The sequence below is a fragment of the Danio rerio genome, chromosome 6 (assembly GCF_052040795.2).
Source record: "Danio rerio strain M-AB ecotype USA chromosome 6, GRCz13ab, whole genome shotgun sequence".
Lineage (NCBI taxonomy): Eukaryota > Metazoa > Chordata > Actinopteri > Cypriniformes > Danionidae > Danio > Danio rerio.
This window is the reverse complement of record NC_141026.1, coordinates 54,615,195-54,739,276: the sequence shown is the minus strand read 5'-3', so window position 1 is coordinate 54,739,276 and position 124,082 is coordinate 54,615,195. Positions and strand designations below refer to the sequence as shown.

At 36.4% G+C, this 124,082-nt stretch overlaps 3 protein-coding genes and 1 long non-coding RNA gene across 7 annotated transcripts; 3 read left to right on the top strand and 1 right to left on the bottom strand.

Annotated features, from left to right (window-relative positions):
• Positions 1–29,792: 29,792 nt before the first annotated feature.
• oser1 (oxidative stress responsive serine-rich 1) lies at positions 29,793–37,219 on the top strand. The gene is made up of 4 exons (NM_200357.1): positions 29,793–30,060; positions 30,539–30,644; positions 32,859–32,969; positions 36,089–37,219. Exons 2-4 carry the CDS (start codon positions 30,559–30,561, stop codon positions 36,792–36,794), a joined length of 903 nt encoding a protein of 300 aa, NP_956651.1. The 5' UTR covers positions 29,793–30,060; positions 30,539–30,558; the 3' UTR covers positions 36,795–37,219.
• A 2,099-nt stretch (positions 37,220–39,318) lies between these two features.
• On the top strand, positions 39,319–85,994 carry sdc4 (syndecan 4). 2 transcript variants are annotated; one of them, XM_087255891.1, is made up of 5 exons: positions 39,319–39,384; positions 49,060–49,230; positions 80,522–80,725; positions 81,569–81,767; positions 84,337–85,994. In XM_087255891.1, the coding sequence occupies exons 3-5, from the start codon at positions 80,684–80,686 to the stop codon at positions 84,495–84,497; spliced, it is 402 nt and encodes a 133-aa protein (XP_087112017.1). In that variant the 5' UTR covers positions 39,319–39,384; positions 49,060–49,230; positions 80,522–80,683; the 3' UTR covers positions 84,498–85,994.
• Positions 85,995–87,335: 1,341 nt separating this feature from the next.
• gdf5 (growth differentiation factor 5) lies at positions 87,336–120,990 on the top strand. Of its 2 annotated transcripts, XM_087258199.1 has the most exons (3): positions 87,336–87,425; positions 113,930–114,870; positions 119,117–120,990. In XM_087258199.1, exons 2-3 carry the CDS (start codon positions 114,309–114,311, stop codon positions 119,977–119,979), a joined length of 1,425 nt encoding a protein of 474 aa, XP_087114325.1. In that variant the 5' UTR covers positions 87,336–87,425; positions 113,930–114,308; the 3' UTR covers positions 119,980–120,990. The 2 variants fall into 2 exon arrangements, with proteins under 2 accessions (XP_087114325.1, XP_087114326.1); XM_087258200.1 differs by lacking the exon at positions 113,930–114,870.
• On the bottom strand, positions 89,556–96,170 carry LOC147843678 (uncharacterized). 2 transcript variants are annotated; one of them, XR_015492925.1, is made up of 10 exons: positions 96,087–96,170; positions 95,593–95,675; positions 94,875–94,924; positions 93,935–94,233; positions 93,587–93,717; positions 93,429–93,475; positions 93,209–93,299; positions 92,991–93,112; positions 91,077–91,164; positions 89,556–89,753 (listed from the first exon to the last, which is right to left on the bottom strand). It is a non-coding gene; the product is annotated as an uncharacterized LOC147843678 (long non-coding RNA). The 2 variants fall into 2 exon arrangements; XR_015492926.1 differs by having other exon boundaries at positions 89,579–89,753; positions 92,991–93,129.
• Positions 120,991–124,082: the final 3,092 nt, after the last annotated feature.

Below are 124,082 nucleotides of genomic sequence, written 5' to 3'. Positions count from 1 at the left end.
CAATCTGATTGGATTATTACTGATTACGGAGAAGAAACCAGCCATGCTCAATCATATCCCACGCTCCTCTCGAAATTAGTTTATGAAACTTCACTTATAATATCAGAAGATTACACTAGCTTGAAGAGAAAAGGGAAGAAGGCTTTATCCATTGATCAGATTTATGCAAATTAGTGCACAATTCGAGTATGTACTTTTCAGAAAGCTTCTAATACAGAGCAATCTTAATGTTTTGTGATGACTTAACTGTTTTGATGTTAATTATTATGATTATTAAAATAGTTACCTTATTTACTTTTGATAGGTTAGCGAGTTTGGCTGTTAACCGAAAGGTTGGTGATTCGAGCCCACCCAGTAATAAAATAAGCTTTAGCGTCATGGTGTCGTAGTGGGTAGCACGATCAAATCACAGCAAGAAGGTCACTGGTTCTAGCCCTGGCTGGGTCAGTTGGTATTTCTGTGTAGAGTTTGATGTACTCGCTGTGTTCACATGAGGTTTCCCCCACAGTCCAGTTTGGTGATTTGGGTAAGCTAAAGTGTCCGACGTGTATGTGTGTGAATGCAGGAATGTATGGTTGTTTCCCAGTGATGGGTTGCAGCTAGAAGGGCATCTGCTGCGTAAAACATATAATGGATAAGTTGGCAGTTCATTGTGGTGACGCCATTTTAATAAAGGGACAAAGGCAAAAAGAAAATGAATGAATAAATGATAATAAATAATAACAATGATAGTTTCTTGAGAATCATTACACTGATGACTGAAGTAATTATGCATGTATTAAAATAGAAAATCGTGAAAGAAATATAAAAATTATTAAGTAATAAATAATTTTTAAATAATAAAGAAATACAATCTTTTGAAATATTATAAATTACTTTTCTATATACATTACAAAAAACTCATAGCTATTTTTTTATTAAATCAATAAATCATATTGATTTATGTTTAACACTCGTCATAATCTTAAATCCTGTAAAGTTTTTAATATTGAATTTGTTTTTAAACAATTGAACATTTATATGTATTTCTGTATGCATTAAATCATCTTTGCTTAAAATTTAAAAAAGTAATTACAGCTTGTGTGAGGTGTGTCTAATGCAGCGTTTATAGGCAGGACAGTAAATTAGACGTTTTTCTCTCTTCTGTCTGCCGTTACCAGTCTCACACAAGTTTTCTTCCTTTTTCTGAAACTCCACCATCATGGATTGATTCATTCATTTTCTTGCCGGCTTAGTCCCTTTATTAATTTGGGGTCACCACAGCGGAATGAACGCCAACTTATCCAGCAAGTTTTTACGCAGCGGATGCCCTTCCAGCCGCAACCCATCTCTGGGAAACATTCACACACACATACACTACGGACAATTTAGCCTACCCAATTCACCTGTACCGCATGTCTTTGGACTGTGGGGGAAACCGGAGCACCCGGAGAAAACCCACGCGAAGGCAGGGAGAACATGCAAACTCCACACAGAAACGCCAACTGAGCCGAGGTTCTTGCTGTGAGGCGACAGCACTACCTACTGCGCCACTGCTTCGCCACCATCATGGGTTTTCTTTTATTATTATTTGAGCAATTAAGATAGTAAAAAAAAATATTTGTCGTATTCTCCCATTCACTGTGCTCTAAGTTTTCCCCAACTATGACGACTTCCGCCACTGAGAAACCCAGAACTGTGAAAAAGGTCTATTATTAAATTACTCTGTAATTTTTGGAAATCACATTTTATTTTTTAAACAGTGGGGAAAAATGTTATCTCTGATTTTGATTAAACTATTTTTTTTTTAAGTATTTCTTTTTATTTATTTTTTTCTTTCAAGTTCAAACTGTTTTGGTAACAGGTGAATGTGTACCTTGGCTGTAGGGGTCAAACAACAAGAAATAACAACATAGGCTCATTCTGAAAATGTAGCCCTATATACGATTCTGGAGAGCGCAAATTATGTAACCAGGGCTACGTATGACTCCATTTTATCTTTAAAACGAACGCTTTGGGGTGGTATGACGCCGTTCCTTTTCACAAGCTGACTGCTTACCTCCGTATGGATGGCTTACTTACTCAGCCAACATCTGGTGGATTTGCGATAACAAAAACATGCAAAAAAAAAAAACAAAAAAAACATAGCTCCTGTTTTCAGAAATGCATATAGCAGTGCATAATCAGAATAAGCCTGAATAGAAAAATAAGTTGATATGAGACATGAGTTTCAGGATTCATATCGAAGCAGTAGCTAAACCAGCATACTACCATCTCATAAACATTGCAAGAATTAGATGCTTTGTTTCCAGTGAGGACTTAGAGAAACTTGTTCATGCTTTTATCAGCAGCAGAGTGGATTACTGTAACGGCCTCCTCACGGGACTTACCAAAAAGACAGTCAGACAGTTGTAGCTCATCCAGAACGCTGCAGCCAGGATTCTGACCAGAACCAGAAAATCAGAGCACATCACACCTGTCCTAAGGTCTTTACACTGGCTCCCAGTTACATTCAGAATAGAGTTTAAAGTATTATTACTGGTCTATAAATCACTAAACAGCCTAGGACCTCAATACATTACAGATATGCTCACTGAATACAAACCTAACAGATCACTCAGATCTTTAGGATCATATAAAACTCGAAATTCCAAGAATTCAGTCAAAGCAGAGTGAATCCACCTTCAGCTACTAAAAGCGCCCTTGATCCAAGAAACTTAAATCAGTTTCCAGAAATGATCGGATGTGCTCCAACATTGGGCACATTCAAATGGAGACTGAAAACACATCTGCTTAGCTGTGCCTTTACTGAATGAGCACTGAGCTACGTCCAACAGATCACACCTGTCTTTAACATATTTTAATCTGTTCTTATCTGTTTTTAATCATTTATATTCTTTGTTGTTTTAATTTTCTTACACTTGACTTTATTTCTGTTTATGTAAAGCACTTTGAATTGCCATTGTGTATAATATGTGCTATATAAATAAACATGCCTTGCCTTATAATAAGCCTAAAGATTTGGTTCAGGCCAAAGCAAATTTTCAAAGGAAAATTCAAGCTTCATGTTGTCAAACACAGCAAATCCTTCAAAGCGTTTATAATAATCCTCCTTTTTTCCAGCAAAGCGAGGGATTTGCGCTGTGAAAGCCCTGCTCTGCCTTGACACACTAATTGGCCTACATTTGGCTCCTGAACACACAAGCCCTTGAGAACAATGAGTAGAGACATATTTTTCATCTTCTCGGCCCCCTCGGACCTTACAGGGCCCTTCTCGGCGTTGGAAATGAGCTGTCAATCAAAGGCCAGATCTGAACTCTGATTGGAGGAGAAGAAATGATGGCCAAGTGCTGATATATTAGACAAGCGCTTGGCCACTATAAAGGTTTCTTTATGCTCACAAGCCAAAGATCTGTCTTTACGGCTGAAGCGTGTGCTCTATACTGACTACAAAAAACAGACAAGAACAAAATCTTTTCATCTTCACAGGCACGTGAAAATGTAAACGCTGATCATCCAATAATGATGCAAGATGTTAGCCAAAGCAGACGGTTTGGGAAAGAAAAACATCTGTGTTTTCTTCTGCTTGGTTACAAACAAGTCATACCAGGGCCGGAGTGGGACTCCTTTTCAGCCCTGGAGTTTCAAGCCGGCCCACTTCAGTTCACGACTGGCTATATTAAAGGGCACCTAGGTTACCCCTTTTTTCAGATTTAATATAAGTCTTTTGCGTCTCTAGAATGTGTATATAAAGTTTCAGATCAAAATACCCATCAGATTTTTCATTATACCTTTTACAAGATGCTGTTTTATACTGATTTCCAGCAGGGGGTGGTTTTGTCGTACTGCGCCTTTAAGACGAGTTTTTCCCACCTACTGCTTCTACATGCCTCCTCCCTCAGCTGCGTCAGACAACAGACAGACTTAAAGGAAGAAGGTCTCACGTAGCATTTGTGAGATACTACAGTAAGAACTAACCTTTACTAATCAGTTTTGTGAAGTTGCATTGATGAGTCACACACAATATCGTTACAAAGTAAACGCGCGCGCGCACACACACACACACACCGCAGATGACACACACACAGGCAGGCAGACAGACAGAGCGCGCTTAGCTTAGTTAAGGCTAACCTCAAGTACTGTGTGGATATCTGTTATGCTAATGTACAAAATAAACCTGATTTAACTTCCACAAACCGGGATTGAAGCGTCTTCTTTCATAATTGTTCTGACACGCGGCTGTGCTGATGAAGTAAAGCTGAAGTAAAACGCTGTAATTAATTACACACATACTCTGTTTTAAAACACTTTAAACATGTGAAACTTACTTTTAATCACATTTGATGATGATTGCTGATCCTAGCGAACAGAACAGAGCTTTTATTCCCGGTTGCTTTGCGTATGTCTGCCTGGTCTTGTTGACATATACACATGACTACCGGAACATGTTAATGCGCGCAGCTGTCAATCAATTCGGTGGGCAGGGGGAATCGCACACCTACGTAATGGTGCGATCGATTTGAAAACAGCTCCAATTGGCCGACCCTTTTTTTTGTAGTTAAATTTAAAAAAAAGGACTGGGTGTGTTCATATCACCCCAGCATGACAGTCTATACACTATACCAACACACAGATCTGTCCAAACAGCTTGAAAAGTAGATTTTTTACCATAGGTGCCCTTTAAAATAAGGTCATTTCCAAAACAGTTTCTAATGACACTATCACGTCTTTTTTTGAGAAAACAGCTGCTTTAGAACTTCAAATGTTCAACAACCCTAACAGTATTATCAGTATGTCTTTAACAATAAAAATGAAAAAAAAAATATTACTCAGACGAGGATCGAACTCGGGTCTGCAGCGTCGTAACTTAACGAGCTATCCACTGAGCCACAACAGCTTTTTAAAGAGTACTGACCCATCTAAGTTGTAATAGAAATAGAATAGAATAAGTTATAAAAGAAAATAGATAAAAAGATTAGAGCTGCGGTAAAATAATAAATAAAAAGGCTGTGGTCAAGTAAATAAATAAATTAATTTTAAAAGTGTGACTGCTGAGAGCAACAGATTCTGGAGCTAAGGATACCGGCCCTCGCGGCCAAAAAATGGACCGGCCCACCGGGAATTCTCCCAGTCCTCCCGATTAGCCAATCCGGGCCTGAGTCATACTGTAAAAAGTGATTGGTTTCTTTAAAAAAGGCGAGAAATCCATCGTCTTAAATGCAACTAGTTGAAAAAAAAGTGAGTAAACCTGTACCTAATAAAGTGGCTGGTAAGTGTATATTACTTTCAAGAAGTAACTTTGTCCAAGATTAAAAATAAATATGCGCACAGGGAAACCGTAGATGTGTTATGTGCACGTGCCTAAAGTTGAATGCCTTATTTCAAGCAGGAGGGCTGAAAGAAATGTCCTTTTTATGCTACAGAATACGATCCGTCCTGTTGCATTAGAGGTGTGAAGAATGGATACGCATAGAAGAATGAGCCCCTTCATATCTCCTTTCTCTTCGAGAGGAACGGACTGATGTGAAAATAAATTCCAGCAGCCGGTTGGCAGCGCTGGACACATGATGGAGATTAGTCCATGTGCCGCTTCCTCTCACGCATATTTGCTTTAGTAATTAGAAGAAGGAAACGAGCCAAAGACCTTCAGAAATGCGCGCGCACACACACCGTTTCACACATTTCAACACAGTTTATAGGGTACGGTCTCTAAGCTTGCATGCTTTGAAGATGATCTTGGATGTGGCAGCGGTGCTGTATAATAGACGCTTTGTGTAAGGTTATGTGAAGCCTTATGTAAAACATAGCAGTAAAGCAGAGAAAGTTGAGGAAGAGGACATCATAACATCAATTACATAACTGCAATAATGTTTAAGAGTTGCAAATATCCAGTAACATATTTTCAAAGCAAAACAGTTAAACAGCCCCTATCATGGGTTTTTGAAAGTGACCTCAGTTTAGTTTAGTTAGTTTATTTCTATAGCACATTTTTTACAACACAACGTCGCCCAAAGTGCTGAACACAATCAACACTTAATCAAATAAAACCTACATCACATACATAACTATTAAAACACAAGGCACCATCATGCTATGGCCACCATCCTGGCCCGGCGCCAGGAAGTCAAAACTGAGGGGGCACTTTAAATCCACAGGGGGGCACTAGACCTGGTGACTGATTTTGGTCTCTTGTTTCTTTCATTTAGGCTATTTATTCACATTTATTATTACTTTGCATTACTGCCTAAGTTACTGACCTAAGGCAGTAATATAGGCTACGTTTTAATAGTAATAACAATATAGTTTCACTATTACGAATTTTATTAACGATAGTAATGCTTATCGCTTATTAATGCAGACGGATGATGGCTTCAGTGCCAAACGAGTGCTTTAAATCATATGTTATTCTCCTTATTTCCGTTTTATTTTAAATAACAGGCCTATGAATGTTTAAAGTTTTAGGTAAAGACGTCAAATTATGCCCACACATGCAAGCTGACCCACGATCAGACTATTCATTTAACCGGTAAATAAATATAGTGAAATCAGCTTAACCGAGTCGTCACGCTTCACGTAGCCTATTACCCAACCAACATCAGTGTTAGGGAAAAGCTAAATGTTACAATCTAATGTCATTTAAAACAATTACGTGTGCGCGTTTTAAAGGCTATTTACGGGCGCACCAGACCTGACGCGGGGACCTGATCTCTGGACTATAGGACTAGCTTTAATCTCACCATTTTCATAATTCAATTGCTATGTCATATATTTTAAAATATTTAAATGTGTGTTCTTAAGGTTGGAACGACGGGGGTGTTAATAATTAATGACAGAAAGAATTTTCAGTTTGAGTGAACAATCCTTTATAAAAACTGGGGGGCACAAAATCTTTCTGAGGGGGCAATGCCCCCCTTTGCCCCCCCGTAGCGCCGGGCCTGCCACCATCAACCGTTCCTACACACAGGCGGCGCAGTCAATGTAATGTAATGTAATGTGTATTTATATAGCGCATTTATTGTGTATGGCCATACACTCATGGTGCTTTACAATCATGAAGGGGGGGTCTCTCCACACCACCACCAGTGTGCAGCATCCACTTGGATGATGTGACGGCTGCCACAGGACAATGGCATCAGCGCGCTCACCACACACCAGCTATTGGTGGAGTGGAGAGACAGTGATAGAGCCAATTCGGTGGATGGAGATGATTGGGAAGCCATGATCGTGAGGGCCGATAGAGGAGCTTTGGCCAGGAAGTGTCATGTGATTTTAATGACCACAGCAGTGGCGTTTGGGGGGGGATGGGGTTGGCTTTGGGGGCTTAAGCCCCTGATGTATTGTCAAAAGCCCCTGATCTTTTGGAATATGTTGCACTTAAATAAAAATAGGTTGTATAACATTTATTTTGTTATCGAAGTCCTTAAAATTGGCACATACATCACGTGCTCCACTTAACGCAGCATTTTTGTCATGTTATTAAAGTCAGCAATTCAGCAGTACCTGTTTCTACCAGCAGGTAGGAGTGGCACTGTTGTCACATGGTGTAAAAAAAAATCAACTGTTGCGCGAAACTGAACAGAAGCTTCGTATTTGTTTTCACATTATAAAATGTGTGTAGTTTTGTATTCAACTACAGCAATAGCTGGATGTCTTCATCCATATTAGAGATTTCCTGGAATGTTCTGCTACTTTTGTGAGGCATATATGGACTTTCTGCTCAAGTATGAATGAAACCGGCATTACATGCACTTAAAGTGCTACAATTCCCCACATCAACCTATTTTGAGGAAAAACATCTCCCTCTAAAGACAAGTAAGCCTATTTTTTAGCGTATAGATTTTTTTAAACTATTTTTGATACAATTGTTATCATATAAAAATAGTAGCCTATTGAATATCAATATTTTGTGAGGTAATGAACTTAGAAATTACAATATCTTGACAAAACTACACTTTAGTTAATACTCTGTCCAAGTGAACATGTTTGTAGCTTTGTATTACATTGGATAACAACTCACACTAAAATAAATCACATTTTCAGATTTAAAGACATGCAGAAAATTACATTTTCAAAAAACAAACAAACTGAAAATCAGGAGGAGATAAGAGGCTCAACAGGAATGATATGGCTCATAACAGACTAGTAAATGAGAAGCGAGTTAATTTATCAATGTTTTTTTTTTTTTTTGGTGTTAGAAGTCACAAAGCTTCACAATTTAAAGCTTTTATTGCTAAAAGACTGTCAACTCAAAATCCCTTTATTTACTATGAAACCATTTATAGTCCTATTATTAAGATTAGAGTAGATCACCTTTTGGAAATGGGGGAATTTTAGCAGGGTGAATTAAAACCTTTTTTGTATGTGAGAGGGGGGAGGGTCTTGGGCTGCAGGGTGATATGGCTGTGATCAATTTTCAAAATAGTTCAACTTTTGTCACTGTGTGGATTAATACTGATTGTGTGTTGTTGTTATTACTTGGGATTAGGGTTAAGAGTAGAGTATATGCCGGTGTTTAACTGCATTGCTTTATTGCATTCTTGCACGGAAAAGTAATTTCTTTCAGATTGAACATTGTATTCTGTCTAGACTACCTTCGTCTGGGCCACTTCTGAACAACATTTTCTGTTTTTCACAGGAATTAATACTGTTTTAAATGAGACGCTTATGCCTAGTTCAGACTGCGTGATTTTTGCCCCGATTTTGGCTCACCGACAGGTTTTGAGAAATTGCCGACAAGTGCCTGAAATCACAGGCAAATCGCTGCTCGTGCACGTGAGTGACAATCACACAGTATGAACGATCAAAGACGCGATCTGAGAGAATCGCCGATGAGTCGCCGATGCCTGTGAGATATTTGGCGTGCTAAATATCTGGAGCTGTCGGCGATTCAAGTCATGCCGTGTGAATTGAGTTATGACTGAAAATAACATCAGCGATCACCTACAACCAATGAGAGAGCAGCTTTCACTTGTGTGTGCGTGTGTGTGTATACCTGCTGCAGGTCAGCGGGAGGCTGGGGGAGAAGTTAAAAGCGCTCTTTTTCTGTTTATTTGGACCCACGAAATGGAGGAAAAACTAGTGGAGGTTTGACAGGACTCAGGAGCAACCGTGTCTGTTTGACGTTTCATACAGAAAGAAATTAGTTTGTTATCAACGTTAAGGAGAAATGGCTAATTCCCTTTAAACCCAGGTGAGCAAACATGTACATGTTCTACCCCATTAAAGGCTTCTATCTCATTATGTAGTTAATAACAAAAGATATATTACATGTTTTTGGCTGTGAGACGTAGTTTGGACGAAGTTGTCAGCGATTCTCCCTATAGTAAAGTCATGCAATGTGAATGTCCATGTCGCCGATCCATCTTGCAGTGTAAACAAAGCAGCGACGAAACGCTAGCCCAGATAGTCAAGCAGTGTGAAAACATCTGTGACACGACTACTTTGAAAATCATGCAGTCTGAACTCGGCATAAGCTGATGCACTGACATTTGTAGCTCCACCCACTTTTGAAAAGAGCACAGTCTCATTTAAATTTAAAGCGACAGTCACCAAAACAGCATATTTTGAATCAAAGCCTAAAATTGGCAGTTTCAAAAAGTTATAAAACCTTATTTCTGCTGTGTTTGAAGCTGAAACTTCACACACACACCATGGGGACATCATAGACTTATTTTACATTGTGTAAAAAGGGGCAAATTTTGTCCCCTAAACGAATAGGTATCGTCAAATGTTATATCAGCCTGTAACAAAAGTTGTGGTAGACCCTGAGTAACTGACCTAATATCATACATTCAGACTTTATTATCTGAATAATAATAAATCACTTATGACTTGTACAACCTACATGCACTCGCACTAGGATATTACTATTAATATACAGCCTGGTTGACACTGGTGACTGATTCCAGATGTTTGGCAGATTTTCAAACAGACTAAATGACTAGACAGCCGAGAATGAGGGTTATTTGCCAATCGAACAAAACACATAAACTCAGACCTAAACCCTTAAAAGGGCTGGTGATATTTCAGTGAACACTTAGAGCATACTTGAATGAAGTAATGTTGCTGTTTTATAAAGTAGCTGCTATTAATGTCATTTTATGATTTGTTTAATCTTTGATATATCTGTAAATCTGTTAAATGTATCTGAGATTATTTTACAAGAAGCACTAAACCCAACTGAGGACAATTACAGCCTGTTTTAAAGGAGTTTTGAGGATTGCTGCATTGAAAAATAAATGATTGCTTCTAATTGCAGGTATTCTTAACTGCAAGACTAAATGATGTTTGCTGTTAGTTCAAACTACTTATTTAAAATAAGTTGAAACAACACAATTCATGATTTCTTTTTTTTTTTTGGGGGGGGGCTTAATTATTTTATGTTCAGTCCATTTAAATGTGTAAAAGCTAGTAAGTGAACTTAAATCCTTCTTGTTGTTTCAACATAAATTAATTGTGTGGACGCTAGAACTTTATACAGTGCAGACACACTTCTGCAAAATCAAGAAGTTACAAAAAAGACTAAAAAAAATAAGGAAACTGATATGGAAATACTTCAACACTTTAACACACTCATACTTGAATATGTGGTTTATGAGGACTCTCCATACACTCAAAAAAAAAAAAGATTACTGCTGCTGTTTAAAATGAGCTGAAACAACACAATTCTTCTCATTTTTTGGCCAATTTATTTGTTTTCTGTTCACTTAAATGTGTAAACCATTAAGTTAACTTAAGTGTTTTGTGTTAGGACAACATGAAGGAATTGTGTTGGTCTGACTACCTGGTTAGGAGATATGTAGTTCCCAGCATGCTTTGGTTATTGATTTAAGAGAAGGAAATGTTGACAGTGAAAGGAATCTTAGGTGTTTAACGTTAATAGAAATACTTGTTAGAGGTTAATCTTCACTTTAGTTTGAAGATTTTCATGTAATGCTTTGTTTTGAGATTACCACCTTGCAGAAGCACCCATGCTTAGTGTTGGTAGCTTAATTAGCAAACACACAGTTTGCTAATTATACACATTGTAAATAAGTAGTTTGAACAAACAGCAAACATCATTTTTTGAGTGTATATGTAACTCATATGCTTAAAAATGGCTCTTTTAGTGCATTTAGGATAACTTCATACAAAACTAAGAGACTTTGAAATATAATAGACCCATAATTACACTGCATGATATTATCAGACCTTTGTGTTTAAGTTAAATAAAATACAAATGTTTTGAAACATATTGGACCAACTCGATTGATTTAATTGTGCAAATAGTTTTTTATTTATTTATTTTATGTATATATATATATATATATATATATATATATTGGTGCTAAACAAATTCATAGGATGGGAATTCTGCCCTCAATTAAATTGAGTTCGTCCAATAAGTTTGAGTTTGAATATTTTTAGTGTAAGCATGGTGTATTCTGTACTTTAAAACCAGATTATTATATCTTACCCCTTAACCCAACCCTCACCCCTAACCATCAATAATTTTACTGCAATTATGTCTAAACAACAAGACACATTATTTGTGTGTGAATGTTTTAAAAGACAAAATTGTTCAGTTTTGTAACTTGTATTGAAATAAGTTGCTAAAAAATGAAACTGAATTGATTCTGATCAAATAAATAAATAAATAAATGAATAAATAAATAAATAAATAAATAAATAAATAAATAAATAAATAAATAATATATTTTGTCATTTATCACTTATATATGGTAGAAGTCAGAATTATTAGCCCCCCTTTAAATTTTTCCTTTTCTTTTTTAAATGTTTCCCACATGCTGTTTAACAGAACAAGGACATTTTCACAGTATGCCTGATAATATTTTTTATTCTGGAGAAAGTCTTATTTGTTTTAATTTCAGCTAAAATAAAAGCAGTTTTAAATTTTTTTAAACCATTTTGAGGTCAAAATTATAAGTCATCGTTATACAATAACTTGCCTAATTAGCCTAATCTGCCTAGTTAACCTAATAAACTTAGTTAAGCCTTTAAATGTCTCTTTAAGCTGTATAGAAGTGTCTTGAAAAATTTCTAGTCAAATATTATTTACTGTCATCATGGCAAAGATAAAATAAATCCGTTATTAGAGATGAGTTATTAAAACTATTATGTTTAGAATTGGCAAAAAAATAAACAGGGGGCTAATATTTCTGACTTTAACTGTATATATATGTGTGTGTGTGTGTGTGTGTGTGTGTGTGTGTGTGTGTGTGTGTGTGTGTGTGTGTGTGTGTGTGTGTGTGTGTGTTTTTTAAAGATGGTATTGGCATGGTATCATCCATCCACTATGGTAAGATGGCATTTCTGTTTGTTTCTGGCATGATTTTCCTCCGGGTGCTCCAGTTTCCCCCACAAGTCCAAATATATATAGTATAGGTGAATTGGGTAAGCTAAATTATCTGTAGTGCATGTGTGTGAATGAGTGTGATTGGATGTTTCCCAATGATGGGTTGCAGCTGGAAGGGCATCCACTGCGTAAAACATATGCTAGATAAGTTGGCGGTTCATTCCGCTGTGGCGACCCCAGATTAAAAAAGGGACTAAGCTGAAAAGAAATGAATGAATGGCTTCAAACTTTGGCTCAAAAGAATTAAATGCAGTAGCCTAATGTTGCCATTTCAGCAAGTAGCTGCGATTAAAAATGAGCATTTGCTAAATCCATTAATTTTTTTTTTTTTGACATCACATGTCTGTCTGTCTAAGGCAGGTCTGCTGATTTCTTTGCTCTCTGTCGTGAGTGCATGAGAAGCTGGAAGTGGTGTGCTGTGGAAAGGTCTCGCGCCTCCGCAGGACGTCTGTAATGCTGCCTGACTTTACAGAGAAGCAGCAGAGCTCGCATCCGTCCGCAGGCGGAACACAAACGCTCCTCCAGCAGTCGCACAAATGTTTCATGTTGTCAGAATGCCTTAAATCCAAGCAGATCAAAAACACGGGCAGGAAGCCCAGAACTCTGGAGAACACAGCATTGTTCATGCAGAATCAGGAGGTTTTCCAGCATCCTCAGATTGTTATAGAGGATTCCTGGTGTGAATGCCATGATAATAAAAATCTAAATCAAGATACATTTACGTAAGAAGCCAAATAACTACATTTTGTTCATTTATTTGTGATTTTATCTATTTACGATTTTATGCCATATCAGCAGTAATATAAGATGCTGTTTTTTGTGTAAAAAAAGCAGGGTTCCACACAATTCCTTCACGTTGTTCCGACACAAACTTATTGTTTTTACAAATATATGTGGATAGAACATCTAACAATTAAGTTGTCCCCCCAAAAAAACTCAAGAATTGTGTTGTTTTAGCTCAATTTAAAGTTGCAGTCGGTGATTGTCTTCAGAATAATTTTTGTTGTGCTGGTTGAAAGTCTCTTCACAGTCTAATAGTACTGATTAAAGTACAGTAAATTTTCTAATTGTGTTTATATGTATTTATATATTTTGGGTAAGGCATACAACAAAAAAAATGTTTATCCAATTAAATAGAGTCGGGCCGACATCTCTCATAATTCCGATAAGTAGCCCAATCTGTCTGTCAGCAAATGCAGATTTGAACAACTGCGCAGCCTTTTGTACGCAGCTCCGCCGAACGCCGCACGTTCATGAGAGCGAGCACCCACCCGATCGGTAAAAACCTGCTGAATCAAAACGTTTTAAACCTGAATCAATATTGGAGTTGCCTTTGCACGCTGGAGAAAGGATGACACAATGTCTGAAGGATTTCTCTTAGACAGGTAATGTTCTGTTTTAAAACTGTTTTAGCTTCACGCAAAGCTGATGTAACGTTAGATGTTGTTGTTACAAATGGGTCATATCTGCACAGAAGTGTTGTTCAGCTACTAAAATCTTCCGGTGAAAGATTGATAAGACTACTTTCAGTTTCATAAGGGACCTTTTACAGCATCAATAATGTAAATTTTAATTAGTTTAAAAACAAAACACATATAAATACCGCTATTCCGCCTAGTCTCTCCCTATAGTGTTTACCATGCAACTCTAAATATTCGCTCTGAAATAGCATGACTGTTTGGCTTGCAAGCCGCCGGACAAGCACTAGTTGCTTTTAACACGTGTGAGAGGGTTTCTTTTGCGGTGTTTCTGTTTAAGGAGGCGCGGCTCTAGGAGGCAGGGGAGGGACTGTGATTCAGAGATTTATGCTAAGCTGTTAGCATTGTGGAAGAACACCTACTGCACCTTTAATGGAGTAGTTTGAACAGCCAGAAAACATCATTTCTTTGAGTGAAGAATGGATTCATGGAAAGTCAATGAATTTCCTTTAGGTCAATATCATTTTAATAAACCTCCATTAATTGAACAAATTTATCTTTAAAGGGCACCTATGGTGAAAATTAAAACACACCCAGTCCTTTTTTTCAATTTTTAAACAAAAAGGGTGGACCAATTGGAGCGGTTTTCAGACCGAATGCAACTTGATGTAGAATCGGGTTTCCCCGCCCACCGAATTGATTGACATCTTCATATTAACATGTTCCGGTAGTCACATGTATAATCATATCAACAAGACAGGACGTGCGCAAAGCAACCGGGAATAAAAGGTCTGTTCAGTTTGTTAGGATCATCAATCAAGAAAAGTGAGTTTTACACGTTTAAAATGTTTTAACAGTGCACGTGTGTAATGAATTACAGTGATTTGCTTCAGCTTTACTTCATCAGCACAGCCGTGTGTCAAAACAATTATAAAAGTAGACGCTTCAGTCCAGGTTTGTGGACGTTAAATCAGGTTTATTTTGTACATTAACATAACAGATCCATAACAAAACCACTACCTGACGTAAAAAGATATAAAAGAGAAATTTAGAAAAGGTGTAATAAATATTCTAAATGGTGTTTTGAGCTAAAAATGTACAGACACATTCTGGAGACACAAAATCCTTAAATCTGAAAAAAGGGGTAACCTAGCTGTCCTTTAACCCTTAAAATTCTATTTACTGATGTAGATACCCAAGATGCTTGCATTTTTAGCTTTCTCTAACTTATTTTAGCAGTCAGCATCAAGTGTCATTTTAAACAGGAGAAGCTAAAGTTTCAATCTTTATCCTTAAAAATGTAATTTTTATATTTTATGACAAAAAAAGATTTTAAAAAAAAGATATATAAGAAAAACAACAAAAAGTAGCATTTTCTGTCTCGTTTTTTGACTGTGCAGAGATGTAGCTGCTGTAGCCTACTACGCTACTATATTTTAAGTGAAGTTTATTTATAAACAAATTTCGAGAGGATCACGTGCTTATGATTGTTCACAGCTGTTCCAACTTTAGCTAATGACTAATTATCCTATCAGACGATCCTTGACTCACTATAAATAACCAGACTTTTCTCATCTAAATATCTTCGTCTTGAAGAAAACCCCCCACCCAACCCTACTTTCCCTCCTTTCAAACGGGCGACACGGTGGCCAGTGATTAGCGCTGTTGCCTCACAGCAAGAATGCCCCTGGTTTAATTCCCTTCCAAACCAGGCGACATTTCTGTGTGGAGTTTTAACTCGTTCTTGCGTGGGTTTTCCCCGGGTCCTCCAGTTTCCTCCCACAGTTCAAAAACAAGCACTCTAAACAATTAATCCAAATACTTTAGCTAAACTCTGAGTACACCTTCTCAGCATCCATATCCGACACTTAGCTACAATAAGCAGGAGGGGGAGTCATCGAGATCTACCTGAGCTCAAACTCCCCTCTCGCCTTGCAACGGGAGGGAGCCCAGGGCTCGAGGATCTTATAAGCTCAGGGCTCTCTCCCGGGACAGCACGCCAAACAAGCTTTATTATCAATCATCAGCTAAGTGTGAACTCTTGAAAACTGGTCATTATGGTGGTACATGGACAGACCATTTTTTCTGAGGTGGTATTTAATGAAAAAAGTTTGAGAACTGCTGCTCTAAATGATGTTGGTTAAGAAGCAACGTTTTCTGCTGTTCTGATGTCAGCTGCAGGTGTGAATCAGTGGTGGAAGAAAATAGTTCCTCGTACAAAAGGATTTTTGAGACTGCCCTTGTTTGATTTACTGTTTTATACACAATTATGCTGTCGAACTGTTGTATAAATGCAAAATCACACTCATGGCAGTGCAATATTGCTGGATATCGTGACTGGTGGGACACTAAGGCACTCAGCCTGTGGCCTCGAGCCAACACACGCCTCCCACCAGTGCTGCTATGAAGCCATATCACAATGCTACTAATGTAATATTGCTCATTTATATACCACCAATCACACACACCTTAACTTTTCTGATTTTAACTGTACTGTAATGATGCACACCTTTTATGAAGCTGAGGGATAATTATTATGAAATACACTATACAAGAAAACTTGACTTGTATGAAGCTAATATTTGACAGATTTGCTCTGATATTTGTGTGGGGTATACGTGTCCATACAGAGGCCACTCAAGAAACAAGATATCAGACATCCCAGTTGTGCTTTCCTTTCCTGTGGGTCGAAAAAAGAGATTTGAAGGAAGAAACCTCTCAGTCACGAGCAGAAGCTCATCTCTCTGGCTCTGCTTTCCCTGTTCCTCCTCTCTGCGGCAGTTTCCCGCTTTTCCTCTGGGAATCTCTTTCCTCTCAGGAAGCAGGTCTACTTTCAGAGTCAATAAGGCTTTTCTGCTGGCACACACACACAGACAGAGGAGCAGCTGTGGGTGTGTGGCCTCTCAGGAGCCACTTGTTTGAAGGGATGGAGAACTGTTCACTGCTTTGTTCACTAGTGATCTTGATTTTTCTTTGTTGTGTAAAATAAAGATATAGTTTCTGAATATTTAATATCATTGGAAATGTGAAGTGTTGTTACTCAAGATATATGATTAATTTGGTCGAATGCACGAGTGTATTTTAACAGTATGACGCTGCAAGACACATCAAGCCAAATTTGATATTTATCACACCAAGCATGCAGTATCTATCACTGTAAAAATATACATATATTAGTTGACTTTTGTTAAAATAAGTGAGTAAACCTGTTACTTTTAGAATAATTACTTCACTTTAATTTAAATATAAAGTAAAACCCATTGCCTTCAAATTTTTAAGCAAATGAACTACGTACATGATTATTAGACTTAAGTTAAATCAACAGTTCCAAGTTACAATGGCTTTACTCAATCATTCATTCATTTTCTTTTCGGCTTAGTCCCTTTATTAATCTGGGGTCGCAACAGCGTAATGAACCGACAACTTATCCAGCATATGTTTTACGCAGCGGATGCCCTTCCAGCTGCAACCCAGTACTGGGAAAATTTAGTTTTAGGTCAATTTAGTTTATCCAATTCACCTATAGCACAGGTCTTTGGACTGTGGGGGAAACCGGAGCACCCGGAGGAAACCCACGCCAACACAGGGAGAACATGCAAACTCCACACAGAAATGCCAACTGGTTCAGACAGGACTCGAACCAGCGACTTTCCTGCTGTGAGGCGACAGTGCTAAGTGGGACAGTGGGTTTACTGAATTTTAAGCAGTCAACTTGTCGCTTTTAAGGCAACAAGCTTGCTCACTATCTATCTATCTATCTATCTATCTATCTATCTATCTATCTATCTATCTATCTATCTATCTATCTATCTATCTATCTATCTATCTATCTATCTATCTATCTGTATCTGTCTAATTGTCTGTCTATCCATCTGTCTATCTATTTATCTGTCCGTCCGTCCATCCATCCGTCCGTCAGTCCGTCCGTCCGTCTGTCTGTATATCTGTCTGTCTATCTGTCTATCTATTTATCTGTCCATCCATCCGTCCTTCCGTCTGTCTGTCAATACTATATACATTATTGAGGACTATCTTTACTTTGTAAAAATATTTTAGATATTATATGTGAATAAGACGGCAGACACAGTTGTAAAATAATGAAAAGTTCAGAAAAAAAAACAAAAAATAAACAAAAAATTGTTAAACAATAGTACAACCTTGTGAAAAGTTTGGTAAAAAGAAAATAAAAAAACAAAGAATGCAGAAATAAAAGAGATTCAAGTTGTAAATAATAAGAAAAGTTGTATAAACGGATATAATCTTTTTGATAAATCACAATAATCAAATTTCTGTTATCATTTACACTGTAAAAATGCAGGGTTATTTCGATCCAATTTTGGATGTAATACGGAGTAAACCAACTGCTGATTTAATCTGTGTAATTAAATTTTTAGGACCAAGTTTAACCCAATGTTTGGGTTTGTCCATATTTTATGAACACTGGCTCATTATAAAAACGCAGCCCTGTATACATTTCTAGAGAGCGCGAATTATGTAGCCAGAAGTACATATGGCTGCATTTCGTCTTTAAAATTAACACCAGAGGGTGGTATGACGCTGTTCCTTTTCCAGCTTACCAGCTGACTGCTTACCTCCATGTTTATGGCTTTCCTGCAGTTACCAGCTTGCCCAGTGACTCGCCATATATGTTGGCAAACTTGAGAAGCTGAGAGGAGTCGGCCATAATGACGGGGTTCGAGTCTGGCGAAGAACAATTGCAGAAAGTAAGACAAAAACAAAAGACAAAAAGTAAAATAACAGGGTGAGAATGTGGGACAATCTGAAAACATGGTAAAAATCAGGTAAGGGCTTTTCCTTTTTCTGGATTGCTTTTTTAAAACTGTCAATTGGGTTTAGAGAAGTTGGTGATTCGGTCAATCAATGCTTTTGAAAACACTATTGGTTGGGTTTAGGAAAAGATGAGGATGGGTCAGTCAATTAGTCAGTCAGTCGACAGCAGCCTCTTGTGGATTTACGTGAGAACAGCGGATGCAAATGGCACTCGTGAGAGAAATTGGACATCTCAAATAGCGTAAACAGCGGCCTCTGATGGATTCACGAAAACAAAAACTGCAAAAAATATAGCTCCTGGGATGTATTTGGCCCTCTTCAGAAAATTTATTTTTAGCATCAGCATTTCTTGGAGTGTATTTGATGCTTATTTTAAATAACATAAATATGAAAAAAAGATAACAGAGGTTTTATCATTGTGTTTTGATACCCTGAAAAGTTTGCAAAAGTTTGTTTTTTCTATTGCTCAGAGATTGGAGAAAAACAAACAAAAAATATCTGGATTTATAGGAGCTAACAGGAAAAACAGCTATGATGATATATGACTCATCAGGGAGGCTTATATTATTTTAGTTTAACAGTAGTCCGTTTATTCAAACGTTATTGGTTTGGCTGCATGTTGGTTGAAAGCAAATTCATGCTCAAGGAAACACTAAACCATAACTCTAAATGGAAACAGCAGATCAAAATATTTTAAAAAAACAAATCTCTAAAAAAAAACACAAAGTAATTTTTTCCACCACAATATGGATATCAAGCTTTAGTGCGTGGAACAAGAGTAAATAATACCCCTCTTATCTAAAAAATCATGACCATCAATATTATTCACCTCTGGAACAAACCACAAAGAGTCACAAGTGATGTATGATGTGTGCCCAGGACATGCTCATAAAAGCTAATCTTTCATTTAATGTTCATTTCTCATACCCCCCTCAGAAGCCAAAAACCAAATAATGAAATAACCTTGCAGAATTTTGCAATGAAACTGTCCATTAAAGGCAATCAAGCTTCTTTCCTACTGTTTTCTTAGTAACCGTCCCACATTGACATTTACCTGGAGTTCAGCAATTCTATACTGTACATTAAGGTCTTTAATAAATCATATTCATTTAGGAATGCAGAAACTGACAGTCATCAGACCTTCATGGTAAAGAAAGCAACTTCATACCAACCCAGCTGGTTTCCCTTTGTGAGTATTGATTATACATAATATTTGGGATTTTTCAAAGCTTGGTAAAAACCCTGGATGTGAATGATAATCTGTGCAAGGCGATGTGTTATTTCTTTAACAAACAGTTAAATAAATGATTTTCAACTGTCAGTAAAAAAGAAAAACATAAAAATCTTCTAGACTTGCAATAAAGTGAGACATATAAAATATAAAACCTAGACTTGAGGTTTGGCTCTTTTTTAACCTTCACTTCGGGCCAATAAATACCCAGGAGACCCAAGAAGCAACAAAGAAAACCTAACAATGCCCCAACCATCACCTAAACTACCCCAGAAATCATCTAGACCATGCCAGTGAAAACTGTACTGTGCCAAAAGGAAGCCCTATGTTAACAGTGTCCAGAAGTGCTGTTGACTTCTCTGGGCTCTGAGGCATCTGGACAATTACACAGTGGAAACGTCTTCTGTGGTCAGATGAATCAGTATTTCAGGTATTTCTGGGGAGAAAAATACCAAACAGTACTAAAAAAATCATACTTAAGTAAAAGTACTATTACTTGCCTAAAAATGTAGTGCAAGTGGAGTAAAACCTTTCAAAGACCTTTCAAAAGTACTCCAGAGTAGTGAGTATTACGCTGTGAAAAGCTGATGCGTTTACATGTAATTTGTGGATGTGTGTAAACGTAATATTCTGTAGTGCATTTAGTTATTGTCCTGCAGGCACACAACATCATAAGATGTTAATATTAGGTTAGATTTAGGTTTTGATGTCAGGTGACCATAATTCAATGTTTAGTCAGTGCCTAAAGATATGGGTTGTGTTAGAAAGTGACCAAAATCCAACATCAAGCCAACATCTTAAAACAACATCATATTTATGTCAAATACTGACAATTATTCATCAGGTATGGCAAACAAAATCTAACGTCTGATAGACATCATATTAGTAATGTCCACCCAACATCAAGCTGTGACATCATTAGCAGGCCCATAGCCAGGGGGGGTTCGGGTGGCTCGAAAGACCCACCCCTTACTGACAGTGGTGCAGTATTTGTCCCATACATGACCTCATTTGTCCTGTTTTGACTGCCAGTGCTACACCATCATAAATTATAAAAACTAATGCATAAAAAAAAGGCTTTAAGACCAAGCCGAATCCTCTGTTGGCTGCCGCTTTGGTGTGACCTCAGCTAATCAGTTTTGGCCAATGCCAACAAATATTTTTATTTCACAGTCTGATGTAAGAGAGTCATCTTTCGCTACTGCATTGTTTTTAAACAGAGTGGACATTTTACAAGTAACTTTTATTCTAAAGGCTCCTACACACTGGGACGCTTTTCGTCTACCTTTATTGTAAGCGTTTTACGAGACGTTTTTCCGCATTCAAACCCAAGCAATTTTCACTGGGGTCAAGCAGAAGAGTATGCAAAATCACTCCTTGACGTTAGATGGCGCTACACAACTTTAAGCTTCCGACACCCGCTTGTAACACAGAAGAAGAGGAAGAGAGGAAGTTCACACGCTTGTTGTTAAAGTTACTGGTGACTCGAACAAGCATAGATGGTTCAAGTAGTAGCTCCAGCTCTAGCGATGAAGAAATGATTATTGTTCACCAGAGCAATAAGCAGCTCCAAGTTCATATCGCCTCTGGGCATCTTCTTCAATGTACGCTTGCATTGACAGTTTTGCGCTTGAGCACCTCCAAGTCCTGTTTACTGTAACTTCAGCAGCTCCGTGCACGTAAACTAAAGTGGCAACCTGATTGGAGGAGAAGGTTTTGACGTGGCAAGTCAAAACAAAAAAAACAGCATGAGGCGTTTTTTTTAAATGTTGCTTTTGTGCCTGGCGTTTTGCGTGTTGGTGTGTACGCTCACATTGGCGCCCTTTATATAGTCACGAGGCGTTAAACGTCCATGGAAAACGCAAGCAAAAACGTCTCGGTTTGCACGACCCTTAAATCTTGGACCTTATTCTTGAAACAAAAAATGACCAATTAAACAGTGTGAAGCACCAAAAGCAAATCATATTGAAACTGATTTGAATACTATTTCGGTTATTGTTGTGATCATCCATGAATTTTCAAATTTACTTTTTTTTTACAAGAGAGGCTAAAAAAATTGTGAAGCTTTACATTATTTTTTATTCAAATGGCCATTTTGTGACTGAGGAAAGTTGAATGTGCTCCCCAGTTTATTTGCCTAATAAATGACAACAGGCTACAGTTTTAAATTTAAAACTTTAAGATTCCTATATTTTTCTAATGATGTATCTGATGTAATAAATATATATTTTAAAAATAAGTATTATTTTACATTTCTTTACTCTGAATCTTTAGGTAATATTTTTGGTATTTCAAAAAGTGCGGATGACCATCCGACAAGCTAATCCAGCTAAAAACAGTGCTTAAAATATCACTATGCAGTATTTCAAGAGTTCACACTTAGCTGATGATTGATAATAAAGCTTGTTTGGCGTGCTGTCCCGGGAGAGAGCCCTGAGCTTATAAGATCCTCGAGCCCTGGGCTCCCTCCCGTTGCAAGGCGAGAGGGGAGTTTGAGCTCAGGTAGATCTCGATGACTCCCCCTCCTGCTTATTGTAGCTAAGTGTCGGATATGGATGCTGTTAAGGTGTACTCAGAGTTTAGCTAAAGTATTTGGATTAATTTTTTAGGGTACTTGTTTTTAAACTGTGGGAGGAAACCGGAGGACCCGGGGAAAACCCACGCGACCACGGGGAGAACGAGCAAACTTCGCACAGAAATGCTGTCTGGTTTAAACCAGGGGCATTCTTGCTGTGAGGCAACAGCGCTAATCGCTGGCCACCATGACGCCCGTTTGAAAGGAGGGAAAGTAGGGTTGGGTGGAGGGTTTCTTCAAGACGAAGATATTGAGATGAGAAAAGTCTGGTTATTTATAGTGAGTTAAGGATCGTCTGATAGGATAATCAGTCATTAGCTAAAGTTGAAACAGCTGTGAACAATCATAAGCACGTGATCCTCTCGAAATTTGTTAATAAATAAACTTCACTTAAAACTCATAGAAACCGAGGCGTATAACTGCAAAAAGGTCCACTTTTTGAGAAAAAAGAACCATCCCTTTCACCTTTCATTTATATTTGGTTGATTTTAGGTTGGACATTGGGGTTATGATATGGTTTTAGGTTGGACGTTGGACATATGGGTTCTGATGTGATTTTAGGCTGGACGTTGAGGTTCTTATGTCAACCTGGTTTTCATTTCCAAACAAAATACATTGTCCCCACGACATTGGGGTACAACATCAGTCATCCATCATCTTTTAATCAGTGACCTGCATCTAAAAGACTCTCTGGGTCTTGCGTATAAAGATTTTGGACATCTTCATGGACACTTTAATGCTTCCAAACAGTTTGCTGCAATTATAAATCTCCCATGTCTTGAGGTAGTTCATTTTGATGTGATTTATCTTCTGTGTGTGATTTGATTGGACAAAAAGACTACTCAGCAAATCGCCATAGACAAGAAAAAAAATAGTGCAGTTTAAAGTAAAGTAATAGAGTAAAAGTACAGATACAGCACTAAAAATGTACTTAAGGGAAAGGAAAAGTACACATTTCAAAAACCACCTAGTAAATTACAATTCCTGAGAAAAACTACTCAATTAAAGTAGTTTAAGTATTTGTTATATTTGTTACTTTACACCACTGGATGATTTTAAAGAAAGACGTGTAAAAATCCCCTCTCCACCATGCCGCTGCATTGAGTGCGCTCAAGAAAAGGCTGCCATTGTGTTAATGAATAGAGGCCTGTATGCAGCAAGCTTTGACATTTCTATAAATTGAGAAATGATGGTTTATAAAGCTTATGTTTGTTTTCACAAGTGCTTCAACTAGGATGAAGGCTCCGGGAAGGCTCAAGAGCTCAACAATGCAGCGTGTGTCCGTGATCGGCCTGCTGGAAACTACACAACAGATAACCTGAAAACATTTAATTATGACCCATCATTGTGCTTTCAGAGCTGCAGTTTGCGCTTTTGAAAATCAATCATTCAAGCTAGTCTTAACCGGCCGCTATCAACTGTAATTTTGAGGTCTAGAATTCCTGCTTGCGTGTAACGGGATAATGTGTAATGTGATACGTGGGATAAAATTCAATAACATGAGGAATTTTAGGGGAGCAGGAGGAGCTTCACTGCTGATGACCGCGGAGAACAGATAATCTTTTCAACACATGACAGATTGCAGGAGGGTCTTTTTAAAGTGTACTATAAATTGAACAATACAACTAACAAAATATGTTTATTTATGGATTCTAACTTTGGATTAGGGGCGACACGGTGGCTTAGTGGTTTGCACTGTTGCCTCACAGCAAGAAGGTCGCTGGTTCAAGTTCCGGCTGGGCCACTTGGCATTTTTGTATGGAGTTTGCATGTTCTCCCCGTGTTGGTGTGGGTTTCCTCCAGGTGCTCCGATTTCCCCCACAGTCCATACCTGTCAACATTGGGGTGTGAAAATAAGGGATTCCGCAACTATAATAAGAGATTTTGTTATTTCACAAAGCACAGAACAGACTCACATTTAAGAGTGAGGGGCGGCCCCTGGTGGTTCGGCGGTATGGGTTGCGTAAAGGGAGGCTCGGCTCTTTATTTTTTATTTTATCACCCTTCAGAGAAAGACTGAAAATACCGCAGAAATACAGGAAAATACCTTTATGGGATGATAGCGGGAGAGAACTGTAAAATCCCGGGAAAATCAGGAGGGTTAACAGGTGATCCACAGTCCAAAGACATCCGCTTAAGGGGAATTGGATGAACTACATTGGCCATAGTGTGTGTGTGTGTGTGTGTGTGTGCATGTTAGAGTGTATGGGTGTTTCCCAGTACTGGGTTGCAGCTGGAAGAGCATCCGCTGTGTAACACATATGCTGGATAAGTTGGCGGTTCATTCCGCAATGGTGACCTCTGAAGAATAAAGGGACTAAGCAGAAGGAAAATGAATGAATGAATGACTTCAATACAGAGTTGTACTAAAGCTCTTAAGACATCTCGACTCCTGAAAAGAAATACTTAATGTACAACCCCAAATCAAAAAAGATGGGACCGTATGGAAAAATTTACTTTGGCTTCTGTCATTGCAGAATTTTTTTACCCAATTTTGGTACAAAAAGTTGATACAGGAGCAATTTAGGGCCAGTGATCGGGTAAATTGGGTAAATAATGATGTGATTTGAAACAGGTGATTGTAATTATGATTTGGTACAAAAGCAGCATACAAGAAAAGTCTTGTCCTTTAGGAGCATTGATGGGCCGAGGATCACCAATTTGCCAACAGATATGTGAGAAAATCAACTTGGGCTCATTATGGATACATATCCCTGTGTACAATTCTGGAGAGTGAAATACATCCCAGGAGGTACGTTATTTAGCAGTTTTTGTTTTCGCGAATCTACCAGAGGCTGCTGTGTAGGCTTTTTCAGATCTCGAATTTCTCTTGCGAGTGGCATCCACGCCTGCTGTTCTCATGTAAATCCACCAGAGGCCGCTGTAGACTGACAGACCAACAAATTACCTCACCCACACCCTTCCCTAAACCCAACCGACAGTATTTTTGAAAGCAATCCAGAAAAGCCCTCGTGAGCGCCTGATTTTTACCAAGTTTTTAGATCTTGCCACGTTCTCAACCTGTTATTTATTTCTTTATTAAATTTTTTGCTGTTTGTTTTTGTCTTACCTGCTTTCTGGAACTACTTTTTCATCAAACTCGAACCATCGTCGCAGTCAACTCCACTCCTTGTACGCAGCTAGCCACTGGACAAACTGATAACAGCGGTAAAGCCGTCCATACGGAGGCAAACGGTCTGCTCAGCCCCTCGAGTTTTAAGGACGAAAAGCAACCATACGTACCTCTGGCTACATAATTCGCACTCTCCAGAAATGTATACGGGAGTACGTATTCACAATGACACTGCGATGAAGAAAATTATTGCAATGTTTAAAAACAATGTTCCTCAAAGAACGATTATTTTTACATATTTTATATATGTTTAGATATTTCACCTTCAACAGTAAATAACATTTTTTTATTATTCAATACAGTGTAATCCTAATCCTAAGACGTCTCAACAGCTGAAACAAATACTTAATGTACATGTACACTTGAATACATTTAGTTTGTGCTGCTTATTCCTTTTTTTATTGTTTTAATGATAACTCAGTCATAAAAAAGGTTGCAGGAGGGTCCTTATTCAAACTTGTCTCTTCACAAGTGCACTTGAGCTTAAGATGCGCTACAGCTCTACCTGCTGGTGGATGACATAAACAGGCTGTGCAAATGGATTTACTGTGCAAATGTCATTGTATACATTAGAGAATAATAATTGAGGGCAAACAATTGATAAACAATTATTTAAACAGGTAAATAATCGAGAATAATAATTGGAAGAGTAATAGTTGAGATAATAATAATATAAACACTTTAAATTGTCATGGTTAGAAAATAAGAAATTATTAAATAAATACAATTAAAGGTTTTAATAAGGTTTAATAACTTATGCAGTTAGTTAAAATAAAAGAAGTTTAATAAAATTGTAATAAGGGATTTTCAGTAAATTACACTGTAAAAAGTGATTATTTATAAGTGATTGTTAATGTGAGTAAAGATGTTGTAACTTTGGAGCTGTTGGGCTGATTTCTGCTAATTTTTATAATTATGCACACAGTACATTTACTTAAAAATTCTAAGACAAAAGGGTTTACTTACTTATTTTATGTAAAGTCAACTAAACATTTTTACAGCGTAATAAGTAGGCTATATAAATAAATTTATTATTATTAGTCATTTACAACAAAGGTTAATTTTCTAAATAAAGGAATATCAATAAATTGTATAGTAATAAGGTATTTTAATTCAATTAATACAAATTGTATGTATAATGAATGTAATAACGTTAACTTAAAATTCATTTTGGTTTAAGCTAAGATTTGTAATAAGGCATAAATAAGGTTTAATTAAACTGAGGATAGTTAAACTAAATTTTTTTTTTTTTTCATTTGGCTTAGTTCCTTTATTCATCTGTCACGCTGGCACACAAGGAAGACAAGGATGGTTATCTTTTAAGGGTTTTATTCAAAACAAAATCACTGAATTAAGGTGAGGAGGCAGGAGAGTGGTGTTATGGATGTTACCTCATCAACAGTTTAAATCTGATGAGGTACAATTTTGATTTAACTTCATTCAGCTAGTTTGAAACATTTTGTTATTTCCAAAAATATATTAATCCTTAATCTTACTATTTTACTATTTGTTTAATTCTTTATTTTTTTATTTTATGTATCCATTTTTCTGTTAATTCATTTTAAAAAAGGCGACGCAGTGGCGCAGTAGGTAGTGCTGTCGCCTCACAGCAAGAAGGTTGCTGGTTTGAGCCTCAGCTGGGTCAGTTGGCATTTCTGTGTGGAGTTTGCATGTTCTCCCTGCGTTTGCATGGGTTTCCTCCGGGTGCTCCGGTTTTCCCCACAGTCCAAACACATGCGCTATGAGGGAATTGGGTAGGCTAAAATTGTCTGTAGTGTATGAGAGTGAATAAATGTGTGCGGATGTTTCCCAGAGATGGGTTGTGGCTGAAAGGGCATACGCTGCATAAAACATTTGCTGGATAAGTTGGTGGTTCATTCCGCTGTGGCGACCCCGGATTAATAAAGGGACTAAACCGAAAAGAAAATGAATGAATGAAAATTTGTAATAAGGTTTAAAATAAACTATGAGGATAGTTAAATTCAAAGTTTTTAATTTTTAAAGGAGTTTAATTAAATTGTAAATAAAAAAATAAAAAATGCATATTTTTAAATTAAATTAACAGAAAAATGTATACATAATATATAAATAAATATAAAACAATTAGTAAAATAATGAGGTTAATTAGAAATAATTAAGGTGTAAATCATTTTTTTTAATTAATATAATTTTTCAAACTGTAACTGTAATTTTCTTAAAGAGTCTGACACACTGACATATGCAAGATTAATGTCTACATTGTTCTTTTATTTATAAGAAGTAAATAACTTCAAACACCTCGGCAATCTGCAGAATTCAGACAAAGTGGCTGATCAAATGCATTTTGGATTTTCCTGTGAAGTGTGTTTGTGCATGAGATCCTGCACACATCCGCCACATTTAATAGTCAGATCCAGACTGCTGCTTTCAGACTTCCTATGGTTTTTCTTCAAGCATAAACTCCTGCACATGTGGAGAAACAGAGTAAACAAGAACTCACCAAACTCTTTCCATTCCCCGGGGATTTGCCTTTAATGTGATTTGCATCTGGTTATGTTTCTTAGTACAGTAATACAGGCTGTTCTTTCATTGCAGCGCTGCTATAAATTCCTGCTTTATGATGCACTTTGTCTGGCTTCTTTACAACTCAATGCTTGTTGGTTTCTATTCAAACATGCTTTGCAAGGAGAGCGCATGGAGACCTGAGACAATTGACTTGATCACCACTAGAGGCCGCCATTTAGAGTTAAAATAATCCACTCCAGATGATTTTAGTTACCATTCCAAAACAATAATGATGATTGACTGATATCAGAAGGCACTGTATGTGTATAATATGACCATAGCATGACGTATTGGTCATAATATGTATTTAAAAAAATACCATAATAGAGTACTTGACTTATACAGTGGTTTTACCTTCAAAAGGAACGCAAGGAGCTTGAGAAAAATTGAAAGGGTTTGTTTAGAGCAGAGATGCCCAAACTAGGAGAAAAATATGCCCAAAGTTGGCCCAAGGTAACCTTAGATTTGGCTTGCCATCCCATCTGAGAAGAGAGGGCGAATTTTGGAGAAGGGTTGGGGTTAATTAATTCATAAAGTGACGTTGTCTTTGTAAATATGTTGTGTTAATTTAATAAAAGGCTAGGTCACACTTTATTTTGATGGTTCGATTGTTTAATTTAAGTTATTGCATCTACATGCCAACTAAATCTCATTAGATTTTAATGTTGCGTTAGAGTTAGTGTAAGTCTGTTGGAGCAGTATCAGCAGATATTAAGCAGACAATCTACTCAAATGGACCATCAAAATAAAGTGTTACCAAAATGCTAAATTAAAAAAAGTAATAGGTCATAATACATTTTAATACACTAAATACAAATGTTTATTATCCACAGTATTTTGTCTTGATTTTTGATTTTGCTAATATGATTTTGTTCTATATTATTTGTATTTTTTAATATTGATAGTAAACAAAAAAGCAAAAATAATTACACAAATAAATAAATGGTGTAATATATACTAATATTTATCACAGAAACGTTTTGAATAAATTAATGTTGATTTACAAAATACTGTGTGGATTTGTTAGCAGCTAAATCAAATAAAGAAACAATTAAAAAAAAGTATTTATTTAGTTAATTGATGTATTAATATTATTTCCAATGTTTTGTCCATGTTGAGAGATTAGAAATTAGAAATATATGTGAAATTTATGTAATATATACATCTAAATAGTTTTCTTTTTAGGCTTTGTCCTTTTATTATCTGGAGTCACCACAACGGAATGAACCACCAACTTATCCAGCATATTTTTTAAGAAGTGGATGCCCTTCCAGCTGCAACCCATCTCTTGGAAACCCCCAGACAGTACGAACAATTTATTTGAACAGCAACATTTTGGGCTGTGGGGGAAACCGGAGAACCCTGAGGAAACCCACGCTAATCCAGGGAGAATATGCAAACTCCACACAGAAACGCCAACTGACCCAGCTCGAACCAGCGAGCTTCTTGCTGTGAGGCGACAGCACAACCTACTGCGCCACCGCGTCACCCACAGCTACTGTTCTAATTTAATAATGTAATATAATAGCTACATTCTTATACTTTTCTTTTTTCAATAATATTTTTTATTAATTTAATTTAGACTCAATATTGTACATATAACTCGGTATTTAAACATCTCTTTACATAAACTACTATAAAATGCTGGACAATACGAGAAGCTTCTATAAGCACGTTTGTTTTCTTCTGACGTGAACGCGTACGCGCACTACGTCATCAAATCCTGCGTTGTTGCAGAGTCACTCTGAGTGGTTCAGTGTAAACAAGAGAGACTGGCGAGTGGAAAATTGACATTATAGGGCGTAATTTGTTGATTATTTCTAGTGTCGTGAACAGTTACTTTATTGCTGTATTGTCTAGGTTAAGGTATGCCCGTCGACAGCCTGTCATCGGGCGGGTTAAAGCGAGTTTTCTCACAAATATTGTTACTTCACGCTGGCTGGCTAACATTAGCCTGTTAGCTCACAGATCCTCAAAACAGGAGCAACAAACTCCTGTATGTCAGGGATTTACACGGATTCGGGTCATTTGACCGTGAGTATTTTTCTCTAATGATTAATATTTGTTTATATATTTTACAAAGTGAAGTAAACACTGAATGTAAACCGCGCAATCTGGCTGTAAACAATGCTAAGCTAAGCTGCTTTATATTCGAGCTATTTTATAACTTAAATCAGAACCTGTCAACTAACGTTATTGCAATGTAAAAAAATAGATATATGATATTAAAATGTAAATGTTGGATTTTAAGTTTTGAGTTGTTTTGCTAAATGATAACGTTACTCGATTGTTTCTAACATCCAGTGGTGTAATCTGGAGCAACGTTTTAATCACTGCATCGTTATTTCCTTTAATACAGCAACGTTAGATTCCTTGAGATGTTTAGAGCTAATAATTATGGTTAAACCTAACCTGTGTTAAATATAGTCTTTAAAGTTATTTATCTTTAAAAATAAATAATAGTGTTTGTCATTGTTGCTCACTTGTGTGTTCTCCATGGATTTGGTTTCAGTTTTAAGGCTGTGGAACATCATGGCTGCTGTGGAGAAAGTAGGAAAGGAGTGTGAAGAGGAGACACTACAAACTGCTTTTAAGAAACTGCGTGTGGATGCTGAAAGGTTTGCTGTGTTTTGATTTAGGTGCAATCCCAATTCTACCCTTAGCTCTTCCCCTTACCCCTACCCCTCGTTTTGTGCGTTCATGTCAAGGGGTAGGGGTGTCCCAAATCTCTTGAACTTGAAGGCGTAGGGCTAAGGGGTGAATAGCCCTTCGAACAAAGATTTTTCAGGACCACACTTGAAACCAAGGGGTAAGAAAATTTCCCAGAATACATCAGCCACAACGGCAGTATTGCTGAACTCGGAAATTAAGGACAGGGCTCGAAATTGCGACCATCTTGGTCTAATGCGCCTGAAAATTAGTCTATGCGACCTCATAATATATTTGGGAGCATTTGTGCAAATGCATATAATGGTTGTAGTGTTACCAGTTTAGATTTTTTCTAAAAACGTGCTGAATCGGTCTTCCCTGTCGCTATATTGGTTAATATTAGCTTTCAATCACTCAAGTCTTTCCGCTGTTAGATGACAGAGAGGAAGCTTTAATGACAGCGGGGAATGCAAACGGCTGAAGAGTGAAAAGCACACAGGTTTGCAAACCCCACCTAAAGTTGAGGCACAGATGATGACATGTGGTGAATGTCGATCCGCCAGCTTAATTAATTCGAGTATTTTCAGTGAAGGTGTCTGAATCTTGATGCATCTCGATTCACTGTGTGTTTAGCGCAAATGTACATTAAATGTACACATCTTCGCCAAAGAAGCTTGCCTTTACTAAGTTTACACTGAAACTGCGGCTTATAACAAAGAGAGGTGGTCATCGTGAGAATCCTGCTCTGCCTGCTCGTATATTGGGTCAGCCGACTCGCCTGCTTTTCCACAAACACAGAAAAATGAAAATCAGCTCAGACTGAACATTTAAATTGACACAAACTAAAACCAAAACTTTTAAAGAGTGATAGAAGTAATACTTTTCTTACTTTCTTTTGTCTATTCTTTTTTTAGATGTATATTATATTTCTATATAGTTACTAATGACTGTTTTGCAGCGTTCAGCATTGAATTGAATGATTTATTATAGTCTTTTCTTTGTTTTGTAGCAGAAATTTTATTTATTAAACTGACATGCATATAAAAAAATAAGCACTAAATAAATATTTCTTACTGCAATGCTTCATTTTTATTTATTGAAAACCATTTTTTTTTCATAAAGTAACAGACATTTTATAGCAAGATAACTTGCATTCAAGCGCATTTAAAGCAGCATCATAATGGGAAATTTAATTCATTGTTACTATTTTTTATATTTTCATCATCATTAATATTCTATAATTATTGGACATACATTTTGGAATGATTGCACAAATATCAAGTTATCACAGAATTAGTTAGATAGTTGTTTCTGGTTTTTGTTAGTCTTATTGATGTTGTTTTAAAATACAAAAACTCCCTTAAAATACAATTTGCAATGGTGCTCATTCATTTTTGGGGGTGCTCCTAAATGTTTTCTGGTGCTTCTAAATATTTGAAGTTGGGAGCACCAGTGCTACCAAGTAAGAAAGTTAATTTCGAGAACTGAAGGAGATCCACAAATTAGTATTATTTGTCATTATTACAAATTTTTACGACAAACAAACATGTTTTAAAATTTTCATAACTGCATTTGTGTTGCTTTAAAAAAAAACACGCTTAATTTTGCGATCTATAATCATAACTCCTGTATAGCAGTGCCACGACATTCTGACACTCGATGACACTCGTATGCCCTGTCAGAAAAGTCTAGTGGCTGGGAATGAGCTGTTTACAGTGTCTGCTATCATGTTAGTGTTGTTTTCGTGTGTTTACATAGATGAATATGGCCTCTGTGTAAATGCACAGTACAGTTATGATCTTATTGCCATATTGCATATTGCATATTAGATCGTTATGATAACATGATAACTTGACTTCAGTGGTTTCCTGAAAACAAATACCTAAAAATAGCACAACTGGAATAAGTGCAGCAGTCACAACCGTCTGATCTCATATGAAGCAAGAGCCCATGATGACATATGATGACGTGTGCAGGTGCTGTAGTGCTGTCTCAATTATTAGGGGTACATTTTGAAGCCCTTCCCGCTAACCCTCAGCTGTAAGGGCCAAGGGGAAGGGTTAGGGGTATAAAAATAGAATTGGGATTGGGCCTTATTTTGAGCTCCAGTTTGATAAGTGAAGGAAAAGCCTGTAGCAGAGAGTGTTTGTACTGTTCGCATAATTGAATGTGTTTCTTTCCAGTTCCACAACTGCAGTCCGCGTCTCTGAGTCTTTGGCTTCCAGGTTGGTTGCTCGAAGTAGTCCAGAAGGAGCTAAATCCAAAATGACCTCCTCAAAAGAGAACTGGCTTGGGTAAGCTCTGCTTTAAGATGATCTAGTTCACCCAGGAGCTAAAATGTGTTCAAAGCTGGTGTTGATAACTTTTTCTTCAGTTGAATACTAAAGGAGAATGAGGTCTGTTGAAGTGAAATGATGGGTCTGTACTAGGGCCGGGCAATAAATTGATTATTATAACAAAATAATTTTGTTGACGATGTAAAATGTTTAAATATCACGGACATGGAATATTTCAAATTCAAGCACACTTTTCCAAAAGAATGCACGGAGCTTCCAATATTACATTCACCTTAAGCATTACCGTGCACACGAGAGGTCAGGTGAGGGAGGGTCCTATCCGACATATTTTTAAAATGCAGAATGGAGAGAACAAACAGTACAGTAGAAAAAGACAGGGGAGGAGATGGTGAATTAGTTTCCAAAAAACACATGCACTGTAATTTGGGGGTGGTCTCAAAACACTCTTAAAATACACTTTATACATTGTGGTTATAGAAATAAGTAAATGGGGACAGTTCCCACACAATACCCCATAATGACAATGTGAAAAAAGATTTTTTGAAATTATTGCAAATTTATTTAAAATAAAAAACCTGAACAATCACATGTACATCAGTATTCACAGCCATTGCTCAATAGTTTGATGCACCTTTGGCAGCAATTACAGCCTCAAGTCTTCTTGATTATGATGCCACAAGCTTTGCACACCTGTCTTTGGGAGTTTTTGCCCATGCCTCTTTGCAGTACCTCTCAAGCTCTATCAGGTTAGATGGGAAGCGATGGTGTACAGCCATTTTCAGATCTCTCCAGAGATGTTCAATAGGATTTAGATTTGGGCTTTGCCTGGGACACTCAAGGACGTTCGCCGAGTTGTTGTGAAGTCACTTCATTGATATTTTGGTGGTGTGCTTTGGGTCATTGTCTTGCTGGAAGATGAACCATAATCCCAGTCTGAGGTCAAGAGCACTTTGAAGCAGGTTTTCATTAAGGATGTCTCTGTATATTGCTGCATTTGTCTTTCCCTCTATCCCGACTAGTCTTCCAGTTCCTGCTGCTGAAAAACATCCCACACAGCATAATGCTGCCTCCACCATGCTTTACTGTAGGGATGGTATTAGCCTGGTGATGAATGGTGTCTGCTTTTCTCTAAACAGAACGCCTGGCATTCACTCTAGAGAGTTCAAATTTAGTCTCATCAGACCAGAGAATTTTGTTTCTTATGGTCTGAGAGTCCTTCAGATGCCTTTTGGCCAATTTCAGGCGGGGAGTGGCTTCCGTCTGGCCTCTCTACCATACAGGCCTGATTGGTGGATTGCTGCAGAGATGGTTGTCCTTCTGTAAGGTTCTCCTCTCTCCACAGAAGAACGCTGAAGCTCAAACAGAGTGACCATCGGGTTCTTGATCACCTCCCTGACTAATGCCCTTCTGCCCTTCTGATCACTCAGCTTAGATGGCTGGCCAGCTTTAGGTACAGTCCTGGTGGTTTCAAACATCTTCCACTTATGGATGATGGAGGCCACTCTGCTCACTGGAACTTTCAGAGCAGCAGAAATGTTTCTAAAACCTTCCCCAGCCTTGTGGCCCGAGACAATTCGGTCTACAGACAATTCCTTTGTCTTCATGCTCGATTTGTGCTTTGACATGCACTGTAAATCCTGAGACATTATATAAACAGGTGTATGCCTTTTCAAATCATGTCCTTTTAATGGAATTGACCACAGTGAACTCTAATTAAGCTGCTGAAACATCTCAGGTATGATCAGTAGAATCAGAATGTACCTGCGCTCAATTTAGAGCTTCACGGCAAAGGCTGTAAATACTTATGTTTGTGTGATTTTTGTAAATCGATGAATTTAATCCATTTTGGAATAAGACTGTTACATAAAAATGTGGAAAAAGTGAAGCGCTATGAATGTTTTTTGGATGACCTGTATGATTAGCAATAATCCACAGCCTCTGGCAAATAGTCTTATGTGGATTCACTTCAGTCTGGGAAACAGTCAAAAAATGTTTAAGTTTTACAAAATTAGAACTACACAAGCACACTGTTAAAGGGATAGTTCATACAAAAATTTATATTCTGGGTTTTGTTTTCTTTGATCACAAAGGATGATATTCTGAAAAATCATTTAATTGAAGGGAAAATAAAAACAACCGTGACAAGAGAACCCAACGTTTTTTTTTTTCCCGTTCTTTCTTCCTTAAACCATCTCATCTCTAATAAGGACTTGTATTGACAGATCCTGAGTATTAAATGACCCTGATCAGATTGGAGGACATCTACAGTTAAAGTCAGAATTATTAGCCCCCCTTTGATTTTTTTTTAATTTTTATTATTTATTTATTTATTTATTTTTTATTTCCCAAATGACGTTTAACAGAGCAAGGACATTTTTACAGTATGGCTGATGATGTTTTTTCTTCTGTAGAAAGTCTTATTTGTTTTATTTTGGCTAGAATAAAAGCAGTTTTAAATTTTTTAATAGCCATTTTAAGGTCTAAATTATTAGCTCCTTTAAGCAATTTTTTTCCCGATAGTCTACAGAACAAACCATCGTTATACAATAACTTGCCTAATTACCCTAACCTGCCTAGTTAACCTAATTAACCTAGTTAAGCCTCTAAATATAACTTTAAGCTGTATAGAAGTGTCTTGAAAAATATCTAGTCAAATATTATTTACTTTCATCATGGCAAAGATCAAATAAATCAGTTATTAGAGATGAGTTATTAAACTATTATGTTTGGAAATGTGCTGAAAAAAAATCTGATCTCCGTTAAACAGAAATTGGGGGGGGGAAAATAAACGGGGCTAATAATTCAGGGGGGTAATAATTCTGACTTTAACTGTATGCTCTATAACAGGGGTCACCAATCTCGTTCCTGGAGGTCCGGTGCCCTGCAGGGTTTCGCTCCAACTTGCCTCAACACACCTGCCTGGGTGTTTCAAGTATACCTAATAAGACCTTGATTAGCTTGTTCAGGGGTGTTTGATTATGGTTGGACTTAAAATCTGCAGGACACCGGCCCTCCAGGAACAAGTTTGGTGATCGCTGCTCTATAAGGTTTAAACAGAAATGACACAATTTAAAGCAATACTAATACTTTGGACTTCGTTATTTGTTTTACATTAGATGTACTAGAAAGTCATCAAGAGCTGTTGTGAGGAACCAGCGACGACGGCGATCAAAATCTCCCATCCTTCATCCTCCAAAGTTCACCTACTGCAGCAAAATGTCTCCCCCTCCTGGACCCCTCAAACACAAGACCCCTCCAGAGCCTGATGACACCGGCGCTGTCAGGACAGATGTCCCATTCTCCACCTCGTGCTCCACTGCATTCGGTGTGGTTGGTTACAAAACCCACCTCCCTTCTCCAAAGGGTCAGGAATCACCCCTCAATCCCAGAACCTCCTCAGATGACGAGAACGCTCCGGAAAACAGACCTGCTTTAGGATGCGGCCCAGGAACGCAGGAGACAGGAGAAGCCAACACTGACTTTCAGACTCTGTCCAAGCTACAGGAAGGCGGTCAGTGCCCGTGTGGCCAGCGGGAGTGCCAGTGTCCCGGATGGCAAGGGGTCGAGGTTTACTCTTTCACCGGCCTTCGAGATGTGATCTCCGAATGTGAGCAAAAGCTGCCCGTCCCGCAGGATCATTTAGCCAACAGCAGAACTTCCAGCGGGAGTAATAACGGAGCATCAAGTTCCCCTCGCTCCTGCTCCGAACAGGCCCGCGCCTACGTGGATGACATCACAATAGAGGACCTTTCCGGATACATGGAATATTACCTTTACATCCCCAAGAAGATGTCGCACATGGCTGAGATGATGTACACCTGAGAGTTAATGAAGAAGATTAAAGGAGTCTAAATTAAAAAAAAATACAATTGATTGAATTATTTAAATAAAGCTAGTAATGAAGATGTTATCGAAAAGCAATTCTACTTTATTGTTGTACTGAAGGTTTGTTATGATGTTTGTTCTTTCTTCAGAGCATCCAGGCAACATGAGCTGGCAATGAATCATGGGAGCATGACTCATTCTGTGATTTAATTATTATTTTTATTATTTTTCTCGTTTGATTTCGTGGTAACCGTTATGTTTTGGTTTACATTCTTCAAGTTGCCAAAGGTCTAACGCGGAAGACTGACTGCAGGTTTGAGTTCACAGATATATGCAAACTTACATGATGCCAAGTAATAAGTCTGTTCACCATGACCAAGGATGTGATGTTATCCTAATTCTCAATAAAACAGCTTTCTTTGGGGGATTGTTCGTGACTTTTGTGGTATCAGCCATCTTGATTTCTAATTTTGCTGCTGTATCGGTCACTCATGAATCTGGAATATTTTTATTTCTGTAGGATATTAATATTAAATTATATTGATGTTTATATTTTGTCTAAAAGTAGTTTGCAAATTAAATTTCAGTCAAATTTAGTTGTATCCGCATGTTTTTCTTTCATGTAAGCCAGGGGTCACCAATCCTGGTCCTGCAGGGCCGGTGTCCCTGCAGGGTTTAGCTCCATCTTGCCTCAACACACCTGCCTGGATGTTTTAAGCATACCTGGTAAGACCTTGATCAGCTTGTTCAGGTGTGTTTGATTAGGGTTGGAGCTAAAATCTGCAGGACACCGGCCCTCCAGGAACAAGTTTGGTGACCACTGATGTAAGCAATATGCATAACTATAATATACACGCACCGACCACTTTATTAGGTACACCTGTCTAACTTCACGTTGATGCAGATTTCTAGTCAGCCGATCACATGGCAGCAACTAGGCATGTAGACATGGTCGAGACGATTTGCTGCAGTTCAAACCGAGCATGGGAAGAAAGGTGACTTTGAAGGAGGCAATGAGTTCACTGTAGTCAAATGGCCTCCACAGTCATCAGAACTCAATCCAATGGAGCACCTTTGGGATATGGTGGAACGGTAGTTTCGCATCATGGATGTGCAGCTGACAAATCTGCAGCAACTGTGTGATGCTATCATGTCAATTCGGACCAAAATCTCTGAGAAATATTTCCAGTACCTTCTTGAATCTATGCCACGAAGGATTAAGGCAGTTCTGAAGGCAAAAAGGGGACCAATCCAGTACTAGTGAGGTGTACCTAATAAAGTGGCTGGTGAGTGTTCCTAAGATTGAGAAGATATAAATAGTTGTGGCATTTTTTATTCAAATATGCAGTTTATGATGTTATTATTAATATGGTAACTCTTCAAACATTTTTTAATATTTAACGCTAATATATTTACTAACAACATTTATTACAGTATTTATTCATCTTTGTTAATGTTAGGTAATGAAAATAAAGTTGTTTATATTAACTCCATATCACCCTGCAGCCCAAGACCGGTGACTCACTGAAGCTAAGCAGGGCTGAGCCTGGTCAGTACCTGGATGGGAGACCACTAGGGAACACTAGGTTGCTGTTGGAAGTAGTGTTAGGGAGGCCAGCAGAGGGCGCTTAACCTGTGGTCTGTGTGAGTCCTAATGCACCAGTAAAAGTGAAGGGGACACTAAACTGTCAGTGGGTGCCGTCCTTCGGATGAGACGTTAAACTGTGGTCCTGACTCTCTGTGGTCATTAAAAATCCCATGGCACTTCTCGTGAAACAGCAGGGGTGTAACCCTGGTGACCTGGCCAAAGTCCCTCTATCAACCCTTATGATCATGGCCTCCCAATTATCCCCATCCACCGAATTGGCTCTATCACTGTCTCTCCACTCCACACAACTGGTGTGTGGTGAGCGCACTGGCGCCGTTGTCCTGTGGCTGCCGTCGCATCATCCAAGCGGATGCTGCACACTGGTGGTGGTGTGGAGAGACCCCCCTTATGATTGTGAAGCGCTTTGGGTGTATGGCCATACACAATAAATGCGCTTTATAAATACACATTACATTACAACTTAGTGCATTATTTAATGTTAACACAACTTTGGATTTTAATAATGCGTTAGTCCATGCTGAACTAAGATTATTAAATACAGTACATGTATTGTTAGTGTTTGTAAACAAATCAAATCAGAGACCTTATTGTACATTTTGTGCATTATTAGATCTTTACCAATGGCTAATATGCTAATATGCATTTATAGTTATTGAATAAATAGAAATGAGTTATTAAAACAAGGGTGTGTTAAAATTATATGGAATGGAAACAGGATTTCTATTGAAGCCAAATAAGTATACATACGAGATTTCTCCTTAAAACAAGGACTTGTTCTTAGTCACCAATAAACTGGAATGAAATCGGACCTGCCAGTCCACTATTGCACAAGAAATTGCATTGTTGTGCAATCCTCCAAAAAATGACGTAATTTTGTGAGGTAATGTTTATGGTGCATCGACGGCCACTAGAGGGGAACGCAGCACCATTCATTCACTTTCCCTCCACATTCTGGTGTTCTGCTGATGATTTACACTGGTAAGCTGTATAGATATATTATTAAAACTTATTTTGTTCTCTTTTAGTAATATTTAATGAAGCAATAAGTTACTGGAGCCCACAAAGTATTTTTATAAAGAAACATTTTAGTATAAATCATTCTGTTAATCAGCTTGATTGTTTTAATGCTGGTTTTGTTAGCCTTACGTTAGCATGTTTGACAGAAAATACATTTAAATGGTTTTAATAGAGATCTCACTAAAAACAAGAAATTTGTAAGCGACCCAAAGATCCCAGAAGCCACAGCATCTGCTGAACACTGCATGCACCAATTGAGTTTTCTTATTTTTAGACTGCAGGGTTGGAGTCTTGATCTCGTGGTCATAAATGTGGTTTTCGTCAAGGCCTGCACTCGAAAGACTAACTTAACGTTAGATGAATAAAAAATGTAAATTTTTATCTTGATCTGTTGCTGAGACAGAAAAAAAGTGTGTGTGTGTGTGTGCGTTTGTGTGTGTGTGTGTGTGTGTGTGTGTGGTTGTGTTTCTGAAGTGCCTTACAACGAAAACTGATTATAAGAAATTGCTGTCATGTTTTAATAAATATGAAAAATATTTCATAAAGCATATAACATATATTTTACAATAGTAACATTACATATTAAATGATCAGACTTAGTTTTGTCAAGAATTTGCATAATATTTAAAAAAATAAAGCAAGAGGCTGAAGACCGAATGTAATATGTCAAGACTATTCAAATTCATTTCTATCACAAAAAAACTAGAAAGAAGAGCCAATAGCCAAGTTAAAAATAGCAATATTAAGCTTAACGTGCTACATGCTAGTTACATGCTAGATATGTGTAAAAACATGCTAGCGAAATACTATTAGCTAAACTTGGCGGCTTAAAAAAGAAAAACTGCTTGCTAGCAACTTGCTAGTACATTTTAAACATTCTAGGAATATGTTAAATATGTTAGAAACATGATAAAACATGAAATCAGTGAGCTATCATGCTACCATGATTAAACATTTGAGTATCATGGTATTAACATTAAAAATGACTGGCTGGATTCTAAAACATGCAAACCACGTTAGCAGCTCGCTCAAACATGTTATAAACCATTGAACATGTTAAAAGCTGTAAGAATGAAAACCAATGTGTTAAAACATAAACATTCTAGTAAAGTTACATCCCTGCTGAAAAATTTGCTTAAACCAGCCTAGGCAGGTTCGCTGGTTTTAGCTGGTCAACCGTGCTGGTTTTAGTGGGGTTTTGGCCATTGCAGGCTGGTTTTCAGCCATTTCCAGCCTGGTCTTAGCTGGTCAGGCTGGGAGATGACCAGCTAAAACCGGCTAACCAGCGTAGGCTGGTTTAAGCAGTTTTTTTTTTCAGCAGGGATTTTAGATATGTGTAAAAACATGCTAGCAAAATGCTATTAGCATGCTAAAACATGGTGATATTGCTAAAAAAATTAAACTGCTTGCTAACAACTTGCTAAAGCATTTTAAAACATTCTATAAAATGTAAAACATGTTAGAAACATGCTAGCAAAACATGATAAAACATTAAATCACAGTGTACTACCAAAGAGATAAGACTTTTTTGGTATCAGACTAGTCAACATTAAAATTGACTAGCTGTATTATAAAACATGCAACCGATATACTAGCAGCTTGATTAAAACATGTTAGGAATGGATTAAAACATTGAACATGTTAAAAGCTGGAAGAATGAAAACCAATGTGCTAAAACACAAATATGCTAGCAATGCTATTTACATGTTAGATATGTGTAAAAACATGCTAGCAAAATGCTATTAGCATGCTAAATCATGGCGGTATTGCTAAAAAAATGAAAACTGCTTGCTAGCATCTTGCTAAAACATTTTAAAACATTCTAGAAAATGTTAAACATGTTAGAAACATGAAAGCTAAAACATGATAATTTTTAATATTTTGTAAGTAGCCTAGGTCAGGACATACATGTTAAAAGATGGTTAAAATGTGTTAATATTGCCAGCATGTTTAATAGAAAAGTTCTAAAACATTTGTAGCAATATTAATCTGTTAAAAATGAAATAAATCCTAATTGCGAAGCCTCAAGTTTGGTTTTAATGTAATATTTAAGCATCAACAATTAAATTTTAATGGATCTTTATATTGGTTATGAAGCCTCCACCTCAGATCCATGTCATTTTCTTTTAGATGTCAGAGTCATGCAACATACAGACTGTAAATTAGAGGAAGAATATCAGTGGTCACCTATTTCACAGTCCCTGTGTTTGCAAATGGGCCGGTCAGGTGACTTAGTTCCTGTCCAAGGGCGAGCAAGTTCCCAAAAGGACATTCCAGTAAAACATACGTCAGAGCATGCACATTATCTCTGGAAATAACCCCATCTGTTAAATGTCATGGCGTAAGTCATCTCGCGCTCATCTGTAACATCTGCATTGTACGAATCTAAACACGCAAACACGAATCTAAATCTAATTCAACAATCCGCCCAGTCCTTTCTGCTTTACCGATCTCAATTCGGCCTCTTTGCCGCTGAGAGAATGACTTGTAGGGTTGTATGGATTTTTACAAAAGGGGACCTGCATCAAAGCATACCCAAGAAAAGCTATGGAAACGCACAAAAGAGTCTGTTGGATGTTGCCAGTCAACAAAAGCTGCCCAGCTAACCAGTTTGCCTAATAATCAAGCCTTTTGTCAAGCAGATTGAACAAAACACAGGGAATTCAGCTGGGAGAGCATGCAGTCTGAACATGTGCTTTTATTGTGCTGCTTGTTGTTTTGTTTGGCTGAAGTCGATCATGCTCCTTCACAGCTCATCTACTTTGTCTTAGATGTTTCTTTAGACGAAATAACAATAGACTCTAATGAAGCGGTGGCTGTAGAGCTGTAAAATGAATGTGGATTGTAGTGCCGGTGATGTGCGACATACGCTTGATCTAATTTGATTGCATGCTTTTGGGGAATTTCTGCACAGTTTAAGATTGTTTGAGGAACTTTAAAGGGGACTGATTGTTTTCATTGTGTTTATTCGTAGTAATTTCGTCAAGAAAAGTGTCTAAAAATAGGGCTGTTTACAAAAGTTATTAGCTTTCCTATGAAATTGTAGTTATTTAAAAAATATTTCCATTGCTATTCACTGAAAAATCACTTTTGTTGTTTGTTCAGACTACTTACTTGAAAAGAGTTGAAACAACACAATTAATTTGTGTTTTATAGGGACAACTTAATTGTTTTATGTTCTATCCACCTGAATTTGTAAAAACGATTGAGTTAACCTAATTAGACAATTTAGCCTACCCAATTCACCTATACCACATGTCTTTGGACTGTGAGGGAAACGGAGCACCCGGAGGAAACCCACGCGAACGCAGGGAGAACATGCAAACTCCACACAGAAACGCCAACTGAGCCGAGGCTCGAACCAACGACCCAGCGACCTTCTTGCTGTTAGGCGACATTTAACTGAAACATTTAATTACAGTTTGCTTTTTTGTAACTAAACAGTTAAAAAACAAAAGTTTTGTTCAATTAAATTAGAAATCACAATCTATATTAAGTCCCCTTAAATTCCCTATTATTTTCTCTGTCTTCTCAGATGAGATGAATGGCCAAATTAAAGGTTACCCTGGGCCAGCTCTGGCCCGCGGGCCCTAGTTTGAGCATCTCTGATCTAGTAAATGCACTATCTAGTCAAAAATATTCTATCTAGTAAATACAAAATTTAGTCAAAATTATTCGCCCTCATATAATTTTTTTTCTTAATATTTCCCTAATTATTTTTTACAAAACATGGAATTTTTCAAAGTATTTCCTATAATATTTTTTTCTTCTTGAGAAAGTCTTATTTGTGAATATTATTATCCCTTTTAAGCTTTATATATATTTTTTTATTTTCTACAGAACAAACCACTGTTATACACAGTGTTGGGGAGTAACTACTTACATGTAATGCTGTTACGTAATTTAATTACAAAATAAATGTAACTGTAATTTGTTACAGTTACTGAGAAAAAAATGTGTAATTAAATTACAGTTACTTATGAAAATGTTAAAGATTACAAATGGGGTTACGTCTAAATATGTTGAAAAACATTAATCTGTTGCTTTGCCTGTTTTTGATATGCATGATGCCTTCTGCTAAGGTTATTTATTAAAGCGCTGCTATTCATCGATAACTACATTTCTCAGTATCGTGGTAGTTCCGTCGCTACTTTCTAAATCAAATAGCTTGATTTAGATTGCGGATCAATGAGTGATGGCACCGGCATTCACAGAGTAGCGAGAATGACAATTTATTCTTCTACCAACTTTTTGTTGCGTTACTGCCACCTCTCGCTCTTGTGAGTGATACGCTTTTAGTTTTTGCTGTTATTTACTGTAATTTGTTTAGTACAGCATATAATTTACAGTAAATAATTTAAATAAATAATTCTTCCTCAAATGTTTCATTGACAGTTTTATTGATGACTAAGATATGATTGACTTGGATTTAGGTTGAAATGAAAATTGCAAAAATAGCTTAGATTTATTTATTTTTTATTGCCAATGCCACAAAAATCACAATGCAAAACTAACTAAAATTTTGATTTTGTGTAACAACAGTATGTTTTTGTTCAAAGTTTAGTTTTGTGGTGGCTGTACTTTAAAATTAAATTAATATAGTCTTAATTCAAGTGATGAAAAATGTATAAATTCTAACAGTAAACAGAGTGCTACTGTAAGGTAAAAGTAATCAAAAAGTAATCAGATGTAATCAGTTACTTTACTTTTATAAAGTAATTGAAAAGGTACACTACTTATTACATTTTTAATAGGGTAATTTGTAATCTATTACATTTACAAAGTAACCTCCCCAACACTGGTTATACAATGATTTGCCTATCTTAATTATTTACTATAACTTGCCTAATTAACCTAGTCAAGACTTTAAATGTCACGTAAAGCTTGAATACTAGTATCTTGAAAAAATCTAGTCAAATATTATGGCAAAGATAAAATAAATCAGGTAGTAGATATGAGTTATTAAAACTATTGTGTTTAGAAAATCTAGCCACAAATCTACAGAAATTGTTGGAAAAATATACAGGAGGGCTAATACTGTTTATAGTTAGATTGTATCACCCTAAAATAAGGTGTAACCGAGCCGGCTGTATAGGGTTAAACGTGCTGCTGTCAGTCATGAGCGTTCCTGCGTTGGTTTTGTTCAGGCTTGTCTCCTCACCTGCGTCCCCCTCACCCCTCACTCCTCCTGGCTTTGCTCCCTTTGTACGCAGGAATGTTTGTACTTGAATCCTGGTTCTTTCAGTCAGAGACTCAGGAGAGGAGCGCCATTGTTCTGTGCTGGTGGGGTTGCGTCCCCCTTGGGAGAGGCTTTTTTTCCTTCTGTGTAATATTAGATGTTATTTTTTGAAGGCGGCTGCATGGATTGTATGATGAGGATGAGGTTTTAGCCAACGATGGTTGTTAGTTGACCGATTCACTTACAAATATGACAATAATAGGGGTGTAATGATACATGAAGATTGTGGTTTGGTTTACGGACCTAGTTTTAAAGTCATATTTCAGTGCAGGAAGATAGGATTGCTTCTCTTTTTTTTTTGTTTTTCATGGTGGCTCGGTGGTTAGCACTCACAGCAAGAAGGCCGCTGGTTTGAGTCCCAGCTGGTCGAGTTGGCATTTCTGTGTGGAGTTTGCATGTTCTCCCTGGGTTGGCATGGGTTTCCTTTGGGTGCTCTGGTTTTCTCCACAGTCCAAACGCATGCGCTATAGAACAATTGAATATACTATTGGCCATTGTGTATGTGTGTGAATGTGAGAGTGTATAGGTGTTTCCCAGTCCTGGGTTGCATCTTGAAAGGGCATCCGCTGTGTAAAACATATACTGGAATAGTTGGTGGTTCATTCCGCTGTGGCGACCCATGATAAATAAGAGACTAAGCTGAAGAAAAATGAATGAATGATAAAATAAATTGGCCATAGTGTATGAGTGTGAGTGTGTTTGTAAATGAGTGTGTATGGGTGTTTCCCAGTACTGGGTTGCGGCTGGAAGGGCATCCACTGCGTACAACATAAGCTGGAATAGTTGGCGGTTCATTCCACTGTGGCGACCCCTCATAAGCCAAAGAAAAAAAAATTAATAATGGCTGCACAGTGGGTAGCACAATTGCCTCACAGCAAGAAGGTCACTGGTTCGAGCCTCAGCTGGGTCAGATAGCATTTCTGTGTGGAGTTTGCATGTTCTCCCCGTGTTCGCATGGGTTTCCTCCGGGTGCTCTGGTTTCCCCTACAAGTCCAAAGACATGTGGTACAGTTGAATTGGCTAAGCTAAATTGTCCGTAGTGTATGTGTGTAAATAAGTGTGTGTGTGTGTATGTTTCCCAGTGATGGGTTGCAGCTGGAAGGGCATCCACTGCGTAAAACTTGTGCTGGATAAGTTGGCAGTTCATTCCACTGTGGCGACCCCAGATTAATAAAGGGACTAAGCCGAAAAGAGAATGAATAACTGCAATTTTTTTTCAAGGGTTAGTTCACCTAAAAATAAACGTTCTGTCATCCTTTAGTTCATTTGTTTTAAACCTGCTTGAGTTTTTCTTCTTCTGTTAAACGCAAAAGTAGATATACTGAAGAATGTTGGAAAAAAGCATTTTCATAATAGTATTTTTTTTTTTTGTTACTTAAGCATGCTTACGGCGTCTTGTTTCCAACATTCCTCAGAACGTCTTGTTTTGTTTATGGAAGTTTAGAATCACTTGAGTGTGAATAAATGGTAAGGAAATGTTCATGTTTTGGTGAACTATCCCTTTAAGGATGAGATGTTTGTAAAAAAAAACAAAAAACAGCTAATGCTATAAACTACAGTTAAAAGCAGAGTCCAGACTATAACATTTAATCGCTATACAGTTTTAGCTATAAAAATAGATGCTCAAAACATTTAGAGTTCACAACCTGTTTTAGGACAGATTTATTTGAATAGTAATTATTGAAAATAAAGGATAACTGTACATACAGTCTAATCTCACAAGGAAACGTAACTATTATACATGGCGAGTTCAGTCATTCATTTTCTTTTTGGCTTATGCCGAGTTCAGACTGCATGATTTTCAAAGTAGTCGTGTCACAGATGTTTTCACACTGCTTGACTATCTGGGCTAGCGTTTTGTCGCTGTTTGTTTACACTGCAAGACGGATCGGCGACAGGGACATTCACATTGCATGACTTTACTATAGGAAGAATCGCTGACAACTTCGTCCAAACTTCGTCTCACAGCCAAAAACATGTAATATATCTTTTGTTATTAACTACATAATGAGAAAAAAGCCTTTAATGGGGTAGAACATGTACATGTTTGCTCACCTGGGTTTAAAGGGAATTAGCCATTTCTCCTCAACGTTGATAATAAACTAATTTCTTTCTGTATGAAACGTCAAACAGACACGGTTGCTCCTGAGTCCTGTCAAACCTCCACTAGTTTTTCCTCCATTTCGTGGGTCCAAATAAACAGAAAAAGAGTGCTTTTAACTTCTCCCCCAGCCTCCCGCTGGCCTGCAGCAGGTATACACACACACGCACACACAAGTGAAAGCTGCTCTCTCATTGGCTTTAGGTGATCGCTGATGTTATTTTCAGTCATAACTCAATTCACACGGCATGATTTGAATCGCGGACAGCTCCAGATATTTAGCACGCCAAATATCTCACAGGCATCAGGGACTCATCTGCGATTCTCTCAGATCGCGTCTTTGAAAGTTCATACTGTGTGATTGTCACTTACGTGCACGAGCAGCGATTTGCCTATGATTTCAGGCATTTGTCGCCAATTTCTCAAAACCTGTCGGCGAGCCAAAATCGGGGCTAAAATCACGCAGTCTGAACTAGGCATTAGTCCCTCTATTAATCACGAGTCGCCACAGTGGAATGAACCACCAACTTATCCAGCATGTTTTTTTGCAATTGGTTAAGTTTAGGAAACGAGGAGGGTGGGTCAGTTGATTGGCCGGTCACCTAGTCAATCATTCAGTCATTCAGTCGGTCGACTGCAGCCTCTCACGAACGGCACTTGCGAGAGACATTTGAGATACATAAAAGCTCACACCGCGGCCTCTTGTGGATTGGCGAAAACAAAAGCTGCAAAAATACACACCACCCAGGACGTATTTCGTATTCTCCAGAAACGTCCACAGGACTACGTTTTCAGAATGAGCCTGGGTTGAATTCACCTGTGCTGCATGTCTTTGGACTATGGGGGAAACCGCAGCACCTGGAGGAAACCCAAGAGAACATGCAAACTCCACACAGAAATGATAACTGATCTGGCCGGGGCTTGAACCAGTGAGCTTCTTGCTGTGAGGCGATTGTGCTAACCACTGTGCCACCGTGCTGCCTCTACATAAGACGTATAAGTCAAGTAAAAGTGTAAGAAAAAAAAAACCAATAGAATGATTAAAGGAACAAATGCTGGAATAAATAATTACAAACAGATAATTGTATTGTTAAATGTTCTCTGCCTCAGTTAGATTCGTGGAAATTATCAAATATGATTTGAAAAAAAAAAAACAGAAATAATAAAAATTTACAGAACAACCCACTGAGTTCATGTAGAGTTATAATGTGCATTGTATTTTCAAGAAGATTTAATTCTAGCTTGTTTCTGATTGGTCGAGTTGAGTCTATGTACAATGTATGTACAAATACAGCCCTATGCAGAATATTATGTACAATGGGGAAATAAGTATTGAACACGTTATGTTTTTTTTCTGGGAATAAGATTTCTAAAGGAGCTTTTGGCATGTTACTGAACAAGACTTTTGTAAAAAAAGAAAAAAAAAAACAGTACAAACATAAATATAAAACAAAAATATAAAAGTTTAAAATTTATATTAATAAATATAATTTTTTTATTTATTTATTTATTTTTTTGCTGATGGCAGCTTAAAGACTCCTTTCTTATGGAGAATGAAGTCACATGCATTGCTCAGGTGTGAGTTTTTCAACAAAGTGTAAAATCTTGATGGTTCTCTGGATTTTGTCTATCAAATCTGATCTTTAATTTGTTTTTCTCTTTTGAATTCAGCTCAGGAGATTGGCTGGGCCATTGATTTTCTTTCTCTGAAAGCATTTGAGAGTTTCCTTGGCTGTGTTTTGGATCATTGTCTTGCTGAAATGTCCACTCTTGTTTCATGTTCATCCTCCTGCTAATGTAGATGTTGGACTGAAGCAGCTGATATTCATTTACACTGATGAAGGGCAGAGGGTTGCTGAAGAGCAACTGAGAGATTTCAGCTGCTGTCTGGACTTTCACTGCCTTTCCACACCTCCCTTTCTTCATGTGTTCAATACTTTTTTCCTGTGTCATTTCATTTTATTATGCATTACTTCATTTGTAAATTAACTTTTCATAAATGGATTTCTTTGGTTGTTGCCAACATCTGGTGAAAATTTCACGTCAACAGCACCTCTAGAAAATAGAAACATGTTCAATACTTATTTTCCCTGCTGTAAAATCTAATTTAAGTGTGTGTGGAAACGTATGTGTTTGTATGTGAACATTATGCATCAGTATAAGGGTTTTAAAATAAAAAACACGAGCCTTCGTAACTGTGATGCTTTTCTTAGCGAGACCTACTAATAATATAAAGAGACGTTTGACAATGTTTAGATGGACTTTCTGACCCAAGCGGCTTTTTCCCATGGTATAGGATGAAGGCTCATATGGAAGTGTTTAGGACTTGGGTGCTGCAGTGCGTTTCTGTCGCCACTCAAGCCTCCGCCACCCTCACAGGGGCACGAACCCAGCAACTGGAGGGCAAAGGTCAGTGGGGCGAGTGAGACTGGAAAGATCCAGATCTCAAGGCTTCTGCATCGCTCTGGTGAGTCTCTATGTGTTTCTCAAGGGTTCAGCATTTCCTTTTCTCATTTCCCTTTTCTCTGCCTCAGCTAGATTTGGGGAAATTCTCAAATCCCATTTTTTGTGGGGCATTTCATATAGCATATTCACAAAAGAGTTTTGTGATTTTGATTTAAATTGATAAAATACAATTAAACTTCATACACGTTCATACATACAATAAAGAGCGTCGGGTTTCAACAGAGGTGAAGTGCCAGATGCAGCTTTATTCAGGGATAATCAGACAGGCAGGGTCAATTGGAGCAAATGGTACAAAATGGATAATCTAAAGAAGTAACCCAGAAATGCAGGCGAATGGTCAGGACAGACGGCAAAACAACACAACAGTAAAACAAACAAAAGTCTAACAACCACAAAAGGCAAGACAAGGAAAAATGCTAGGAAATGCTCACTTACAGTAACCAAGACTCAGCAGCAATGTGTGTGTGCTGTGTTTATAGTCTGTTAGATTAGTCCTGGGGTCCGTTCTTCTTATGTGGAGTACTTAATTAGCTGGATTTGGTTATTGACGATTTTACATGATCCATTATCGTTTCTTTCTTCAAAATTGATCTGAGAGCTGTTGTCATAGCAACAGTTCTGGTAGATCAAACCTGCTAGGGAGCAGGCTCATTTCATTTAAACAGGATTAGATCGGGTCAGTTCAAGCAAAGATAATACTGAAAGTATGTACCAAATGCTGATATTTTCTTACAGTAGTAGTTATACACTTGGGAAAATAGTAAATATATATTTTTAACTATATATATATATATATATATATATATATATATATATATATATATATATATATATATATATATATATAGACATGATGCACAATATGTAACTTTTTAAAAAACAATAATACATTTATGCAGTCATGAACATGTTTTGACAGTTAATATGACGGTGATTTGATGCTTCACAAAAGTTGCAGACACCTTTACCAACATCAAAATGCTTTTATAAACCTCCAGTTGTGTTTTTTTTATTGATTAAGAAACCAGCTACTATAATACTACTATGGCTACTATAATAAAGAAAATCTGCTCTAACTGTAAAACTAAATACATTGCTTAATACTATTGACACATGAAAGGTTAAAGCATGAAGCCCAAAACAAAGGTGGAAAGTTATTGCGTGTCATATTTAACAAACTGTTCACTACAAATGTATGCAATTGAGCTCAAATGCTTAATTGAATGTTAATCAGATGATGTCATTATGCTGCTGTCAGCCAATCGTTTCATTGCTGATTGTGATTTCGGGGATAGACAGATCTGTCTTTCATAACACACGCAGCTATCTTCAGTTTATCCAGACAATTTTAATCTGATTCACGAACTTGTTCTAAGAACCAAATTAGCCAAGTTATCAAGATTAAAAGATCCAGGATCTGCCAAATCATCTTAGATCATTTTAGCGAGCTACGAAGAACAGACCCCTGAACAACTTCAGCTAAGTGTTTGTAATCAGGGGGAATCTGGGCCAGGTGTATGAGTGAAGTGCATGATGGGATCTGTAGTTCATTAACAAATGCTAGATTGCTAGTGATCGTAACTATATATATATAGGGTTAGGGTTAGGGTTAGGGTTATATATATATATATAATTATTTAACCTTTCTTTTTTAAATATTTTCCAAATGATGTTTAACAGAGCAAGGAAATGTTAACAGTATTTCTGATAATATTTTTTCTTCCAGAAAAAGTCTTTATTTGTTTTTATTTCGGCTAGAATAAAAGCAGTTTTTCATTTTTTTTAAAAACATTTTAAGGTCAAAATTATTAGCCCCCTTAAGCTATATATTTTTTCGATAGTCTACAGAACAAACTATCGATATACAATAACTCACCTAATTACCCTAACCTGCCTAGTTAACCCAATTAACCTAGTTAAGCCTTTAAATGTCACTTTAAGCTGTATAGAAGTGTCTTGATAAATATCTTGTCAAATATTATTTACTGTCATCATGATAAAGATAACAATAAATCAGTTATTATAGATGAGTTATTAAAAATAATATGTTTAGTAATGTGTTGAGAAAATCTCTGCGTTAAACAGAAATTGGGGAAAAAATAAACAGGGGGGCTAATAATTCTGACTGCTCAAAACACCTTAGCAACCACATAATTCTAGTTACTAATCAATTTGCATCTTCACTTTTTAAATAAAAAATTTTGTAAAACCATATTACTGTCCTATTAACCTCCATTAATGAGATGTAAAATACAGATGAAAGCACTCGTTGACTTTGATCTCCAGCTTAATGCATATTAAAAAGGTGAATCGACATATTCTCCTCTAATTAACAGCCATTCAGTTACAAATGAAAGTGCTGGCGTTCATCTGGCTCATGATCAAAGTCAAAGCAGCTCTGATTAGCTTTTAAACGACCTTCTAATGAGCTGTGTAATGAGAGAGGAAACATGTAAAGTCAACACAAGTCTCTCTGTTCACTAACTGATGAGGTGAGAGTTTCTGTGCACTGATGCTTAGCAGAACAGTGATTGTATCAAGCACTTAATCATGATCATCTGTACCACTGCAAGGTCAATGCTGGCTCTTTTTTTGTAAGTGTCTTATCTGCTCTAGTCCCTCATGGTAGACTAAAAGATCTCTGTGATGCATGCACTTTTTAAAGTGCAGATATGCCAAGAAGAAAAATTCTTGTCACTTTATTTTTATGGCTTTATATTCCATATTTTTTGGCTGTTTTGTGTAAAGGCACAATATGTTTGATTGTTTTCATTTGAATATCCAGAAACCACTAGAACAGAGCAATATACACTGTAAAACATCTGTTAATTAATAGTTTTGTAATTCACAAGTGTTTCCACTTATTTACTGCTGTTAATTGCATTATGGGAGCTTGATCTCTGCTCTGTTGACTTTTGATGTTGAAAAATTAAACTCTAGAGTTTAACAAAGTCACTTTTTAAATTACGTTTTAATAGTTTGAAATAATATAATGTATAAGAAATAAGTCTGCAATATAACATAAAATGTACTGGCAGCTTATTAAAAGGGGTTTGTAGCATAATATACAACACCAACCCAGACAATACAGTATATCACTTTAAACCAGGGATCACCAATCTCTGTCCTGGAGGACCGGTGTCCCTTCAGGGTTTCGCTCCAACTTGCCTCATTACACCTGTCTGGATGTTTCAAGTATACCTAATAAGACCTTGATTAGCTTGTTCAGGTGTGTTTGATTAGGGTTGGAGCTCAAATCTGCTGGACACTGGCTCTCCAGGAACAAGTTTGGGGCCACTGCTTTAAACTGTTAAAATGTCAATAAAAGTCCCTTTTTTCAAAGTTTTAAGATTTTAAAAGGCATTGGAGGAAAGTTCAAGATCCCATAATACAATTCAAAAGCATTAATAAACAGGACTAGTGTTTCCAACTTATATTTCCTTCCAAATAAAAAACTGTTTTGAATATGTCAAAGGACTGAATTGTGTTCAGTCTCTTGTTTTTCATGTGCACAAGCAGGGCTGGGCAAAAATAAATTGAAATGTATTTTAAAATAAAATACCAAATACCTTAATTTTAGGTGTATCAACATAAACTACAAAATACAGCACACAATGTGTATCACAATAGAATACAGAATTGTGTATTTTAAAAATTCTTTTGCAAAAGAGCATGGCATTTCTTTGCAAATCTTCCATCAATTAGACCTATTTGATCAATCCCTTCCCCGTTCAACTGACTTAGTGAAGTAAACAATGTTTAATAGCAAACGGGCACAGTAAAACTGCAATCATCTCTGTACAGTAATTATTCAACCTTTTAATATTTTAAAAGGGTGTTAAATAAAGATTTAATTAAAAAAATGTGTTCACAGAATTGTTCAGAAATCAGTTTTATTTTTGCTATTGAACTCTTGAATACCCAATGTTAATACTGTATTAGGAGTTGTTGATTATTAAATATTTGTGTATGTTGTGACATCTTAAGGCTTGCATCTTTCCTCTTCATTAACTAGACAGTGCACCTACTCAATAACTGGCATTTGAAACAGCCAATGAAGGATTGTAGGAATCACCACTGTAGGACTTATTTTTATAATGTTTGTTTTAACGACAAACATTTGGCATCAGCAATCCTTACAAAACTTTTATTACTTTCTCCTAATATTGTTTTTCAATTCATCTTTAAAAAAGTCAATAACATTTAAAGCATCAGAGCGTGCATTTACAGTTGAAGTCAGAATTATTAGCCCCCCTGAATTATAAGACCGCTTGTTTATTTTTTTTCCCCCAATTTCTGTTTAACGGAGAGAAGATTTTCTCAACACATTATTACTAAACATATTTGTTTTAATAACTCATTTCTAATAACTGATTTATTTTCTCTTTGCCATTATGACAGTAAATAATATTTGACTAGATATTTTACAAGACACTTCTATACAGATTAAAGTGACATTTAAAGGCTTAACTAGGTTAATTGAGTTAACTAGGGAGATTAGGGTAATTGGGCAAGTTATTGTATAACAGGGGTTTGTTCTGTAGATTATTGAGAAAAAATATAGCTTGAAGGGGCAAATAATTTTGACCTTAAAATGGTGTTTAAAAATTAAAAACTGCTTTTATCTTAGCTGAAATAAAACAAATAAGACTTTCTCCAGAAGAAAAAATATTATCAGACATGCTGTGAAAATGTCCTTGCTCTGTTAAACATCACTTGGAAAATATTTAAAAAGAAGAAGAAAACATTTTGAAGGGGGCTAATAATTCTGGCTTCAACTGTATATGATGTCTTAATGCATATTTCTTACAAAATATTTTAAAATAATAAAAAATACAAGACACTAAAGTATTTTGATACAAAATATTAAGCCATTTTCATCAGCGCTATCAAATACAAATGATAAAACACTATCTTGCATTTAAAATACGTATTTGAAATACATGTATCATAAATACTGCCCATCCCTGTGCACGAGTGCAAACAAGAGCAGTAAGTTGCTGCCTGCAGTTTTGGGTTTCTGATTACTAGAAAGCCACTTTAAATAAAAGAGCAACCCCTAAGCAGCGAATTGTACACCATGCCAATTTGCATACTATCTATCCTGAATAGTGTTGCCAAAACATCTTAAGGTTACACTTTAGGTGACCTTGCTGTACATGTTCCATGTACTTACTATTAGCTAGTACAGGTAAAACTGTACTGTGCCAAAAGGAAGCCCTATGTTAACAGTGTCCAGAAGCGCCACAAACTTCTTTGGGCTCAGAGGCTGGGATGGACCATCACACAGTGGAAACGTGTACTGTGGTCAGATTATTCTGTATTTCTGGAAGAAATAGACGCTGCGTGCTCTGGACTAAAGAAGAAAAGGATCATCCAGACTGTCCAAAAGCCAGGATCTGTCATGGTATGGGGTGGTGTCTGTGCCCTTGGCAAAGGTTACCTGCACAGCTGGGATGGCACCATTTTGGAGATTTTGGAACACAATATGCTGCCCTGTTTTCCTGAGACGCCCATGTATATTTCAACACCACATTCTGCAAACATTATAAAGTCCTGGCTGCGGAGGAAGATGATACAGGTACTTCACTGGCCTGCCTGCAGTCCCGACCTGTCTCCAATAGAGAATTTGTGGCGCATTTTGAAGCATAAAATGTGACAACGAACTGCTGCCTACCTTAAGAATTGTTTGCAGGAAGAACTGGACAAAATCACACCTAAAAACACTTCATATTTGTTGTCTTCGGTCCGTAATAGTCTTTTAAGTGTTGTGAAAAGAAATGGCAACATTACAAAGTGGTAAATGCTTTACTGCTCCAACTTTATTGAAATGCGTTGCAAGAACCAAAATTATAATATGTGTTTATTTTAAAATAAAACTATAAAGTAGTGATGGGTTGTTCATGAACGATTCGTTAATTTTAAACAAATCTTCAATATGACTCGGGAACTACGAGTCCTCTCAGGGAGTGATTCGTTTATCCGCGCGTGCGTGTAACGGAGGCCAGCTAGTGTGTGCTGTGCAGGTAAACCTCACTCCTCTGACCTCTAAAGGTGCTCTAGCAACTGACGCTAGAGGCCATGATCTTTAGCCTCCTTGGTAGAGCAAACGACTCTCATGCGGAAGGTCGCCGTTTCGATCCCAGCTCGGAGCGGGTTGGGCGGTGTAGGACCGGCGGGGTTACATGCGCACATTTGTGCAGATGGTATCATTCATTTCAAGTCTTTTGAGTCGTTCATCACGGAAAGGCAGAAGCCAATCATATGTGTTTAGAGCCGGAAAAAGATTTGAACTGTTCATCTCTCGAGTTCTCTATCGGGTCTGAGTCATTCGTTTCTCACGGGTCAATCATATGAGTTTAGAGCCGGAAAAAGAATCGAATTGGAAGGTGAACTAATTATCATGGCTCCTATTGGCTTAGACTGTGTACATTGGTTAAGATAATATGGGACTGTCAGTGTAACGTGAACGAACCACTGACATTTGAAGACATGTAGAGGTGAGCTGAACAAAGAGACAACAATACCTTCATAGACAAAAGAGCAGGTAAACATTGAATTATTATTTTCTCCTTCTTTTAGTATTCTTTTTATGACTTATTTGTCGTGTGATCAACCTTTTGGGCTAGTTGTAGATGTGTTTGGAAGCAATTTGTAACATTTTAATAATATTTTGGCAAATTGAACCAATTGAACTAAATGACTCGAAAAAAAGATTTGTTTATCTCGATGAACGAGACTTAAAGATCAGAGTCAGGAAAATGAGCCGAACTTCCCATCAATTCAATTCAATTCAATTCAATTCAATTCAATTCAATTCAGCTTTATTTGTATAGCACTTTTACAATGTAAATTGTGTCAAAGCAGCTTCACATAAATGGTCATAGTAACTGGATCAGGGTAGTTCAGTTTTAAGTGTTTAAGTTCAGTTCAGTTTAGCTCAGTTCAGTGTGGTTTGAAGTCATTACTGAGAGTTCAAACACTGAAGAGCAAATTCATCGATGAGTAGCTTTTCAGTTCCTGAACCATGCAAGCCAGTGGCGACAGCGGAGAGGGAAAAATAAACTTCACCAATAAGAGAGTGAAGAAAAGAAACCTTGAGAGAACCAGACTCAGTTCGGCACGACCATTTTAATTTCTCCGCTGGCCAAAAGTCTTGTGCAGAGCTGCAGTCTCTGCAGTGGAGGCTGGAAGATGGCCTCAGCGAAGACTCGTCTGTCCCTGGAGCGTCACTGGAATCAGTCTCATGCTCTCCACTCCCCCATGACCAACAGTGCAGCAGCAGCTCAGGATACGGCCTGGTCCCTGATATGGACACCTTGGGATCATCTCGTCGCTGGTCTTGGGTCCAATCAGTGACTCCGCATGATGAGTATCCCCAGGTGGAAATGGAGAATAAAGAGAATAATTAGCGTAGCTGCTGTTTATAGTGTGTATAAACAAGATGTAGAAACTTGTGTGAAAACCCGCTAAGTGATGCATTGAGTGTATGCTTTACTAAACAGATAGGTCTTTAATCTAGTTTCGAACTGAGAGAGTGTGTCAGAGCCTCGGACGTTATCAGGAAGGCTATTGCAGAGTTTAGGAGCCATAAAGAAGAAGGCTCTACCTCCCTTACTCGACTTTGCTATTCTAGGTACTACCAGAAGCCCTGAGTTTTGAGATCTTAAAGAGCGAGCTGGATTGTAGCGAGACAGAAGGTTGGTTAGATAAACAGGAGCTAGATTATTTAGAGCTTTATAGGTGAGAAGTAATATTTTAAATTCAATACGAAACTTAACAGGCAGCCAGTGTAAGGAGGATAACTACTCACTACATCACTACTATAAAGATCATGAGGAACACATTAAATTATGTTTGTTGTATTGTCTGCTATGAAATACAACTCAGAGTAAATTAGGAAATGACTACTTTATTTTATTATTTCCATTTCCTTACTGTTCCAGCTTTTTCTGACTTGGGGTTGTACTTTAAACTACATTTTAAGGCAATTCATGAGCATTACAGCACAAGTTTCGAAACCTTCCTCAAACACCACCACTCAAACCAAGACAACTGAAGTGAAAACCACTAATATTAGCAATAGAGTAATATTAATAAACCACATCAGAAACCACAGACTGCACCTGCTGTCTGCTCCCTTCCAAAAAGCAGAAGAGAAACCGACTCGCTGACCTTCTGCCAACAAACCCAGATTGATTTAATAATGGCGAGCACACAGAGAATGATATTGTGTCCTCATCAGAATCATGTGGCTTGTAAAATAGAGAAGCTCATTGTACATTGAAATGTCACACCTGGCCGAGAGCGAGAACGTGGCGCGCAGGTGAAACAGCAGAGAGACGTGTTAAGTGTCTTTATTGTCTCCTGGGCACATAAACAATCTGAAATGGTAAAACGATCCATGTCAGAGGTTTTGTTCAACAAAGGCAGTTGCGGATAATCTTCGGTGAAACGTGGAGTAGGATGACATAAAAAAAAACTCTATTCATCTCAACTCCACACCCTGAAACACATACATGCACACGCACACTTCAGAGAGCAGGGTATTGTTTAATGAGCCTTTAGAGCAAAGATTTTTATGTTGCTAATAATAAAAAAAGGTGTTTGCGCAGGTGATTTTTTTTTTCTCAAGTATAAATTAACTTTGGTTCAAACTATTGGTATTGAATCTAAAATATTATATTATATTATATTATATTATATTATATTATATTATATTATATTATATTATATTATATTATATTATATTACATTATATTATATTATATTATATTATATTATATTAATTATATTATATTATGTTATTTTATATTGTTATATTATAGTATTTTATATTATTATATTATATTATATTGTTATATTATATTATATTATATTATTTTATATTATTTTATATTATTATATTATATTATATTGCTATTTTATATTATTATATTATATTATATTATTTTATATTGTTATATTATAGTGTTTTATATTAATTTATATTATTATATCATATTATATTATTTTATATTATTTTATATTATTATATTATTTTGCTATTTTATATTATTATATTATATTATTTTATATTGTTATATTATATTATTTTATATTATTATATTATATTATATTATATTATATTAGTTATATTATATTACAGTATTTTATATTATTATATTATATTATATTACACATAAATATACTGGAAAAATTACATTCAAACAAAGTAAAAATATTGTTTACTATAGAGACACTAAATATATATTTTTTATGTAGTACAAAGTAGAAAACCATCTTTTTTGAATCTTAGATCAAAGTATAAACTTGCGTTGTACCAACCCAAAAAAATGACAGTAATTTGTTACAACTAAATTTATAATTTACTTGTGGCTTAAAGTCTGTGTGGCCCAGAAGTTGATGAGACTTTTATTTCAGTATGTTGATGTACTTCCAACTGAAACAAAATATTGAGTAGGGGGCGGGGTTTTCTCTTTGCACATCATTCTCTCGTAGCAAACTAACGGTATAAAGGGCGTGGCTAAGAATATTGTGTCTGAGACATCAAACTGACGTCAACAGAGAAGAACTGCAACTCCAAACGCAGCAGCAAATGGGTAAACTTTGACTTGCCTAATTGCAGCTTTAGAATAGGGAAGACAGTTGATTTAAGTGACTTTGAATGTGGCATGGTTGTTGGTGCCAGACGGGCTGGTTTGAGTATTTCAGCAACTGCTGATCTACTGGGATTTTCATTCACAACCATCTCTAGAGTTTACAGAGGATGGTCTGAAAAAAGAGAAAATATCCAGTGAGCTGCAGTTCTGTGGATGCAAATGCTTTGTTGATGCCAGAGGTCAGAGGAGAATGGCCAGGCTGGCTCCAGTGGATAGAAAGGCAACAGTAACTCAAATAACCACTCATTACAACTGAGGTCTGCAGAAGAGCATCTCTGAACCACAACACATCCAACCTTGAGGCAGATGGGCTACAGCAGCAAAAGACCACACCAGGTGCCACTCCTGTCAGCTAAGAACAGGAAACTGAGGCTACAATTTGCACAGGCTCACCAAAATAAGAAAATAGAAGATTGGAAAAACATTTCCTGGCCTGATGAGTCTTGATTTCTGCTGCAACATTCAGATGGTAGGGTCAGAATTTGGCATCAACAACATGAAAGTGTGGATCCATCCTGCCTTCTATCAACGCTGTTCAGGCTGTTAGTGGTGGTGTAATGGTGTTGGGAATATTTTTTGGCACACTTTGGGCCCATTAGTACCAATTGTGCATTGCGTCAACACCACAGCCTACCTGAGTGTTGTTGCTGACCATGTCCATCCTTTTACGATCACAATGTACCCATCTTTTGATGTCTACTTTCAGCAGGATAACAAATCCAGCGCGATTCATCTCAGACTGGTTTCTTGAACATGACAATGAGTTCACTGTACTCAAATGGCCTCCACAGTCACCAGATCTCAGTCCAATAGAGGACATTTGGGATGTGGTGGAACGGGAGATTCGCATCATGGATGTGCAGCCAAGAAATCTGCTGCAACTGTGTGATGCTATCAGGTCAGAATGGATCAAAATCTCTGAGGAATATTTCCAGTACCTTGTTAAATCTGTGCCATGAAGGATTAAGAAAGTTCTAAAGGCAAAAGGGGGCCCAAACCAGTACTAGTAAGGTGTGCCTAATAAAGTGGCCGGTGAGTGTAATAATCATTACAAAGTAAATAAGACAAAAAAGGCCCCAAAGGATGCACATGTATGTACTTTTAACTTATTTTGATAGGTTAAACAAGTTTCAACATTGTTTTTTTTAATCATGAAAAGTTTACCTTAATATTTTTAGTCAGATTGATTGATTTAAGTTCACAATATTAGAAAAGTTACTTTGATTCATCTCAAAATAAAATACAGTATTTATATATACTGATCTGTGAACTGCACCTATGGCACTAAAATGCTGGGTTGTCTTAACCCAGTGCTAGGCCAAATATGGACAAATCTAAGAGTTGGGTTAAAAATGTACTTTAGATTAAATCAAGAACTAAATCAGGGGTTCCCAAACTTTTCAGCCCGCGACCCCCAAAATGACAATGCCAGTGACTCGTGACCCCCAATATTCTCTGAGGTGGTGGTTATAAATACAGAAACCTTGTATGCAATGACACGCACAAACACACCAATAGACCCAAGTCTATTCTTTGTTTTTTTTTTATGTATGTCAGTGCTGTAAATGGGCTAGAAAGTTTAACCTGGTGTTACAAAATCTGCTGCATCTGACAGTATTGCTGTGTCTTTAGTATAATGTAATTACCCGAGAAGTCGCAATCCAATAGAACTAGTAACTATAAGCTACTATAGTAACTATATAGTTTATAGTAACTATAAACGACTATTTATTTCTCTTCAGTAGGTTATTGATAAAATACAGTAAGCCTTAAGGTTTAATAAAAATTAATTGATTTTTGAAAATCACCAGGCGACCCCCCGGGGGGTCCCGACCCCCACTTTGAGAACCTCTGCACTAAATAACCTAATGGTGGATTTCTTTCTATTTGACCCAAAGCAAGTTTTCAAGTATGATCATGGATGTGGTTAAACTGTAGGAAAAACTAGACCACTTAAAAAAATAGTAAATAATAAACAAAATGTAAAAAGTTTCTCAGAATTAATAATAAATAAGATGTATTTATTAGGTATGGTTTGATTCAACTGTTAATATTTGTTAAATTTTATAAAAGTTTGAAAACATTTCTTCCCGGTTTCCCAGTGAAAGCACTGTGATTTTACTGTCGAGAAAGCAGCACTGATTCCTGGTTAAGGAGTTACACCACACACTACATCAGAATCCTGAGGTCAGATGTCTTGTGAAAATGTGTGACGCATCATCATCATCATTCACAGTTACATTTTATAGTCTCAGCAGGCAGTTTTCTGTTAGCGCGTGTCCACCAGCTCTGACCAGAGCAGCACATGTGACGTTTTCAGCAGGAAATTCCACTCATTCCAAACAATTCCCTGATCGCAGCTTTACTCCGTTTCCACATGGTGCTTCTTGTATCCTCTTCCATACTCCAACACAAACAAACACACACACACACACACGTTGGTATTTGTGGTTTACAGAGACTGTTCATAGGCATAATGTATTTGATATTTTAAAAAAACAATCATTATATGGCTCTAGCTCATCCCTACCCCTCACAGGAAGCCTGTGACAAAAAAAAAAAATGTCAAAAGAGATTTTTTATTACAAGGACATCAGGCTTGTCCTCATAAACCACATAGCCCTCATAATACAGTTAAACAATGTCATACCCATGTCATTAAACAAAAAACTGTCCTCATAAACTACTAAAACCAGTACACACACACAAACACACACCGTCTGCTAAACCCCCGATGGGCTTCCTCTGAAATTCCACTTTTTTTTTTTTGCATGTGCGCAGGAAGTGCTGACGTCTGTGTGACTTTATCATGTGCTGGAAGGGGAAGCTCCGTCTGCTCTTCTATATATGGGTTGCTGTGCTGTAGGCGGACGTGGGTGGAGGAATGAAGTGTAGCTGTTGTGTGCCATGTTTTTATGGCTTGTAGTCAACAGACTGGCCCTTTACAGCTTTATCTATTTCTCCATAAGGTGAAAGAGGGCGATATGAAAGGGAAAGTGTTTGAAAAAATTGAAAACGGGTTTGAGAAAATGCTGGTTAGATTAGTATGAAGGAGCTGGTTAGATTAAAAAGAGCGGGACCATCCAGTCCAAAGTTCAGTGGAAGATGGGTGGGACTTCTGAGATACCATGGTAAAAAAAAATAGAAAGAAAAAAATAGAAAGCAGAAGAGTGTGTTTGTTTTCAAATAAGATTAACTGGAAAAGGGAAAGCAAATAGTTTTTGCTTATTCATACTGAAGATGTGATATAAAATACTTCATCATGTTATAATATTTTGCATAAAAAATATGTTTTTAAGAGTTTAAAAGACTACAATATTTTTATGAAAACACAATGTTATATATATATATATATAATTGACTGCTATTATATAGACTCACCGGCCACTTTATTAGGTACACCCGTCCATCAACACAAATTTTTAATCAGCCAAAGACGTGGTAGCAACTCAATGCATTAAGGCATGTAGATATGGTCAAGATGATCTGCTGCAGTTCAAACCGAGCATCAGAATGGGGAAGAAAGGTGGTTTAAGTGACTTTGAACGTGGCATGGTTGTTGGTGCCAGACGGGCTGGTCTGAGTATTTCAGAAACTTATGATCAACTGGGAATTTCATGCACAACCATCCCTAGGGTTTACATAGAATGGTCAGAAAAAGAAAATGTTGATGCCAGAGGTCAGAGGATAATTGCCAGACTGGTTTAAGCTGATAGAAAGGCAACAGTAACTCAAATAACCACTCGTTACAACCGAGGTCTGCAGAAGAGCATCTCTGAACACACAACACTTTAAACCTTGAGGCAGATGGGCTACAGCAGTGGAAGACCACATCAGGTGCACTCCTGTCAGCTAAGAGCAGGAAACTGAGGCTACAATTTGCACAGGCTCACCAAAATAAGACAATAGAAGATTGGAAAAACATTTCCTGGTCTGATGAGTCTTGATTTCTGCTGTGATATTCAGATGTTAGAGTCAGAATTTGGTGTCAACAACATGAAAGCATGAATCCATCCTGTCTTGAATCAATGGTTCAGGCTGGTGGTGGTGGTGTAATGGTGTGGGGATATTACTTGGCACACTTTGGGTCCATTAGTACCAACTGAGCATCATGTCAATGTCACAGCCTACCTGAGTATTGTTGCTGACCATGTCCATCTCTTTATGACAATAGTGTACCCGTCTTCTGATGGCTACTTCCAGCAGGATAACATGCCATGTCATAAAGTGTTAGTCATCTCAGACTGGTTTCTTGAACATGACAATAGCCCTTTTCACACATACACTCCTTTCCGGAAAATTACCGGCAATTTTCCGGAAAGGTGTGTATGTGTGAACAGGCCCTTTTTGAAAATACCGGTAAATTCGTTCTGGCTATTTTCTGGAAAGAGAAGTTGTAACATTACCGGCAATTTGCCGTAATGCTGCGCTGTGTGAACGCAAAAGGAAGATTGCGGGAAAGAACACGTGCACGTCTAGAACGTGCTGACGTGAGACGTCTGCTTTAGCCAATCAGAATAGTCAGACGCATTCACGTCCGCGCAGTATATAAGAATAAAAGCCTTTGAATATTTTTCCAGACACATTTAGCTGCTAGAAATTAGTCAGATAACGTTTATATGTTCATGTTAATGCCAACCGTGTAATTAATTATCGATAAGATGCTTATGATAAGCCGTTGTTTTACCTTCAAGCTTTGCGTGTGCCCATGAAACAGCCCATGAGCGCCTGCACACACACATATCATGTACATCTCGACATGCGAAAGTGTTTCTCTGTGTTTTCATTGAAGTTGTTCACAATACTGATCCATCCACAGAGTTTGTGATGTAGTCAAATATTTACAAATACAAGCGCAGCCATTTTGAGCTCATTTCTGGTTAATGATGTCAGAATTTACCGGTATTTTGAAATGTATGTGTGAATGCTCTTTTCCAGATAAAATTCCGTAACGTCCTCGCCTGTGTGAATAGCGCTTCTTTAAATTTACCGGTAAAGTTGTTCTGGAAAATTTCCATATATTTACTGGTATCACTGTGTGAAAGGGGCTAATGAGTTCAATGTACTAAAATGGCCTCCACAGTCACCAGAACTCAATCCAATAGAGCACCTTTGGGATGTGGTGGAAATCTACAGCAACTGTGTGATGCTATCATGTCAATATGGATCAAAATCTCTGAGGAATATCTCCAGTACCTTGTTGATTTTATGCCACGAAGAATTAAGGCAGTTCTGAAGGCAAAAGGGGGACCAGCCCGGTACTAGCAAGGTGTACCTAATAAAGTGGCCGGTGAGTGTATATAGAGAGCGATAGTAACAGTTATTGCAACAGTTATATATATTCATTATATATGCTTTGTGTGTGTGTAAGCAAAGTGTATATATTGTTTTTTAAACAACTGATCACATTTCTTCAAATGTTGTCATGTAGAACATTTTTACTATGTTAATTTGTTTTCATTTTTAGGCAACAACATACTATGATTTCGTTATCTCAAGTAGTGAATATGTTAATAATGACAGAGGAATGTGGGCTGCAGTCTTTGTAAACCGATAGACCAAGATAAAGACAACCAAGCAAACAAACAAGGAGTCAGACAGAGTGAATGACTCCGTTAATGTTGCGTAGCTTCATTGTTCAAGTATCTTCTTTTGCATGTGGTTTTGTGATGAGCTCGTTTACTTAATGAGTAGTTTACAAAAGCAACGACGTGCACAAACATCAGCTCAAGTCTGAAACCCCCTTCAGGCGAAAAAGATTAGATTGGATTGTGTGCACTAAACGCTTTAAAGATATCACTGAATACGTTAAAGTATCCTCCCTCAAAGAATGTCACACCGACACACACCTGCTCTGAAAGCTGACCAGGTGCCTGTCAGAAATGTGCCTTGGGTACTATAACCTGAAAATGTGGCTTTGAGAAGAAATAACTATACTAACTAAGAAATAAACAGGGATTTCTTTATAAATATATACACTTTAAAACCCAAAAAGTTAAGGTAACTCAAAACATTTGAGGAAACCGAATGCAACAAACCATTTAAGTTCAAAAACTAATCCTACTGAGTACTGTGAATTTACTCCATTTGAGTAAATGAAGCAATCTGAGCACAGTAAAACCCGATAAATGAAGAGAACTCAAACCATTTGAGGAAACAGATAACAACAAACCATTTGTGTTAAAAAAACTAATTCATAAGCACTGTGAACTTGCTACATTTAAGTTGAAGTAATGAGGTATTTGATTAACTTATTACCTTCAACACTGAGTTCAAAACTCTTTTCAAATGAGTAGAAATAACTTTCAGTTCATTTTGAGTTAACTACACTCATTTCATTTGATAAAGTTGACTGTTGGGTTTTACAGTGCACTGTAAAACCTAAAAAGTTAAGCTAACTCAAACCATTTGAGTAAACCGATTGCAACAAACCATTTAAGTTCAAAAGCTTATCCTAATGAGTACTGTGAACTTAATCCATTTAAGTATACTAAGCAATTTGAGCACAAAATAAATAAAGAGAACTCAAACCAATCGATTACTGTAAAACCCAGTAAGTTAAGGCAACTTAAACTGTTTGAGGAAACTAATTACAACAAACCGGTTGAGTTAAAAACTAATTTATAGGAGTACTGTGAACTTACTCCGTTTAAGTTGAAGTAATGAGGTATTTAATTAACTCATTTCCTTCAGCACTAAGTAGAATTACTTTCAGTACATTTTGAGTTACCAACACTCATTTAATTTGATAAAGTTGACTGCTGGGGTTTACAGTGTATATAACTGCAAATACATATATATGCAGATATATTTTTATAATATTAATATATTGTTAAATAATATATTACATTTTTATTTTTTTAAATATATGAATATTCATTCATTTATTTTCTTTTTGGCTTAGTCCCTTTATTTATCCAGGGTCACCACAACGGAATGAACTGCCAACTTATACAACTTATATGTGTGGGTTAACGCAGCGGATGCCCTTCCAACTGCAACCCAGTACTGGGAAACACCCATACACACACTTATACACTATGGCCAATTTTTTCCCAATTCACCTGTACCACATGTCTTTGGACTTGTGGGGAAAACCGGAGCACCCGTAGGAAACTCACGCCAACACGGGGAGAACATGCAAACTCCATACAGATATGCCAACAGAACCAGCCGAGGCTCGAACCAGCGACCTTCTTGCTGTGCGGCGATATATGAATATTTTAAAACTATATTTTAAGTTGTACATTTAATTATAAATATATATTTTTAACATATTTATTTATTACTTTTTAAATATTTATTTTAAATTATAGATCTAATAACTCTAATATAATTATTTCAAGGTTTATATAGCTATAGTAAATATGTTTTATTTTATATATATTTAAAAGTAATATAAAGAGTAATAAATACATTTGTAAAAATGATATAAAACGAGCAATGAAATAATAAAACTCACAAATTAGCTTTAAATAATATATAAATATAATATAACATCAATAAAGTAGTTTTCTAATGTTCTCTCTCTCTCAATATATATATATATATATATATATATATATATATATATATATATATATATATATATATATATATATATATATTGATATATATACTGTATATATTACATATTTCACACATAAACCCCCCCATTAGAACATTTTCTAATGTTCTCTCTCTCAATATATATATTGAAATATACTGTATATATTACATATTTCACACATTCACCCACCACCCCTACCCCCCATTCCCCCCATCATAAACAGTCATATATTTTTTCTGCAATTATGTGTGCTCTTTGTTATGGTGTGGAGTCGTTAGTTCACACACATTCCAGCAATATTGCTACAGAAAATGATTAAACTTTCTAGCCCATCCAGAAGTGTAATAAAAAAATGAAAAGCAAACATACGCACACACAGCAGCACAGCACAAAGGCCTCCATTGTTGTGCTGGAATTGGAATGTGTGTCAGACTATGTCAGAGGTTGGGTGGAATTTGCTTTTTACATGGAGACAAAAGACGGACTATGACTGAGTGAAAGTCGAGGCGGGGATGTGGAGAAGGCCAGCGTACAGCAGCGCTAATGTACACCATGTGGATTTCATTGCCGTAACTGCTTGAACGAACTGACCCGAGCGCCAGTGTTTACTGCTCTGCCCAAACTTTCCATCGTTGTTCTTGGAGCGTCTGCTGCTGTACAGCCAAATTATTCTAAATTACAACATAAGGTTTTTACATTTAAGCCGTGGCTGAAAATATGGAGCCCTAACTAGTCTGTTAAAGTTACGAAATGTATGACAATCAAGATTCACCTCAAGCTTTCAATGCACAACACATTGCTAAGATTCCTTGCGAACCACAATTTGGATGTAAGCCCAAGACTTTTAGGAAAATACTGTGTACTGACGAGACAAAAGATTAATTTAAGATGTGTAACCCATTATGCATGGCGTAAAAATAACACTCATTTCAGAAACAGAAATGATACCAGTGTGCCGGTGGTAGTGTGATGGTCTGGGACTGTTTTGCTGCTTCAAGAGCTGGAAGACTTGCTGTGATAAATTCATTTATTCATTTTCTTCTTTTCAGCTTAGCCTCTTTATTAATCTGGGGTCGCCCAGGGGAATGAACCGCCAAGTTATCCAGCAAATGTTTTATGCAGTGGATGCCCTTCTAGCTGCAACCCGTTTCTGGAAAAACATCCATACACAATCATTCACACTCATACACTACAGACATTTTAGCTTACCCAATTCACCTACCGCATGTCTTTGGACTGTGGGGGAAACCGAAGCACCAGGAGAAAACCCATGCGAACGCAGGGAGATCATGCAAACTCCACACCGAAAAGGCAACTGACCCAGTTGAGGCTCGAACCAGCGACCTTCTTGCTGTGAGGCGACAGCAATACCTACTCTGCCACCGCATCGCCTGCTGTAATTAATTAAACCATGAATTTTGCTTTGTACCAAAATATCCAGAAGGAGAATGTCCGGCCATCTGTTAGTGAATTTGGAAGCTAGAAGCTAGAAGCGAACTTGGGTTCTGCAGCAGGACAATGATTCAAATCACACCAGCAAGTCCACTTCTAAGTGCCTGACGAAAAACAAATAAAGAGTTTGGAGTGGCCTAGTAAAAGTCCTTACCTGCATTCAATTGAGATGCTGTGGCATGACCTTAAAAAGGCAGTTCATGCTTAAAAACTCTCCAATGTGGCTGAAATACAACAATTCTGCAAAGATCAGTGGGCCAAAATTCCCCTACAGCCCCGTAACAGACTTATTTTTGTTTCTAATGGTGACCCAAGACGTTATTAGGTATGGGGGCAAACAGTTTTTCACATAGGGTTATATCATTTTGTATTTAGTTTTTCCCTAAAAATAAAAACCTTCATTTTAAAACTGCATGATGTGTTTATTTGTGTTATTTCTGAGTAATGTTTAAATTAGTTTGATCTGAAACATTAAAGTTAAACATGCAATGGCCCCAAATTAGTCATCAACTTCCTGATGACTTGATTAGTGCATTTTAGGACTAGAGTTTCATATATTTTTATTGCTAAGTTGTTTTGTGATTGCAGCCATGATTGCTGCCAAAAACACATCTGCATTTTTCACATTTTATGTATTCGCACTAAATGTACTTTACACTCTTGAAGGGATAGTTCACCCCAAAAATGAAAGTTCTGTCAACATTACTCACATTTTACTTGCTTAAAAAATTTATGAGTTTTTTCCTTCAGAAACACAAAAAAAAATATTTAGAAAAATGCTGGAAACCTGTAGGCCTCATGATGGAGCAGTGGGTAGCACAATTGCCTCACAGCAAGAAGGTCGCTGGTTTAAGTCCGGGCTGGGTCAATTGGTATTTCTTCGTGGAGTTTGCATGTTCTCTCTGAGTTCATGTGGGTTTTCTCCAGGTGCTCTGGATTCCCCCCACAGTCCAAAGACATGCGGTACAGGTGAATGAGCTAAATTGGCCATAGTGCATGAGTGCGTGTGAATGCAAGAGTGTATGGGTGTTTCCCAGTGTTGTTTCACGCCTTGAAAGACATCCACTGCGTAAAAACATAAGCTGGATAAGTTGTCCGTTCATTCCACTGTGGCGACACTTGATTAATAAAGGGACTAAGCTGAAAAGAAAATGAATGATTGAATGGAAACCTGTAACCATTGACATCCTTGGTATTTACTTTTCCTACTACAGAAGTCAATGGTTACAGGTTTTCAACATTCTTAAAAATATGATTTATTGTTTAAAAGAAGAAAGAAACTCATAAAGGTTTGAAACCACTTGAGGTTGAGTAAATAGTGAGTAAATCTTTTGTAGGTGACCTATGCCTTTAATCTTAGGCAAATAACATCTTTCAAAAATTGTGTTCATCTCTTGCATTTTCTCTGGACACTTCCATTAAGTTGTTTTAAATGAGCTCTAGACTCAGACTAAACAAATCAGGGCTGAAATCAGGCCAGATTCTTCTCTCGCTTCATAATACAGTAGAGTCTGAGAGCTCATGAGCACTAGCTCAGATATACAGCTGCTACATTTAAACAACTTTGAGATCTCCACCATTGCACAAGTAATCAAACCTCGCAAGAAATCTTAATGCTGGAAGATTTCTCAGAGGATAAAGATGATTTTCAACAGGGGATTTGTTGTTTCAAAGCATATGAAGAGAATTTATGTAGAAATTCATGGATGTGGATATTTAGATTGGTGGTTCTGTTTCTAAAATCATGTATGTTTAATTAAAGTGGGCGACACAGTGGCTCGCAACACGAAGGTCGCTGGTTCGAGTCCAGTTGGCATCTCTGTGTGGAGATTGCATGTTCTCCTCATGTTGGCGTGAGTTTCCTCCAGGTGCTCTGGTTCAAAGACATGTGCTATGGGTGAATTCAATGAACTAAATTAGCTGTAGTGTATAAGTGTGTGTGTGTGTGAATGTGAGAGTGTATGAATGTTTCACAGTGCTGGTTTGCGGCTGGAAGGGCATCCGCTGTGTACAACATATGCAGGATAAGTTGGTGGTTCATTCCGCTGTGACGTCCCCTTATGAATAAAGGAACTAAGCCGAAGGAAAACAAATAAATTAACAATTACAGAGACAGTTCACCCAAAAAAAGCAAATTCCTCAACATTTGCTCACACTCAAGTGGTTCTAAACTTTGATGATTATCTTTCCTCTGTTGAACATAGTGATGGCTGCTTTTAAAGCACTTTGAAATCTTTACAAACCATTTGCTTCAGTGTTTGGGAATGCGCATCAAATTGTCAAAATTGCATGATTTAAAAATTTAGGGCTTTGGTATATCATTGCAGGATTGAAATATTTAGAAAATTCAATGGCTCTCAGTTGGGGGATCAATTTAAATCTTGAATCACATGGGTTCAGTCAGAGTGGCTCCCAGTGGTAAATCACTGAACAGGTTACATTGGTTTTACCTGATCCCGGATCAGTTTTACTAGTTTGTAGTCGTTTTAGTGATGTATTTGCAAAACAAAAGCAATAATTTTAGTTAATAATCTCTTGTTGTTTAACAGAGTCCACAATGGATCAACTAATGTAAGCCTTAAAACAATGCACATTTTTCAGACACTTAATTATATTTGATGATAAGCGTAAAATAAGTGGATTTAATAGGATATACTTTCAATGGTGTGGCACATTGGCTCAGTGGTTAGCACTATTGCCTCACAGCAAGAAGGTCGCTGGTTCAAGCCCTGGCTTGGCCAGTAAGCATTTATGTGTGGAGTTTGCATGTTCTCCCCGTGTTGGCGTGGGTTTCCTTTGGGTGCTCCGATTTTCACCACAGTTCAAAACCATGTGCAATAGTTGAATTGGACAAACTTTATTGGCCATAGTGTATGAGTGTGTGTGAATGCAAAAGTGTACGGGTGTTTCCCAGTGCTGGATTGCGGCTGGAAGGGCATCCACTATGTAAAACACACTCTACAATTGTTGGTGGTTCATTCCGCTGTGGCGACCCCTGATAAATAAGGAAGCCGAAGGAAAATGAATGAATGAATATCAAATTTTTCACAATGTAATAGATTTAGGCTCAGTAGGTAGTGCTGTCACCTCAAAGCAAGAAGGTCACTGGTTCAAGCCTCGGCTGGGTCAGTTGGCGTTTCTGTGCAGAGTTTGCATGTTCTCCCTGTGTTCACGTGGGTTTCTCCGGGTGCTCCGGTTTCCGCCACAATCCAAAGATATTTGGTACAGGTGAATTGAATAGGCAAAATTGTCCATAGTGTATGAGTGTGAATGAGTGTGTGGATGTTTCCTAGAGATGGGTTGCGGCTGGAAGGGCATCCGCTGCGTCGAACATGTGCTGAATAAGTTGGCAGTTCATACCGCTGTGGCGACCCCAGATTAATAAAGGGACTAAGCCGAAAACAAAATGAATGAATGAGTATTGGTCAAGAGGATCGCACAGAATATTTGCATGCACTGATATAGCAAGACATATCAGAGTGCTGATGTTGAAATTTGTTTTAACATTAACACGCAGTCCAAACAAGCCATTCCCTGTAGTTCTTGAAAGGAAACTTTTAGTCTTTCTTTGGGGTGGTCTTTCAGTTTTTATATACACACTACACACTGACTAACATTGAAAAAGTGTAACAAAAAACTGAATTTAAAAATAAAAATTAAATAAAACATGCAGCGTTTATGAATTTGCAGTGAAACTTATCAAACAGAACAATGTTATTTGATGAGCAAAACGTAGTTCTTGGTGTTGAATACATGTGATGATGTTTAAATAACTTGTAATATACTTATAATTGCTAAAACAAGTCAAAACAGTGCCAGGAATTCTTCTGGTACACATATAAAACTAATATCGACTGAAAGAGGACTTATTTTTGTCAGTTTTATCAATAATTTCACAACTATGAATGAAAACAGATTTGGTTGAGCATTCAGTCACATTTATAGGGTCACATCATGTCCTCTTTTTGGTATGTATTTGGTCTGTGTTGTGTTTATATTTCAGGTAATCTGCATCAGGGTTTATTTGTAAGTGGACTGAGATCTATAATATATTACTTGTTTCACACCAGGGTTCAAATATTTCAGTGTCACACTTATTCAGTTGAACCACGGTAACTAGTTTTAGTGTTACTTTTAATTAAACCAGTAGTGATTGCACCCTTAAACCACACTTTAACCTCTTTAATAGCTGATGATTAGGGGTGCTGCTGAGATGATTAGCCTACTTTATAAAAATTGCTAATTATAATTCCTGTGATGGGTCTCTTTCAAAGAAATGACATTAATTAAATGTGAAACCGTGAGTAAAGTTTTGTTTTACGAACAATATCATGTTGTGACATGTGAAAGTGGTTTCAAGTTCAAAGTCATGCCAGAATACAGTTGTTGCATTAAAAACGGGAAAGGTTAGACATTTGCCAGTTACTGTGACTGGAAGAGCTTCAAACTGACACCTTTTAGGGGAAATGACAACCTTTAATGCAACACCACCCTGATGTAACTGACATTTCTTGATGGGTTTATGACAACAAGAAAAAGTATGAATTAAAAACAAACACACTATAAACCAATGTGGTCTGCTAGACTTAGATGGTCTTTCCAGCATCAGTTCACTTAGTGTTTTGTCACTTGGGAGATCAGATAAAATAAAACAGACCTTATGAAAATCATGGATTTACTACACATAATATGTTTTTTAAAACATGCTGCACTTAACATAATTTAATCATGGTGTTTGCAGTAAAACTGTAATGGTACTCAATAGGCTGCATAATGGCATGTTTACTACACTTTTACTGTAATAAAACCATGGTTAATTTTCATACAGACATGAGACTCAAGTATAGGCTAAACCAACTAAAACAACCAACCATCTTTGTTAGTTCATCTCTGCCAATGTGGGGAGTTTTAATGAATGAAAGCTTTTGTTTGTTATCATGAATGGCATCTAAAATCATTGTGGTTTTCGTTTTCCACCCTAAGGGAAAGCGAAGGAAAGCACGTTCAAAAAGTCCTGGAAGCTTACGTCATTGAAACTTTCCACGAACTAATGCATTATTTCTTCCCCAACTCTTCTTAATGCTTCCTTAAAATGGTAACAAGCCATTAGCCTACTGTGGCTTTTTTATTGTTCAGCTATTTACATTAATAACAAGACGTAAAACTGACAAAATAATCTGATATTATATTGAGAAGAGATAAGTCAAGAAACAACAGTGAGAATAAAAAATTTTAAAGGCTAAAAACTATTTTAGTCATCGCGCATTTCAACTGTTTACATTTTTCTCGGTCTCGCAGTAAACCTGTTGCGTCCGGTCTGGAGTTTCCGTAAGTTACGTCACACAACCGGGATTGGCTGCGTTAGAAGGATAGGCGGAGTTGGAGAGGGGTTGAATAAAACCAAAGGCGATCAATCATTATACAGGAATACTGCGTATTAACACAGAGGACAGCAGCAAGAAGTTCGCGTTAAAACGTCTCAACAAATCGAATACAAAAGGATTAAAGAAACCAGGAGCGGTTTATTTCGATATACAGAAGTTATTCTTTACGAAACGGACAACTTTATTCACTCGGGCTACTTGTATTGAAGAGAAGATGTTGAAAGTTTACCTCATGTTGGTTTTGTCGGCGGCTGCTGCTGTTTTCGCTGAATCGGTGAGTAACGTTATCGTGTGAATTTTAACCAAAATCAAATTGAGTTAAACAACTATCGAGCCAACTCGTTTTTTGTAATACACCAAACTTCGCTTTATAAAGCTTATTAGAGAGTTTGCTAAAACGTTAGCGTTGTCAACAGACATGTTGAAGCAACAAAAGCTTTTAAGTTAACGTTAGGCCAAACCTTATGTGTTCAACAGAATTGTTTTTAAGAGTATTATTTGTAGCTTAAATGCCAAACCTGCTGAGTTTTACTCGGATTTAACATTGCGCGCGCGCACCTCAAATAAACTTGAACAAGGAAGAATTTCGTGTAGTTGTGATTTGTGTATGTTAATGTATGTTTGTGTGTAACCTTAATGTATTTAAGAGAGTAATTTTCTGGCTTTGGCACTAAACCAGTTTAAACTAGTACACATTTTTGTTTGTTGAATGGCCTATTGAGTAGCATTGGCTTTCATGTGACAGTTTTTGCCTGCAGGGTTTTTGTTTTAAGCTCGTTTGATTAGACTGGATTCATTCCACTATATGATGGTTCAGTCCATGAGGTTTGCTTTTCCATCTGTTCATTATGGAATCACCCACTGAAGCACCTGTGAATGGGATGCCACAGCTTTGTGTTGGCCAGTTCTTTCATAACTCAAAAGAATGGCTAGCTGCAGATGTCTTTGGAGCTGAAATAGAAGACAAATGCCACCCAGTGTGCTTGCTCGGTCAGTCAGCCACACACACACACACACACCCTTGCACAAGTCAAAATGCAAATTCTTTCAACCCAAACCCTCCATTCTCTTACAGACCTTTGGAAAGGTGTTGGCGTAGATCTTTATCTAGACTTAAACACCAACAGATGCAACTTTTGTCTTTAGTCTGCATCTTTGTGATCTTTTCTGAATGTTTTAGAGTGTGTTATTTAGTAATACACTGTAAAATGAAGCAGTTTACTAGATGCACTGTTTACCATTCAACAGACGGTGTGATTTAATCTCAAGTGGGAATGTGGGAACAAGCTTACACGCACCAAAAGCCTTGTCCTCCGAGGCAGGGAAGGCCGCAACATTCCTCAAAATCATGCAGAAGTGTCTGCGTTCCTTTCATCCCCCTCCCTCTCCATTCTTTTGCATTTTCCTGAGGAATTTGACCCCTCCTGACCTTGACCAGCCCTTCTTTTGGGATTTCACACACTTCGGCGGATTTAAATGGTCCACCTCTTTCATCCAGGACCCTCCTCTTCAGCCACTGGACCAGTTTGTGTGGCTTAAACTCAACATGACATAGACACTTTAAACCTCAGTAATAGGCAAAGTAGCAGTGGGTATTTGTAATAATGGCCTTTGGGTTGGTTGTATTTGAATAGTTAAGCACAGCTTTCACTGCCTTGGCTGATATAATGTAATCTCTAGTTGGTAAGACTGACAATGGCCAAAAAATTAAAGAAAGAAACTGGCAGTGGTCATAATAACCTGCCAAGGTTCTGTATATAACGTGACAACTAAACATCAATGCTTTTCTATGAATGCGTCATATTATAACACTATTTTGTCAAACAATTAATGGATTCATCATAAAAAAATCCTGCTCCAGAAGTTTTGTCTTTTATTATAGAGGTCTTGCTAATAGTCTTGTTATAAATTAGGCATGAGGTGATTTGCATAAAACAGGGTTCATACGGTCATGGAATTTTGACATGGCATTTTCCATGTCTGAAGAAGTTTTGGACAAATAGAAAAACACAAGAAGTTTTGGAAAAGTCATGGAAAACAGATATGTATATACTTGAATATAGGTTAATTACTGATTTTCTGTCCTTGGCCAATCACATACTTTCAAATTATTAGTACTGTGTAAGCGTTACATAAATCAATTTTACCTAGATATGAATATAAATTAAAACTAAATAGATTTTTGCGTGTTTTATGATATGCTGTAATAAATTTAACCATGTTGGTTTTCTTTTACTACACATTTGTAGACATTAGGCATGGGCTGGTATTAGATTCTGACGGTATGATAACCTTGGATAAAATATCACAATTTCACAGTATCACGGTTATTGTGCTCACTGCTCTAAAATATACTATTTTTTAATGTCTGGGTAAAAAAACGAAAACTATATTGAACACAATATCTTTAGTTTACAATATTTTGGAGCAGTAAACACCCAAAATAGGTAAAAATAATTACGATGAATAATTGACTTCCGCTGTCTTCGTTAGTTTCAATAATGCAGATTTCCTTACTATTTAAAATGGGATCTTTGTATATATTTTTTTCTGCTAAGATACTGTTGTACTAAAAAAATTACAAAATAAATAAATAATGTAAATAAAAAAGCTTACACATACCTTAGGAGCGGTATTATAGAAAATATTCATTTTACAACCTTGACTTTTCCAAACCACGGTATACCTTAAAAACGGTTATCGTCCCCTGCCTAGTAGACATTGCATGAAACATTAGATCATGTAAATTTACTTGAAAGTCTTGGAAAAGTCAGAATTTTAGTAGTAAAAAATGTGTATGAACCCTGATAAAAGTAAGTTTGCTATTATTTTGTCCATCTAGTTATTTTGGAGTGTAAAGCTCATCTGAAAGGGTGTTAAAAGATAAAGTGGTGAAAACGATGAATACTTTCAACCAGGACGTAATAATGATTTCTTCATTGCTGTCCACTGGCCTATTAAATAGCTTTAGAGAGTGGAATGTTGGCAAAGAGTTGAGAGGGTTTTGTTTGCCTGGGTGAAAAACAAATTTTACTTATTACAGCGATTCTGCTTGTGAACTTTTGTGTTTATTGTATGCATCAATGTTTACTTCAGCAAATGCTGTTCACTTTGGTTGCGCAAGTCCAAAGGAATATCTTGAGGCCATGTAAAGGGAGTCTGTGTGTTCTAGAGTCCTTTAGCAGACCACATCGTCACTGTTCCAGTTCTGTTGCTTGTGGAGCTATTAACCATATGCCAGACAGGCTTTACTTGGAAATGCTGATAACCAGCCACCAGCTGTCCTTCATAATGCCCGTTCCACCTTCTTGAGTTGTTCTGTTTCTTTTTCCAGATTATTAGTGAGGTGATGCTTTTATTTGAGGTTAGATTGTAATGGCATACTAGCATTTGGGTTTCTTCTGAATTAGCTTTATTATCTACCCCATAGTATTGCTTCTTTGTGGACTGCACCCTCCCCCTAAGCAATAGCTTTTCCATCTAGCCTTTTGTCTTTTCCCGGCGTGTAAATGTTTGTGCTCTCTGAAAATACCCATTCTTCAAATAAACACCCGTCTGTGTGTTTCTCGGCTCTCGAGTTAAAGAAAACTTGAGAGTCTAATCACCTCATTGATCTCCTTGCAACACATGTTGGTGGTCTTTCCCTTCTAATAACACAGCTTCCAGTATCCTGGATTACCTTTCAAGTTGTTTTCCAGAGTCTTTGTATTTTTCAGATGCAGTCAGAATGCTCTTTTGCAGGTCTTGTCATGTATAGTAGGGGTATAGCTTTCTTGTAGACACACGCTTCCAATAGATTTATTAGAGACCGACTGATGTTGGTTATTCAGAGCTAATAAAATGGAGATATTATGTTTAAACATTTATTAAATGGTGTCAAAATTCTATTTCTGCTTGCTGACATCAATTACAGCTAAATACTTTTTCATTAGATTACAATTATAACAAATTGCCATATTAATAATAATTCAATACTTATCCGGTAAGTGTTTTTAAAAGATTGTATTTACTTCAATAGTGTTTTATATATATATATAAATATATATGTGTGTGTGTTATTGAAACATACTTTGCGTCAGATTCTGCTGTTCTTTGCATCTCATTTCTTGCTCAAAGTAATGGCTCTAAAAATTATGCATCAAGTCAATTTAAAGCCCTGTGCAATGCATATAGATGTGTTAAGATGCAACGTTCTAGTCTGTGTCTAGTGATTATTTGTAAAACTATTGAAAGCCATCAATGGCATATTTAGCACTTTAATGACTGCAGAATCCAATCAAATTCTCCTTAACTCCAGGTTTTAGTGGGTCACGAAAGGTCTGTTGTCAGGAAGTTTCTCGATCTCACGTTTTCAGGCCCAGACCTCACAATACTGCTTGTATGGGCTATTCAGACCAGCTCATTGTGTATTAAACAGGCTTTGACTTATGGTGAGAAGCTTCATTAATGAAAGCCACCAACAGACAGAAGGAAAGCGCGATCACACTTCCTGCGGGAGAGAATAGAGGCTGACGACAGTCACGTTGAATAGTCTTTTATATGGTTTAGTTGTAGATTTAAAAGGAAAAGTCCAATCTTGCTTCCATCGCATGCCGTAATGCTTTGAACAGGTGTTAGGGTGAGAATGTGGCGTGTGATTGAACAATGACGTATCGTTTAGCAGGCAGGTGAGTCTTTCCACTGGAGATTCAGCTGGGTGTGTAGGAAGGAAAAATGCAACTATAAATAGTTCCCGCGAAGGTGGAAGGAATTCTCCTGACATGCATTCGTGTGTAAAGTGGGACGTTAGCTGTGTCTGGGATGAGGAGTGAATCTCGTGAGGAGATCAGATGACACAATGCATGAGTAAATCCGATTGGTCGGAGTAACAGAAGCTGTTTGTGTTGACGGCTGAGGTTGTAATTGGTTGTGACCCGAAAGGACAACAAGGAGAGTCTTCAAACCACCATGGATGATGGCCGATAATATTTCTACCTTGGCTCATCAATGAATCTGGCACAGATTATCCACATTATAGGTGAAAATTCACAGAATTTCCAGTTATTTGTTGACCCCTATGGCTTTTCGTACACAGAAAGTGTAAAACACTTAAGATGCAAAACAGCTGTGGGTATTCAGATGTTGGCCTTTAAACTCATACACTGAATAATCACCTGATCACTCCAGTTTACCACAGTCATGGATGAGTCACTGATTGTGGTATCTTCTCTTTAACTCTCCCATTGTGACTCACTGCAACAGATGCCAGACCATTTGTAAGCAGATGGCCGGATTTGCTCCTAGCTTTGCTAGTCCTGACAAAGGCCTGCTTTACTAAGCTGGTTAATTTACACTGGCTTTTTTTTCAGGGCATTACAGCTCAGCACTAGAGCATGCACCTCTAGACATGCGTCATCATCATATCAGACGTTCTCAGACACTATTACTATCAATCTTTTACTCATTTACTCAACCTGTATGATTCCCTATTTGAAGTCACATTGATTTGTCGTCTGTGCAAATTGGATAACGACATGAATAATTAAAAATTCAGTTCAAACCAGTTTTCAGAGTACTTTTAATGGTGCTATTTGTCCTCTTTAGAGCTTGACAGCGCCCGTCTCTGTCTATTGTATGAACAAAAGCTGGCATGAACATTGATAAACATCTCCTTTTGTGTGGAAAAAAAGTCATATGGGTTTGAGTTGGCATGAGGGCGAGTAAATGATGACAGTTTCATTTTAGAGAACTACACTATTATTTATTTAAGAGCTTTTGCATTTTGGGTTTTTTTAAATACTGCTGTGGGGTTTTCTGCTTGTTGCTGAGAAATTAAAACACATTTCTTTCCTGCATCGCTTTCGAGAGATTTTGAGGGACTTTCTTTAGCAGTACGTCTTCATCTAGAGCTTTTAGTTCGGTCAGTGAGACTTCCTTTAAACTTTTTCAAGTGGCTTGCATACAGTTACTGAGAAGTAGCTCGCTTATGGGAATTTAAGCATTGGTTGAATTGAACCACCTCCTCGCAGTAAGTGGGTATTCACTGTACTTTCTTATACTGCTGTACTTTTTCTGTGTGCAGTTTTCTTTTTATTCCCCTGAAGCTGAGCATTTCATAATGCTGGGGGATTTTGGAGTGGGGTTTCACAGCACAGCAAGGCTGAAAACCATAAAGTATGTCGGTCTCTCTCCCCACACCCTCTTGTGGTTTCAGTCGCTCTCTGTTTCTCGCTCTCCCTTTTTCTTTTATTATTTTCGAACAACAGAGCAGGCTTGAGCTGACTTGCAGTTTCATGTGGCGTTGATCCTGGTTTTCCTGGAAAATGAGTCAACCCCCTACTCCCAGTCTCCATTTTAACCCCCCACCTCACCCTCTCTATTATCATCATCATCATCAACAGCCATTTTAAGCATTACATTTCTTCTTAAAATACTCTCTTTAAGATAATCGTAAAATGAAATCGTCAATGAGGTGTGTTCGAATTTTTGTCTAAGGTGGTTTCACGAAGTTCGCTGGTTTGAGTACACACCTGTGCATTACGATTTGTTTTTGATTTCCCGGTATGTGAGACTTTTCAGTGAGTTGATTTAATCTGTTTTTGGCAAAGCAGGCGAGTGAGACCGATAACGACCCTCAGCCCCTTTCCAATGAATTCTTTCGTCATTTTACACAATAGTGGCAAACCTGTGCTAACTTGCCTTCTACCTCCACAGGTCCCTTTACTGTATTACAATCCCTCCACTCTCGACTGTAATGTGCGAATCACAATTGTCCACTATTCAGAACAGGATAGAAATGTCCTGCAATAGTGATGAAAATGAATGACCATTGAGGAACAAAGAGAAGAAATAAACAAAACAAAAACAATTTTACTTCCTCCTATGCTAATAGGCTTAGCTCATTAATTGTTTAAAGCCCATTTGCAGATCTTAGCCAAATGGCTCTGCTAACCTGATTAAAAGCATTGGTGTGTCTTAATTAAATTAAGTGTGCTCTTAGAATTACCATGATGCCAGCTGTTTGTACAGTATCCAGCTTAACTATTAATATATTTTTACATTGAGTCTTTAGGAGTGGAAGAGTTTTGTTTAAAATTGTATTTTTAAGTCCTTCTTGTGTCTCTCAGCTGTGACCTTTCCTTCAGTGCACTGTGTTTACGTTGATTTGCATTACAAGGTTCTGAATATGTACATATTTATTTGATGATCGGCCTTGGAACCGATGGCTAAGCTGCATTCCTAATGGATGCCATTTTCTTTTTGTAGGTACGAGAAACTGAAACTTGGGTACCTCTGAAAAACAAGGCGGCCATCGAGGACCTGGAGTCCTCCGGCAACTCACAGAATGAAGACTTTGAGTTCACCGACTTAAACCAGACTGACGATGAGGATGGCTTTGATGAAGATGATGAAGACGATTACGATGACATGTCAGGCTCTGGGTTTGCAGATGTGATCGATGATATTGAGGTAGTTATTGACTATTTATTACTACATTAATTAATTTATCGAGGAAATGTTTCTTTTTTTTAAATGGATACTTCATCCAAAAGTGAAAGTTTTACCATCATTTACTCATCTTTCACTTGTTCAAAACTTAATTTCTTGTTGAACACAAATACTTCAATAGTTTTTATATACGTTTCATTATTATTATGGAAGTCGATGGATTCCAGCATAAATGGTGGGTTCCACGTAATTCCTTCATGTTGTCCCAACATAAATTAAGTTAAATTAATCGTTCGTACAAATTTATGTGGATTGAACCTAAAAAACTATGTTGTCCCCCCTAAAAAACGTAATCATTCTTTCAACTCGTTATAAATAAGTAGTTTAAACAAACAGCAACCCTTTTGTTTAGCGTATCTTCTTTTGTGTTCAACAGAAGAAAAATGCGAGGTAATTTTCATTTTGGGTTGACCCCAAATCAACTCATCCATTTAAGTTAAAATGTAATGTTGTCGCAGTAAATGAGTATTCAAGACATCCGTGTATTTCATTTCGCTCACTGGTTTCATGTAACAAATTTGCTGTTTAACTAGGGTCATCTGATGTGTGATTCTTTGAAGCTCAAATTGACTAAGACAATGTGACTCATTCAAGCTTGACTCACTCACTGATCCACAAGTCATTACTTGTGGTCACGTCTTGTTTGGAGTTACATTACTTTCTTGCACATGTTTACAATTTCTGTGACCAATTCCAAAAGTTTAAACACTGATTGGCTGTCCACAGGCTTTTGTTTTTGTTTGTTTGTTTTGATTGGCAACCAGTTTGATGTTAATATTAATTTTGGAACTTTTTTTTTGTCAGGATGAATTTGTGAATAACCAGATCCCTGATGATAAGGGTCCATTTGCTCCAAGGCCAACTGTCGATGAGAATATTCTGGTTCAAAACAATGAAGTTTTCTTGCGTGGAGCACCAAACCAAGACTTGGACAATCACAGCAATGTGCTCATGACTCACGCTGGAGATGATAGCTTGTTCAACAACACAGAAGTGCTTGCAGGTGAGGACACACTGTTATTAACAGCTTATGTTTGGAATGGTGATTCTTTAATTTCAATGTTCAATATTTCTGAAGAAAGTCTACACACTCAAAAATCAAGAAATCAAAAAGGCACAAAAGAGAGAGAGAGAGAGAGAGAGAGAGAAGAATGCAAACATTTCGGTCTACTTTGATTTTTTTGGAGTCACATGATGATTCAGTAAATCAACCTAAACCAGTGGTCCTTGAAGTACCACCTCAGATAAAAATAGTCTCTCCAAGTACCACCACAATGAGCAGTATTGAAATACAGTAGCGTAGTATGCCCAGTAAAGCAGCTACAGTTTTGCACAGTTCAAAAACATGGCAGATTAATTCCTATTATTAAGAATATATATTATTGTCAGCCACTTTAAACATAAAAAGTCTGAACGTTAACACTGTACTGTGCTTATATGTATTAAAACAAACAAACTAAAAAGTCAACATTTGAATTAAAATGTGTGAAAGGTAAAAAAAGAAAAGTGCTGGACTTAAATAAAGTATTAACATTTAGTAGCAATTAATCAACAGCTGAAAATGTTGCCTGGACCTCCGAAATATAGGCTAGATGTCATATAATGAATATTATTATGTGTCGCATTCATATATATATATATCATTTTTGATCAATTTTGAAATATGTAGCATGTACATATTACATATTTCATTCCTCCGCGTACCACTAGAAGGAAGCCCGTGTACCACAGTTTGAGAACCACTGACCTAAACCAAGCGGACGGAGAAAAAAAAAAGAATGGTAATGTTAATATGTTAAAGGGGAAAGAAGAAATCATTTATGAATACAAGTCTTGAGATAAACCTTTTAGACCAAAATTCTTGTTTTATTATGTTCATGTTCAACTTAATAATTTTTTTATATTTGTAATGACTATTTATTAAATATTGTTTTAATTTCACCTTTTTTAAAATGTGTGTGTGTGTGTGTGTGTGTATATATAGTTTAACTTTGAAGAACCCTATGCATTTGTCGGTTTATTAGTTTATATAGGATTCAGACAGTATAATAACCTTGGATAAAAATATCAGAGTTTCACGGTATAGACCCTTTTACATTGTTGGGTTTCTCGGTAGCGGAAGGTGTCATAGATGGGTAAATTTAGAGCACAGTGAATCTGAGAGTACAACAAACGGCAGCCAGAGGAGAGAATAACGGCAAATTTACTCTCAGCCCCTTAGATGCTGCATTAGAAACACCTCTCATAAGCTGTAATTTGTTCTTTGTAATTTGACACAAATATGATAATACATTCTTAAATGCATATAAATGTTCACACAAATAAAATAAATCGAAATATTAAAAACTTTAAAGGTTTAAGATTATGTTGACCATTAAACACATCATAACAGGCTTGTGAAAAGGGTCACGATCACGAATTCCTGCTCTGAAATACATTCTTTTTTTAATGTCTCAGTTAAAAACGACAACTTCTTCCCCCTCAATGAGCACAATTAATTTTATTTTAAGAAACATTTCAAATATTTTGGAGCAGCAGACATGTCAGGATAGATAAATAAAACAAAATCGTTGACCTCTTCTGTCTTTATTTGTTTTAAAAACACTGATTTTTTTTACAACTTGAAAAGGCATCTTTGAAGATCTTTCTTTTCTTTGGATGTAAAATAAGCCACAGCTACACACTGTAGTTATTTGGTTGAAATTGAATGTGAGATTTGTAAATTCGAATGTAAGTTTAGCTTCAAATGCGCTTTTGAATTTAATTTTAGCATAACTTCAGTTCCATATTTTAAAATTAACATCAAACCTGTATGTGCCCATATATTATGCATCTCGCACATTGAGTACGTTTACATGGACACCAATAATCTGATTTTAATACGATTAAGACAATACTCTGATTAAGAGTCTACCATGTAAACAGACTTTTTTTGATAGATTTAATCCGATTAAGGTCATAATCGGACTAAACAGAAATTGGATTAAGACATGTGGAGTATGCCGATTTTACTTGCATTATCAAAGTGCTGTACATGCATGTAAACACCGCAATCAAACTTTTTTCCGGCGTGTAGGACTTTTCCTTATGTTTTGCGAGAGGATATTACTTACACACACGACTGTTTGACACTATTCTCTGCACTTATCTAGTCAGTAATGGACCACAGACACGTAAACCGTGAAATGCGGAGGTTTTGTTCTCCCATTCAATGTGCAGTAGCAAACTCCACTAAAAACAACACTCTTCCAGCAGTTCATACTCATCCAGTGTCTCGTTTGTCGTGGGGGCATATGCATAAAATGTTCCTGAATGAAAGTGAAAGTGCCAAACTCAACACATTAAAAATGAAACACTCGAAATTACATGAAACTCCGGAGGAAATGTGGATAGCGTGTTGACGCAATGCTGTTAATCGAATTACAACATGTAAAATGGGATCATGAAAGGAACATTCAAAAAGCAACTCATGTAAACACCTTAATCATATTACTGTCTTATTTAGAGTAAGGCAAGTAATTCGATTACTGAATGCAATGTTAACATAGTCCTTTTCTACTTTTGTTTTCCAGCTGTTATTGCGGGCGGAGCAGTTGGCCTGGTTTTCGCCATCCTCCTCATCGTCCTCCTCGTTCACTTCGTTCTCCGCATCAAGAAGAAAGACGAAGGAAGTTACGACCTGGGAAAGACGCCCATCTACAAAAAAGCTCCAACCACAGAAATCTACGCATGAGCATCCGCACCCTTGCATACCTTCTCTCTATCTTCGAACTATAAGCTCACACAGTGCCTCGGCTGGACGGCCGCCGCCAACCTCTCACGTACCACCAAAACCGCAGGAGGACCTCACACCAAAACTTCACTCTGCCTGGACATTTACATCCAAACATTAAAGTGACTCTGAGGGATAAGCGTCTGTTGCCAAACCGCTCCATTCAGAAGATGTTGGTGTCTTCATGCTCTCACACCCTTCAAGTTTATTGCCTTTAATCACGTGGCTCGTTGTGTCCAATTTTTTTTTCTTTTTTTTTTTTCCACAAAACACTAAATGGTGCAATGGAGCCTTCACAGATTAAAGGCTGTGGATTTACCGTTTCAACCTCCCGTTAAATGAACAGTCCGTGTCACGATTGGTGCTACAGTGGAGGTGGTTACTGTAGCCTTTCACGTTATCAACAGATGTCTTCGTTTTAAAATCTGTGTGCTGTAAAACATTATTTTAATTTGCATATTAAAAACATCAGAGGTGAAACCAAATTGAGGGCATGCAGTATGTGTACGCAACTAAATTGAGAACCTGAAGTCATTGTACTAGATTTTAACGTACGCTCATTTCAAGCATGGTGTTATGGTACATTCCGCATGTTTGTATGTCATTGCTGTGGTGGTTTTATATGGGAGAATAGATCCACTACGGTCACCTAAGCTACTTTAACAGGTACAGATGTTGTTGATTTGAGAATCAGTTCACTGCAAACAGACTTTGTGCATCCAGGGATCTGTATATAGCCATTGAATAAAATGTAAAACTTTGGTACTTAGCCATTTCTTGACAGCCTTTTATTTACCAAATATTTAAATGCCAAAATCAGTTTTTACTGTTCCTATATCTCATCCCGGTATTCGCTTTTGCTGTAAAAGCTGTACGTGAAACGCAGATGCTTTGCATCTTTATCTTTTGGAAACATTATGGAAATGTTTTGTTGGAGAACGATGACCAATGCTAGTACTAACTATTTTTTTTCTCAGTGTTTTTGTAGATGTCCTTAATTCTTTTTTTTTTTGGTATTAATTTAACTGTCATATTTTATTGCCTGCCTTCAGGTCGGGGGGTCTTTCTCCCCCATCTCAGCTGTTGTATATGTGATAATTATTTTATTTTATTTTTTTTGTTTTATTTTTTAGATTTGTTTTATATACAGTAGTGCAAAAAAATGCAAAGGCTGTTAGTCTTTCGACAGATTTGTTTTTAAGAGTTTCTATTTCGTTTAGACTTTTTAAGCTGAATCTATTTATGTTTTGTAGAAGGATGTTCTGGATTAGTTAAGGGGATCGTGAATGAGCTGTGCATTAGCATGGCATAAATGAGAGACAAATTCTGCTGCTTTGTTTGGTCACATCCAGATTAAAAAGAAAAAAAAAATCACTGATCTAATGTTGAAGTCAATGAATCATTGATTTCTGCATGGAGGTTTGATCTGTTGAAAATAAAGCTATTTTATGCACATAACCATTGGAAGGTGTCTTGAGCTTTCTTTTCCCATGTGTACTCAGTGGTATCTGAAAGTTATTTAATGTATTTATAGAAGGCTGAGAAAAATTCTCTTTTTATTTGTCTTCAAAGGCAATGAAAAGAACTTATCCGTCACTATAAATGTAAAATTACTGAGCCTACACACAGGAGTTGCAGAAAAATGCTTATTTTAGAAGAAAAGTTGCTATATATAGCAATTATATATATATATATAGCTATTATATATAGCTATTATATCTATATAAATAAAACAAAATACATTTTTGTGTATTTATTTATTTTTTATTATTATTATGCTTTAAAAACATACATGACAATATAGTAAACACAACAATGCCAGGGCGATAGAAAGTAAATTATAGCATCAATACATAAAATTAAAAAAATAAAATAAAACAAACATAAAAACAAGAGTATTAATACTTAACTAAAATTCTTACAAATATGAATAAGCAGGACCTTAACATTAATCAAAAATATTGAAACTAGAACAAAGTTGGACAGTTTTAATGGCCTTTCCATTAGCACTATGCTGCAGTGCAAAAGTAATTTTTCAGTTTCTTATAAAACACAGTAAAACAGGTTTTTTGTTGGAAAATGTACACTTATGAATATAACACTTAATTAACAAAATAAATAGGTTAATAACAAAAGCTTCATTATTCAAATTATAATAATTACAATTGTTGGCGTTTCTGTGTGGAGTTTGCATGTTCTCCCTGCCTTCGCGTGGGTTTCCTCCCGGTGTTCCGGTTTCCCCCACAGTCCAAAGACATGTGGTACAGGTGAATTGGGTAGGCTAAATTGTCTGTAGTGTATGAGTGTGTGTGTGTGTGTGGATGTTTCCCAGAGATGGGTTGCGGCTGGAAGGGCATCCGCTGCGTAAAAAACTTGCTGGATAAGTTGGCAGTTCATTCCGCTGTGGCGACCCCAGATTAATAAAGGGACTAAGCCGACAAGAAAATGAATGATGAATGAATAATTAAAATGTGTGTGTTATGTGTGTAAGCTACATCAACATACATGTCTAAAAAATGACCTCATGCGTATGACAGGCGTTTTGCAGTGTTTTTCGTATCATTTTTGTGAAATCTCGTAAAATGGTGATCGTATTAACAATGTTGTCGTCATGCACGTCGAATGAGCAAATTAAAATACTTTTTTAGTGTAAATGTACCCTCAGAAATTACACAGAGACTACAATTGAAGTGACGTCATTGTGAAAGTAGCGGCCGGTAATGGCGTCCTCCTGTTGACTTCGAGCACACCTGAATCAAATCAACAGTTGGTTTATTCAGAGGATTTATCGTGTAAAATGGCTAACGAAGGAGGAGGAATAAAATGTTTTTCGATTCAGCAATGCACTTGAAGTTAAACCGTTGGAGGCCGAAAAAGCGCTGGATAAAGGTAGATTTTGTTAGTTTTGTGTATTGGTCAGATATAGGCCGTTTAACGTTAGTTCATTTAGGCAAAATACACACACAATTTTGTGATCGTGACGTAACACAAACATCAACCGATTAATAAAAATGTTTTAGTATATTAAATTACCATTAAATCATACTAGCATTTTCTCAATGAGCACAAGTGCTCGTGTTTAATGATTTTGATTAATTAACTTAGTGCTAAAATTTCATTTAGATTCAAGTCACTGTAGTTTATTAAACTTAAATTCTTATCACGTAAGTATATTATTAAAAAGAAATAAATGTAGCCTTAATAAGTAAAATGTTTATTTGTGCTTCATTAAACTCAGGAACACCTTTACCTTTTATAATAACTTAATAATTTAAAGGGATAGTCCACACAAAACTGAAAATTTGACATTCACTCACCCTTCGTCAATCACAAACCTGTTTTAGTTTTTTTTTCATCTGTTGAACTTAAAAGAAGAATATATATATATATATATATATATATATATATATATATATATATATATATATATATATATATATATATATACCCAGACAGCACACATACGTTGGGCCGACGTCGTGCCGATTTTCAAAATTCCATCGGCGCGATGTCGCTCAGGGAGCGTTTGCTAATTGGCAAAATGTCGCCGCGACGTCGGCAAATGATCGGAAACGCTGTCCGGCCGATGTTAGGACGACGCAACCGGAAATACCGGCCGCTCCGCGGAGGCGCTGTTCTCAGGCGTTTTGCTCATACTTATGGACCACTAGCTGCAGCAGCTGCTTATTTATAATAAACACGACACACCACTCTCAATAACAGTTGAAGATTTATTAATATTTTCACAATCATACAAATAGATTAATCAACTTTTATCACACATAACCATGTTTTACAGCGTTTAAAACAAAACCAACAAGTTGTACTATAACCATGGCTGAACTACTGTGCAATAAAGATTTTAAATACAAAGTCCATTGCAGCATTTATATTAAGACCATAGGAATATTTACAAGTACTTCAAAACATGTACACTAAGGGTGACTATAGTTTACTATAGTAAAAACACAAATAACTTGTGTAAGCACATGTTATAATGCTTATAATTTCTTAAATAGTGTTAAAGAAAATGCATGTTTCCAAGACTATAATTTTAAAATACAAGATAATACCAGTCATGTGTTCAGTATCCAAAAGACTTTCTTCAGGGAGTTACAATAATAAAAGAGGACACAAACACAAAATAAATACCAAGCAAACAATATTTACAGTAGTAAATAAAATCATACAAATTAAAATAATTTGATAAAATCTTATTAAAGTCTGTGGTCAAATTTTTTTTTTTTACATTTTTTTTTATAAATGGCATTCAACGATTTGCAATATCCTCAGAACTAATAACACATCAATAATATAATATAACAATACTTTCTCAGAGATAACCAGTTTTTTTTAAGCAAACTCTAATGCACGACACAAAACAGATTTTGTCAATATATATATATACACACACACACACACACACACACACACACACATATATATATATATATATATATATATATATATATATATATATATATATATATATATATATATATATATATATATATATATATATAAAATCCCTTAATTTCTGTTTAACGGAAATATTTTTTAACACATTTCTAAATCACAATAGTTTTAATAACTCATTTCTAATAACTGAGTAAATAATATTTGACTAGATATTCTTCAAGACACTTCTATACAGCTTAAAGTGACATTTAAAGGCTTAACTAGGTTAATTAGCTTAACTAGGCAGGTTAGGGTAATTAGGCAAGTTATTGTATATCGATGGTTTGTTCTGTAGACAGTCGAAAAAAAATTGCTTAAAGGGGCTAATAATATTGACCTTAAAATGTTTTTTAAAAAATTCAAAACTGCTTTTATTCTAGCCGAAATAAAAGAAATAAGACTTTCTCCAGAAGAAAAAATAAAATTTTCTTGCTCTGACCTATATATATATATATATATATATATATATATATATATATATATATATATATATATATATATATATAACTGGTTGTAAATTGTGTACAATGTTCCAAGAAAACAGACAAAATTAAAAGAAATAACCTGTCGTTTAGTTTTGTTTTATCTTGCGGAATGTTGCTTACACATAAAAGGGGATATATAGGTGGAATAAAAAGTGTCAGTGTGTCGCCATCCTCTAAATTGTTCTTGTATGTTGTCTTCATCTTTAGTCTTCACAAGTGAGGCTGGCCCAAACCGCGACTGCAGTAGCCAAATCTAATCCTTGTAGTGGGAACCCTTAAATAAAGCAAGAAACCAAAAGGAGAAAGATTAGCATTGCAGCAGTTCATATTACCACAAATATATATTATTTGTTTCATAACATATAACTGGAGTATGTGTTATGCAAGTGCCTAGCTTAAATGTGTAATTTAATTTAAACTTAAAGAGTGTGTCTGAGCACAAATTTACAGAAAAGCCATTTGAAAGTTAAATTCCTTGTGAAATCATAATGAATTTTTTTTTTGGTTTTTAGTATCATTGTGTTAGTATAAATGTGTATCTAAATATATGTCAAATCTTCAGATACCACATTACATGCAAATTAAACTAAGTTTCGTCAACTAAAATGTCACACTGTACACTACATTTAATATATCATAGCTAGGGCCAGGAGGAATCTGCGGATGTTTTTTGCTATTTCTGCTGAAAATTTTGGTGGAAGTCTGTGGATTTCTGCGGAATTATTTTGGGAGTATCATAACTAAAACCTTACTATATGAAATAAAAGTTTTCTTTAATGTTTAAAATGCAAATCCAATTAGATTCACTTTATTTGGTAAATAAAGCAAGTTTTTCATATAACATATCTAGTAAGACAGAAAATATTACTGTACAAACCTCATTGTACATAAATCAGACGAACATTTTCACATTAGTCAATAATATTACTGAAATTAATTAAAAAACTGAATAAATATAGATTTACACACATTTACTCAAGTAAATAAACAGAATTAATGATAGGCTAAACATCTGCGGAGTTCTGCGAAAAATCCGGGTGGGTCTAATCATAGCTTTATTTCTGCTACAAAAACAATTATATGTAGGCTATAGAGGAGGATATATGAAGAAATTATATATTCAACTCTCTAATTAAATGCACCTGATGCAGCTAATCAAGTCTTTTAGGCTCATTTGAAAACTTAAATGACGTGTTGGACCACAGTTGGATAACGCTCAGTGAGAATACTTTTTGCACAAATTCTTTTTGTTCTAAAGAAACATGTCTGATTGTTAGCAATCATCAAAGAGCAAACTTTTTTTTTTCAAATAAATACTATGCTCTTAAAAATAAACTTTTCATACATCAAGAATACTAAAAATGTTTATTTAAAATGTTTTATATTAAAAAAAAACAGCTTGAGGAGAGAATCAGTACATTGGAATACTATTTTTTCAGAAGGATCATGTGACACTATTAATTATATACATTGTATTAAATTCACAGTATTACTGCTTGACTGTATTAATTAAATAAAGCTGACACTATCAGAAGAGAATTTACCATACCAACCTAAAAGCTATGAAACAGTCGTGTATGTTTAGGATGTTACTTACTAGTCCTATTGTACTTTGGAGAGGTTGTCTGACAGGAGGATCCCTTCAACTCAGCAGAATTCTCAGCAGAGCATCAGCGTACACCAATCTAAGAATAAAATAAACAATTTGTTAAAAACCAAAAATATATATATTTTATATTTCCAGGTTTATAGGAAAGAAGAAAGCTAAAGCAGATTTAAAATGTAGAAAAAAAAATAAAACCTAATGACAATTTAATGGCACAACATACCCCAAACTAAGCACGCTCAAGTGGTTAATTTACATAAATGACAATTGCTGCTCATTATACCAATATTAACTGTTAAGGATTCATTCATTCATTTTCTTTTGGGCTTAGTCCCTTTATTAATCTGGGGTCGCCACAGCAGAATGAAAGGCCAACTTATCCAGCATATGTTTTACGCAGCGGATGCCCTTCCAGCTGCAACCAATACACACTCATTCACACACTTATACACTATGGTCAATTTTAGCATACCCAATTCACCTATGTCTTTGGACTTGGGAAAACCGGAGCACCCGGAGGAAACCCACGCCAACACGGGGAGAGCATGCAAACTTCACACAGAAACGCCAACTGCCCCAGCCGAAGCTCGAAGCAGCGACCTTCTTGCTGTAAGGCAAACGTGCTACCCTCTGCACCACCGTGCTGCCCTGTTAAGGAATCAGATTAATATAAATGGATGGACATGTTTCTTTAGTGTCTGACACATTAAATATTGCATTTTTAAATATTGTTTCATTTTAAGATTTATTTCAGAATAACTATAGAACCTGGATATATCGTCACATTTTCATGCACAGCAGCATTTCCAAGAACATAGAAAAACAGAAAATAAAAAAAATAAAATAAAAAAACTCTGACTAAATGCTTCAAGTAACTGGCTAGGAATGGGCAGGTATAAGATTCTGAGGGTATAATCTTGGATAAAAATATCACAGTTTCACAGTATTGTGATTACTGCCCTGAAATGTGTTTTTTTTTATCTCTGTGTAAAAAACAGCTACTTTTTCCCCATTGAACACAATATGTTTTATTTTAAGAAACATTTAAAATATTTTTTAACAGTAAACATGCCAGGCTAAATAATAATTTAATAAAATAGTACTATCTTCATTAGACTCAAAAACACTGATTTCTTGTGAAGGCATAATAAGCTATTTGTTTTTCAGATGTTTGCTGAATCGTGAGCTGACCAGTAGCTTTTGATGTGGAGGGTCTTTTGCTGCTGTAGATAATGTTGGACTATTTTTTTAAGTCTTTGATAACGCGCTAAAAACCATATACAATGCATCCGGAAAGTATTGATAGCGCTTCACTTTTTCCACATTTTTAATGTTTCAGTCTTGTTTCAAAATGGATTAATTTCATTAATTTAGTCAAAATTCTACACACAATCCCCATAATGTGTGTTGACCCGATTTTAGTTAATCATTTACAAGTCAATATTGCCTATATGGATTGTGATTTAAAAAAAAAAATTAACATGTAAAATTGCAGTGTTAAATGCAATGCCATCAAACATTTTAGACGCACCAGTGCAAAAAGCTAGTCTAGAGCACTCAGAAAGCTGGTGTAGTTCTAGTTAAATTCAGTTCAGCTATAGCTGTATATGCAGCCGGTCTCAAGTATAGGATTTAGTATTTAACTAATCTTAACAACTAAACATTTACGAGTCTGTATTAGCCAGCTCATGTACTACAATGTAACAGATACTGTATATTGCCACCTTGATACTTAAGCTTTCTTTAAAATATTTTGTGTTTAACCGATTAATTAATTCTTTCATTTAATTTTTTCAGTGCAATAGTATAGCTTACACTAGTGTATTTGTATGGACCCCCTAAAATAGCGGAGGCCACTTTCTGGCCACCCAAGTATAAACTTCTAGCCTAGCCACTGTGAACTACCTGTCTGTCCTGCTCCAGAACTCTTTGTCGGCTGCTTGTATGTCTGGATACAGCTGCACAAGTCTTTTAACACTGACAAATACACATCCTCACCACCAGGGAAACAGAATGATCAGGAGGACCTGAAAAATAAAACCAACTGAAATCAGTTGAAATGTATTTTGTCTTGTGATGATGACACAAAAATATATCTTTTTTCACAAAGGATGTGCTGTTACCTATGAAACGGTCTATAATGAATGATCTTTTGATCCTGTTTCCTTGATGTCATTCACTCAGAGATGGTTTGGACATTTGATTGTATCTAAACTGTAATGAATTTAAGTTACAAAAACATTGAGAGCAGGACCATTGATCTTGTAACTTATACAAATTGTTAAGTATTGAACAAGTCTGCAACCAAACTAGTCAAGTTAATAATACTAATCTCAACTCAACTATGATTAGTTGTCTTGTTTCTGCTGCCCAGACGGTCTCTCCACCTGCTGATAATAAAAGGAAAAAGTATGGTATTTTTACAACAATGAAACTGCAAACAACTTAACTATAAGGGTTAGGGTTAGGTAATTTACTGAATACTTTGTCACTGGTATTACCTAAAAACCAAACGTTCCAAGTTTGGCTCATAGCTGTCCACACATCTGCCCAGTAGCTTGAGGTAATACTGAAGACACTGATCAGCTGGTCCAACTGAGTTTGGAGTTGAACTGCAATCAGGCATCCAATACTGCAAAGAAAGAGAAACTCACTTTGGGTTAACAAATAATGTAATCCCATCCACACATTTCAAGTAATTGTGCAGTTAATTCTCTTATTGAATTTTCTGACAGCTTATGATTATATTTTGTCTTCCCAAAATAGCATGTACTGAAACACAAAATTATATAAATATAATTTAATAAGAGCGTGACGTGGTGGCACAATAGGTAGTGCTGTTGCCTTACAGCAAGGATGCTAACTCGAGCCTCGGCTGGATCAGCTGGCATTTCTGTGTGGAGTTTGCAAATTCTCCCTGCGTTTGCGTGGGTTTTCTCTGGGTGCTCCGGTTTTGCCTACAAGTCCAAAGACATGGGGTACAGGTGAATTGGGTAGGCTAAATTGTCTGTAGTGTATAAGTGAGAATAAACGTATATGGTTGTTTCCCAGTGATGGCTTGCAGCTGGAAGGGCATCCACTGCGTAAAACATATGCTGGATAAGTTGACAGTTCATTCCGCTGTGGTTACCCCAGATTAATAAAGGGACTAAGCAGAAAAGAAAATGAATGAATGAATGAATTTAATAAGATATAAACTGATTTGTTAATATGTCTGTCAGGAGCTGATCTACCTTTTAATTATTTTTTTGCTTAATTTTTTTAACAGGTAAATCAATACATATTATATATATATATATTTGTACAAAAAAATGGTTCCAGTAGTAACGCTCCTTAAAGTTAAACTACATATTCACATTCCTCATCTGTCTACTGTTACATTATACTAATCGCTGTTACATACAGTGGCCGAGAGTGCAAAGAGAGTAATAAAACACAGACAAAGAAGAGAGCTTTGTCACTTTTTCTATGCTATTTGTGAGATTGTGTATGTTGTCAAACTGATGAAAATGTTTTCTCAATTTACTTTAACATTTTTGTGTTTGTTTATGTTTTTATAACTTGCAGCCGTTGTTAAATTTAAAAGTATTTTAAACGTGGATGGACATCTAAATGCATAAAGGGCACATATCTCAATAAATTATGAAATATTTCCAGATAAATCAATTTTGAATTAAAATGTATATTAATCTCCAGACTTGCATCTCCCTGATCTTTTTAAAATAACGGCCCCTCGTTTGCTCATCACTGTTTGACAAGTGTCTGGCAGTCAGTCAAAAATATACTTACATATAAAGATGTTCATCGGCTACACGGCACTAAGGTTAAACTTTGACCTCCTTTTCAGTTGATGTGGAAAACAAAAGCAAAAGAAAGAAAAAACAAAACGACTGAATACAAGTTGCATATCATGCCTGTACAAATCAAAATTTATTCATTTAGGGCTTAAATTGACTTGTTTGAGGATGAGTTAAGGTGTAAGGGATGGGTGAACGGTGTAAATATACATGTAATTCATAGCTATGATGTAAAGCTGAATTTTCAGCATCATTACTCAAGTCTTCAGTGTCACTTGATCTTTCAGAAATCTTTTTTTAAGATGTTGATTTAGTGCTTGAGGTTGAACTAATATAATGGTGATTATCAAATGGTGCTGATTTGCTGCTCAAGAAACATTTCTGATTGCTATCAATGCTAAAAACAGATGTGATGACAAATAATTTAGTGTAAACTTTTTTCTAAGATTTAATAAATCAATTAATCATAAAAAATTAAACAAAATGAAAATCACAAATATTACTTCATTAGCAGCAAATCTGCATATTTATTAAGTTCTGAAGAATCATGTGATGTGAAATTTAATACCACTCACATGTTTCAAAGTCAAAACTTTCTTAAAATAACTGCAATAAAGACAAGTAACAGATGCATAATATATAGACATGTAACATGTGCATAATGATGTGCAATGGAAATTCATATGAATTAATCCTCTGCTTAAAGTTACCTGTCTTTTCTGTGATCAGCTCCCTTTAGAAATTTAGGAATCTTGTGTTATATTTTCTGTAGCAGGGGGTTATTCTCTCACTCCTGAAACCACAGAACACTTTTTTACTTAACATTTGTTTAAGATACCATGACATATCAAAACACGATTGAACTTTTGATTCACGTTCCTTTACAGTAACGTAACAATGCGTATTTTAGACTACATATGAAGTGCATTCAATAAAACATTGACGAAACCTTTCATCTACACATAAAGAATAAACAAAAGCCAAAACTTTAACAAACAAGTTTAACAAGAGCTAACATTAAGTAAGTTAACGTAATATTACCCCGACGCTAACGTTACCGGTGCTAATATGCTAACGGACTTTTACGAAGACTTACCACTCTTATATAACATAATATTCAACTGAATATTCATCAATTGCCAATAATAAAAGTGTGAGGAACAGTTTTATGTATTATTTGCTTTGTTTTAGGGACTAAACTTACCTGAAAACAGTCAAAACGGCAGCTTGAGAGAAGTAGTGTTGTGTCTTTCAGGTGGTGTCGTGTCGTGTTGTAGCTTCGTTTCCCATAGCAACATCCTCTCCGCTCCAGTGTTGGAATAAGACGCGCGCGCGCACATCAAACTCATGTATTACATTTATAAACATGATCACTCCATAGACAATTTAAATAATAACCTTGTATTTTATATCTTGAATTTAAAATGTATTTAGCAGTTTTATATACGCTATTATCTTTAAGACGAGCTTTATAGCCTACTAAACTGTTACAAAACAAACACTTTATTTGTGCATCAGATTCACTGTCAAAAATAAATAACCAATAAATATAAATGCAAGTATATATATAAAACAAAGATGTCACTCTGTAAAAAGGTGTTTATTTTAATTAAACAGCCGAAATGCAGAACATACTTGATTTTTACACTGGGAATAATGTATTAGAAAAAGCCACAATAAAAAAAGCAAACAGCAGTTAACACCAGAAAAAAACACGTTTTCATTATTAAAGCATAACAATAAAACTTTTATATTTTAATGAATTGAAATCATGTATTGTAGGCATTTTGGTCAGTTTTACTGCATTAATGTAGGCTATTTAAAGCTGGACCGACCGACGCCGTAGACATGATGCATGTCGCGTTTGTCTAATTTATTATGCACGCAAAAACTTAATTGTAAACCAAATATGTTGCCGGATTCTTTCATGGGCATGAGAGATAAAGTGCTTATGAAGTGCTTCGTCGGCCTGTGGTCGTTAACCGATGCAGAGCCGACGTTTGTTGAGCTGGAACAATAGAACACACGACCGAACGATCATGCGTATGTTTGGCCGACCATATACCGATGTTAGAATTAAAGGGGCCGACGTGTTGACATTCGGCCGACGTCGGCCCAACGTATGTGTGCTGTCTGGGTATATATATATATATATATATATATATATATATATATATATATATATATATATATATACACACCAAATATATTTTAAAAACTTGAAACCAGTAACCAATGACTTTCATAGTATTTGTTTTTACTAGTATGGAAGTCAATTAAAAGTCTCTAACATTCATCAAACTTTTTTCTAATATTCTTCAAAAAATCTTTGTGTTTGTGTTCAGCAGTAAAAATAATCTCATAACCATAACATATTTGAGCAATACCAGTGTTATGGATGTGACATTTGCAGTAAAAACTCAAAACACAAATTCACATAGAAAGTTTAAGTTAACATTATATTAAAACATCTGTTGATATTTTCCAAAGCTACTAACCACAGAGTTATAAGATTAGAAAAATATAAATCTTTAAACATATTAATATTTTAAATAAAAAACATAAACATGTGTTATTGATGTGACTAAAAAAGTCTGCGAGTTTGCAATATATAACATACTTTGTAGAAATTCTGTGAATTAAACTCCCCAAAAAATGCTAATTAACAGGATAAGAGTTGGCTCACTGTAGAACAAACATGACAGATTTTATTTTATTTCATATTTTTGCATTTATGAGGAAGAATCTTCATTATGGATGTGGCATCTCTGCGTTATGGATGTGACCGATGTGAAGAGGCAGTGCATAGAAAAAGTCTCTCCAAATAGAGCCTTTCAAATCGCCTCAGGAAATTATATTCATATTACAATATGCACGTTAACGCAAACTTAGAATAAAAAAAATAGTAAATTTAAATTGATAGGCAACAATAACTCCAATAACCACTCATTACAACTGGGGTGTGCAGAAGAGAGGTGTGGTTGTCACTGGGGCACTTCAGATCATTTTGGAAGGGCACTTTCTATCCAAAACTAAAAAGGGCATGTGCACTGTACAGGTTGAGCCCTATGTGTGCATGTGCCTGTTAAATGGTCAAACTTATAGCTTTCAAAAGCCTGTTTGGCCTAAATAACACTCAAAGGTCATCAGGTGTTTCAGCATGTTGGTTTGGTGTTGTGTTTTATTGAACCGTTAGTGACGGATGAACTCTGAATAGTGGGACAGTCCTTAATATGTAATCTTATTGACTCAGTGTTAAACTGGGAATTTCCACCCCTAGAGAAATGACTGTAAGTGCGTGTGTGTGTGTGTGTGTGTATCTGTGTGTGTGTGTTTTAGGCATGCTGATGCCTGTCTGCTTTCCTATCAAAACAAATGAGCATACCAGACCAGGATAATTAGTTTTCTTATTAGATTGAAGGATAAAAATAGAAAGTGTTTTGATTAAAGAGAGGGTTAATAAGGGTTATGCAGGAGACCTTGATCATTAACTGTTTTGTTTATCAAAAAGAAAAATATTGACAGGATTTTTAAAATCAGGTCCAGGCTTAACTTGTCACCAACAAACCTAATCTGCCAAACAGCAGCTCTGAAAAATTATAATATACAGTAATATATGCATATTTGTAAGTTTAAATTATATTTTGTGCAAATAGATTAATATAAATTGCATTATTTATATATAGTTGAAGATTATTTTTAAATAATCCAGTGCTTAGCAAAAAGCGCAGGGGTTAGCACTGTTGCCTCACAGCAGGAAGGCCACTGGTTTGAGTCACGGCTAGGCCAGTTGGTATTTCTGTGTGAAGTTTGCATGTTCTCCCCATGTTGGTGTGAGTTTCCTCCGGATGCTCCAGTTTCCTCCACAGTCCAAGGACATGCACTATAGGTGAAATTGGATGAACTATTGTGGTTGTAATGTATGAGTGTACGGGTGTTTCCCAGTACTGGGTTGTGGCTGGAAGGGCATCTGCTATATAAAACACATGCTGAAATAGTTGTGGTTCATTCCGCTGTAGCAATCTCTGATGAAAAAAAAGGGGACTAAACCGAAGGAAAATGAATGAATATCTTTTGTCTTTGCCATCATGGCAGTACATAATATCACTGTAAAACCCACTAAGTTAAGAACTCAAACCATTTGAGGAAGCCGATTGCAACAAATCATTTGAGTTAAAAAACTAATTCTAATGAGCACTGTGAACATTTAAGTAAATGAAGCAATTTAAGCGGTAAAACTCGATAAATGAAGAGAACTCAAACCTACTGTTTCTCAATACAAAGTACGCAAAGTTCGGACTTGCAACTTTGGACTTGGGTTTTGCTGTACATTAACTAAAAAATAATTTAATTATATAAAGCACGGCCTTATAATTAATACAATATTAATTTAATTTACTTTTATTTGTATAGCGCTTTTACAATGTAGATTGTGTCAAAGCAGCTTCACATAAAAGATCATAGTAAATTGAAACAGTGTAGTTCAGTATTAAGTGTTTAAGTTCAGTTCAGCTCAGTTCAGTGTGGTTTATTAGTCACTATTGAGCGCCTGAACACTGAACAGCAAATCCATTGATGCATAGCTTTACCGATCCCAAACCATGCAAGCTAGTGTCGACTGCGGAGAGGGAAAAAAACTTCACCAATTGGTGAGTAAAGAAAAGATTTAATAATATAAATCTATGTTTTTGATTTAAGGAGATGTAAACACAAATCACTATAAATGTAAAGTGAAATGGGTTATTATACACATAAGTTAAGGCAACTTAAACCATTTGAGGAAACCGATTGCTACAAACCATTTCAGTTAAAAACTGATCTGTGAACTTACTCCATTAAAGTTATAGAAGTAATGAGGTATTTTATTAACTCATTACCTTAAACACTGAGTTCAAAACTCTTTTCAAATGAGTAGAATTAACTTAAAGTAAATTGAGTTAACTACACTCATTTCATTTTAATTAAAGTTTACCGTTGAGTTTTACAGTTGTTGTTTTGTAAGATACTGGTATATTCAGCTTAAAAGATGATATTTAGAAACATTCACAAACTATCCCTTTATGTTAACAGAAGAAAGAAACTCCCAAAGGTTAGAAAAAAAGTAAAGGGAGTAAAAGATGAAAGTTTATTTTTAGGTAAACTATCCCTTTAAAGTGCAATTTAAAAGGTTTTAGTTAATAAGGAGTGTCTTTGGAAAAATAGTTTTTGTATGTGGTGATTTTCTATATTATAATGTATAAATCAGACACCATTTATCATTTTAAAATGGTACTAATATTTGAAAAAAAAGTATATTTTATATATATAAATAAATGGAAACACCCATACACTATGACAGAAAAATTATTCAGCACAATAATGTTTGACATTAAACATTTAAAGTGTTGCTTGAGCATCAGATCAGCATATTATTAGACCTTTTCTGAAGGATTGTGCGACTCTGAATAATGCTGAAAATGTATTTTATTTATTTATTTATTTATTTATTTATTTATTTATTTATTTATTATGTGATTATATATGGATATTCTCCCCAAAAAAAACTTTCAGGACAACTCAAATGACATCATGGCTATCATGAAAAGTGAAGTAAACTCAGCAGATGTGAACAGAGAAGTGAAACAAGTCAATTGAAACTTGCTTGTTCAGCACCAGAATTACCACTCATGTCTTTAATAACTCGTGATTAAATGACCTTTATGGGAAGTTACCATGTGATTTTATCTTATCTAGTGATGTTGTAGTATGAATAATATCTTAAAGCCATATGAAAATGAGATGCAAAGATTAAATTTCATTTTTAGGGGGGACTATCCCTTTAAAGGGCAATTTAAAGAGTTAATTTGGTTAACCAGGCAAGTTAATAAGGAATGTCTTTGGAAAAATAGTTTTTGTATGTGGTAATTTTATATATTATAACGTATAAATTAGACCCTATTTATATGTTTAAAATGGTATTAATATTAATATTTGAAAAAAAGTATATTATAAATACACTTTTCATCAATTTATTTTTTATATTGGCTTAGTCCCTTATTTATCAGGGGTTGCCACAGTGGAACGAACCACCAACTATTCCAGCATATGTTTTACGAAGTGGATGGCATTCCTGCTGCAACCCAATACTGGGAAACACCCATACACTATGCACTCATACACTATGGCCAGTTTAGATCATTCATTTCACCTATAGCGCATGTGCTTGGACTGTGGGAGAAACCGGAGCACCCAGAGGAAACCCACGCCAACACAAGGAGAACATGCAAACTCCACCACAGAAACGCCAACTGACCCAGCCGGGACCCAATCAGTGACCTTGTAGTGAGGCGACAGTGCTAACCACTGAGTCATCGTGCTGCAAATAAAATAAATTAATATTTATTATTAACAATACTATATAATGTTTATTAATAATAATCTTTAATATTATTTATCATTTAGATATTTATTTGTTTGTTTCGGTGTATACTATAAACATATTAAGAGGTCAAATAAATGTTGTTCTTTTATTTATTCAGGAATCCTCCTCATGCAGGTTTCCACAGAAATATTATTCGGCACAATAATTCATTCATTCATATTTTTTTCGGCTTAGTCCCTTTTATTAATCTGGAGGAGCCACAGCAAAATTAACTGCCAGCTTATCCAGCATATGTTTTATGCAGCGGATGCCCTTCCACATGCAAATCATCTCTGGGAAACACCCATACACTCATTCACACACATACACTACAGAAAATTTAGCTTACCCAATTCACCTGTACCGCATGTCTTTGGACTTGAGGGGGAAACCAGAGCAGCCGGAGGAAACCCACGCGAACGTGGGGAGAACATGCAAACTATCCACTGCACCAACGCGTCGCCCCAGCACAATAATTTTTGACATTAAGCATTTAAAATGTTGCTTGAGCACCAGATCAGCATATTATTAGACCTTTTCTGAAGGATTGTGTTACGCTGAAATGTATTATATTTATTTATTTTTTAATTTTTATTTATTTATTTATTTATTTATTTATTTATTTATTTATTCATTCATTATATGATTACATATGGATATTGTCTAAAAAAAACTTTCAGGACAACTCAAATGACATCTTGGCTATCATGAAAAGTAAAGTAAACTCAGCAGAAGTGAATAGAGAAGTGAAAACAGCTCATTTTTACCATAGAAAAAGTCAATTGAAACTTGCTTGTTCAGCACCAGAATTACCGCTCATATCTTTAATAACTCATGATTAAATGACCTTTATGGGAAGTTCCCATGTGATTGATTTTATCCAGAGTATAAATAATATCTTAAAGCCATTTGAAAATGAGATGCAAATCTGAATGTTTCCATGACAGTTTTTTCACCTGTCCTTTATCTACTGGGGAAAAAACCTCACCTGCGGTCACCGCCTCAATACACAAGGAAGTTTTATTCTTCATGTAACACAAGGAACAGTTTCATCATTAACACTCACGTTTCCTGCCGCACGTTTGAATGCGTATCAGAAAAACAAGTCCATGGAACGTTCTGGAAAATGTTCAAGCTGTCACGCATTACGAAATCCTACAGGAAGATGAATGTTGCCTTTGATTTTCAACTCAAGCTTGGGTTTGTTTACACAAAGGGGAGGAGCGAAAGAAAACGGCCGTTTATTAAACATCAACTCTTTATGGAGATCACTTGCAGCATAAGTGCTTTTCTCATTTTGCATTAGTCCAGCTTGCTTATGGTGGCCTGTCGGTCCTACAATGCAGCTGAAGCAAAAACTAAAATAAAAACTGGAAAGTTTAAAGTATTTGTGGACAACCTTGCTGTTTTATCAGTACATTTCACAAGAGATTTTACTTTATGATATTGACACTCGACTTTTCTTACTCCAAACTTTCAGAGCTATAAAGTTGAAGTCAGAATTATTAGTCCCTCTGAATTTTTAGACCCCCTCTTTATTTTTTTTCCAATTTCTAAACATAATAGTTTTAATAACTCATTTCTAATAACTGATTTATTTTATTTTTGTCACGATGACAGTAAATAATATTTGACTAGATGTTTTTCTAGACACTTCTATACAGCTTAAAGTGACATTTAAAGGCTTAACTAGGTTAATTAGGTTAACTAGGCAGGTTAGGATAATTAGGCAAGTTATTGTATAACAGTGATTTGTTCTGTAGACTATCGGGGAAAAAAATAGTTTAAAGGGGCTAATAATTCTGACCTTAAAATGGTGTTTAAAAAAATAATAACTGCTTTTATTCTAGCCAAAATAAAACAAATACAAATTTTTCCAGAAGACAAAATATTATCAGACATACTGTGAAAATTTCCTTGCTCTGTTACACATCATTTGGAAAATATTTTAAAAAGAAGAAACATTTTTGAAGGGGGCTAATAATTCTGACTTTAACTATATGTTTAATAATGTTTTGAGAAATCTTCTCTCCATTTAAATAGCACTTGGGAAATATTTGTAAAAAAAAAGTACACATTATTTAGACTTCTTAGTTTCTTTTCAATATTTGTAAATAATATAATTTGTTTTAATTTTATACAAAATAGTAATACAATTTTTGTTAAGGTATTATTCTTCTTATTCTTCTTTTATTATTTTTTTTATATGCACACAATTTGTTTGATCATCCATTCATTTCTTTTATTACAGTTTTTTTTAATAGAACACACACACACACACACACACACACACACACACACACACACACACACACACACACACACACACACACACATATATATATATATATATATATATATATATATATATATATATATATATATATAATTTTTACACTGTAAATGATATGAATAATTTGCCATGACAGCATATAGTTCATTGTAACTGAACTAGTCAATCGTGTTCTAACTTAATTTTATAAGTTCTGCAAGCTGTTTTAAGTTTAACATATAAGTTTGATGTACTCGTGAGATTAATTAGATTCAGCTTAAAAACAGGATTTTGTTACAGTGTATTTATTAGTATGAGAAAATAACCCTATTGCTTTGGCTTGGTAAACCAAGAACTAAGAGAACCATCAGTCTTTATTAAGCACAGCAATGCCTTATTTCATTTTTAATCTTTAATACATTAACAAATTAGATAAAGTATTTTAATAATGGCATTTCCTAATAATCTAATTGCAAATCTGCCTATTTATTTATGTATTTAATATTTTCCAACCTGTACCAAGAGATGTGTACGATTATGATCTTTTTCGTGTGTGTGTGTGTGTGTGTGTGTGTGTGTGTGTGTGTGTGTGTGTGTGTGTGTGTGTGTGTGTGTGTGTGTGTGTGTGTGTGTGTGTGTGTGTGTGTGTGTGTGTGTGTGTGTGTGTGTGTGTGTGTGTGTGAGTGTGAGAGAGAGAGGAACCAGTCAAACAAGGAAAGTAAACATGAAATGCAAATGAAGAAGAGCACACAAAGGATGACCGTCATGTGTGTTTTACATGCAGTGCGTGCAGTCTAACTGGTTACATGGTGAAAGGTTAAAAATAGCTTGTGATAAAGAGGTAGATTTAAAAAAACGAGTTGTTGTTGTTTTTTTCTGGAAGGAAATTGGATGCCACTCGCTGAAAGAAATGTGATGAGGTTGCGTGGCCTCAGTGTTGTGTTAGACATCACATGCTAATTCACATGCACTTCTTTACCGGCAGTGAACCGCTGACACTGTGTGTAGTTTTTTCATCACACTAAAGTCATTATATTCTTAAAATACACTTTTCGTTTTTCTGTGGAAGTCTTCACTGAAAGTTTAATTTAACAACCCTTAATAGTTCCTGTATGGCTTTTAACAGCTGCTTCACACTGCCATCTGCTGATATGTTAAGGACATTACGAGTATATTGGTTTAGAATAAATACACCTTTATATGTTTTATTCCTTTACCTATTTCTTTACCTCGTTTTATTTAAAATAAATCAATCATTTGGTCGAAGGAAAAATAGAGTAAGATTATAATTAGCTTCTGTACCAAGTTTTAAAGTTAGGTAGCTTTACTTTAGACCACATGGGGAAACTGATTAGTAGTAGAGCCATCATCAGCACATACACACACACAAAACACAACGTCCGACCAGCTGACTTCTTCTTCTTGTTAGTATTTATTGTGGAATAAAACTTTGTGGAATAGGAACTTTGTCCTGATAAGAAGTTGTGTCTGCAAATGCGAATTTTGTCCCTGATTTGGAGCTTACTAGCAACTTTAAGAATAAAAGCAGTTATTAATTTTTTAAACATCATTTTAAGGACAAAATGATTAGCCCCTTTAAGCATTTTTTTAAGTCTACAGAACAAACAATTGTTTTACAATAACTTGCCTAAATACCCTAACCTGCCTAGTTAACCTAGTTAAGCCTTTAAATGTCACTTTCAGCTGTATAGAAGTGTCTTGAAAAATATCTAGTCAAATATTATTTACTGTCACCATGACAAATTTTTTAAAAATCAGTTATTAGAAATGAGTTATTAAAACTATTATGTTTAGAAATGTGTTAAATAAATCTGCTCTCCGTTAAACAGAAATTGGGGAAAAAATAGACGAGGGCTAATAATTTATTTAAAATATTTAAAATATTTTTTTATTGAGTGGTATATAATTGTTACACACACACACACACACACACACACACACACACACACACACACTCTCTCTCTCTTTACTCTCTGAAATAAACCCATTCTGTGTGATTTTATAAGCTTTTTGGAAAATGCGGACGTCAGCAATGTCCCTGTATTTCACCTCTTCTTTTGTAATACCTGTGTCATACCTATGTCATTATACATTTGTGTCCTGATATGTCACAAAAACACGTGTACACACACACACACACATATATTTATGTAAGTGTACAGTTATTTGGTATTTCAAACTAAATCAATCCAATCTTTATTATTAGTAATTTATTATTATTATTATTTTTTTTTATTATATTAACTTTACTCACAATTATAGTCATATAATAATAATAATAATAATAATAATAATAATAATAATAAATATTATTATTATTATTATTATTATTATTGACACAGTGGCACAGTAGGTAGTGCTGTCGCCTTACAGCAAGAAGGTCGCTGGTTCGAGCCTCGGCTCAGCTGGCGTTTCTGTGTGGAGTTTGCATGTTCTCCCTGCGTTCGTGTGGGTTTCCTTTGGTTGCTCTAGTTTCCCTCACAGTCCAAAGACATGTGGTACAGGTGAATTGGGTAGGCTAAATTGTCTGTTGTGTATGTGCACGCGTTTCCCAAAGATGGGTTGTGGCTTGGAAGGGCATCTTCTGCTTTAAAAAAAAAAAAAAAAACGTGCTGGATAAGTTGGCGGTTCATTCCGCTGTGGTGACCCCTGTTTAATAAAAGGGACTAAGCCAAGAAGAAAATTAATGAATATTATTATTGTTGTTATTAGTGTTATTATTATTAATGAACACATCCAGGTTTATTTATATTAGCATATATACAATGTAAGAAATTATTTGTAGATTATTCATTATTAGATTTATTATAATGTTATTATAAAAATGATAGTATGTAAAAAAAATATATCTTATTATTATTATTATTATTATTATTATTATTATTTGGGCGACACTGGCTCAGTGGTTAGCACTGTTAGCACTGTGAGTGCTCCGGTTTCCCCCACAGTCCAAACACGTGCTATATTGAATTGAATAAACAAAATTGGTCGTAGTGTATGTGTGCGTATAGGTGTTTCCCAGTACTGCGTTGCAGCTGGAATGGCATCCGCTTTGTAAAACATATGCTGGAATAGTTGGCGGTTCATTCAGCTGTGGCGACCCCTGAATAATAAAGGGACTAAGCCAAAGGAAAATGAATCGTTCCTAGTTTAAAATAATATTAAAGTTAGCTCTATTATTATTTTACTTGGGATATTGCTTGCTTTATGTATATTTCGTCTATTCAGTTAGGAAATTAAAGACGTATTGTTTTTATTTTTATTATTTGAAAATATTCTGAATAATTTTCTAATTTATTTCTTGCTTTTTCTTGTTTATTAATATTTTATTATAATTACAAATATCAATTTTCCTAGTTTACAACAATAGTAAAGTTTCACTTGTGATATTTTTTTGCTTTATTTTTCATCTATGCAAGTATTAAATAAAAACGCATATGTTAAAAACACAAACAATTATGATAAATGTGTTGTGCTCTGCTTTTATTTATTTTTTATTTTATTTTTATTTTTTGCAATACCCGGAGTTGTCCAAAAGGGGGTGATGTTGTTTATTTATTTCAGTCCATCAGTCTGAAAAACGATTGAGCAACTCGGTCGTAATTCTCTCTCTCTCTCTTTTTTTTTTTTTTTTTTTCTGCTTACACTAAACACCACTTACAGGACAAATACTATCATTGTTCAGAACAGGAAAACACAAATATTATATTGTATAGAGGATCCCGAACGGACTCCTGAAAAATTGTAAGTAAGAGAGATTTGATGTTACAGCAACTGAAACCTAGAAATGGTTTTGAGAAATGATGTGAAGTTTTGAGAGAGCAGCACAGGTGGAGCTGAGAACACGGATATTTTATCAAGAGGTCAGGTTGTGGCTTTTCCTCCTGAACAAGAGTCTTTTGACTGGGTTGTTGGCCTGAGAAATGTCTGTGGTTTGACAGCGTTCAACACCTCCACTGCACATTTCTCTGCGCACAGATACACAACAGCAGCAGCAGCAGAGCAGTCATTAAAGGCAAATTGAGGTGTTCTTTATTATGTTTATCACTAATGTTATTATTGGAGTATTCAGTTTGTTTCTAGTTTGTCATTATTGTATTATTTGTTTTGCATTGTATAACATCAATGATAATAATTAAAATATGTATTAATATTTCTATTTTTTATTATGTTATTGTTGTTGTTAATTTATATCTTGTTTTTAAATTATTAGAATTTTCAATTAATTTTAATGTTAGCATTAATAATATTTAATATGCATGAGTAAATTGTATTATCATTGTTACAATTATATTAATTTACTTGTGATAAATATTCAAATTAATTCTGTTGTTAATGTATAGTTAATTATATAATTTGTAGTTTACTTAAGTGTATTGAATTTATGTAAAATAAAATTATTATTGCATTGAATTATTATTAAAAAATCCATATTTCTGTTATCATATATTAAGAAATTATCAACAAAATATTAGCAGATTATTACATTTATTAATAAAAGTATTATTAATATTTTAATGTCACAAAATGTTTAGAAAATGAATTATTTTTATTCATTATTTTGGAAAAATTATTCTGTTTATTTTTAATGTATTACTTCATGTTTATTAATATATTTTATAACATTTATAAATATTTTTCTAGCTTAATGTAATTTAAGCTTTAAAGCTATTTTAATCATATATTTATAATTATATTATTATTATTATTATTATTAATAATAATAATAATAATATAATGATTAATAATTACTATATATTAATAATTATGAGAATTATCTAATGTCACAAAATGCTTATAAAATTTTTGTTGCTTCTTCCTAATATTTTTATTTTTTAATTAAATTTATTTTCTAATTTTCTAACTTTGTTTATTAATATATTTATAAATGATGGTTTGTTTTCTGTTGTATAATTATTATAAAAGTTAGCTATATTTTAAATAAAATATTTCTAGAATTATTATTATTATTATTATTATTATTATTATTATTATTATTATTATTACTACTACTACTACTAGTAATTCAGTCAGAACTATTAGCCCCCCTGTTTATTTTTTTCCCCAAATTTCTGTTCAACGGATAGAAGATTTTTTTTCAACATATTTCTAATCATAATAGTTTTAATAACTGATTTCTAATAACTGATTTTATCTTTGGCATGATGACAGTAAATAATATTTGACTAGATATTTTTCAAGACACTTCTATACAGCTTAAAGTGACATATAAAGGCTTAACTAGGTTAACTAGGCAGGTTAGGGTAATTAGTCAAGTAATTGTACAATGATGGTTTGGTCTGTAGACTTTTGAAAAAAATTAGTTTTAAGGGGCTAATACTTTGACCTTAAAATGGATTTTAAAAATGTAAAACTGCTTTTATTCTAGCCAAAATAAAATCAGACTTTTTCTTGAAGAAAAAATATTATCAGACATACTGTGAAAATTTACTTGCTCTGTTAAACAGCATTTGGGGATTATTTAAAAAAGAAGAAAATATATATTATATATTGTGGATTTCACAGAAAGCCAAGCTTTGTTTCATTGAAAAGAAAAAAAATCTTAGAAATTCATCCTTCAGTTTCGTTTTTACTCAACTTTTAAAGCGAACTTTAGTGTTGTTTTAGGAAAAGGCCACATTTAAGCATCTTTCTCTCAGACTGTATATTGGCACACATAAGGAACCCTCGCTGCTGGAGTGAGGAGAAGCACAGGCCGTGTTTCCTCTGCTCGTCCCTCTGAAAACATCCTGAATGTGCTGCGTTCATGAGGTTTCACCCCTGGATGAGCTTGTTTATGTGTGTGTGAGTCCTGAGCTTCACCTGTTTGTCTGCGGAGGTGGACAGCTTTTTTTTTTTTAATGTTCGGGCAGGACTGGAATGTCTAACATCGCGTTACCAATAGTCCATATATTTGACTTGAGGAAATAAACCATTTCTCCACAGCTTTAAATACAAATGTATGCTGGAGGCTGAGAAGAAACAGAGCACATTGAAAAGTTTCTACATCCAAGAAAAGGCAAAAATCTGCCTCTTGACTGCTGCCTTTACATCAGTATGATTCATTCATTCATTCATTCGTTTTCCTTCAGATTAGTCTCTTTTTTTTATATCAGGGATCGCCACTGCAGAATGAACCACCAGCCATTCTAGCATATGTTTTACACTGCGGATGCACTTCCAGCCGCAACCCAGTACTGAAAAATACCCATATATTCACACACTCATACAGCCAATTTAGTTACAGGAGTTGTCACTGGGGCAGTACCTTTTCAAAAGGCATATATTTGTACCTAAAAGGTCCAAAATGGTACCTCAAAGGTACTTTTAGGTACATTTTGGTACTAACATACACCTTTTACACTGAAAAAAGTGTTGCATGCAAAACTGTTGCAAACAATTTATTTGTGTTGAATTTAAACGAACAAATTAAATTCAATAATGTTCAACTTAATTTGTTTGTTTAAATTCAACACAATTAGATTGTTTCCAACCACTTAACGAAAAAAAATTGAGTAAATCCAAGGAATCATCTTTGAATATTTTTTTTCAGTGTAGGTACAACTGTGGACTATTTGGGTACAAATATGTATCTTTTAAAAAGGTACTGCCCCAGTGACAACTCCTGTACATTTATTTCTGAGAGTGTACAGCACATGTTTGGACAAACAAGGGGGAAACTTGAGTACCCGGAGGAAACCCATGCAAACTCCATACAGATATGCCAACTGAACCAGCCAGGGCTCAAACCAGTGATCTTCTTGCTCAGAGGCGAAAGTACTAACCACTAAGTCATTGTGCCACACCATTTCTTTTTTCAATGTGATAAAATGCTTTTTAAAAATCTGATAAGAGATGGCTTTTGCTCCAAAAAATTGAGGAAGTCTCATAAATACCATACCTTAATCAACCTACCGATTTAAATTTTATATTGTGAATTACCACTCAGCTTAAGCTTGAAATCATTTGTTTTGATTAGACTGATGTTTCAAAAAGTGGGGTTTATTTATAAACTTATTTCGAGAGGATCACGTGCTTATGATTGAACACAGCTGGTTATGCATCAGCCAAGTCATGATTCACCAATCAGAAGATTTGTTGGTCACTATAAATACCCTAAAGCTGCAGTCACACTAGAGTTTGTGTGTGCGAAATTCTGTTGTACGGTGCTGCGAAAAGGGGCGGGATTAAACAAGATGATTAGACATTAAAAAAGCGAGCGATTGCTTTGTTTAAAATTTCTGTTCAGAGATGTCATGTTTTGATCCTCGATTGGTATTGCGCAGTCAAGTGATGTGATTTCGCAGGTGAGAGTTCACCAAGCTTGAACTTTGCACTTTAGCTACCTGCGAAACCTGCGTATGAATGGAAGTCTATGGGGAGAAAAGGCAAGTGTGACCACAGCTTTAGTACCATGTAACAGCCATCTTCATTTTGAAGAATCCCTCCTTCCACCCCTGCTCCTCCTCCTTTCTTAGATGGGTGGCACGGTGGTCCAGTGGTTAGCACTGTTGCCTCACAGCAAGAACGTCACTGGTCCTTACTAAGCCAGCTGACGTTTCTGTGTGGACTTTACACATTCTCCCCGAGCTCATGTGGGTTTGCCCCGGGCCCCCCTGTTTCCTGTCACCGTCTAAAAACACACAACTTAAATCAATTGACTGAATCCAAATCGGCACCATAGATGTGCGTCTAGTAAAAAGTTCTATCTTAAAAGCCATCCCATCTGTTCATTAGCTACAACAGCAGGGGAGTTCTCGAGATCTAACTGAGCTCAGACTCCCTTCTCACCCTGCAACTAGAGGGAGCCCTGGGCTTGAGGATCTTATGAGCTCAAGGCTCTCTCCCAGGACAGCACGCCAAACACGCTTTAATAATAAATCATCAGCTAAGTGTGAACTCTTGAAAATGTATAAAATCTGAAGGCTTTTTCTTAGATTTTTAAGAGTTGAAAGTAGGGCACTTATCATGTGCCATTTGACTCTTATTTTGCCACTTAGTTTTTTATTTATATGTTGAGTTTGATCAAGTGCTGCTTTAACCGTTTGAAAGCACTAATATAGCATAATCGCAATTAATCACATCTAAAATAAAATTTCATATTCACAAAATATATTAGTGCGGACTGTGTATTTTTGTGTATGTGCAATCCATCTTTATTTCTATAGCGCTTTTACAATGTTGTGTCAAAGCAGCATAGAAATTCTAGTAAATTGAAGCTGTGTCAGTTCAGTTTTCAGAGTTATAGTTCAGTTCAGTGTGGTTTAATATTCACTGCTGAAAGTCCAAACACTGAAGAGCAAATCCATTGATGCACAGCTCTACAAGTCCCAACCAAGCAAACCAGCGGCGAGGAACAAAACTTCACCAACTGAAAGAAAGTGAAGGAAAAAAACCAGGCTCAGTTGGGCACAACTATTTCCCCTATCTATATTGCGTAAAATGTTTGTTTCGTTATAATGTCTTAATAGAAATTATAAAAAAATGTATATGTACATAATATAGTGCTTCAGTATATTTTTGTATTTTATGGACCGTGTATTTATGCATGTATTCAAATATACACAGTACACAAGTATTCATTACTTTCAGTTTCTTTTCGGCTTAGTCCCTTTATTAATCAGGGGTCGCCACAACGGAATAAACCGCCAACTTATGCAGCACGTGTTTTATGCAGAGGATGCCCTTTCAGCCGCAATCCAGCACTGGGAAACACCCTAAAACTCTTGCATACACTACGGCCAATTTAGCTTATTCAATTCACCTGCACCACATCTGTTTGGACTGTGGGAAAAACCGGATCACCAGGAGGAAACCCACGACAACACTGGGAGAACATGCAAACTCCTCATAGAAATACCAACTGTCCCAGTGGACAGAGGACAAGGTGATGCGCAACAATGTGTTTGGCTTGGAGAGTTATACTGAATGTGTATTATAACTGAGGCAAGTTGTCACAATGGGGATTAGTGAGGTCAAAATGTTTTTTTCTCCAATAAACTGGGGTTTATTTCACTGCAATATTAAATATTAGGCTATATTTATGTATGGGTAGTTTTTTGAGGAATTATTCGGTAACACTTTAAAATAATAGTCTATTAGTTAATGTATTTACGAACATGAACAAACTATCAGTAATACATTTATCACGGCATTTATTCATCTCTGTTAACGTTATTTAAGTGAAATAGCTTTAGTTCATATTAATTTGGTGCATGTAACTGTTAACAAGCATAACTTTGGATTTTAATAATGCATTAGGTAATGCTGAACTATGATTGATAAGTGCTTTACAAGATTATTCATATTCAGTTAATGTTAGTTCCAGAATACCACTGGTTCGAGTCCCAGCTGGGTTAGTTGGCATTTCTGTGTGGAGTTTGCATGTTCTCCCTGTGTTGGTGTGGGTTTCCTCCGGGTGCTCCGGTTTTTCTCACAGTCCAAAGACATGTGCTATAGGAGAATTGGATAAACTAAATTGTCTGTAGTGTATGGCTGTTTCCTCATACTGGGTTGCAGCTGAAAGGGCATCCGCTGTGTAAAACAGATGTTGCATGAGTTGCCAGTTCATTCTGCTGTGGTGACCCCTGGTGAATAAATGGACTAAGCCGAAGGAAAACTAATGTATGCTTTTTCATGCATTAATAGTAAAATCTTATTTAAAGGGACAGACACGCATCTGTCATTTACTCAGCCATTTGTTCCAAGCCTGTTTGAGTTTATTTTACTTTTTAGAGTTGAACACAAAAGAATTTTGAAAACTGGTAACCTTTGACCATCTATAGTAGGGAGAAAATTTCTGAGGGTGTTGGTGTTGTAACCCAAAATAAGGGTCAAATAAGGACATATTCAACACTATTTCAACACAGTTAATTTTATCAGTTCAATTTAAAATTACACATTTTCAACCCAGAGGCTGGCTTTGTCCATATTTGACCTAGTGTTGGTTTGCAACAACCCAGCATTGTTCAGAGGGTTACAAGTTTTTCAACATTCTTCAAAATATCCTCTTTTGTGTTCAGAACAAAATACTAACTGCTTTGAACAACGTTAAAGAGTAGCTAAATGATGGCAGGTTTTTTTTTTTTTTTTTAAGTTGAACTATCTCTTTAACATCCTTACGTCAGCTGTCACATGATGTTTAATGCATGAATAATTTGCATATCAAATCTGACTTGTGGCTCAAAAACCGAGGGTTTATTTTAGTGACCTAATGCGAAGATGTTGTTTTTATGTATTCAGTGACTCATGCTTTAAGAAGAAATATTGCACTTGAATAAATCTGGACAGCATGACATCAGAGAGTAATTAAGCCCGTTTGCGTTGGAATTCCGTTTCCAATTCCTGTGCTCAGGTTTGCGCGAGCACCTGCAGGTGCGTGTGTGTGCGCTGTTTTCACTGGACAGCGTTCAAACTCTGGGAAAGAGAGCGAGGGAGAGCGCGCATTACGCCATTCTTCCCTCCTGGAAAAAGTGGGAATTTAAACAAGTCTCTCTGAAGATATCAAGCAGAACCGCTGGACTTCGGTGAAGGACGCTGCGCTTTCCTACTAGGATCTTGGATCTCCGCTTTTGGAGCTGGATCACTATGGTTCTGAAGAGCGGGACTCATGGCGATGTTTTGCGCATAATAATCGATCAGACGTTTCCAAAGCTTCATCTGTACCTCTCCAAACCCGCTCATGGTAGAGCTGTCCATTTCTCCATCACCGAAGCTCAGAGGAAGATCAGAGGATGAAAGTTCTGACTAGTCTCCCTCTTTTACTGGGCTTCTGGACTCTGCTGGACTTCATCGTCGCCGGTCACATGAGCACCGGAGCGGCCAAACTCAATCCGCGGTTCCCGGTGGCGCGCAACGGCACCCCCGATAACGCGAAGATCTCCCGCATCCGCGCCGGTCCTCCTCCGATAAAGGCTGACGGGAACCCTGCGCGCGTCAGTTTAGGGCGCAAGGAGGCCGCGCGCTCTTGGGTACCCAAGGATGCAGCAAACCTCGCATCCCCTTCAAGCATCCAGCAACACAGTAAAGCAGCTTCTACGCAGAAATCCTCCGCTCCGGCCGCCGTCCGGGCCGCTCCTGCCGGGATCAAGAGCATCGCTCCGGCTCCGTCCCATCTGCGGATGAAGAGCGCGGTGAAGCTGGAGAACAGCGAGGAGCCCAAACACCCGCTAGTGATCCCTCATGACTACATGCTGTCCCTGTACTGGTCCCTGACCAGCGGAGACGTCAATACCAGTGTCCTGCACGAGGCGGGGATGGCCAACACCATCACCAGCTTTGTGGACAGAGGACAAGGTGATGCACAGCAATGTGTTTGACTTATAGAGTTATACTGAATGTGTGTTATAACCGGGGCAAGTTGTCACAATGGGGATTAGTGAGGTCAAAAATGTTTTTCTCCAATAAACTGGGGTTTATTTCACTGCAATATTAAATATTAGGCTACATTCATTTATGTATATATTTTTTTAACGAATTATTTGGTAACACTTTAAAATAATAGTCTATTAGTTAATGTATTTACTAACATAAACAAACTATTAGTAATGCATTTATCACAGCATTTATTCATCTCTGATAACGTTATTTAAGTGAAATAGCTTTAGTTCATATTAATACGTGGTGCTTGTAACTAATGTTAAAAAGCATAACTTTGGATTTTAATAATACATTAAGTAATGCTGAACTATGATTGATAAGTGCTTTACAAGATTATTCATATTCAGTTAATGTTAGTTAATTAGCTAATGAAACATTATTCTAAAGTGTTACCAATTATTTTTTATAACCATTTACTATAACTTACACATATGAACACTATCAAATGAATACTTCTTACGTTATGGGGAAGGATTTTTAATGCATTTATTGATTGATTGATTTATTTAATCTCCAACAGTGTGACAGCATGCCCCACCGTTAGGGGACAGTATCGTTTTGTCCTCGAGGATGATGGTAAAAATGCTCAAATATCTGGCAGTTTTTAGGGGAAGATTTTCATGTCTCCCCATAGGAAAAAAAATAAAAAATGGCTTTTAAGACAAACCACACTATAAAATATTAACTCCAGTAGAAAGTGTGATAGATAGCCCCAGTCTCAAATTCTATTACCAAAATCGCATTAAAGTTTATATTTTAGCTGTTGTTACTTGCCACGGTTTTATATATATATATATATTTTATATATATATATACTTAACTGTGGCAAGTTATACAACAGCTAAAATATAAACTTTAATGTATATAAACTTTTATATATATATATACTTTAAATATAAAATATAAACTTTTATATATATATATAAACTTTAATTTTATATATATATATATATATATATATATATATATATATATATATATATATATATATATATATATATATATATATATATATATATTAGCACTCTAAATAGCTGTAGAGACTGTAATAACTGATTCTGAGCATAAATATTTTTATCTAGTTTGACAAATGACCAGACCTCATCATAAATGTCTATGATGGCACAAAAAAAAGTTAGAAAGGAAATAGTTAGATTGAGTTATAGCCTGTCAAACTACAGGATGCTGCTGTCACTGCTTGAAATGTCACGTCAACTACCCATTTGGAGTCTACTGCATTAACGTTAAATTGTCCTTTTCAGTTTATACAATAGAGTCAAAATAAGAAAACATCTTATTTCTGCTTAGCATTTCACTACCCATTAAATCTGCGCAAGCTTTTTTTAATCCGGTTCTCTGACCAAAACCAACTGTGTCAATATGCATCTGGCACAGGACTTTTGATGGACCTCTGCTCAAAGTAAATAAACTCCTGGGCCGGTTACAAGTAGGTGGCCTCAATATGCTTTTATTTTTTTCTGAGTAAATCTTTTTAAAACGGCATTTAAGCAGTCTTGCTTTCTGTAACCGAGTCCTCAGAAGCTTTGAATGGTTTTAGTTTATGCCGTGTGAAATGCTCTATGCAGATTTATAGTTTCCACATCTTCTGTGGACACGGAGCAAAAATGCTTGGTTTTTCTCTCACCTGAAGGAAAATAATGAACATCTACTCATCCATATGTCATTTCAAACCTCTATTCATGAAGATAAAAGGGGATATTAGCTCTCCATTTACTTTTATTGAAAATAGTAACCTGTAACATTCTGCAAAACATCTCTTTGTGAAGAAAGAAAGTTATACATGTTTGGTTTAATGGGATTTTATTTTAGGAGAAAGTTTGGAAATCCATTGCACGTTATGTCCTTTTAGTGTAATTCACATCACCGCACACACACACACGCACGCACGCACACACACACACACACAGTTTTAATCAGCTGCACTCTCTCTGCCCTTCTCCGTGCACTTCAGATGGTCTTTTCAGCCCATGTTAGTGAAAGCCATATGTCACGGTGGTAGGCCCACTGGTAAATAGCTGCAGGTTGATAATAATGCTGTGTTTACAGTATGTTGTGGTCTCCAGACCAAGGTCGTCTGGTTTTAATAGTCTTTTGAAAGCAAACTGTTCTTGGATAAAATGAAACCTTTGATTTTTATAATGCACTGCCTTCATGTTGCATTGCATGCAGAGAGAGAGAGACACACACACACACACACACACACATAATCAGGATGTGAATCAGCTCTGATTGTGAAAAAGTTTAGCTGTAGTGCTTTAGAAAAGATCAAAGTGACAGATCATATTAGCATTTTAAAGATAAATCTCTTCAGTTACATCAAAGTTTGGTAATGGTATCAGATGGCAATACCGTCTAACTGAATCATTTCCATATTTATGCAATATGTTGTTCATTGTGCATGATACACTATAGCTATTCAAAAAATGTCTTTGGATTGCCATGATAAATGTCTAAAAGTTGATATTTACGTAATGCTTTTTTAAAAATCTGTGGCATTACCACCATAAAACACAGTATTAACCTGAAATCATGTGGAAAAAACATAGTATTACTATAGGTAATTGTATTATAATTGTGGGAAGTGTAATAGCATGAAGAAAAACACTTTACACTACCTTACAAAGGTTTTGTCGTTAATACCATTTCTAAGAGCAACAAATAATAACTTGGCTTCTAGTTGATCATTTGGAAAAGTGGCAAAAGGGAGATTTGAATCAGCTGTTGAACTGCATCCCAATCATATCTAATACTGCAGAAGAATGATTAAACCACTTGAAAAAGTGGCAGAAGGTCGATTTTTCAGATGAATCATATGTGAATCTGCATCCTAATCATCACAAATACTGCAAAAGACCTATTGGAACCCGCATGGATCACAAGATTCTCACAGATATCTCAAGTTTCTCAAGTGTAGTGAAGGAAAAATCATGGTTTGGGGCTACATTCAGTATGCAGGTGTGTGAGAGATCTGCAGAGTGGATGGCAACGTCAACAGCCTGAGGTATCAAGACATTTGTGCTCCCCATTACATTACAAACCACAGGAGAGGGCAAATTCTTCCGCCTCCTTCTCATACTTCAGCCTCCACATTAAAGTTCCTGAAAGCAAATAAGGTCACGGTGCTCCAGGATTGGCCAGCCCAGTCACCAGACATGAACATTATTGAGCATGTCTGGGGTAAGACGGAGGAGGAGGCATTAAAGATGAATCCAAAGAATCTTGATGAACTGTGGGAGTCCTGCAAGAACGCTTTCTTTGCCATTTCAGATGACTTATTAATAAAGTTATTAGAGTCATTTCAGAGATGTATGGATGCAGTCCTCCAAGCTCATGGGAGTCATACACAATATTAACTCTGTTTAAACCCCTCCATGACTTTATATTCTGTACTGGACATCATTTCTGTTAAGTGACAAAACTTTTGTCTAAGCAAAGTCAGACCTTACTGCCATAATTAAATAGTGAAAAATCAAGCCATGATCATATTTTATTTTGGTGAAATAAGTGTAATCTAGAGGCTTTTGCCTTCCATATAAGCCACTTTGATACCAAATGATCAACTAGAAGTCAAGATATTATTTGCTGTTGCTAAAACCTGGATAGGCGACAAGACTAGATTACCATTGTAAGCATATTGACATGAAACCTGTATAAAACTCAATGGCATTATCATAGTAAATGTAAACAAGCCACAGTAAACACATCACATTATTGTGATATTATGTGCAAAAAAAAAGCATGATATTATTATGGTAAATCATGGTATTATTGTGTCCACAAACTAGGGCTAAAGTCTAAAACGTTAATATAATGCATGTGCAAAACTCCACACAATTATCATAATAATCTACAGTATTATCCTGACATCATATGAAAAACCTTGATATTACTATGGTAAATAATGGTATTATCATGATAAATATAAAATGGCATTGCGTCCAAAAAAAGGACCTGGTAAAAACATTGCACATACCTAAACAACAACAACAAAAAAATGTAGTTGCATATTTTTAAGCCTTATAAGATGTGCAAAACACTGTATTACCATGGTAAAGTCAGAAAAACATAGTAACATGATTGCGTTGCATGTTCTGTAAAACATATATGTCAGCACTGTTTCAACTGAGCTTCTCTGTTGCAGATGAGCGTGCGCCCCTGCTGAGACGCCAGCGGTACGTCTTCAACATCAGCTCAATGGAGAAGGAGGGTCTGCTGGGTGCGGAGCTGCGGATCCTCCGAAAGAAGCACATGGACTCTCGAAAAGCCACGTTCTCTGAGGGCATGGCAGTTCTGAGACTCTTCACCTGCGCCTCAGGTAAAAACGCAGCCGTCCTGCTGCAGGCGAGACCTTTCGACTCTCACAGCGCCTCCTACTGGGAGGTGTTTGACATCTGGAAGGTGTTCAAGAACTTCAGAAACACTCCTCAGCTCTGCTTGGAGCTGGACGCCGTTGATCACGGCCGACCGCTTGACTTGAGGTTACTGGGATTGAGTCGAGCAGGACGGCAAACTAAGGAGAAAGCCTTCTTCGTGGTGTTCGGGCGCACAAAAAAGCGAGGGCTCTTTTACAATGAAATCAAAGCACGGTCCGGGCATGATAATAAGACCGTGTATGAGTATCTGTTCACTCAGAGGCGGATGCGTCGGGCACCGTTGCCGCGTGGGAAAAAACCAATCAAGAACCCCAAACAGAGATGCAACCGCAAGCAGTTGCACGTGAACTTCAAGGAAATGGGCTGGGATGACTGGATCATCGCTCCGCTGGAGTACGAGGCCTTTCACTGCGATGGCGTCTGTGACTTTCCCATCCGCTCCCATTTGGAACCGACCAATCACGCCATCATCCAGACTCTGATGAACTCTATGGACCCTAGATCCACGCCGCCGACCTGCTGCGTGCCCACCAGACTCAGCCCCATCAGCATCCTGTACATTGACTCAGCCAATAATGTGGTGTACAAGCAGTACGAGGACATGGTGGTGGAGAGCTGTGGCTGCAGGTAGCAAGACATGAACATTTACATTTTGGGGTTTTGTGACTTCCAGACTTTGTCACAACGTTTTAATAAGACTGCCAAAACTAAGAGTACGACTTTCATTTGTTGCAAACGTAGCCCAGGCATGCCCAAACTCGGTCCTGGAGGGCAAGTGTCCTGCATATTTTAGTTCCAACCCCAATTAAATATAGCTGAACCAGCAATTCAAGCTCTTTCTAGATATACTAGAAACTTCTAGGCAGGTGTGTTGAAGTAAGTTGTAGCTAAACTCCCTCTAGGAACGAGTTTGGAGACCTCTGCTTCAGCATTTCAACATGGATGGTTGTGCACAATGCTGAATTTAACAGAGAATCTTTTAAATCCCATTTTAATTTTTTGAATTTGAATACAGGTCACAAACACAATGCAAAATAGTTATTTAAATGTGATAATTAAGGAGTTTTAGACACTTTTCCAGTATCGTGGTTAACAGTTCTAATGCTGGGTTCACACCAAACATGTATCTCTCACTCTAGTTTACTCGTGGGACTTTCATTAGGGTGTGGCTAATTCACATTCTCACTCAGTTCCATTCCGAACGGCTCATCTTTTCTCTTATACTTTGAAGTCTTTACCCTACGGAGTGAGAGTTTCAAAGGGATTAGGGTATTTCCCTTCCGAATGGAACACAATGTGCGACAGAGTGTCAGTAGCTATGTTTCCATCCACCTATTTTATGCATTTTGCAAATGCGCATAAAAAAATCAGTTGATGGAAACTCCATGATGCACATAAATTTTGAAAATGCGCATAAAAATCTTATGCGCCTAACTGGGTAGGATAAACTTTTTATTCGAAGATAAGCTGCGCATAAACTACGATGGAAACACTTTTACCGCACAAACTCCAGCATGCGCATTAAAAAAGGTCATGTGATTTTGTAAAAAGAGATCATGTGATGCTTAAAATGTGTGTGAGTGGACAAAACGTCAGGCTGAGCACATTATAAAACATCTGAAATGTTGTTTTGGTCATTATAAAACGCCTTACCGTTTCAGTATTAGTGTTATTATAATATTAATGACCTCCAGAATCTGAAGCGCCTGTGCTCGACGTCTGACACCTTCAAACGCCACTGCGCGCTCACTGCATGTCAGGATTGTCTTCTGAGGCGCATTTATTTAGAAAAGATTGATGCAGCTTCTCCTACTGCAGCAAATGCAGTTTTTACTGTTGATATTTGGCGCCAGTTAATCAGGAAGTGACGATTTTGTTCGCTTTGACTCGTTGGATGGAAACGCTGCTTCATTCACACAACTTTTATGCGATAATGCAGTTTTGCGCATAAAGTTCATTCACATTTTTCGATGGAAACATAGCTAGTGTATCCATCAGATGTTGCCTTCGAAATCTATCAATCCAAAGGGTTTAGAGTAGGGATGCAATGATTATAGATTTTGGTAGCACGATTATAGTCTGAGGAATTATCACGATTATTATGTATTTTTAATTTCAAAATTCTTCTAGTAAATCACATGAAAACTCCTTATATTTTTAAGTGTTTGTAATGTAGTTTACAGCCCTTTGGCCGCAGAGAAGAAGGAGGCGGAGAACCAACTAAGTTTTAAAATATTTATTCATAACAGGGACGGTTGTTTTTGGTTATGTCCGGGCCCGGTCCTCTCTTGGCCTCCTCTGCCATCGTTCCTCCTCTAATAGTCCAGAGCTCCTTCCGTGGGATTCGAGGCCTGTGCGACACAGGCGTATCCACTTGCGCGACGGCCTCATTCCGTTCCCACGGCTCTTGGCCCGCCCCCTCGCCACAGTGTTGTTTATTGCTGCTTAGTAACCAATTAATACGGCACAAAATCAAGTGATAAAAGATAATGAAAACATTTTTTTGGCATTTGAACATAAGTAATAATTTTAGACTAAAAATAAATGAAAGAACAATGTATAAATGAAAATAAATAAAATGTATTTGTCAAGTATTTCACTTTTAAAAAGAACAGTTGTAGTCAAAGGCTGCTGAACCTCTGTCTGAAAGGCACTTTTGATCTATATTACAAAATTGTTTGGTATTTTTCATAATTTTTTTTCCCTTTGGAGTAGAAATGTGTGTATTCAATACAAAGTATGAAGCTGATTGTTGCAGTTCTTGTCACAGTGCGTTCACGGCATTCTTTCAACTAGGGGCGCCTGGAAAGCATGCGTGAGCATGTTATGCTCTGTCAATTTGCGCATGCAAGCCACGCACATCCACTGAAAATAATTTAAATAAAATAATGAACTTGCGCGCACATAAAACCCGATGTGTGAATGGCCCTTAGTTCCTTAGATCCTTAGCCAATCCTGTGTGTGTGGGTTTTGGCCTCAGTGTACAATTTTGGAACTTTAAACTAGCGCACAGTTGGCATAACTCTGTTTAGTTGCTGCATTTTTGTTTGGTGCAGAAATACGGTGTTGAGAAGCCTTTACGATTATTTAAACATGACAAATTAAATCACGGTTAATAGGGAAATTTGTTAATTGTTGCATCCCTAGTTTAGAGAAGTAGGCATGGGACGATAACTATTTTCAAGGTATATTGCGCTTTGGAAAAGTCAAGGTTTTAAAACCGGCAAGATTTTCTGCTATACCCTTCCTAAGGTATATGTAAGATTATTTTTTATTAACGTTTTTATTTTTTATTTTATTCGGCCAGGGTGCCATTTAAACTAAAACCGCCACAGCTCCAGCAAGAAAAGATGCCATGACTTCCTTCTTTTGAGACCCTTCTTTTTACATTTTCAGTGTAGCCAGTGCATAGCCATTTGTAGCTCCACCCTATTCTTAAAAAGTGTGCAATCTCATTTGAATTTAAAGCGACAGTCACCAAAACAGCACAATTTGACTCAAAGCCTAAAAGGGTCAATTTCAAAGAGATATAAAACCTTATCTGTGTATCTTTTTGAGCTTCACATACACACTCTAAAGACATCTGAGACATATGTATCTTGTAAAAAGGGGCGTAACACAACACTCTTACACGTGTAGGCAGAGCGTAAAGGGTGTTTCATGCAGTACTCAACATAACATCCAACATCCATAGAAATCCAAAACAACTGCCTGTTATGAAGTCCTTTAAGCTTCTTTTGAAGCTTTGAATGCATACATTTACAATTATGCATATTTGAACGTGTGATGTGAAAGAGGTGTTCAGTTCACATGAATGATTAAGATCAAACATTGTTGCCTTTACATCATTTTACTTTGTTTACACAAACCTGTGTTGATGTGGTAAGAAAACCTGGTCAAATCTTAGAAGTCTTCTTCAAAACTAGCAAGTATTTTTTCTACTGATAAGTTAGTGTAATGGAGGCCAGCTAGTAAGTGCTGTGCAGGTAAACCTCACTCCTCTGACCTCTAAAGCTGCTCTAGTGACAGATGCTAGAGGCCTCCTTTGTTAGAGCAACCGACTCCCATGCGGAAGGTCGCCGGTTCGATCCCAGCTCGGAGCGGGTTGGGTGGCGTAGGACTGGCGGGGTTACATTGGTACCGTGACCTGGATGGGAGTGAGCTTTAGGGGGCTGAGTGTAACAGAGGCCAGCTAGTAAGTGCTGTGCAGGCAAAACCTCACTCCTCTGACCTCTAAAGGTGCTCTAGTGACAGACGCTAGAGGCCATGGTCTTTAGCCTCCTTGTTAGAGCAACCGACTCCCATGCGGAAGGTCGCCAGTTCGATCCCAGTTGGGAGCGGGTTGGGTGGTGTAGGACTGGGTGGGGTTACATTGATGCCATGTCCTGGATTCGAGTGAGGTTTAGGGGGGTGAGTGTAACGGAGACCAGCTAGTAAGTGCTGTGCAGGTAAGCCTCACTCCTCTGACCTCTAAAGGTGCTCTAGCGACTGACGCTAGAGGCCATGATCTTTAGCCTTCTTGGTAGAGCAACCAACTCCCATGCGGAAGGTCGCCAGTTCGATATCAGCTCTAAGCCGGTTGGGTGGTGTGGGACCTGCGTGGTTACAATTGGCATGTTAGCGGTGCTCAGTTTGCCCCTGCTGGTAGATGTCGAAACTACAACATCTGGCTGCTGCTATAACTACGGATTATCAGCGAATGCATTTAATTCCAAGCAACAATTCATTCACGAG

What these genes read in the sequence shown, in the direction of transcription:
- gdf5 (XM_087258199.1), top strand. Translation starts at nt 114,309, where the DNA reads ATGAAAGTTCTGACTAGTCTCCCTCTTTTACTGGGCTTCTGGACTCTG. An exon ending in CTTTGTGGACAGAGGACAAG is followed by an intron (nt 114,871 to 119,116) that starts GTGATGCACAGC and finishes TCTCTGTTGCAG; the next exon opens with ATGAGCGTGCGCCCCTGCTG.
- sdc4 (XM_087255891.1), top strand. Translation starts at nt 80,684, where the DNA reads ATGTCAGGCTCTGGGTTTGCAGATGTGATCGATGATATTGAG. An exon ending in ATGTGATCGATGATATTGAG is followed by an intron (nt 80,726 to 81,568) that starts GTAGTTATTGAC and finishes TTTTTTTGTCAG; the next exon opens with GATGAATTTGTGAATAACCA. An exon ending in CAACACAGAAGTGCTTGCAG is followed by an intron (nt 81,768 to 84,336) that starts GTGAGGACACAC and finishes TTTGTTTTCCAG; the next exon opens with CTGTTATTGCGGGCGGAGCA.
- oser1 (NM_200357.1), top strand. Translation starts at nt 30,559, where the DNA reads ATGGCTGCTGTGGAGAAAGTAGGAAAGGAGTGTGAAGAGGAGACACTA. An exon ending in CTGCGTGTGGATGCTGAAAG is followed by an intron (nt 30,645 to 32,858) that starts GTTTGCTGTGTT and finishes GTTTCTTTCCAG; the next exon opens with TTCCACAACTGCAGTCCGCG. An exon ending in TCAAAAGAGAACTGGCTTGG is followed by an intron (nt 32,970 to 36,088) that starts GTAAGCTCTGCT and finishes GTTTTACATTAG; the next exon opens with ATGTACTAGAAAGTCATCAA.